General features: G+C 35.9%; 1 protein-coding gene and 1 long non-coding RNA gene across 3 annotated transcripts; one reads left to right on the plus strand and one right to left on the minus strand.

The window, feature by feature from the left end:
* Positions 1-7,530: 7,530 nt before the first annotated feature.
* LOC118763066 (putative uncharacterized protein DDB_G0267840) lies at positions 7,531-53,528 on the minus strand. 2 transcript variants are annotated; one of them, XM_036502307.1, is made up of 8 exons: positions 52,761-53,528; positions 42,899-42,945; positions 39,729-39,824; positions 37,751-37,865; positions 35,249-35,411; positions 16,897-17,035; positions 13,035-13,129; positions 7,531-9,153 (listed from the first exon to the last, which is right to left on the minus strand). In XM_036502307.1, the coding sequence occupies exons 1-8, from the start codon at positions 53,506-53,508 to the stop codon at positions 8,772-8,774; spliced, it is 1,785 nt and encodes a 594-aa protein (XP_036358200.1). In that variant the 5' UTR covers positions 53,509-53,528; the 3' UTR covers positions 7,531-8,771. The 2 variants fall into 2 exon arrangements, with proteins under 2 accessions (XP_036358200.1, XP_036358201.1); XM_036502308.1 differs by having other exon boundaries at positions 9,116-9,153; positions 13,031-13,129.
* A 70,771-nt stretch (positions 53,529-124,299) lies between these two features.
* LOC118763267 lies at positions 124,300-144,120 on the plus strand. Its single transcript, XR_004999018.1, has 3 exons — positions 124,300-124,377; positions 129,800-129,804; positions 144,109-144,120. It is a non-coding gene; the product is annotated as an uncharacterized LOC118763267 (long non-coding RNA).
* The last annotated feature ends 59 nt before the right edge of the window (positions 144,121-144,179 follow it).

Raw genomic sequence — 144,179 nt, forward strand, 5'->3', positions numbered from 1 at the left:
ATATACATCTTAACCGAGCAACCTTTCCTGCTCTGTTTGATTTTACAAGATTCATATTTGACTATAAAATTAGCTGGCGTTGGGTGAAGTAAATTTACAGGTAGAGAGAATTCTGAGTAATAAGTAATTCTACTCCCTAGCCCCACCCTGTATCGCAGCTTTGGTGTGAAATAGGGAGGGGGGTAACACTGAGAGATACTTTTATGACGGCAGTATTTTTGGGTCTCCATTGTAAGCCTGTAAAGGAGACGAAGGGTGGAGACTCAAAGGCTGCTCCGCGCAGCACACACACTCGCTATGCAACTGCCTTCCTCTTTTTTTTTTTTTTTTTTGCACCAAGAAAGCTAGCTTTTTCTAATATATTTTCAAATGATAAAGTTATATATCATATATATATATATGAGATTTATAACTAGCAGAGATACCTGGCGTTGCTCGGGATTAACAACGCGTAGCTTTTTATTGCTTTACTTGTTTCGGCCCTGCGACGACGGACATGCTGCTGGAGCACTGACTTTAGTGGAAGACATCAACGTCAGGATTTATCCTTTGCAAGGCTAATACTTATTCTATCGGTGTGTTTGCCAAACGGTTAAATTACGGGGAGGTAAACACAGCAACATCGGTTGTCAAGCGACGGTCAGGGTACAAATACAGACACACACATACACATATATGTATATATATACGTATGTATATATATACAAATATATATGTATATATACATATATATGTACATTATACATATATATATGTATATATATATACTACACATATATATACGTATGTATATACACATACACATATATACATATATACGTATTATATATATATATATATATATATATAATATATATATATATATATATATATATATATATGTACACATATATACATATAGAAATATAAACATATAGAAATATAAACATATATATATATATATTATATATATATAATATATATATATATATATATATATATATATATATATATATATATACACACACACATACACATCTATATATACATACATATATATGTACACATATATACACACATATATACCGGCAGTCATATACACATATGCATAAATATGTGTCGGGGGTGTATGCATGTTAGTGCATACACACACGCACCCATCATTTTTGTTTCAGTATTAATAGAGAAAGTATTAATACTGAAACTATTAAAACTGAAAGTATTATCTCACGTTGCAATAGAGACGTTATTGTTTCACTTTTGACTCGTAATACTGAAATAGCGTAAGAGATAAGAGATTGCACTGGACTCGCATTAGGCAAGATTTTGAATTTTTTGGGGCCCTAAGTTAGGCATATAACGTAATATAAATGTCTCATATCCATTACGGGTAGTGATATCAAGAAAAAGAGACGCGTATGTCTCTTTTAATTTTTCGACGCCGCAAGAGGTGGCAGGCAAAATTGATTTCGACAGGATTTGAACTAAGAATGTAAACAACCGTAGCAAAATACTTCTAGGCTAAGTGCCGTCGCTCTAACAATTCAGATAATCCACCAACCTAATTAGATACGCAATAATGAGATCTCGAAGATCATTAAATTGTCTAAACTTTGTCTCACAAAATGTTTCTGTATACATTTACAAAGAAATCGTAAATCTCTCTCACACTGCTCCCCTTCTCTCTTCTTCCTACTCCTTAATAAAAATCTGTACCAATACGATACACAATCGTTGATATAAATCGTCTTCTTAATTACAGGTTTCAAATTTCGGCACAAGACCAGCAATTTCGAACGACAGGGTATAAGTCGATTACATCGACCCCAGTACTTATTTAATCGAACCTAAAAGGATGAAATGCAAAGTCGACCTCGGCGGAATTTACACTCAGAACGTAAAGGCGGACGAAATACCTATTTCTTTACTACCCACAAGGGGCTAAACATAGAGAGGACAAACAAGGACAGACAGACGGATTAAGTCGATTATATCGACCCCAGTGCGAAACTGGTACTTATTTAATCGACCCCGAAAGGATGAAAGGCAAAGTCGACCTCGGCGGAATTTGAACTCAGAACGTAAAGGCTAACGAAATACCGCTAAGCATTTTTGCCCGACGTGCTAACGATTCTGCCAGCGCTTCCTCTTCTTAATTATATTACAAATTTAAACACTTCCATGAAAAGCAGTGTGACATCTGGGATAAGTGACTTCTACGAAAGCCTCGGACGGATTTAGTAGATGGAAACTGAAAGAAGCATGTCACGCACGCGCGTTTGTGAATGTGAGTGCGCGTATATTTGTTAGTCATCCGCCTTTTTACTAACTGCGTTGGTTTGTCTGTTACCATAACTTAGCGGTTTGGTATATCACCGATAGAATACCTGATTTTACAAAAATAAATAAGTACTGGAGTTGATTTGTTCGACTAAACCCTACATGCCAGCAGGCCAATAACTGAAACGAGTAAAAGATAAAAAAATACATTTATTGCCTTGCAATATTTGGTAATGTTTTCTCCGATGTTTAAAATGCTGTAGTTATTCTTCTCATAACTTTCCCTTTTGTACATTTAATTCTGAACTGACACGTGCTTGTGGAAGCGATTATCAAAAGATAGGGGAAAGCAGCAGCAAAACAAGAATTGAAGACGTGTGAAAAAGATTCCTTGTCTAAGGGAAGTAACTCTAATGATTCTAACAAAGATTAAAATTTGCTTTAGAGTTACCTACCTTTACATTAACGTATACGTTCGTTAAACGTAAACTTTTTTTTCTTTTTTGTGAATTCTTTGTTACAACATATTTAGCAATGGTGTAAATGCCGTTATTATTTTGAGTAGAAGCTATCAGTAATTCTCAAACACTGTACAGAAGATTTTAAATATATAATGTAAGGCTGTAGAAAATCCATACTAGAAACGTGACCACCGTGAAAATAGAATTATTCATAATTTTGTTGTCCGCACAAGTAGCATTGATTTCAAATTTTGGCACAATGCTAGCGAGTTCGGGTAGGGAAAAAAATCGATTACATCAGTTATTTATTTTACCGACCCCCAAAAGGACGAAAGGCAAAAGTTAACATTTGAACTCGGAACGTTAAGACGAACGAAATGCCGGAAAGCATTTTGCCCGGCGTGCTATCGATTCTGCCAGCTCACCACCTTCCATACAACCATCATTAAATATTCTTTTCCACTCTAGGCACAAGGCCCTAAATTTTGGGAGAGGAGCCAGTCGATTAGATGCCCCCCCCTCCCCCAGTACGCAAATGGTACTTAATTTATCGACCCCGAAAGGCTGAAAGTCAAAGTCGACCTCAGCGGAAGTATTAATATTTTTTAGATGGATTCTTAAATGTTTTTTTTTAAGTTCAAAACACTGCTTATTTCAATGAACCACTAATATTAACTTTCCATGCGAAGTGTACCTTATTTTTTCTTTAATCTCTGTAAGCCACAGTTAAAAAATATTGAATGAAGCTCGATTTAGAGCAGTGACTCCCAACATTTTTCAGGCTGCCACCCACTTCTACCCACCCACACACTCCCCATTATAATTCAAAACACTACAGCATGTTCAAAACACTGTATTTCATAAATAAAACTTACTGTAAGAAACTAACTTTGTTGCTTTTACATCCAACGTCCCCTTTTGGCCACTCCATTATCGCCCCTTTTCTTCAACGTCACACTGAACATTTTCACACATATCCCACCACCACTTTAAGAATCATTAATTCAGAATCGCTCTAGGCTTACTTTGTATCACTAACGATAATCTTGTTTTGATTAGATATTCTCATCAGCATAGGTTTTCTCAAAGCCAAGACTCACGGTAAAATCAAACCATGCTTCCATACATGGATCAACAAGGGAGCCTTTATCTGATCAATAAACTTAATTAGAAATAAGAGCTATATCTCTCCTAATTACGTATCCACGGAATGGTAATGATTTTATGTTCAAGATGAAGGGTGTAACAAGCAGAATCGCTAGAGAAGCAGAATTTGACAACACAAGCACGTCAGGGCCATTAAACTTATACCATTGAATATGCTGAGGTACGAAGCTATATCAAAGTATAACATCCAAAGACTAAAAAAAAAAGCGGCGAGCTGGCAGAATCGTTAGCACGTCGGGCGAAATGCTTAGCGGTATATCGTCTGCCGCTACATTCGGAGTTCAAATTCCGCCGAGGTCGACTTTGCCTTTCATCCTAAAATAAACACCAGTTGAACACTGGGGTCGATGTAATCGACTCATCTCCACCTCCCCCAAGCTGTCCTTGTGGCAAAAATTTGAAATAATAACATCCAGAGACTATATAGCTAAAGTATAACATTCCAGCAGAGACTGTATATAACTAGAGTGACTGCTGATTGCGCAACTTTCCAACATTCGAATGTCAACTTCACATATTCCATCATTCAAGAACTAAGCTGAACTGACATCTCCACATGATTCTGAATTGTTTAAGGATTAAAACATTCTATTGAGAAATATCAGCTTTGATTAAGTTGTCAGTGCTTACACAACTAAAGCTTGCATTGATTTTGATTTATTATAAATTACAATATTAACGAGTGTTCCAATAAATTTATTAAAGATACATCAGAAACTCGTTTATATTTTTATTACATGGTTCGATTTGTAAAATGGCGAACTGGCAGAATCGTTAGTGCGCGAGACAAAAATGCTTAGCGGCATTTCGTCCGTCTTTAGTTCTGAGTTAAAATTCCGGCACAATCGACTTTGCCTTCCGTCCTGATAAGGTCGATAAAATAAGTACCAGCTGAGTAGTGGAGTCAATGCTATAGTCATCATCATTGTTCGACCGTGGTCGAGACAATGGAATTTACTATGTTACGCCAGACTTCACGGTCCATCATAGCATTACGGAGGTCCTGTTGCTGGATGCCTGTATCCCTGGAGATTACATCAGGGTAGGAGAGTGTGCGCCCTCTGGTATTGCGAGTAGATGGCTTCCAGAGGAGAAGAGTAGAAATTACTTCTTTTTCAGCTCTGCAACAATGTCCAGCAAACTGGACTCTCCTACCTTTCACAAGAGATGACACAGGTGGTAGTTTCCCATATATTTGCATTTTGGTTGGATGGCGCTTCCACGAGAGATTTTGAGCTCTCATAAGGAGGCGAGTGTAGGTTCCATCCAACCGCCTCTCAAGCTTCTTTGATAACGTCCAGGTTTCTGAGCCATATAGTAGAATTGGTTCGACTGTGGCTTTGAATATTTCAAGTTTGAAGTCTCTACTTAGATTTGATGACCAGATCTTATGCATGTCATGTCGACTAATTATGCTATCGACTAACTACCTCGCACCGAAAATTTCAGATCTCGTGCCTATGGTAGCAAGGATTCTGATATTATTTGTATCCCTTTATCTTAGTGACATAACGCAGATCTTTCTGAACATTTGCAACTCAGCTCCCTCCTTTGTAACAGCAGTAGTATTTAGAGTTAACTCCACTGAAACACTGCACTAAGTTCAGCATTTCGTTTTCGTCTGATCTTGAGTTTTATACGAAATAAAAACATCTATTATTTAAGTTATCAAATGCAATTCAGACGACAGTATTTTGAGGTTGTATTCCTTAGCCAGGAAGGACTTCTAAGTGTGTGTGTGTGTGGTGTGTGTGTGCGCGTGCGCGTATTATGCAGCCCTTTCTCCCTCACAGATAGACAATCTGACCTCTCCCAACACTTCACCCAGCAGAACATCCATGTGAAAGATGGATAGAGAGAGAGAAAACTGGATCAGTAATTGGTAAATGTTAATTTCAGTTGAGTAAAGAGGACTGACGTGAAAAGAAGTCGTCTGCTCAAAGACCTAAGAAAATCTGCCATGATAAGTGCACACTGGAAACACATTCTACAATTGGGAAGTCAAATCTATATACATATAAAGCTGAAGTTGTCTGTGTATGGCAGTTTTGGTAGCCTTCAACGAACACTCCGAAACCCTGCGGTGCAAGTTGACCAAAATTGAGAGTATGATAGAAGAAGGCTTGCTCTTCATTCCGTAAGAGATAAAATTCAAATCGGACCATGTTAACACCAAAAATTATTTACATCAAAAAGGTGCTTTTTTTGTATGAAAATCCCTATTTTTTACGATGTTTTGACTGCTGTGTCGCCATTTTTTAGTGTATTTCAACCAGAAAAAATGTTCACTTAAAGAGAATAACAAGCTACATAATGCAAACTTTTTACTTTTCAAAAATTCTAATTCTAAATGGTCAAAACAAACCCGAGCAACGCCAGGCGATACTGCTAGTTAAATTATAAATAAAGGAATAGACATGTTTTCAAACTGATTTTTTTTACCGATTTCACATATGCATGGAGGTTTATATTAATAAATGCATTTACACATTATTCTCTTGTATATATGTACGTACATGTATATGCATATATTTGTATTGCTGGATCTGTGAAAATATAATCCACTTCCTCAGCTATTTAAACCATTTTGGCTTTTGATGAAGGATTACTCAAATAAGTGGAACAAGATAATAAATTATGTAAAATTAGGCAACTTTTTTTTTTTAGTCTTTATTTGCATAACATGCATGTTATAAAAAAAAAATAACATGGAAATGGAAAAACAAACACATGCATAGAAATTATATTGAACGACTTAAAAATCTGTAGTTTTTTTTTTATAGTTTTTAATGAAAAAAAAATCAATGCAAGGATGCTAAAATTAATAGCAGTTCTTAAATTACAAATTATTGCACAAAAATGACTTGATCAAAAGAATTATAGCATAAATTAAAAGAATTGACCTCTTCCTGGAATCATCATCATCACCATTGTCGTCATCAACATTTTTTAATATCCATCTTCTATGCTGGCATGGGTTGGACGATTTGACAAGATAGAACAGATCCAAGTATTGCATTGTGCTTCCAATGTCTGCTTTGGCATGGTTTCTGTGGTTTAATGCCCTTTCCAATGTCAAACAGTTAATAGAGTATACTTGGTGCTTTTTTCATTCATGGCACCAGCTCTTGTGAAGTAACCATGTGGCTCACAAGACTAAGATCCTCTTTGATTGAGGATGGGTGGGTGTCTGCAGAGGAGCTGGAAACAAATTCACAGAGGAAGAGAAAACCACCCCGAAAGGGAGGGAGAGAGAGGGCAGAGAGGGGAAGAGAGAAGAGAGAGAGAATGTGTGATCACGTGCATACACGAATGTTTGTGTAACTGTAAGGGAAACATGGGAGTCAATGCTAACTATGCTATGAAGAATTATCACTGCTCTTCATCTATCCAAGACTGGTAAAAGAAGTTATAGAATGAGGAGGTTAATGTGATTAACATGTAGTTCCTTGCAGGTTGCTATTTAGAGAGAAGTGTCACTTGAAAACCTATGTTAGTGTGTTTACATCCCCGTAACTTAGAAGGGTTCAGCAAAAGAGTCCATCAGAATAAGTACTAGGCCTAAAAAAAATAAATAAACCCTGGGGTCGATTTGTTTGACTAAAGCCCTTTGAGGTGGTGCTCCAGCATGGTCGCAGTCAAATGACTGAAACAAGTAAAAGATAAAAGATAAACAATAGTTTTATAGCAATTTTAAGTAACAGGTTTTGTGAAGATAAGAAGGAACAGGTGTAATATTTAGAAGTAGCATACAGCAGTATACATCCCAGAAAATAGGGGTCATTAAAATATACTGTATGAACATAGTTACCAATGTATTACAAACATTCTCAAGCCACTGCCATAAAAATCAAAACAAAAACATTTTAGTAGCTAACATGTTGGAACCATGAGCCAATGGGGGTGACTATATGGTCATTTGGCTTGCTAGAAATAGCAGCCAAATCTACTTCATATCTCACCCCTGGGTAATGTCAGCATGGATTCTTTGCACTAAGAAAAACAGAGAGGATCAGACAGATGGAAAGCCGTTGATCAAAGTTCTGATCAATCAAGCCTGACAAGGGATATACAACAACATCAACAACAATTATTGCTCCACCATCAATTTGTCTTAAAAGGTAACAAAAATATACAAGATTAGGAACTGATGATGGCCCACTGACTGTAAAATGTTGGTAAATGAAGGTTTGGTAATCAAATGAATGGAATTTTTTTTTTTTTTTACTTAAAATGGAATCCTACATGTGTATATATATGTATATAATGCATTGGCTGCCATTTCTGTTTCCTAATACAGGAGCATATTAACACAGAGAATAAATTTTACAGCTTTTTAGAGATTAGGGATGGATTTCTGGCCCTGGAGAAGAAATCTACTTCAGGGAAGAATGTGTAGTTGTAGACACTGCTAGAAAAGACTGTTTGAACTTAGCACTTGAGAAAGGTTAGATTGAGAGTAGTTGTGGATTGTTGTTGAGGAGAGAGCTGTAAGGAGTTTAGCTGAGCATTACTGGTGAATAGAGAACATGAGTGTAGTTGTATATTGTTGAGATGAATGTAGTTGTAAATTGTGGGTGAGCAGAGGAGTCCAGCTGTGCATTGTTGATGGGTAGAGGTAATGAGTGTGTATTAAGATGAGATGAGTGTAGTTATGCTGGTGAGTAGAGAAGAGGAGTTTAGCTGCATACTGTCAGTGAGTAAAGAAGGTGATTTTAGCTGTATATTGTTGGTGAGTATAGATATGTTTAGCTGTGTATTATTAATGAGTGTGTATAATTAATGAGTATTAATTATTCATATATAATTAGTTTTAAAACAAGATTAACAAAGTCTTATTAAATATCATATAAAATAATAGTCAAATGAGAGAAACAAAATGAATTAATTAAAAGCAATTTGGTTACAAGAATCTACCGAAGGTTGAAACAGGGAGTCCAGAAGTGGATATTCAGTATTCATTTGTAATTCCCAACTCATTTCAGGTGGTAAATATGTTTTATTTCCATGTAGAATTACATCACTGCTGCCGTTGATGGTAAATTCTGATGCCATTGCTGTAACATTGAATGAAGATACAGCTTCATCTATTATCAGTCTATCTTCAAAGACATCACTATCATCATTCTCATTATTATTATTATTATAATTATTATTAATATTACCATCATTGTTATAATCTTTCTCATGAGACAGCTTCTCTTCTTTAGATTTGGTTCTTTTGTTGTTTTTCAGTTTGCTTTTACATTTATGGCATTTTGAGTTTCTAATGAAAATGGAAAGAAAGATGGTTCTGATCAAAAGAAATGATACCAGTTCAAAGTGATTAGTCTAAAACAAAGAAATATAGTTGTGTAAAATAAGAAAATGTTCTTGAAAAGAAAAATGGTTTTAGCCTCAAAAAAATACATTTCTAGTATAAAGATATTTTCTTGTAGGATACATGGTTATAAAACAAAGTGCTAGGAGAACAAAAATGGCTCTAGTACAAAGAATTATGATTCTAAAACAAAAGCTATGGTTAATTCCACGACAGGCATGGATAACCTTTTTCAAGAAGCAGGTTGCATGATGTGTGACTCATCATCAAGTAGACTGCACCACTAAAATAATTTTAGGCAATCTTTATTTTTAGACATGCCATTCACAATTGCCCATGAGTGTTATCAAGGAAATATGTGATCCTAGCACAAATAATTATAGTTCTAAAACAGAAAAAATATGTGCAATGTTATTACCAGTTCGAATATACCAGTGGCACGTTCGGACTTGTAAACAAGCCATTCACTGTGTTTTGTCATGGAGAAAATTTCTTGCTGTAGACAAATGGTGTAAATAAAACCTAAATCAGCTTGTAGCACCACCTATCCAGACTGTGAGATGCAAGAATTTTGGAGTGGTTATCTCCTCTTCAGTCACAGAAACTGAATGGTAGTGATGTAAGCTGATAAGAGAGACAATCTCTCTTATGTTATTCCGGTCATCATATACCAGCTGGTAACACAAATAGGCAGCCCACTGGTTGTAGAGTAAAGAAATGTAGTTTCTATTATTAAGAAATATGGTTACAGTAATAAAAAAAATGGTTTATGTTCTAAGAAATGTTGTTCTTGTCCAAAGAAATAAACTATTTGCAAGCAAACTTATTTCCATTTACCTCTTGCATATTTTTCTCCAAATATCATTGAAGCCTTTAATTCCAATGCATCTGGAATCTCATTTACAAATCAAAAGAGTTGTTCCTGCTGTTTAGCTTGGGTAAACTCTTATCAAACACACCTTATAATCAGATGACATCATTACCTAGTGTGTGTTGTCCCTTATTTAAAACAGATGAAAAAGTGGGATTTGAAAAGAATAAGTTACTATTTCAAGTAGGTACAGCAACAATGGAGAGCAGTGTTTCTCAACCTTTCTTTACTATTTTACACAGACAGGCCTACATAACCATTCGCTGTTAAAAAATCCTGTTATATTTTTATAATTAAATATTATTAGGACTTGTATAAACTAAATCGTTACAATATTGTGTGTATTGTAAAAGTATAACCAATTTATTGCAGATAAATTTTAACAACAAAATCTTATATGGACACTCATATAAGTCTTACAGACTCTTATTGAGAATCACTAATGTAAAGAGACTTTATCATTAACTTGTGATTATGGGTCAACAGAGTTATGTACCTTGCTCAAGGACACAATAAAACTGTGGTAGAATACAAACTTGCCAACATTGGGCCTCAAAATCCAAAGCAGGAAGGCACCTCTAAACTGAAACTTTGGATGTCTTACAGACTTAGTTGGCTTACTCTCAGATTTCATCCCAGACAACCACTGCCCATTACTTCCATAGAATTGGTACTTCTATGTCAAGAATCCTTTCTAGCTAAGAAAGAAGTACTCAAAACAAAGGAGCTTTATGTCCTTTAGTCAAAACCATTCCAGGAAAATTGGAAGGTTGAATGAAGTTGGAAGGAATGAGAATCTGTTAGAAAGAATAGTACACATAATGGACGTGAAGTTGGCAACCAATATTGATGTCTCATAAGCACCACAAGAAGCCAAAAGATGAAGACAAAGATTTCTGTTGGGATTATGTAACATTAAAATTGGGTGAAGTAAATTGGGATCGAATCAGGTATTGGAAACTCCTTACTGTTAATGGTTATCTTTTGATTGTCTTCCCCCTGTAACTCTCACAGAGTCTGACATAAAAACATCCCCATATATCCATGTCTAGCAATGATTATGTAAGCAAAAATAACACCAATCCTGACAAAAATTAAAATGTTTAAGAGCTATCAACTGCTCAATGGTCCACAAATACATTAAATTTGAACTACTTTTAGGGACATTTCAAGGCCCACAGAGAACACCTCAGTGGCTTGGTTGTGAGCTGCAGTTCATCTGTTCCCAAAACCTGGTTTACATTAAACTTTATATCTTGCACTAGAGAGATCGATGCATGAAAATATTACAACTATCTTTCAGTTTATGCACAATTAAATTAATTATCTTAATCATGTTGTGCAACCTTTTGTATATAACTGGAATGGATATATTTTTAGGTACTGTACAGCCCAAATAATGCAACTAAGCAGCCAGATCTCTGAAATCACACTACCTTCATATCATAAAAATAGGAGATATGTCTATTCAGAAATATCTTAAAAGCTGATAGGTTGTCCTAGCCTGGATTGCTTCTGATCAATTCAAGGTTGACCTAGAGTTAACCAGCAGCTTATTTCCATAGAATGAAATCAAATCAGTTTTGTAATAGTTAGAGTCAGAATCTAACAAGAAAAAAATACTTATTGGTTGCTGAGGTAATAGAATCATTTATTCCATTCAGCTGCAAACATTATACTTTTCATCATTTTGCTAAATATTTTTTGCATATTTTGCTAAAAATTTCTCCATTTCCTTTTTACAACATCAAGACACCAATTGCACAAAACAAAATCTAACATTTAAAATTATTTCACACAATTTATTAAAACTAAAGATAGTATGTAACATTAGGTTAGTATCATCCTTCTGTACCAATGAAAGTGTGATATAGACTACTAAAAACCAAACATGCCTTTATATGAACAATCAACTTGTTAGAAATAGTAACCAATCTCACTCACATCACACACTACTGTTTTAAAGATGGCATGACACACTAGATAACAAAGTCCAATATATTGGGTTGTCCGGAAATTTCATGCCGATTTTTAAAGGAAAGAAAAAGGTCAATAAATACTTGCCATTACATTTTAATCAACCAAATATGAACCGTTTTGTTGCACAATGCGTCTCCATCTTTCCTTTAACTTGAAAATACCCTCTTCCCAGAATTGAGGTGGTTTCATGGCAAAGAATTCATCAAGGTATCTTTTTATGGCATCCAATGAATCGAAATTTTTACCATTAAGACTATTCTGCAGAGACCTGAATAAGTGGAAATCCGAAGGAGCAATATCTGGTGAATATGGAGGGTGGGGTAACACATCCCAGCCGAACTGCAGCAATTTTTGTCTGGTTCCCAAAGCATCAACTTTCTTATCTTCCATTTTAAAGGGTTACAGAATTAACACAGGTTATAGGGAACATAAACCTTCTTCCACGAAAAGATAGCTTAAACTGTGCTCTAAATGGAGGTGTAGTCAAATCCTATTTTATGGACTCAACCATGTTCTAAAATAAGTCGAGAGGTAAGCTACTATAAATCGGCACAAACTTTCCGGACAACCCAATACATTAACTGAAAGAAAAAAGTATAGTCAAAGTTGAAATGACTTTAATTTAAGATATTTTCAATTAAGGTTGACCTGGGTTTGAACAACATTTTGAAACAGCAGTTCGATTTTCCTTAAATTGCACCCCATCATCTTTGTTGAACAAATTTAGTTCTAGATATACAAAATAAGACAGTCCAGCCTTGGATAAGAAGGCCTATAATTAAAGATATTATATGCGGAAACATCTTTTTTTTTATATAGTAGGCCTGTTTGATCAGAGCCAACTCAGGGTTAAAAAGCAAAATCTCAATGTATCCAGGATATCAAATTTTTTAAAAATTGTTATTGGTCTGACTGGCTGAAAGCTGGAATGTAAGCCATCACCCAAGTTCAAAGCAGAAATGAAATATTAACTTACTTTACATTCTCTTTACATCTTGGAATACGTTTCGATGTTCGTTTCTTCGACATTATTTTCTTCTTAGTGGGGATGTCATCAAATATGTCTAAGACCTAAAATATAAACATATAAACATCCCTATTACTCAGAGTCACTGGTAAAGAGAGAGTGCTTTGCTTGTTTGTTTATGTGTGTGTGCGTGCACACATCCACATGCACACACACGTGCATGCATGCCCCTCTGTTCTTGAAGATATTCACCCACTGAAATTTTACTATACCGATGTTGTTCTTGTACCAAAATGATTTTATTTTATATGTCAACAGTTTACTAAGAGTAGTCTTCAGCAGATTGATACTAAATGGGTCAAGGGGTTACAACAATGATGAGTACATTAGCTGATCAATTACATTATGATTAGACTGAATTATCCCACCAAGGTCAGTTTTGCCTTTGGTCCTTCTGGGGTTGATAAAATGAAGTACCAGTCAAGTACTAGGTTCAATGTCATCAGCTAGTCCCCACCCAACAAATTTCAGACCTTGTGTCTGTAACAGAAAGAATTTCAAATAAACAAATATATATATATATATATATATATATCATGTTGATTCGTTAGTTACTGCACGCATTTTTTTTCTCTCCTTCTTTCTGTGTTTTTTTTCTCTCTGTGTATCTTTCTGTTGAAGAGCGTAGGCTCGAAACGTTAAAGACTTGTTTTATTTATATTTCCTGAGCGCCATACTAATACAATTGTTTGTTTGTTTTCCACCTGCCTTCGTCTTTTGTCTATTTTCATAAAGCTTCCCTATATATATACACACATATACATACATGTGGAGGCGCAATGGCCCAGTGGTTAGGGCAGCAGACTCACGGTCGTAGGATCACGGTTTCGATCCTACGGTTTATTGAACGAAAACACCTAAAATTCTACGAGGCTCCAGCAGGGAGGGGTGGTGATCCTGCTGTACTCTTTCTCCGCTACTTTCTCTCACTCTTTCTTCTGTTAGCCTGCTCACTTACCCAGCAGGGTGGCGTCATTTGAAGGCTAAAACAATGCGAAGTGCATTGTGACCAGTGGTGTAGCAACATCTGATAGCCTGGTCGGTCACGTGATATATATATACATACATACACACATACAAATGGAAATCAAAAATTATCCGCACTTTCACCATACCGTATCTTTATCGTCACACTGCACATGCATGCCTATGGTTGGTACTATTGTGGTCACGTGATCAAAGTTGATTTATGAGTGGATCGAGAAGATTAAAAGTGGTTGGACAAGCAAACCACACAAAGAGGGAGCAGGACATCCATCAACCTCCACCACTAATGGGACAATTCAGCAAGCTTGAGAGATGGTAATGGTGAACCAGCAAGTTATCAGTGATGAGGTAGCTTGTTCTCTGCAGATTAGCGATGATTCTGGCTATCATCATCATCATCATCATCGTTTAGCATCTGCTTTCCATGCTAGCATGGGTTGGACGGTTCAACTGGGGCTGGGAAGCCAGAAGGCTGCACCAGGCCCAGTCTGATCTGGTAATGTTTCTACGGCTGGATGCCCTTCATGACGCCAACCACTCTGTGAGTGTAGTGGGTGCTTTTTACGTGCCACCGGCACAGGTGCCAGATGAGGCTGGCAAACAGCCACGATCAGATGGTGCTCTTTACGTGCCAGCGGCATGGAGGCCAGTCGGGGCGGTGCTGGCAACGGCCATTTTCGGATGGTTCTCTTACATGCCACCGGCACTGGTATCACAGCTACAATTTCCATTGATGTTGATCGATTTCGATTTTCACTTGCCCAAATCATCCATTATGAGATTGGCTTCCATAAAGTCTGTGCAAGATGGGGTGCAAAGGGAGATTACTGCAGAGCACAAATGCAAACATCTTGAGGTTTACCAATGTTTACTCAATCACTACAATGATGGCGAGGAATTTTTTAGCAAAATAGTCACAGGAGATGAAACATGGGTCTATCATTATGAGGCAGAATCCAAAAGACAGAGCATGGAGTGGGAACAGCCTGGCTCACCAGTGACGAAGAAATTCAAGACTCAGTCTTCTGCAGGAAAGGTGATGCTAACTGTTTTTTGGGACTAAAAAGGGCCTATACAGGAAGACTACTTGGAAAAGGGGTGTATGATTAACAGTGCAATATACAGTGCTTTGCACCAAACATCAAAGCCTATTGTTGAAGAAAGTTTTGTTGATGCATGACAATGCATGCCCACACATGGCCACCCAGACTATTGAAACCATTAACCAATTGGGTTTTGGGGTGCTGGAACAACCTCTCTGCAGTCCAGATCTCACCCCTTCCAACCATCATATCTTTGGACTGCACAAAGATGGTTTATGAGGTTGTTGATTTCCTACAGATGAAGATGTGAAGGAAGCAGTTGCATAAATGGTTGCACGACCAATCAAAAACCAAGTACATGGGAAAGGAAAGAGACTAAAGAGAAAAATGACGTACTTCTTTATCCCCTGCTTTTGTGTAAACACATTGAAAAATCAAGAGTGCATATAATTTTTGACTCTCCTCATATATATATATATATATACTATATATATATATATAAATATATATATATACTGACAATACATTTATATGGTAAATATATATATATTTATATACACCACACACCACATACAGACATTCAGATTTAGCCAAACCATTCAGTGCTGGAGTAGTCACTACTGATGGGCCTGTAATCTTTCAGGCAAAACTAGGCTAGTCTACTGATCTAGTATTACTTATGGAGCAGTTATCTCCCCTCTCAATATATAAAAATGTGCTTTTTTGCAGCTGAGGGTTTTAACTCTTATTTCTAGCAACATAGGTGCTGCCTAGCACCCTCAGTCAAAATTAGTGACAATTGAATTTTCCCTTTATGGTTTTTATATTTCATATAGCTGCCTTCATTATTTTATATACACACACGGGTTTCTGTGCATGTGTGTACTAATGCACATGGATTGTTTCAAGTTTGTCATATATTATGTTGATTATTAATGTGATACTTTAACTATTAATGTACAACTTCAAAATCTGTTGAGATCAACTTTGCCTTGTTATCTTTTTGGGGTTGATAAATTAAAGTACTAGTCAAGTTCTAGGGTTGATGTAATTAACTAAACCACTCCCACTGAAATTGCTGACCTTGTGTCAAAATTTAAGACAATTATAAGGTGAATTTTTTAGACTCTTTTGAGTGTCAAAAACAATATCATAGGGTATGCATCCCAGATCTTTGCGTTCAGAGTTTAAACCCCACAGAGGCCAGTTTTGCCTTCCTTCCTTTCAGTGTCTATAAACCAAGTGCCAGTCAAGTAATGAGATTAATTTCTACCATACCCTCTCTCTCTGAATCAGCTTTATGAAGGAAATAGAAAGAATCACATCTGCTTAATCATTTCTCATAATTCTGTGGATACAACGAAGAAAGTTCACATTATCCATCTAAATATTTATATTTCTGTTCAGTGTCTTACTGCAATATCTGTCTGCTCTTCAAGTGCTAGCAACATAACAGTTTTTCTATGAAAGGAAGTTACTATGCTCCACCCACCCAACCTCCACATAACTTTTCTTTATTTCTGGATTAAGGGAGCTGCTTTTGCAACAGAACCAATTCCTAGAGAGAGGGGAAAGCAAACAGATACAAATAAGAACTGATCCCAGCACTTGACCGGCATTTTATTTATCAACCCTAGAAAAAAAAATAAAAGGTAAACTCGACTCTGATAGGATTTGAACTCAGAGCTAACAGATCCAGAACAAATACTGCAAGGAATTTTACCTAATGCTTCTGCCAAATTGTCATGTTATGTCTAAATATACAAGAAATACATAATTACCTTTTTCTTCCGTTTCTCTGCTGGTCTTAAGCGTGTTGGCATCACTTCTAAAATGACATCCACATCACTTTTCTTATTCGAATACATCCAATCTGGATGCTTCTTGCGTAAATCTTTCATCTCTGTTTCAAATTTCCGCCTATGCAAAATATAGAATATTTATTTTTGTTTTCATTTTTCCTTCTTTCAGACAATAACCACATTCATGATGATACTGATAATAAAGATATAATCATGGTGCTGATGGTAATTATGATATGATAATGATGATGACACTGATATAATGATGATGATAGCACAAGTTAACTTGTCCTGGCTTATCTTTGGATCATATCGAAGGTCTTTGAGGTGTTACGCATGCCTTATTGGACCTGAAATTTTGCACAGGCATTGCTGGCATTTTGCATGGGAAACGGTCATAATGGTACTCCTCAGTCACAAGTATCATATATGTATACATATATATGAGAGGTTACAGAAAAGTTCCTGGCTTTGGGTAAAAGAAAATACAGGAGAATCAGCTAATTATGGTTTTATTTAACATATTCCCCTCTCAGATTCACACACATATTGCAGCAGACTTTCAGTTTTTCTAAGCCCTGTAAAAGAACTTGGAACATTGCACATCCAACCAGGCCTTTTGCTATACCCTTAAAGCCAGGAACTTCTTGGTATCCCTTCGTGTGTGCGTGTGTGTGTGTGTAATACATATGTGTATACACATATATATACATACATATAAATATATATGCATATATGATAATATCAAACAAGAATGAGTGCTAAATACCACATTAATGGATAAAACTTTAATTTATGGGAGTTTTAATCCAAGATGGAGATGAACACCTATGTTCCATGAGGTAGGCTTGATGATTTTTAAAGGACCACTCTTAACATGAAACCAATGGTAGCCTTGACACACATATATATACATATGAGGGGGTGCTGAAAAGTTTCTGGCTTTAAGAGTATCACGAAAGGCTTGGCTGGAGGACCAAACTTCCAAGTTCTTTTACAGGGCTTAGAAACACTTAAGGCCCACTGCAATAAGCATGTGAAGCTGAGAGGGGAAAAGTTGGATAAAATCTTAATTAACTGATCATCCTGTATTTTCTTTTACCCAAAGCCAGATATATATATGTATATGTATATATATATATAATAATATATATATATATATTATATATATATATATATATATATATATATAATATAAGATAATCTGGAACTCAACTGAAGAAAGAAAACTCCAAATGCCCTGTGCTTGTTTTCTTTGTATCGTCTATCTGGATATTTTGTTGTCCCATTTTTTGTCTCACCTATATATATATATATATATATATATATATATATACATATGCATATATGGGTACAGGACGTCACCAACAAACGGTAAACAGCACGAAATATGAAAACAAATGAGTTCAATATTCAAACAAGAGAAACAAATGGAAAACAGGACAAGTAACATAAAGAACGGCGCTTTATCAGTTATTGGACATCTATCTACTCCTCATTTCAAGCATTGAATGACAACATGAGTCTTCTAAGGCAGTTGCTCTAATAAGTACCAAAATAAAATTTTGGATTTATGGAGAATCAAAGTTGGGAACAAAAACAGGGCAGTGGAGACATACAAGGAAACCGAACACAAACAAACGTGGAGGGTTGTTAGACCAGAATGAGGGTAAATTAGCGAATGCTAGAGAAATATTTTCTTTGAAAAGAGAAAAGATAGAAGAGAGAGGTAGAATACATCCAGCCATTAGGACAGTCCTGAAGGAAAAGAAAGATGATCACGTGAGGAAAAGAAAGATGGACGATGGTCACATGTGAGCAACAAGAGAGAGAAAAAGAGAAAAGGAAATTTGTTCTCTAATTATAACCCAAGGCCGAATGCGAGGAAATGAGCAAAAGATCTTTAAATTTTGGATAATCCTATATTCTAAGATTTCATGCTCTGATATGAAGATTACTTTGCACTCCTCAGTAGAAATAAACCAACAATATAAAAGCAAAAAATAAATATACATACCAATAAATTTTTGCATACAGATACCATTATATACATGCATTTCCCATGTATACATTACATCTAATCATCCCTATCAACCATGTTGTTAATGTCAGATATCATATGGGGCAAATACAGTCCCGCAGCATGATATGACTAGGGTACTCAAAATTATTTATACCTATAAATTGAGGATATAATCATTATCAGTGGCTAGTGTATAAAAAACGACCATACCAGTAAAACTAATTTTTAAGTATATAATTGTAAGAACATATTTATAATTAAAGGCACTGGAATGTCAACACTTATACACTAGAAGTAGATGTCAAATGCCTGCAATCCACTCAAAATTTATTTTCTATTTATAACCCAAGGCTGAATGTGAGGAAATGAGCATGAAGATTTACAAATTTTGGATAATCCTATATTTCAAGATTTCATGCTCTGTAATGAAGATTACTTTGCATTCATCAGTACAACTGACAATATATAAGCAAAAGGCACTGACATTCCAGTGTCATTAATTATAATTATATTTTTATAATTATATACTTAAAAATTCATTTTATCAATATGGTTGTTTTTTTTTTATATGCTAGCCACTGACATAATCATGTTAATGATTATATCCTTAATTTATGGAGCAGATGGTGCATCACCCCACAAGAGGTAAGAATTTCCTGGACCTATGTAAGGTTGGTGTGTTTATATCTCCCTAACTTAGCGGTTCATCAAAAGAGACCGATAGAATAATTACTAGGCTTACAAAGAATAAGTCCTGGGGTCGATTTGTTCAACCAAAGGCGGTGCTCCAACATGGCAGCAGTCAAATGACTGAAACAAGTAAAAGAATAAAAGAATACATATATTAGGTTGTCTCACATGAAATGTATTTTAAATGTGTTTCATATGAGTCATCTATAAATGGATTTTTAATGAGTTTCTATGTATATGCTTGTATTTACTCTTAACTCTTTTTCTTTCTAGATAATACTATTATTCAAAATTGCTACCCTCAGCTCTTGTGACAATGTTGACAACTGAACAATACTGGGTGATTTTCTTGTACAAATACAAATTGGGTTACTCTGCCACCGAAACTCTACGAGCCACCAAAACTGTACAAAACATCAAGCAGGCTTTTCGTAACACTTCTGTTGACATTAGAACTGTTCAGAGATGGTTCCAAAGATTTCATTCAGGAAATGAAAGCCTTAAAAATGAACCAAGAAGGAGACCAAAATCAGTTATTTGGCATGATGAATTGAATGCTTTGGTTAAATGAAATCCGAGAATGGTCCGAAAAATTGTATTAGAGCTCCAGACATCCTCCCTCAACTACTTCTCGACACTTGAAGAAAATTGGAAAATTAAAAGGATGGATAGGTCTGTTCACGATCAACTTAACGAGATTCAAAGAAACAGGCACCTTACAGTGTGTTCCATGTTGATTTCTCGGTTGGGAAGAGAACCATTTTTGTATCGACTGATTACGTGTGATGAGAAATGGATACTCTTTGATAACAGCAGGAGGACAGGACAGTTGTTAGATGCAGGGGAGTCACCAAAACACTACCTAAAACCACCATTGAACTCTAAAAAGTTGATGTTCAATGTATGGTGGTCAACAAAGGGGGTTATTCATTATTCATTTTTGCAACAAGGAAAAACTGTAACAGCAACATCCTATTGTTAGGAAATTGATTGTATGCATGAAAAATTTAAAAAGAAGCAACCCAGATTAGTAAATAGAGATGGCCCAATTTTGCTTCATGATAATGCATAGCTTCACACTTCTCAAGCTAATGTCCACATGTTGCAAAGCCTGAATTATAAAATTTTGGCACATCCTCCTTATTCTGATATCTCTCCTACTGATTATCACATATTTAAACACTTTGAGCTTGCTATGTGCAATAAAAAAATTCTTAAATAAAGAAGAAGTGATTGAAACATTTGAACAGTTTATCAGTGTAAAAGATGACAAATTCTTTGAAGATGGAATATATGCCTTAGAGGAACATTAGATGAAGGTCATAAATAAATGAGGATCATATTTTGATTAAATAAATAAATATTCTAAAACTTAAAAAGCAATTTTAATGTTTCCTTTTCCAAATGCGACATTTCATGAGACAACATAGTGTGTGTGCGTGGAGTGTTAGGTGTGATGTACAGAAATTGAATATTGAGAAAAAAAGTCAGAATTTCGGAAAAAGATTATTATTAGCACTTTCGTTTGTTTCTCGAACTTGTCAAATAAAATTTTGTGAATGTACAAACAGCTTGTTCATTCATAGAAAACAGATGTTTTTTGGGGGTTTTGCTTAGAAGAGAACACTGCTTTTGGTTTGTTTTTTTTTGGGGGGGGGGGTGAGGTTCTATGACAATGGAGATGGATAGATAGAAATATAGGTAGGTAGGTAGGTAGACAGCCAGGCAGGTCGGCAGAGAGACAGAGCTGAACACAGAGGGGACAAAAGACAAAGTAGAGCTTTTCTTTTTGGGAGGAAAAAAAAAGCGGGGTAGCATTTCAATCAAAAGGGATCATGGAGAAACAAGAGGGGGGGTCAATAGGGATTGTGTATCACAGAAATGTCATAATGTAAAAAGGGGAAACAGATTAGGTTTATCCGTGGAAAGAAAAGTCTATGGAAAAGACCACGGTAACCTTGCACAATAATGTCATGCAAAAAAAAACACATTACAGTAAGTGACTCTCTTTTTTCCTTTCTTTTTTTGATTATGCACAAGCTGGCTACATCATTCACATGTGCCATCCTTGCTACATTCACCCATCTTTATTTGAAATATTCACTAGACAAAACTTCCCTCTCTACTCTCACCTTCCTCTTCAAGTGATATTTGAAGTTAATGAAAGATTGACCAGAGAGGAAAGTGTTTGTCTCTAGACCTTCCAGACACGTCCACCATACACGTTCTTTTGCCATAGCCACAAGTACGATGAAAATGGCTCTTCCTTCCCATTTCAAGGAAGGAGGCACGACAATATTCACGATAGACTTGGTTGATAAACCAACTCGTCCCACACGCGATAGCAGTTGTTTGACATAGGTCCACAGGTTGGAAATGGTTGGACACTGTACGAGCATGTGCAGAACGGTTTCGTCGCTCTGACCACATTTCGGGCAGGTCGGTCCCATGTTTCCCAAGCCATGCCTGTAGAGCCTATTCCGAATGAGTAGCGCTTCCCGATAGCACTGCAGACAGACGGATGGATATATATATATGGATATATATATATCTCATCATCATCATCATCATCGTTTAACGTCCGTTTTCCGCGCTAGCACGGGTTGGACGGTTTCGACCGGGGTCTGGGGAGCTCGGGACTGCCCCAGGCTCCAGTCTAGTCTGGCAGTGTTTCTACAGCTGGATGCCCTTCGTAACGCCAACCACTCCGCGAGTGTAGTGGTGTTTTTTTTTACGTGCCACCTGCACAGGTGCCAGAGGGGTTCTGGCATCGGCCACGTTCGGATGGTGCTTTTATGTGGGGGGGCGGCAGAAATATAGGGAAGCACCATTGGGGAGGGGTATATATATTATATATATATATATATATATATATATATATAATATATAATATATATAATAATGTGTGTGTGTGTGTATATATATATATATATGTTGTGTATATATATATATATGTGTGTGTGTATATATATATATATATATATAATATATAAATTGTGTGTGTGTGTGTCAAAAAGCCCCACTACACTCACGGAGTGGTTGGCGTTAGGAAGGGCATCCAGCCGTAGAGACACTGCCAAATCTGACTGGGCCTGATGAAGCCTTCCGGCTTCACAGACTCCAGTTAAACCGTCCAACCCATGCTAGCATGGAAAACGGACGCTAATTGATGATGATGATGATGATGTTACCTCACTTTATGAGGACCTGCTTTACGAGACCCCAGGTTTATGAGTTTTCATTTTATAATAAATATAAAAAGGTTAAAGAGCCAATTTGTGTGTGTGGCAACATTGCAACATGTGGCAACACTGGTTCTGATATGTTTACACAGCTGCATATAGCAACGGGGTAAAATGACGGCATAAAATTTCAATGTCTTTGTTTGTGCATACCCCATATTCCATATCATATATGTGTATTTACACTATTATTTTTGGCATTTTTGAAACCCACCCAATGTCTAAACAAAAGAGTACAATGGACACCGAGAGGAACAAAAAGAAATGAAAAGCCATCAGTTTGGAAACAAAGTATGAAATTGTAAAAACGAAATTGTGAAAAACATTTGTGACAAATTTTCACTGAACTCATCAACTGCCTGCACAAAACTATTTTGCTCAAGTGAAAAATGTACAACCTTTGCAATGAACCTGGGCTCATAAAAGAGAAGCTGGAAGCATTAATCTGAAAATGGAAACACTTTTAAATGCATGAATAAGTGACAAAATACAATTCATGTATATGAATATTAATCAAGCATCACTTTGTAGCAAAGCATTATCTCTTTTCAGCATGCTTCAAGAAATGTAAGGTGACACAAACAAAACTTTTGTTATAAGCAGAGGATACTTTGATCAATCTAAAATTCGACGTGGGTGGCATTCCATCAAAGTGCATGAAGACTCGAGCGCTGATATCGGAGCAGCAAAAAAATTATAAATTTTAGAGGTAAAATATTTGTCAGGGAATGAATTATGATTTATAACATTGCTACTATGGGAAATTATTGCTTGTGGACAGCTTCCCTATTCTTCTGCAGCAGGTTGTAACAACAAAGTCATAGGTAGAGTTCCATCTAGTAACGTAGGGGACCACCAGCTGTCTGCTGCCACTATGCTGCAGCTCTGCAGATTTCACAGCCGCTGTGCCTTGAACATAGCCTTCCTGTAGGCTGACTTGAACAAAGCACTGTCAAGAGCCTTATTGGCATCCAAGCTGGCTATGAAGTTGAAGATATGGGCTGCACACTTCATGTGCACTGATAGATTTAGGCTCAGGCCACTGGACTCATCAAGGATGGCATCAGTAATCCTCATCCATCACAGCTGATAGAGGCCAACTCACCCTGTCTATATTATGGAGAACGCCATTAGAATTGGTGACAAATTTCACCATATGGCAATGTGAAAAATCATAAAATAATCAAGGTGGCTAGCAGCAATTTAAAACCAATGAGCAATTCAAAGTCACTATAAATAAACTGATGCAGATGATCAAGGCCTACTAAAGCAAAAAAAATTTTAAACTAGCCTCTCACCTGCATTTCCACGCAAGCTGCAATGGTTTTTGTGAGCACATGATTTGTAGAATTTTTCTTGGGTAGGAAAGAGACAGGACATTTGATCACAGTAGCTTATAACCATATTTTTATTATAGAAATCACACAGATTGAAGTTTAAATTTTGCTACTAGGCTGTTCTAAATTCATGGAAATATTGCTTATAATTTGAAGCCTTGTTATTAATCTTTTTATGTCATTAACGTCTGCTGTTTTGGCTGTGCAGATTTAATTACGAGTCAAATATATATACATATATATTCCATATATAATGACATTTATTTCCATTAGTCATTATACATTTTATTACATTACTTAAGAAAATAATTATTTATTGAATATTTAAATCAAATGAAGAAAATATGAAGTATGCTATAATAATTTAATAATCTTGTATAATTTTAATTTATAAATACCATGTAAGATACTTCTCCAGCTGTTCATGGCTGGCCAAGATCATCTTGCCTGGGGTGCAGTGGGAGATCAACGTTTTGCTGGGGTTCAGCAGCTTGATGAAGCTGACCAATATGGAGGACTCCACTACATGTTACATGCAGCAGTAGCATGTTGGTCAACAAATAGGTCTACAATCCTTCCATCCACCATAGATTGATGGACACCAATGCCAACAGTTCGAGCAAATACTTTTGCCAATGCTGGGTTGGTGTGATTTCTTTGCCCATGACTGCAATGACTGGCTGCTGGCACTGATACAGAAGATCGTCTGTGTTTCCCATGAGAAGTGCCAGCCCCGATGTCCTCAAATTGGATAACATGCGCTGGGTGTTTCTTCTTGATATGCAACTTCAAGTTGTAGAGGCTCGTTGCTTGACCCTAGATGGTGGTCACCTTGGGCTGGCACATGACACACTGGAAGTACAGGATTTTGGCATTCATCTTATCCCTTGACGTAAGGGATAATTTTTCAAGAATAATAAAATACCGTTTCAATATAATGAGGTTTCATCAGTTCGACATACCTTCTTAAATATCTCATGAAAAACAGGAATTGAAAATTTTTATAACTGCTAATGCTTTTCAAAAAAATGCTACAAGTTCTGAGACTCCTGGCTCTCACCTAAGTAACCTCTGCTTCACCCACAGCCATTGCAGACTCCTCAAAAGGTCCTTCATCCTCAGGCTAAACAAAATGTCTTTACCTTCCATAACGATAAGCGATAACCTGATAAGCCTATAACGTATACTGCTGTCGCTGACATTAAGAATGTCTTTAATGTGACAACATCATAAGCGAACACAACTCAAAACTACAGAATTACACTATGCTGCTCAGCCAGCTTCTACTGCGTCAACCAGCCATGTCTTGTAATGTGTACATGTAGTCAGCCAATAGCATGCCTGACAGACTCTTTGAGACATGCAAACATGAACAAGCATATCAATTTTGTTAGCAGACTTAAAGTTAATTGGTCAGCTAATGATTTGCAAAGTTAGCAAAAACATTAATCTGCTACACGGAAAGTTATTTTTTATGTCCATACAGAGTTGGTTTCGTTTTTCGTTTTGTTTATATGTATGTGTATGTGTGTGAATGAATGAATGTGATATATATGAAGATATAGCATGTTTATCTTGTTTAATTTGTTGTTTTGGCTCGTTCGTATTGGGGACATTTCATTTGAATTTGTATTACTTTGTTTTTGTTGTAGGTACATATTTAAATTGTTTTACATTGCCCGTATTGAGTTGGTTTCGTTTTTCGTTTTGTTTCAAAAAATTGGACTAATGGTTATCTCCCTTGTATTTACTTTAACCTATAACTTGAATAAATTGTAAGTTGGATTTATATTAATTCTTTTATTTAGATTTGAATGAATATATAAACTAATTTTTTACCATATACATGTGTGTTTGGAATTGTATATGTATGCATATTGTAAATATATATATGTATACATACATATATATATATATATATATATATATATGTATGCATATATATATGTATACATATATATACATATATATATATATACATATATATATATATATATATAATGTATGCATATATATATGTATACATATATATACATATATGTATACATATATATATATATATAATATATATATATATATAATGTATGCATATATATGTTTTGTTTGTTTGTTTTGTTTTTCCAGTTTCAGCTCTTGAGCTGTGGCCATGCTGGGGCACCGCCATTGTGGTGAAAGAGTACAGCAGGAATCACCACCCCCTGCCGGAGCCTCGTAGAGCTTTTAGGTGTTTTCGCTCAATAAACACACACAACGCCCAGTCTGAGAATCGAAACCGCGATCCTGCGACCGCGAGTCCGCTGCCCTAACCACTAGGCCATTGCGCCTCTACATATATGTATACATATATATACATATATGTATACATATATATATATATGTATACATATATATATATATATATATATATACATGTATATATATATATATATATATATATATATATATATATATATATATATATATATATTATATATATATATACATATATGTATACATATATACACACACACACACACACATATATATATATGTATACATAGATAGATAGATAGATGAATAAACTTGAGTATGTGAATATGCATGTATGTACACGTACGTGTATATACATAAATGGATAGGTGTACATGTGTGTATATAAATATGTCTATATGAATATGTGTATTGTGCAACAAAATTGGTTATAGAACTAGATACTAATAGATTTAAATTTAGAAATTTACGAAATTTCAGTTTGGTTATTTATTTATGATTTAAGACTGCTCTTTAAAGCGTTTTTTTTTAAGGCATTAGCAGTTATAAAAATTTTCAATTCCTGATTTCCATGAGATATTTAAGAAGATATGTCGAACTGATGAAACCTCATTATATTGAAACGGTATTTTATTCTTGAAAAATTTGTTTTTATTAATGGAGTTTGAAACAGCTGTAATTTATGAGATGTGTCATTTGTTTGTATAAAATAAAAAATTGAATTGAATTTATCATTTAATGATTAAATTAGTTTATTGTTCAATTTATTATTTTGGTTTCCATTTTTTTGTGTGTGCACATGCATGTTGCATGTACATACGTACGTATGCATGCAAAAAAAATAAAGAAATACATGCAGACACACACACAAACACTACATTATTTCTTTTAATCCATCAATAAATTCTCTTATTAAGCATATACTCTAAAATTCTTCACGTACACTTTAACACAAACATACATGTCTCAATACATCTCTAATGTAAAGGTGTCTTGAAACTTTTATAAGCTTGTAACATATTCCACTGATATCAAGATGAAATAACATCCAAAATCAATTATATGCCTAATCTAATAGTTAAGAATTAAATTATTTCATTTCCATCTAAACATAACAAAATAGCAGAATTTATTGATGACATTTAACTTTTATTATCTCTTTGCTCACTTTTGATCTACCTGGGATAAAGCTAAACAAGCTGTTGCAATGTGGATTATATGTGGATATTCTCAAATGCAAGGTAACTGGCAAGGTTAATCTATTCTTTTCCATATGACAAAGGAAAAGAAAAACAAAATAACAAGTCTTATTATGAAGAGACAAATGTTGCAAATTGTGAATTTTTTCTCTTTAACAATTCTTAAAATGTGAATCTTAAAAACTATATCACATATTGAAATCAAATGGGTAATACATTTTTCTATTTGTAGACTTAGCTAAAAAATCGTAACATACTCTATTTCTGGTAGGACAACTGCAGGAGAAATACCTGGCCAAAGATAAACCTCTATACTTGACTTTTGTTGACTTGGTGAAAGCTTTTGACAGACTTCCCTGATCCGTTATTTGGTGGTCAATGCAGAAACTAGGGATAGGCAAGTGGTTGGTGAGAGCTGTACAAGCCTTGTACAGGGATGCTACCAGTAAGGTGAGGGTTGACAACGAGTACAGCGAAGAATTCAAGGAAAAAGTAGGGGTTCACCAAGGATCGGTGTTCAGTCCTTCAGGCAATAACAGAGGAATTCAAGAAAGGCTGTCCCTGGGAACTCTTCTATGCTGATGACTTTGAATCTATGCTGATTATAGCTGAATCACTACCTGAGCTAGAGAAGAAGTTCCAGGTATGGAAACAAGGTTTAGAATCAAAGGGCCTTAGAGTTAACTTAGCAAAAACCAAAATCATAGTAAGTAGGAAAGCAGACAAATCAGAAATCCCCTCAGGTAGATGACCATGCTCAATCTGTAGAAAAGATGTAGGTAGAAACTCCATGAGATGCACCCAGTGTAAGCTTTGGACACACAAAATGTGCAACAACATCAAAGGAAGGTTAACAGAGAAACTAACTTTTGTATGTGGAAGGTGCACAGGCATAATAAATGCTGAATGTGAGGAAAATAGATTCCATCAACTGGTAGAGGCGGGGAGCTAGAGGTAGTAGATAGTTTCCAGTATCTAGGCGACCAGGTTAGTAGTGGAGGTGGTTGTCCCGTGAGAGTAGCTGTGAGAATAAGATTAGGCTGGGCATAGTTCAGAGAGCTCCTACTCCTGCTAGCAACAAAGGGCCTCTCTCTCTCAGAGTGAAAAGCAGATTGTTTGATGCCAGTGTGCGAACAGCTATGCTGCATAGCAGTGAAACATGGGCGATAACAGCCGAGGACATGCATAGGATTGAGAAAAATGAAGTCAGTATGCTTCACTGGATGTTCAATGTCAGCATCTTGCGAGAAAAGTTAGGCATAAGAGGAATCAGATGTGGTGTGCAAGAGAGATGACTGTGCTGGTATGGTCATGTGATGTGTATGGATAAGGACAGCTGTGTATAGAAGTGCCAATCTCTAACTGTGGAGGGAACCCATGGTAGAGGTAGACCCAGGAGGACATGGGACGAGGTGGTGAAGCATGACCTTCAAACTATGAATCTTACAGTGACAATGATGAAATTAATGAAACAAAAGCACTTCTTAGTAAAGAAGGATCAAATTTACCTCTATACATTCCTAAAAACATTATAGAAAACACACAAAAAAGAACAATTATTTACAAAATAATAAGCACAAAAACAAGAAGACCAGAAAATGCACCACAACAGAAAATTGAGAAATGCCTTCGCCCTGTATGGACACACAAAGAATATAGGAACTGGTGGCAAAAATACAGTACTGTTCAAGTCCGATATCAGACTGAAAATCTGGCCAAATGGTTCTCAACACTAACTCTCCACACAAATGAGTCAGTGATGATACAGACATATCTAAGCCAAAGAGTGACAGAAGTCACAATAAAAATGTGCCTCCAGAAATAAGGACACAATGGCTATTATTTGCCATCTGTTTTGAATTGAAGGAGAGCAACATACTGGAAATTGCTGTTTTAGAACAGTAATTAACAAGTCACTGTTGTTACAAATGGCTGGTGGGCAGAGTAAAACTTCAGAAGCAGAATTAGTTCAAACAAAAACGATCTCAGGGCGAACCTGGGCGTTGACAAAGAATACCTGACCCGCCTGTTCAAGACGACTTTCATATCAACCCACTCATGACTCTCCAGTGGGGCTGTGATACAGACTTCCAGGTTTAAAGTAATCTAAATTAAAACCTTCCATCAAAATTCCATGTTTATTTGAGTAATAAACAGAAGATTAATAACAGTTAATTTACTAAATTCTATATTAATTTCAAAATTAAATGAAGACAAAATAGTGTATTGGTTGTGTGATAAGTAGCTTGCTTACCAACCACATGGTTCCAGGTTCAGTCCCACTGCGTGGCACCTTGAGCAACCGTCTTCTACTATAGCTTTGGGCCTACCAAAGCCTTGTGAGTGGATTTGATAGACGGAAACTAAAAGAAGCCCGTCATATATGTGTATATATGTATGTGTGTGTATGTGTTTGTGTGTCTGTGTTTGTCCCCCCAACATTGCTTGGCAACCGATGCTGGTGTGTTTACGTCCCCGTAACTTAGCAGTTCGGCAAAAGAGACCAATAGAATAAGTACTGGGCTTACAAAAGAATAAGTCCTGGGGTCGATGTGTTTGACTAAATGCGGTGCTCCAGCATGGCCGCAGTCAAATGACTGAAACAAGTAAAAGGATAAAAGAATAAAGGAAAGTATGATAACAAAAGGTTAAACAAAAATGAGCCAATCTTCCGCAAGGAACCTGTTCTGAATGAGACCAACTCCAATATTCATTATTTCATCATGTGAACTTGTGTGTATCAATTACCAAACCAGTTGTGCATTATGTTCATCAGAAAAATAAATTCATTTCACATTGCTCCAATCCATTCAGTTGCAAATGGGTGATACTGTAATAGATTGGTATCCCATTCAGTGGGAACATTGGGCCTGCTCACCTACCCAGTGGTGTGTCATCATTCAAAAGCTATAATAATGTGAAGAAGCACATTGTGACTAGTGATGCATAACCACATTTGATAGAATAATCAATAGTGATATTTATGTCACACTCACAAACAGACGGACAGAGAGAGAGGGGGGGAGGGAGAGAGAGAGTTTGAATTGGTCTACAGATATTGTATATTAAGAAAAAGGAGACAGTAAGAATTTTGGATAATTCTTTATTAGTGCTTTCATCTGTTTAACCAAATTCTTCAAGAAACAATGAACCAATTTTGGTTTAATTTTTCTTGAAGAATTCAAACAAAAAAAAAGCACTAATAAAGAATTATCCAAAATTCTGACTGCCTTCTTTGTAATATATATATGTACACACACACATACACACACACACACACATGTTTATGTATATTTTATGCAGTTTGATATACAAATAGACACATTCTATCACAAAAGGCATGCTAGTGAAATTTGTAACTGTCATCTTTCATGCTTTCACAGAGAGAGACAGACAGACAGACAGAGTGTGTGTGTGTGTGTGTGTGTGTGTGTGTGTGTGTGTGTGTGTGTGTGTGTGTGTGTGTATGTGTCTGTCTGTCTCTATTCCTTTCTTACTTAGTTCTATATATTAGGCAATGCACAATTATTGTATAACATAATGCCATGAGTTAAATACTTGCAACATAAATATATATATATATATATACACACACACACACACATATACATACATATATATATATATATATATATATATATAGAGAGAGAGAGAGAGAGAGATACACACACACACATATTGGAATTGTGGATCTTGAATACATAAATACATTATGCATATATAGAGAGGAGGAGGGGGAGAGACAGTGATAGAGAAAAAGAAAAGTAATGTTTTATTTAATATATTGATTAACATTTTTGGAAGTTTTGTGGCATAAAATAATTTCAAAAAATTCTATGTAATTTTATTTGTAGAAGCCTGATTGAATAACACCTAGAAGACATTTATTGAATTCCACGTTGGAAAAGAATAAAGCCTCTATCAGTTTTTCTCACAGTGTTGTTCAAGAAAAGACAGAATATCTATACAATATAGAATGACAAGGTCTGCTTCAACTAGATTTTTCATATCTTTCTTTTGGCAGTCCCGTTTGATACATTAGTGTTATCAAAATAACACAGTATCAAATGGAATCAGAGGGGAAAAAAACAAACATTTACATAAATTTATATAAATTAATTATTACTATCACCTAGTCTCAGATGCAAACTGTAAAACCAAAAATTTAGTTGCCAACCAATAGTCTTGAATTTTTTATCTTTTGTGAAGATAATCATTGTAGATTTTTATTCCTAGAATTTTGGCATATCTTGAATTTTGTCAACTGAAAGATAGGGATCATTTTATCTTTGTTGACATTAATTCATGTATCTTGCTATTTCTTGAATCATAAGTATCATTACATTCAATAATAATTCAAAATATTTATTTACAAGAACTTTGAAAATGATTACCCATAATTCAATGTCTTATTCAAATTCAGTTTTCTAATTATTTTCTTCCATTTCAACATACTTTATTCAAATTTTTGTCTCAACTGTCATCTGATTCCAAACAAGTTTACGATAATTTTGCTCAGTCAACAAGATAATTATATTATATTCCTTCATCAAAATTTTTGAGAATTCCCTATAGTCTACCGTGTGGTTAGTTAAGAAGCTTGCTTTACAACCACATGGTTTCTGGTTCAGTCCCATTATGCAGCACTTCCAGGTCAACCAATGCCTTCTGAATGAATCTGGTAGATGAAAATTGTGTAGCAGCCCATCCTGTGTGTGTGGTGTACATGCACACATCTATGTGTATGCACACACGTGTACATGCATGTTCTTTCATCAAACACACAACCCCATTTAACAAGCGTTCATCAGTTTACATCACCATAACTTAGCAGTTCAACAAAAGGTGATCAATATAATAAGTACCAGATTTAAAAACTTAAGTGCTAGAGTCAATTTGTTTGACTAAAATCATTCCAGGCAGTGCCCCAGCATGGCCAAAGTCCAATAACTGAAACAAGTAAAAGATAAAAGAAGTTTCAAATGGGAAACGGCCACTAATTTTTGCCCCCACCCCCAGGGCAGTGGGGAGGGCACTGTAAATACTTGTAACAGTTTTGTACTGTAGAGGAGTCTCACATTTAATAGCATTCTATAGTTTTGGCTCAAGTACATTTCCTCTGAAAAGTAATCAACAAACTGCAAAAAGGTTTGCTGTGAATGTCTTCATCAGACTTCTTTTTACCACACGTCAAAAGCAAAGGAATGTTTACATTTTTATAATTTCCTATCACACCTAAGGCTTTCTAATACTTAAATATATTTCAGTCATTCTGATTTACACTATTGCACATAACATGTATATTGTTTAACTAATTATGAACCAGCTAAGGTGCAAATATGCAAATTAAGCTAATCATTACAGTAATAAATTAATTTCTAATTGCATCATAGAGCAGAGGAATATTATATGCTTTCAATTGGACAATGAAATCTGGTATTTCTCATCTGAAAAGTAAGCAACAAAGTACAAAACAGCCTGTTAGGAGTCACCCAGCTTTTCTCTTCAGCACATCAAAAGCATAGAAGGATATAGAATTATATTCTTTAAAATTTCTATCACAGCTAAGGATAAATTTATTTCAGTTCTGATTCATATTATATATGCCATTAAACATATTATTCATTCATATATATGCATGTGTATATTAAATTTCTAATACCAATACTTTCATGTACATGGGTTAGTCAGCAAATATCAACTAAAAATACAAAATTTGAAATTTCAACTGAGCTTCTAGTTGATAATTGCTGGTCAACCTGTAAGCATGAAACCAGTGGTACTAGAAATTTGATGTCAATTTCATTAAAGATTTCATTATCCTCCTATCTGATGTTGAACACTCCTTTCAGCTCATTACTAACATCTCTCTCTCTCTCCTCTGCTTCCTCTCCCTCCCTCTCTTCCCTCACTTCCTCTTCTTCCTCTCTCACTTCATTTGTTATTATGTCCATTTTATCATGCTAGCATAAGTTAGATGAATATATTACTTTGTTATTAGTGACAGAAGCAGTTCAGATTAACAATTTATATATCTTATTAACTTGAATATAATGTAAGAAAGCCACAACACTACACTATTCATCAAGAAAACATCTTGTATAGACACAAAGTGCTAAATAGCATGGAAATGTGTCAGTAGCGGATGAAAATAGTTGAGCAGTGGCAATGGAACAGCTAAACTGGGATTCTGTGCATTTGCACATCACTGGTAGCAATTATTCTCCATGACCACATGCTTGAACAAATTTCATCTCTAATGATATAGAAAAACAGTAATTAACAAGTCACTGATGTTACAAATGGCTGGTGGGCAGAGTAAAACTTCATTATTAGCAACAGAAGCAATATTAGTTCAAAAAAGCTATCTGTATATCTTACTCAATAGGGATATACTGTTGAAAACTACAAGACTGAATGAGTAAAGAAAGAAGCAGCTTTATGTAAACATATGAAAAGCTATATTATGAAAAAAGGGACCTGAACACAAAAGGGACTTTTGCTGTAGAAGAACGACATAGCTACTCACATTATAGAAGAGTGGATGGGAATAACTCAGGTGGAACTGGAAACACAGATAAAATAAGAGATGATAAAGGTGTCAGGATGGACTCCGAAGGTACAAGAAAGTGAAAAGAAGTATGTAGAGAACAGGAATATGAATGGATAGAGATTGCAAGAGTTTATAAGAGTGAAGGATGGTTAGAGACAGGGCATGACTCAGGGAACAAATATAATAAATGAAGAGTAACGGTTAAGGGTGGTCAATGATGAATAGGTTTTTCATATACAAGAAAATTTATTGTAACTCTTTTATGACTGTTTCTGTGTGTTTTAATCAATTTTGAAGGGGATTAAAATCTTTGGAAGAATTTATGAAAATATCCAGCTGTAAAAACCAAGCAAAAACAGGCTTTGCTAGTGTTAGTGCCACATGAAAAGTACCCAGACTGCCCTGTGAAATGGCTGGCTTTAGAAAGAGCATCCAGTCATAAAAACCATGTCTAAACAGATCTTGCCAGTGCTGGTGTCATGTGTAAAACACCCAGTCCACTCTGTGAAATGGGTGACTTTAGAAAAAGCATCTAGTTGTAAACAATAATGCCTAAACCAACCTCATCAGTACTAGTGTCACATGTAAAGCATTCAGTCCACTCTGGAAGAGCATCCAGCTGTAAAAACCATGTAAAAAAAAACAGTGGAGCTTGGTACAGTCCTCTGGCTTGCCAGTTCCTGTCAAACTGTCCATCCCATGCTAGCATGGAAAGCAGACTTTAAGTGATGATGATGATGATGATAAACTTTTGTTATTAAACTGGAATGTGGCACAAACAAAATACAGTGGAAGGCACCGTATTTTGTAAATGGAAAGCTTTTAGCATAAGCAGAGGATACACAATACCCAGAACATATTCAGGACTCGTTTTAATAACAACAGATATATGGAAATATTATCTGCTAAAATTATGATGGATGGTTAAACTTTAAAAAGGAATGCTCAAAAACAGAAGATTTCGTATCACAGAACTAGAGGTGGTTACAGGCAGGTTGGCATGTAAAGAGTTAAAATAATGAAATTATTTAACTTACTGGTAATGTTCCCTATTTTCTTTAGATAAAAGTTTCCACTGAGATCCCAAGACACATGAGATATTCCTGTTATCAAGGTGAGGATTCTTGGCAGCAACTTCAGCTCTTTTCTCCACAGAAAATCTAATGAAACCATTTTGGGGTCGCTTAATATTGCTTGAACCTAAAACAGTAAAACATAACATACAAAAGAGAATAAAAGAATAGCAAAAAAAAAAAATGTACAAAATATTTTATGTCAAAGAAAAAAAAATTCATGAAATAATGCACATGCGAGTGTGTACATGTGTGCATGCATGCACACCTGCAATTTTCTCTAAGGAAGAATATATCTGAGCGAATATGATATATTATTTTACTTCCAGAGAAGAGATGAGACTTAAAATATTCAGTAGTTTATTATGTAAGTAAAATTTTGTATTTCCAATGCTAAATACTGTGTAGATTGGTTTAAACCTTTTCTCATGGTTAATGAGAGATATATCAGAAGCATACTGGGATTAATTATTAATTATAATTAACTCATAATTAACTAATATAATGTGGCAAGTTGGCAGAATCATTAGCATGCTGGACAAAATACTTAGTTGCATTTCATCTGTCTTACATTCTCAATTCAAATTCCACTGAGGTAAACTCAGCCTTTCATCCTTTTAGGATCAATGAAATAAATAGCAGTTGTGTACTGGAGCTGATATAATTGACTAGTCCCGTCTCCCAAATATCAGACCTTGAGCCTATAGTAGAAAGCATTATTAGAATCAACTCAATAAACTGCACTCCTTCCTTAGACAAAAATTAATCTGTTTGTGATTTATCAGAAAGAGAAATGAATATTTTCACTTAATGAATTAACCAGCAAGATTTCCAATACAAAATGATATTAAATGTGGTACACCCCTATTTGAGATTGAAAATTACAACTGACTAACTGAACTCAAACCACAAGTAATACCCAGCAGCCTTTTACATTGAAAATTTGATAAGTTATTGCTTTCATAATTTAATTCAGTGTGTGAGATGCTGCTGGAACCTTGCAGATATTAGCTAGTAGATAGATAGAATTGAATAAATAACTAGAGAAAGTAATAATTTCGCTCAATATCTTGGTAGTAGTTTTAAGGAGGCAAGCTGGCAAATTGTTAGCACACCATGTGAAATGCTTAATAGCATTCTGCATGCAAATTCTGCTGAGGTTGACTTTGCCTTTCATCCTTTTGGGGCCAATAAAATAAGGACCAGCTGAATACTGTGGTTGATATAATTGACTTACTCCCCACTCACTGAAATTGGTGACCTTGTACCAAAATTTTAAATCAATATCTTGACAGCAGTTGGTTCTAGGAGAATAATTCCTAAATAGTGAGAACAAGACTTGGTACCTGGAAAAATGCTCGTACTGCAAAAATTAACACAAAAGATGAGACGAGACAAAAGTCAAGCTTCCCCTATGGAAAAGGCAGAAAAAATCATTTTATACATTAGAATCCCTTGATTGCATGTGGACTAGTTCAAAGTCAGTAAACATGGGCTAGATCATGCTGACAATGGGGAAAAGACAACATGTCTATTTTCTGCTAGATCACAAACTCTTTAATTAGAATACTTGGTTCTAAACACTTCCTTGCTTTTTTTGTTTCAAGTTCCACTGACATAAGATTTTTTGTGCAGATATAAAATACTCCTAGATAGCTTTTGGCAAACTCATGTATTAAGTGACTATATGTCTTGGAGGATCTTATTTTGAATATAAGAGCCATTCTAGTACCAAGAATAAATCACAAGTGCATAAGTCTGTTTATATGGAGGTAAGATACCTGTGATGAGAATAAGAACAGATCTTTAATTTGACAAATTCAAACCTTAAATTAATATTTGGGTCTTAAGGCTTTTTTCATGTTATTATATTATTTCATATAATTTAGGTTTTTATTGCCTCTTTATAAATTGTATTAAAAACAGCATTTATAGAAAAATCACTTGCTCTTACAGTTTTATCTCTTATCTAAATTTACTGAATATCCTCTCCATGAGATCCACCTGACAAACACATCTCTCTTCTGTATTATCCAACAATAATTGTCTTACCTCCCAGGCAAGCTGGCAGAATCACTAGCATGCTGGGCAAAATGCTTCGCAGTATTTTGTTTGCCATTATGTTCTGAGTTCAAATTCCACTGAGGTTGACTTTGCTTTTCATCCTTTCGGGGTCAATTAAATAAGTACCAGTTACGCACTGGGGTCGATGTAATCGACTTAATCCTTTTGTCTGTCTTTTGTTTGTCCCCTCTATGTTTAGCCCCCCATGAGCAATAAAGAAATAAATAATTGTCTTACCTCCCAGATTATGTACAAAATTTCATCCCACTCACATCTACCTCAAACTCCAAAGGTATGAAATGGCTTCTATGAAGAACCCAAGGACCATTATTACATTCCTCTTAAGCCATAGACAATAAGTTTTCCTGAGGCAGATTGATTACAAACAAAATAATAACTTACAGTTCTTTTGACAAGAAGAACGTGTTTCGCCATTACATGAAGTTTTATCGTTATCCTTTTGTATCATCATATCAAGTTCCAGTGCATAGTTTGCAGTAGCAATTACAACATCTTCCTGTAATTAATAAATAATAATCCAATGCGTTAGTAATTAACAAATTCTTCAATGAAAATATGATAATTTTAAAAATTTTGTTTCCTTGTATTTATTTATTTATATACATATATTTTCACTACAATCCCTAGAAAACCCAAGTTTTGTGTGTGGATTTGGTAAACAGGAACTGAAAGACCCTCTCTTTCTCTCTCTCTCTCTCATCTATATATATATATATATATATATATATATATAACAAACACCATCCGGGCACGTAACAAACGCCATCCGATCGTGGCCGTTCGCCAGCCTCATCTGGCACTTGTGTCGGTGGCACATAAAAACACCATCCGAGCGTGGCCGTCTGCCAGCCTCGTCTGGCACCTGTGTCGGTGGCACATAAAAAAAAACACCATCCGAGCGTGGCCGTTCACCAGCCTCGTCTGGCACCTGTGTCGGTGGCACATAAAATCACCCACTACACTCTCGGAGTGGTTGGCGTTAGGAAGGGCATCCAGCTGTAGAAACACTGCCAGATCTGACTGGCCTGGTGCAGCCTTCGGGCTCCCCAGACTCCAGTTGAACCGTCCAACCCATGCTAGCATGGAAAGCGGACGTTAAATGAGGATGATGATGATGATATATATATATACATACACACACGTAATAAATAAGCTAGGCCATATGTCATCATATATCTGTATATATATATATATATATATATATATAAACTAGGCCATATGTCGTCATATATCTGTATATCATCATCATCATCATCATAATCATCGTTTAACGTCCGTTCTCCATGCTAGCATGGGTTGGACGGTTCGACCGGGGATCTGGGAAGCCAGAAGGCTGCACCAGGCTCCGGTCTTATCTGGCAATGTTTCTACAGCTGGATGCCCTTCCTAACGCTAACCACTCCGTGAGTGTAGTGGGTGCTTTTTACGTGCCACCTGCACTGGTGCTAGGCGAGGCTGGCATCGGCCACAGTCGGATTGGTGCATTTTACGTGCCACCTGCACAGAAGCCAGTTGAGGCAGCACTGGCTTCGGCCACGATTCGGATGGTGCTTTTTATGTGCCACCAGGGATTAGATTTAGGACTAAATCAAATTTCACAGTATAAATATAAATTAAATTAGAGATAAAACCACTATTAGGCAACTCAAACAGTGATAGACATAAACCAAAATATAAAAAACAAAAAATAAATATAATTAATATAATATACAATATATATATAAAGTATAAAATTTAAATTATTAAAATTTATATTTATAAATTTTTATATTTTTAAATATTTAAACATTTGTCCGAGGTGTTGTGCAGTGGGACTGAATCCAAAACCACATGATTAGGAAGTGAACTTCTTAATCACACAACCACGGCTGCATTCATTATCATTGAACATTTATTTTCCATACTGGCTTTGGTTGGATGACTTGACAGGAGCTGGCAAGGCAAAGGACTGCACCAAACACCACTGTCTGTTTTGGCATGGTTCTTATGGCAGGCCTAACACCAACCACTTTACAGATTGGACTGGGTACTTTCTATGTGGCACCAGCACTGGCAAGGTCTGCTTAGGAATGGTTTTTGCAGCTGGATGAATTTTCTAATGCCAACCACTTTACAGATTTGAACTGGCTACTTTCTATGTAGCACCAGCATTGGTGAGGTCTGCTTAGGCATAGATTTTACAGTTTGATGGATTTCCTAATACCAACCACTTTACAGAGTGGACTGAGTGCTTTTCAGGTGGCACCAGTACTGGCAAGGCCTGCATTGACTGTTTTCATTCCCAATAGAAAACAAGAGAAGCAAGTAAAATTAGTACATAAAACAGAGAAGGTAAACAAAACCTATGGCCTGTGCTCACCAGAGTAGGTTTGTGTAACAAGTCATTTTTGGGTAAATATTCTCTTAGTTTGGTTATGAGATTCTGTAATTCCAAATTGCCGAGTTCTTGGTTTTCCTGAAAATATAAGAATATGAAAAAAAATTGTAATATGTAGACACTCACATGCTATCATCATCATCATCATCATCATCATCGTTTAACGTCCGTTTTCCGCGCTAGCACGGGTTGGACGGTTTCGACCGGGGTCTGGAGAGCTCGGGACTGCCCCAGGCTCCAGTCTAGTCTGGCAGTGTTTCTACAGCTGGATGCCCTTCCTAACGCCAACCACTCCGCGAGTGTAGTGGGTGTTTTTTACGTGCCACCTGCACAGGTGCCAGAGGGGTCTGGCATCGGCCACGTTCGGATGGTGCTTTTTTTATGGGGGGGGTGCAGAAATATAGGGGAGCACCAGTGGGAGGGGTGGTTCAGAGGACAGGTAATATGCAAGTAGAACGTAGGATATCGAGAGAGGGGTAATGCATGGTGAAATAGCGTATTGAAGAGGGGGGTTCAAAGAGTAGACACCTATAATGGTGGTGGGGGGGGGGTGCAGAAATATAGGGGAGCACCAGTGGGAGGGGTGGTTCAGAGGACAGGTTCTAGGCAAGTAGAACATAGGATATCGAGAGAGGGGTAATGCATGGTGAAATAGCGTATTGAAGAGGGGGGTTCAAAGAGTAGACACCTATAATGGTGGTGGGGGGATGCAGAAATATAGGGGAGCACCAGTGGGAGGGGTGGTTCAGAGGACAGGTTCTAGGCAAGTAGAACGTAGGATATCGAGAGAGGGGTAATGCATGGTGAAATAGCGTATTGAAGAGGGGGGTTCAAAGAGTAGACACCTATAATGGTGGTGGGGGGATGCAGAAATATAGGGGAGCACCAGTGGGAGGGGTGGTTCAGAGGACAGGTTCTAGGCAAGTAGAACGTAGGATATCGAGAGAGGGGTAATGCATGTGAAATAGCGTATTGAAGAGAGGGGTTCAAAGAGTAGACACCTATAATGGTGGGAGAAACGACATCCGGTATAGTTGGAGCAAAATAGAGATATCCGGTATTGGTGGTGGGGGTGGGTAGGGCGGGCGCGCTGCGAAGAACCGGCAGCCAATTTCTAATCAGCCCTGTAAGGGAGATAGATCTTAAATATCTATAACGATAACTAGTGAATTATACAGAATATGCAAAAACGAGGCGAGGCTGAAATAGTAAACAGAGTGGCGACTAGGGGGATCAGAATAATAATAATTATAAATAATAATAATAAATAGAGATACGGATGAATTAAAGTTCAAAGATTTCTTATCTTGGGATCACTTCGTTTACGGACAGACTTGGCAAAAGAATTCGGAATCAAGAGTGAGGCAGGTTACTAGCTTAAGTATGCATAGCCATGTCGAGGAGTAGGAAGAGGAGTCCAGACAGACAATGTAAAAAGAGGGGGAGAGAAACCCCGCGAAGAACCGGCAGCCAATTTCTAATCAGCCCTGTAAGGGAGATAGATCTTAAATATCTATAACGATAACTAGTGAATTATACAGAATATGCAAAAACGAGGCGAGGCTGAAATAGTAAACAGAGTGGCGACTAGGGGGATCAGAATAATAATAATTAATAAATAATAATAATAATAGAGATACGGATGAATTAAAGTTCAAAGATTTCTTATCTTGGGATCACTTCGTTTACGGACAGACTTGGCAAAAGGAATTCGGAATCAAGAGTGAGGCAGGTTACTAGCTTAAGTATGCATAGCCATGTCGAGGAGTAGGAAGAGGAGTCCAGACAGACAATGTAAAAAGAGGGGGAGAGAAACCCCGCGAAGAACCGGCAGCCAATTTCTAATCAGCCCTGTAAGGGAGATAGATCTTAAATATCTATAACGATAACTAGTGAATTATACAGAATATGCAAAAACGAGGCGAGGCTGAAATAGTAAACAGAGTGGCGACTAGGGGGATCAGAATAATAATAATTAATAAATAATAATAATAAATAGAGATACGGATGAATTAAAGTTCAAAGATTTCTTATCTTGGGATCACTTCGTTTACGGACAGACTTAGCAAAAGGAATTCGGAATCAAGAGTGAGGCAGGTTACTAGCTTAAGTATGCATAGCCTATATATATATATATATATATATATATATATATATATATATATATATATATATATATATACACACACACACACATATATATATATATACATATACATATATATATTATATTTATATATGTGTATACATATATATTTAGGTCATGCAAGTGTGGTTATGCTGGAGTGCAACCATGCGTTCGCATATGCCATTGCATGCATGCACGCATGCACACACATGTATTTAATGTAATTCATTGAAACTGAATCCTTATCACGCAAGACAAATCTTATGCTTCAGCAATTTTCAAGCATGTGAATCTTGCAACTTGAGTTTCATGCCACTGTGATCATTAGGTGAGAATTCACCTGAAGATAGCAAAACCATGTACTCTAACTCTACAACATGTATTGAGCATTTCTTTCTCATCTAGTCAACATCATTTGATTTTTGCATGCACGTGTGCATATGTGTGTGTGAAAGTATGTATGCATATTTGTGTGAGTATGTATAAATATATGCAAGTGTGTATGTGTGTATATATATATATAATATATATTATATATATATATATATTAGGAAGAAAGAGAAAGAGAGAGAGAGAAACTTGTGAGTTATTTATTGATCACATTAGTACTAGTTCCACAGAAAAGATACCCAGTATACTTTGTTAAGTCGTTGGCATTGAAAAAGGGTATCTGTCTATAGAAACCATGCCAAAAATATACAACTGAGTACAATACAGCCCACCAACTTGGATACTGTCAAACTGCCCAATCCATACTGGTATAGAACATAGACATTAAGTAGCAATGACAGCAGTGGTGGTGGTGGTGGTGGTGGTGGTGGTGGTGGTGGTGGTAGTGATGATAATGATGATGAGAGATAAAAGAAACTGAAGTTGGAAATGCACTTAATTACCTTATCTTTTAATACATGTTATGTTCTTCTCTAAACATGAATCAACATTTTATTATTTTTCTTTTTTTTTTTCGTAAGCTGGTTTAAGGTAAACAAAACAGAAGGCTGATAGTTTTAATCCAGATACTTACATCAATAGGAACATTCCAGCAGTTATCCAGTATTTCTTCCAATTTTACTGGAAAAAAAAAATTGTTTTGGTCACATTATGCAAGCAAAGTTGTTGTGAGGTTAAGAAGTTTACTTTATAATCATGTGGTTTCTGATTTGGTTCCACTGTTTGGCATTGTGGAGTAATATTCCTGACAAAAAGGAAAATCAACAGACTTAAAGGTATATGCTCAGAAGAAAATATCAGGTGTACCTTAGAAAGAAAGGTGCTCTTCTCAGAAAAAAAAAAATATCAAGAGTACTTTTAGAATCATTGCTGGTTCAGGTAAGAATACCTGGTATAGTCAAGAGAGATACTTGTGTGGAAAGATGACAATACAAAGAAAAAAAAAGAAGAAAAAATGAAGAGTAAGGAAGATGGAAGAAAATGAATAAGAGAAAGATGCCTGAGCAGTTTGCAAGGGTGATAATACAGATGGATGCTGATGGAAGGTGGTACTGGTTATGGAAGAGTGATTTGAAGCCAAAGACAGAAGTGCTTATCTGTGTTGAGCAGGAACAAGCATTTAGAACAGATAACACCAAATGTAGGATTGACAATCCAACAGTGATAAGTGCAGGATGGGCAATGATAAAGGTGAAACTGTATGCCATATTGTGAATAAATGCATACAGCTGGCTCAAAAAATATATGAAAGAAGACACAATAATGTTGCAAGAATGATTCACTGGGAGCTGAAGCAAGTATGAATTGGATAGATCAAAGGCACAGTAAGGGTAAACTCGTGAAAGAGTAATCAAGTATGACAAGATAAAAATGCTGTGGGACTTAAAGATCCAATATAATCATGAAATTGGATATCAAAAGCTGGATATAGTGATTCTGACTGAAGCGAAAAAAAGAAACTATTCAATCATAGATATTGCAGGCACTGGTGATAACAGAGAAGTAGATCAGATATGATGATTTGAAGTGGGAAATAAAAAGACTGCAGCCATTGGTGAAAGTGTGTGTTACCCTTCCTGCTGTCGGGTCTTTGTTTACTATAAGTACCAAAATCATTAACTGGATTCCAAAGATAGGAGCCAATGTGAAGATAGAGCATCTACAGATAAAGAGTTGCTTGCAACTGCAAGGATTCTCTGCAGGTTTCTTGAAATCATAATGAAGAATGTTATCTTAGTCCAAGGGCTGTGGACAGCTGACACTTGGTAACGTTCACCAATGATGTTGTAGTGTTAAGCTTTTAGCATTCAGATTACTCTGTCAATTGTATTGCTAATTCATTCATGTTGTTTTTAATTCATAATGCATCAAATCGTTGCTTTAAGACATTTCAATAATGTGATTGTTTATTTTTTGAATGACATTATAGGTAGGTGTGAGAGACTGGATGTGGCTAGTTTAAGAATAAAATAGACAGAATATTTGGGCCTGATATGGCCAGTTTAAATGCTAAAGAGTTAAGCAAGATAAATAAAGTTTTTTTTTAACTTTTAATAATAATAATAATAATAATAATAATAATAATCAAAAATAATAATAAAAATGATAATAATTAAAAAAAAAAATAATAATAATAATAATAATAATAATAAATAATAACAATAACAACAGCAGCAGCAGCAACAGTAACACCAGCAGCAACAGCAACAACAACAACAGTAACAACAGAACAACAACAACAACAACAATAAATGCCCTGATGTAGTGTCAGGCAGTGGCCATCATAGCTTCTGATCTTAAGTGATTGAAAGTGTTATGTAAATTGTTTTGTCTTGGTATAAAAGATGGGCTACAGCAAATATTCTACTCAATACTACAGATTTGTTTGTCAGTTGTCTGACCGGAACCAGTTCAGCATGACCCTTGGTGGTTGACGATATCTGCATCTCTGATCATGAGCAGAAGCAGTGGGGGAGCATCATAGTCATGTGTCAAGAGGAATTCTTTGGGGTTTGGATAATTCACCTTTCAAAATACCATAGGCACAGGATTGGCCATAGGCACAGGAGTGGCTGTGTGGTAAGTAGCTTGCTTACCAACCACATGGTTCCGGGTTCAGTCCCACTGAGTGGTACCTTGGGCAAGTGTCTTATACTATAGTTTCGGGCCGACCAAAGCCTTGTGAGTGAATTTGGTAAATGGAAACGGAAAGAAGCCCGTCATATATATGTATATGTATATGTATATATATATGTATATATATATATATATATATATATATATATATATATATATATATATATTATATATATATATATATATATTATATATATATGTATGTGTGTGTGTGTATGTTTGTGTGTCTGTGTTTGTCCCCCAACATCGTACTGGTGTGTTTACGTCCCCGTAACTTAGCAGTTCGGCAAAAGAAACCGATAGAATAAGTACTAGGCTTACAAAGAATAAGTCCTGGGGTCGATTTGCTCAACTAAAAGCGGTGCTCCAGCATGGCCACAGTCAAATGACTGAAACAAGTAAATGAATGAATGAAAAAAATGAAAAATGCTGCATAGTGACATACTACTCTATTGAATTAAAGTTGAGAAGAGTGGAAGGAACCATTACTGGTGGGTTCCTTGATGCTAGGAGAAGGAAGAAAGAGTCTCTTCTCTTTCTCCTTCAATGTTAGACGAAAGGCTCTTAAGTGTGCAGTCAAAACGAAGATGCAACACTTGGCCTTCCTCCCTTCCACTCTAATGGATAGAATGATGCTACCTGAGAAATCTAACTGATCTGGGATGGCATCTACATTTTTTAACTGTTTTGGATGAGGAGTTCTATCTCCATCCCCAACCAGTTCTCTTTTATGGTCTGGTAGACTTCAAAGATTTTTGTGTTTCCCTCATTGTCTACCATGACAGCAGCAGTTAACCTACGAATTGCTATCTCTGATGGCATCCGTGAGACTTGCATTCTTGACTAGTCTCTGGCCACAGAAGTAAGAGACTAACAAGAGATCCTCATTTTTCAAGTGTTTTTGAAAGTGAGATTTTGCCTCTTCATCATCATCATCATTGTTTAATGTCCGTTTTCCATGCTAGCATGGGTTGGACGGTTCAACTGGGGTCTGGGAAGCCAGAAGGCTGCGCCAGGCCCAGTCTGATCTGGCAGTATTTCTACAGCTGGATGCCCTTCCTAACACCAACCACTCCGTGACTGTAGTGGGTGCTTTTTACGTTCCACCGGCATGGGAGCCAGACGAGGCTGGCAAACGGCCACAATCGGATGGTGCTTTTTACGTTCCACCGGCATGGGAGCCAGACGAGGCTGGCAATGGCCACAATCGGATGGTGCTTTTTACGTGCCACCGGCACGGAGGCCAGACGGTGCGATGCAAGCAACAGCCACGTTCGGATGGTTCTCTTACGTGCCACCAGCACTGGTATTACAGCTACAATTTCCATTGATTTCAAATCTCACTTGCACTGTTCCATAACCCTTCCTCTTTGGATTTTTCTTCTAGGATGGAACCTAATGCTTTTTGGACTTGAGCCTCAGTGGTTCTTTCCACTCTTCTCAACTTTAATTCAATAGAGTAAGTATGTCACTATGCAGTGTTTGGTATTTTGAATGGTGTGTCAATCAGGATGTTGAGTTTGACAGTTTGTTCATCTTACTCTCCCAGCCATCTGGCCTTCTTCATCTCTTCTTCAGAGTACTCTCTTTACTCTTGACTCTTTTACTTGTTTCAGTCATTTGACTGTGGCCATGCTGGAACACCGCCTTTAGTCAAGCAAACTGACACCAGGACTTATTCGTTGTAAGCCTAGTACTTATTATATTGGTCTCTTTTGCTGATCTGCTAAGTTACGGGGACTTAAACACACCAGCATCGGTTGTCAAGCGATGTTGGGAGGACAAACACAGACACACACACATATATATATATACAAACATTATACGACTGGCTTCTTTCAGTTTCCATCTACCAAATCCACTCACATGGCTTTGGTCGGCCTGAGGCTATACTAGAAGACACTTGCCCAAGGTGCCACGCAGTGGGACTGAACCCAGAACCATGTGGTTGGTAAGCAAGCTACTTACCACACAGCCACTCCTACGCCTATAGTTCACTCTTTGGAAAGAGAACTTAGTGGCACTAGTGAAAAAAAGACTGGTGTTTGTCATTGCCTTTGTACTGGCTTGTTGGTCTGTTCTCTGTCATTGCTACTTTTGTTGTTGTTGTTGTTGCTCGTATCTTTCTCAGAGGTAATCTTTGCTGTATTGAAATCGACATTTGTAATCTGATCCATGAATAACTTCAATTTGTTAAAAATAATTTTTTATCATAGTTGTGGTTATTGGCTTCAAAATTTTTTATTGTTTGTTTCACTTCAAATTGGGTGTTGTTGTTGATTTGTTGAAATATTGTTTCGTGAATATTTATAACATCACTGTTGTTGAAAACTGCCTTGTCTGTTGCTTTTTTTTTTTTCCAATGCGGCAGCATAGCACATTATGTTCACTTACATTCTGATGACACTCCTCACACTTTTCTTCTTTTTCAGATACCAGCCTCACCACATCAATTTTTTTTTCCTCCGTGGATAGAGAAAATGAAAATTTCCATAACAGAAAGAAAATTAAATTGAAATATCCCCAAGACTTGGAGGACAACACACAAAAAGAAACTCACCAGTTGGTAGATAAGAACTCTTTTTCCAAGATGGTATAAATTCCAAAGCTGGATGTAAAAGTTATCTGTGGTTTTTGTTGACAAAAATTACAGAGGCAAGGTGAATCCTGGCTTGCAAGGCTGATACAATAACAATAACAATAACAACAACAACAATAATAATAGTAATAACAACAACTACTACTACTACTACTACTACTACTACTGCTAGCTGAACCTGTGAAAAATTCACGGAAAACATAAAAATGATGATAATATTGCCACAATTGGCCTAGACACCTACCTGAAAAACTCTGAGGACTGGATGTTAAAACTTGTCTCAGAACATGAAAACAAGAAAGCATCATACTCAGTAACAAAACAGGCAAAGGAATATCTAAGTGAATTCTGCATACAACAAATTCCAGATTTTGTTGTACTAGAAACAAGCACAAAGAAAGCTAATCGCATGAAAACTGCTGCTTTAGATATTCTGACTGATAAATGGCAAGAGAAACCTCTCAATGGCAAATACTTAAAGAGAGCAAATAATGCCAATGTTGATAAAGCCCTTACCAATCAATGGCTAATGGCTTCTGGCTTAAAATCAGAAAGAGAAGGGTTTATCATAACAGCCCAAGATCAATGCCGACCTACAAGGAATTACCAGGTCAACATATTAAAGAACGGCAGCTCCCCAATATGTCATGTATATCAACAACAAAATGAGACCATTGATCATGTTGTCTCCATGTGCAATTTTCTTGTGCCTACAGAGCATCTCAACAGGCATGATAGAGCTGCACAATATCAATGGGTAATTTGCAAAAACCTGGACTTACTCCATGATAAAATCTGGTGGGAACACAAACCACCACAAAAATCATGCCTCCTCATTTATATGACTGTCCCAATCAATATAAACGTATCTGTCAAGACCTACCAAAAACTGAGCAAGTATAAAGATCTTGAAATAGAAATTAGCAAAATGTGGAACTTGAAGACTAAAACAATACCTGTTGTCATAGGTGTCCTAGAAATGATAGCAAAAGGGGCTGATTGCTACCTAGCTCAGATATCAGGAAACCCCAAAATGGCAGAAATTCAAAAGAACTGCCCATATCCTACGTGAAATACTGTCTTTGTAATCTCGAATTTTAAAAACACATAATTTTCTTATGGTTTCTTAAACATTCTCTAGAACAACACTATATACAAAACCAAATATATGGCACCCTAGGCATAACACCAACATGAACTTCTAACTTGTTGTCTCTTGAGGTTTCTGGATGAGACTTGGAGCCAACTTGTAAAAGGCAAAGCAAAACACAAACATAAATAATAATAACAATAATAATAATAAAAATAATAATAATAATAATAATAATAATAATAAGCAGCAGCAGCAGCAACAGCAACAACAAGGAGAGTTTGGGTTTGTTGATTACATTGACCCCAATGCTTGACTGGTACTAATTTTATCAAGGATGAAAGGGTAACTTGACCATGTCAAAATTTAAATGTAAATCAAAAGGGGGGGGGGGGGGCACTAAGTATTTTGTCTGGGATGCTTACGATTCTGCCAGCACTCTGCCTTGATATAATAATAATGAAAGTGCCAACTATCCAGCTTCTATCTAAAAATGAACCATTACAAACATTTAATTTAATGATTTGTCTTGAAGTTTTTAATAAAATATTTCTATAGTCAAATATTTTATAACCATTAATCAATTGTGCATTTTCTAAAATTAATCTTTACTAATATTCATATATAGCTAGACTTTAATTAAACTAGTAGATATGTAAATAAAAGGGGAAAAAAAAAACAACACAAATTCTTTTCTGTATGTTAAATATTCAATATAAAAGCCATGTTGAATCTGAACTTAATTAAAAGAAATGCAATTTTCTGAAGAAAAACAATCTATATTTCTTGCATTAATTGTTTCTGATTCAGGCACAAGGCAAGAAATTTTTAAGGGATGGTTACTCAATACCATAAAACCCCAGTACTTGACTGGTACTTTATTTAATCAACCCTGAAAGGCAAAGTTGACCACGTAAAAACTCAGAATAGCACAAAATCATTTTCGCTAATACTTGAAGGCAAAACGGCAGATTCATTAGAGCATATAGTTGTGATGCATGTGCCTGGTATACCCTTATCAAATGGGTAGTCATGATGGGTATACTGGGCTTCATATATTTTACCCCAGTGTCACTTTAATGGCATGCACTGCTCTCTCACTCAATGATAATAATGATGAAGGTGGTGGTGGTGTTGGTGTTGGTGGTGCTGGTGGTGATGATGGTGTTGATGGTGATGGTGGTGATGATAATGATGGTGATGCTGGTGGCGCTGGCAAAGGTGATGGCAATGATGATAATAATGATCCTTTCTACTATATGCACAAGGCCTGAAATCTTAGTGGGATGGGGCTAGTTAATTTTTTTAGGTGGTGGGGGGAGCAGTGAGTTGGGGGCTTGTTGATTACATTGACCCCAGTACTTGACTGGTACTTATTTTATCAACCTTTAACCCTTTAGTATTTAAACCGGCCATATCCGGCCAAAATAGTTAATCTGTTTTATGTTCAAACTGACCAGATCCAGGCTCTCACACCTACCCTACAATGTTATTCTACATTAAGTAATTACACTGTCAAGATCTTGAAGATATGAGATAATGCATGATTAATTCAAATCAATGGGAATCAATAAGCATTATGTTTGATAGAATAATCTGAACACTAAAGGGTTAAAGGAACACAAGTGACTATAGTAGATAAAGAACACTCATTTTACCATGCTCAAAGACAAGAAAGGTTTAAATTATAAGGTTTATATTTTCCACATACAGTAAATTTCTGAAACAACTGCATTTAAAATAATAAGTGCCAATGGCACTTTAGAAAATTATTATGCAGTAAAGTAAACTGCCAACAACATGCTAGTATCTTTACACCTGCTTCTGCAATATTGATAATGCTTTCTTCTTTTTTAAATTTCAAAATGTTTTTATTTGTTGAGAAATAGTTTACTATCCAGATAGCAGCTAATAAAGTGGGGGTATTCATTATACAGTACCCCTTTTATTGACATAATAAATATATATTAAGAAAAAAAATTCTTAGCCATTGTTATTTCACATTAGTATCATGCTAAGTTTATTGTTTGAGTATATGTATGTATACCTATCTATATATCTACATATGTCTATACACATACACATATTGAATTTTATACTGTAAATTAAATCTATAGATTTTAGCAGACATCAGTAATTATTTAAATTGGATTGAGCTCATAGAAAAGATAAAAGTTAGGTGTAGGAGTGGCTGTGTGGTAAGTAGCTTGCTTACCAACCACATGGTTCCGGGTTTAGTTCCATTGCATGGCACTTTGGGCAAGTGTCTTCTACTATAGCCTCGGGCTGACCAAAGCCTTGTGAGCGGATTTGGCAGACGGAAACTGAAAGAAGCCCATCGTATATATATATGTGTGTGTGTGTATATATATATATATATATATATATATAGTGTGTGTGTGTGTGTGTGTATTTGTTTGTGTCTGTGTTTGTCCCCCCACCATTACTTGACAACCGATGCTGGTGTGTTTACTTCCCTGTAACTTAGCGGTTTGACAAAAGAGACCGATAGAATAAGTACTAGGCTTACAAAGAACAAGTCCTGGGGTCAATTTGTTCGACTAAATGTGGTACTCCAGCATGGCCACAGTCAAATGACTGAAACAAGTAAAAGAATAAATGAAATATATTTAAAAACACTATAAATACAGCAATAATTTGCATGGACTCTGTGTGTATGCTAGGGTGTGTGCTTGTGCATGTATGATTTTAAATATACATATACAAACACAAAACAGACACAAGCATGGCTGTGTGGTTAAGATATTAGCTTCTTAACCATGTAGTTTCAGGTTCAGTCCTAACTGCATTGCACTATGATTAAGTGTTTTCTACTATAGCTTTCAGACCAACCAAAGTTGTTTGAGTGAATTTGGTAGAAGGAAACAGAAATAAGATTGTCATTATATATGGATGGATGTATGGGCCCAGGAACAATGTGCAGAGAGTACAAATGCACCCTCTAAAATTTTTGTAGGTGCAAAATCAAAATCTGCACCCCCTACTTATTTTTCTCAAGTTTAGAAAACAATGAAAAAAAAGTGATTTATAAAAAGTAGCTCGTCGTTAGGGTTCTTCACAATGAACAAAATAAAATAAAACTAGACTTTTACATGGTGAGTCAGTAATGTAAGTTGGAAGGAATTGCGGCGAGCTGGCAGACACATTAGCGCGCCGGGCAAAATGCTTAGCAGTATTTCGTTTGTCATTACGTTCTGAGTTCAAATTCCGCCAAAGTTGACTTTGCCTTTCATCCTTTCGGGGTCGATAAATAAAGTACCAGTTTCGCACTAGGGTCGATGTAATCGACTTAATCCCTTTGTCTGTCCTTGTTTGTCTCCTCTATGTTTAGCCCCTTGTGGGCAATAAAGAAATGTATATGTAATGTGATTGAGCTGTAACATGTGTAATTAGCATTTTTAGAAGGCAATTCATAGAAAGAATCCATTTTCAGTGATTTCTTAGAGGCATGAATAAAGAATATTCAGAAGGTAAGTTTATAAAACAAAAACAATTAAATTTATTCAGTAGTGTAATGAGTGCAAGCAAGGGATAACAAGGATTAATCTTGCATATGAACAGGAACCAAATATACGTGTGTGCAAGACAGGAAAAAACCCATAACTTACTATATACACTGAGGGTTTTATATGAAACAGAGTGGAAGCTGATATTAATCAAATGAGTTGACTTTTCTTTAAGTGATTTCTTAAAGAGACATGAATAAAGAATATTCAGAAGGCAAGTTTATAAAACAAAAACACTGAAATTTATTCAGTGATGAGACATGTTGAAATTTATTCAGTGATGAGACATGTTGAAATTTATTCAGTGATGTGACATGTTGAAGAAAGCAACATTAAAGTGACACTGGGGTAAAATATATGAAGCCCAGTATACCCATAGAAAGTTGCTTCTATGCCATCAGATCCACAACTAGTTTGAAACTGCCACTTCGCTGTACACACATGCATGCACAAGAAGTAAATGGAATGGATTTAGTTTAATTGAAAATGAGAAGAGCAAGGCAAAAATACCAAGAACAATGAAGAACAGTAACATTAAAAAAAAACCAATTATGATATTCTAAATAGAAAAATATTGACATACTTTCTGTCAAAGGTTTCACATTTTCTTTTTGAGGTTTTCTCGAGCTTTCTTTTGTGAATTGATGGCAGAGAGAAGGAGTCCCTTGTTGCTGGAATGATTTATGAGAATTTGGTAAATCAACAGAGTTAGTTTGCTGGTAAGGACTTTCTGTGGTGTTAATAAGGCCAGCTCCACTTTGAGAGTGCAGATTCTGAATTGGTGAATGAAACTTCTTCATCAACACATCATTAAATAATGGTTGAAGGTTGTTTACATCATATTTTTCAGATTCTTCTTTTATTTCAAAAGGATGAGGAGAAACTAAAATCTTCTTTGATGAATTCTGATTACCTTTAATAAAATCTGAAGAAATTTTAGAAGATCCTGTGTAAAGAAAGCTTTGGTTCGTATTTGAATACTTTCTCTTCAAGTTTGTAAATTCTGCACCTGATATCAATTGATGTTTGGAAAATGTCTTTGAGATGTCTTTTTCAATAACATCATTAGGAAAATATTCTTCTTTCACATGTTTGATTACTGTCAGAGGACTGTCATCTGTTTGCTGAGAAGATAAGCATTCTTTGGTGTCATACTTTTCAAAATTTTCAATTGAATTTATCACAAAAGTGTGTTTGTAAAAGTTTTCATTTGTAAGTTGCATGGGAAAAAGCATGTGACTACTTTTTGTTATTTCACCTGGAGCCTTTACATGGGAATTTTCAAAGGATAATTGAGGAGACTGAACTTCTAGCAAATGAATGTTGTCCATATTCAAGATATGACTACAGTTGGAACCTGAAATGATAAAACAATTGCAAAATTAATATTGGTTTCAAATCTCGGCACAAGGCCAACAAATTTGGGGAAGGGGGTAAGTCAATTACACTGACCCCAGTGTTCAACTGGTACTTATTTTATTGACCCCGAAAAGACAAAAGGCAAAGTCAACCTCAGTGGAAGTTAAATTCAGATCAAAGAACAACAAAATGCCAAAAAAGCATTTTGCCTGGCATGCTAACAGTTCTGCCAACTTGCCATCTTATTTACTGAATATCAATTTAGTAAATAAAGCAAAGTACCACAAAACAACCATCACGATGCTGCAGTTTCAGTTTAAAAGTTATTTCACTTCAATCATTTCAATCACAAGCCATGTTCTTCAATAATACTGCTAAACACACTGGAAAAAGTATGAACATCACTGCATTACATTTCCTACCTTAAAGACACGGGATTCCACCTTGAAAGATATCCTCCAAGGCACAACTCCAGACAAAGTTGTTCATGGAAGACCAGCAGTTTCCCATGCATATCAGCCTCCCCATCTCCATGCCACTGATGTTATCCAAGGGAAAGGGCAAAGGCTAATACAGCTTGGCACCAGTGATATCGCAACTCACTTCTACAGCTGACTGAACAAGAGCAACAAGAAATAAAGTGTCATGCTCAAGAACACGACACACAACCCAGTTCAGGAATTGAACTCACTACATCATGATTGTATGTATTTTACTTCAAATCAACTTTATATTTATTTAACGGTTTTGTTAGCATATTTCTGGTAACAAAAGCTGGTGTTTACAACATAAATTAACACAAAATTTTGAGGTAAGGCTTTAATTTAAATCTCTTTAAGTTTTTGTCACTACCATTTCTGTTACACTGTTTTTGCTTCAATCAACATTGAAAATAATGAAGAATTTAGTAAAATAACTGTTATTATTATAAGGTGGGAAGCTTGCAGAGAGCTGGCAGAAACGTTAGCACACTAGGCAAAATACTTAGCGGTATTTCATCTGTCTTTACGTTCTGAGTTCAAATTCTGCCGAGGTCGACTTTGCCTTTTGTCCTTTTGGAGTCAAAAAATTAAGTACCAGTTGCGCACTGGGGTCGATGTAATCAACTTAATCCCTTTGTCTGTCCTTGTTTGTCGCCCCCCCCCCATGTTTAGCCCCTTGTGGGTAATAAAGAAATAAGAATCATTAGCATGCCACAGTATTTTGTCTGCCTTCACATTCTGAGTTCAAATGTTGCCGGGGTCAACTTTGTCTTTCATCCTTTCAGGGTTGATAAATTAAGTACTAGTGGAACACAGGAGTCGATGTAATCGACTTGTTTCCTCCCCCAAAATTTCAGGCCTTGTGCCTACAGTAGAAAGGATTATTAGCTGGTGTTTGGAACAATAATGAAGATGAAATTTTGATGGAAGATTTTACTCTTTTGTTACCATATTTCTATTGAAATGCACTGTCTCTGCTTCAGTCAATTTTAAGATAATGAAGAATTTAGTAAAATAATTCTGTCATTATTTGGCTGGTGTCTGGAAGACAAATGAAATTTTGATGGATAGTTTCAATTTAGATCACTTTAAAATGACAGGTTTGCATCACAGGTGATTGGTATGAAATGGATCTAATATAGAACAAGCCAATACAGGTTCATTTCATTTAGGCATAATCAATCATGGTGATAGTGGTGGTGATGGTAATGATGGTGATGGTAGTGGTAAGTAGGTGGGTGGGTTGTTTGATGGTGGTTGTGGCGGCAGCAGCTATCCTAACAAAGAATCCTGAATATGACCATTTATCTTTTACTTGTTTGAGTCATTGGACTGCAGCCACACTGGGGTACTGGTCTGAAGAGTTATGGTCAAAAACAATCACACTCAGGACTTATTTTAAAGTTTGGTACTTAATCTATCGGTCACTTTTGCTAAATCCTTAAAATGAACTACTGTATGAATAACTGACAAATGAATTATTGAGTGATACTAAGGCACCTTCAACCATTTTGATGATTCTAGAAAAGTGATTCATCTAATAAAACTTAGGCCACACTCACCTCTAGACTTAAGGTTGGTGTTATGGAGGGAGTAAGAATATCCCCCCCTAATGTATAATGGTGTACTTGTCAATCAACAGCGAGCTTGAGTTGCCAGTCAACAATCCATTGCTGCATTGTGTTCAGGTTAGATTGTAAGAAAGATTTATAGCATATCAGAGCTATAATTTTTATGTCAATGTACAGCATAATGGTGTCTGCATATTTAACAAGTTGGCATCTATTTCATTAATGTATGCAACAAACAACAGAGGGCCAAGAACAAATCCCTGCAGGACTTCAAATGTCATTGCAAAGGCTATAGAATTTTGTGCTAGTACTTTGATTATCTCTTAATATAACACATAATGGGAGGCAGCAGGCTAACAGAACCATTAGTACAATGGGCAAAATGCTTAGTGGCATTTCATCCCCTTTCATGTTGAGTTCAAATCCCATTGAAATCGACTTTGACTTCCATCCTTTTAGGGTCTATAAAATATCAGTCAAGCATTGAAGTCAATGTAATCGACTTACCTACTCTCCCAAAATTACTGGCCTTGTATCAAGATTTGAAACTAATATAGCAGACAACATGAACAATGTAAAGAGTATTTAATACAATAAACTTCTGCAAGTTGGCATCTATTTCATTAATACATGCCACAAATAACAGAGAACCAAGAACAGATCACTGCAGGACTTCAAATGTCATTGCAATGGGTACAAAATGTTGTCCTGCCAATTTGATTATGTAAAAACAACATAAAGTGCAATAGGAAAATACAATTACACAAAGATATGAAGCTATTTCCCTCAGTGCATACATTACCTACACTTACTAAAGCTGCATGAATCAACAAGTCTTTAGAAGGTCACTCTATATTGCAAGATATAGCAACTAGATTTCCATCAACTCGCATTCCTACTGGCTTGAAAAAGACAAAGATACACTAGATAATGTAATTTCGGATATATAAGAACAAGCATGGCTGTGTGATAAAGAAACTCACTTTGCAAGCACAAGGTTTTGAATTCAGTCCCACTGCCTAGCATCTTGGTCAAATGTCTTCTACAATAGGCCCAAGCTTACTAATGTTTTGTGAGTGAATTTGGTAGACAGAAACTGTGTGGAAGGGTGCCATATATGTATGTATAAGTACAGTTGTGTGTGTATGTGTGTGTGTGTGTTTGTGCGCATGCATGCACACTTGTGTTTGTCTCCCACTTACTACTTGACAACCAGTGTGGTTTGGTTTATGCCTTCATAATTTAGCAGTTTGGCAATAGAGGTCAACAGAATAAGTACCAAACTTCAAAAGCTAGGTACTGGGTTTAATTTGTATGACTTAAACGCTTCAAGGTAGTGCCCCAGCATGAGCACAGTTCATTGACTTTAACACGTAAAAGATAAAGCATAAGCTGTTGTGTCTGGGGGGAGTCATTTTCTTTTTGTGCCTTATAATTTAACATTTATTTCTTATTTTTATTTTCCTAAAATTTTCGTTGCATCTTGCAAACTTGGAAAACAGATATTAAACAATTATGATATATATATATGACAGGCTTCTTTCAGTTTCCATCTACAAAATATACTCACAAAGCTTTGGTTGACCAAAAAACATTGTTCAAGGTACCACACAGTGGGACTGAACCTGGAGCCATGTGGTTGGAAAGCAAGCTTCTTATTTCTTTATTGCCCACAAGGGGCTAAACATAGAGGGGACAAACAAGGACAGACAAAGGGATTAAGTCGATTACATCGACCCCAGTGCATAACTGGTACTTAATTTATCGACCCTGAAAGGATGAAAGGCAAAAGTCGACCTCGGCGGAATTTGAACTCAGAACATAGCTGAAGACGAAATACCACTAAGCATTTCGCCCGGTGTGCTAACGTTTCTGCCAGCTCACCGCCTTAAAGCAAGCTTCTCACCACACAACCATATTTCTATATATCTATGTATATGTGCACATTTGTATTTTCCCTTATCCTGAGATTATGCAATGTTTGTAAACAAGCATCACAATCATAGCAGCATTGTCATTCATTTCCAAGTCTTCCATGAAAAGACAAGCCTGGCCATGAAAATATTACCTAACTTGGAAATAGGTGTGTGTTGGTGACAGGAAGAGCATCTCACCATAGAAAATCTACCTCAACAAATTCCTTCCAACCCATGCACACATGGAAAAGAGGATACTAAATTGATGATGACGATAATAATGATGGTCCGCATGTCTCACCTTACTTAAGATAAAGATGAAGCTAACATAATTTACTTTCTTTTTTTAGCTACCTTCTAATTTAAAACATTAATTCTCCTCATGTCGGTATCTTTTTCATGTTTATGATATTATGTCTGCCTATTTTGATTTAAGACTTAGTGATATAAATATCAACAAAGATAATAGTAAACTACTCCAATCTTCTCACAATATGTATGATCTGATATTCTACTTTTTTTTTTCTTTTGCTTGGTTTGGGTTTTGTTATTTTCATTGAAATGCATAATACACAATATAAAATGCAATTATCTTCCAGTTTTTTTATTATTAGACAGTTTTTATTCTTAGTTCTTAGTTTTTAGCTCGTGGCTGACATAAGAAAATTATTTCGTTCAAACATAGGAACCATTAATTATTAAATTTTATTTTGTTTTCATTAACAATGCATTCTTTATTTTACTTGAAAATATGGCAAAACCCAGACAGATAATTCACTCCATCTCACCAACACCAAATGTGAAAATTAGCAGATTCCAAAGCTAATATATACAACAAATATTACTTTTTTAACCTTATAACTTAGTACTAACATGCTATCTTTAAAGAATGTTTTTAGGCAGTGACAGACATGTCTTTTATATATAGCAACTATCTGAGTACCCAGTCACTGCCAAACAATTTTTACAATAGAATGCCTTTATTTCAATTTTTTAAAATTCCATATTTGACCATATCTTCTGCAATGGATTGACCTCTTGATCAAGATGGATTTATGCATTATTTGGGGCCAAAGTTTTTGTTTTTAGCACTTGGTACAAAGATGTAAAAAATTTTCTTCCTATTCTTGAACATCCAATGTAAAGCTGACCATGGGTGATGCAGAGCTCTTCAAGGTGTAAACTGGTAACCAAAAATATTTGCTCTTGTGACTTGATGGTCATGCCAAATCTAAGACTCACTGGAAATTGAAGTCATTTGAATTGGAATGGGACATCAATATGACCACAAAACAACAACCACACCAACTCCTCAATACTAGCACAATTGATGAACTATTATACTCCACAGTCAAGAGCTCTTCACATTTCAGCTATCCACTTCCTCATTTCCTTGAAATACAAGTGACCCATCTCTCTCTCTCTATATATATATATATAATATATATACAGATTATATATATATATATATTATATATATATATATATTATATATATATATAATATATATACAGATTATATATATATATATACATATATACACACACACACATATATATATATATATATATGTATATATATATATATATATATAATATATATATATATATTATATATATATAATATGTATATATATTCATCACGGCAACGAGAAACTCAGAGTAACAGATTTTGTTGAATTTTCTGCTGCTTTAAATAAAGCATATTACTCTACCACTGGTATTTGAGTACTCTTTTTTCCACCTTGTTTCACATTTATGTGTTTACTCCGGTATATATATATATATATATATATATATATATATATATATATATATAAAGATTGAAGAAAAAATCGGCCTTGTTTGTAAAAAACATTTGGACCTGAGTTGGCATCCCCTAAACAAATTTTGTTCCTGGGCCACTTCTCTGAAGCTTTCTTTCCAACACTGCCAATTTGTCACTTTTCTACCATCCTTAAAAAGATGTATGTATTTGGCAAAGAAATGTAATATTTCAATCTTTGTACATATAAAATGGTAAACACCAAAATGAAACAAACTGAAAATAAATATTCATTAAGAATCAGAAAAGGCAAATACAAAATTTCATATTTTTTTTATTTGAAGCATGTTTTTTATTTAAATCTGGATGGGTTTTTGAATATACAGGAATAGAGAAAAATTCATCTTTTACAAGGAGAGAATAAAATGTTAACCAAATAACTTGTTTACAAACTTTTTTTTTTCTATATTATATAATTTTAGAATTATTAATAAATGGAGGTTTGAAAAACTCTTTAATTTTACTCTATATGTTTAATAGTTAGGTAACATGCTGTTTACCGTTATAAAAAAGTGAAAGTGAATTGCGATAGAAACCAAAAGTGTTGGGAGTGACATCCCAAAATTTCATAAAAATAACATAAAACTCCCTCATTATGCCACACCCACAGTGACCCACATGTACAGGTAGATTCAAGTAATGTATTAAGTATTTCAAAAGTGGCAGCTGACATGTATCGTTCCTTTATACCAATCAACGAACAGAACCGAGAAGTGATTGTTTGCATCAAATGTGGAAGTGATATATCTCGACTTTGCAAAGGTCTTTGATAAAGTCGATCATGGAATGATATGTCACAAACTGCGTGATCTTAGCATAGCTGGAAAACTGGTAGAATGGCTTCATGACTTTCTGAAGGATAGAAGTCAGGTGGCCACTTCCATTAACACGCAAATAGTGAGCGGTGTTCCGCAGGGCACTGTTTTGGGACCACTACTGTTCATAATGGCCCTCTCAGACATGCCCTCAGCCACGCAGAGAGCCACGATCACAAGTTATGCAGATGATACAAAAGTTTCACAGGCAATACAGAACCCTGAAGACACTAAACATCTGCAATGTGAGCTGGATAAAATATACAAGTGGGCTGAAAAGAATAGCATGCAGTTCAATGCTGAAAAGTTTCAAGCTTTATGCTATCAGCATGCAAAACTAAATGCAATACCCAATGAATACACTGGACCCGGAGGGATTGCAATCCCAGAGGCACAATCAGTGTGTGACCTGGGTATTTACATGAGTGACGACACAACCTTTCATGTACGTGTTGCTAAATTGGCAATGAAATGTAGACGACTGGCCGGATGGATTCTTAGAACCTTTAGAACAAGAGAACAAGAAACCATGATGGTCCTCTGGAGGACACTTGTCCTAAGCCACTTTGACTATTGCTCTCAGCTATGGTCACCATCCAGTGTCAAGTTGATCACAGAACTTGAGGCGATCCAACAAAGCTACACGAAGAAGATAGCCTCTGTGCAACATATAAGCTACTGGGAAAGACTCAAGAGATTAAAACTCTATTCCTTGGAGCATAGGCGAGAAAGATATGCCATAATATACATCTGGAAGATCCTGGAAGGACTTGTCCCAAACTTTGGCATCGAGAGTTACACAAATGCCAGAACTGGGCGCCACTGCGTGGTGCCAAGGACTCCAAATTTGCCATCAAGATGTAGGACAAGATACTGTGATAGCCTGGGCTTCAGAGGCCCACAGCTCTTCAATATCCTCCCGAAGAACCTGAGGGACCTGCATGGGGTGGATGCGGATGTCTTTAAAGTAGGACTGGATCTCTTCCTGTCAGGTGTCCCGGATGAACCAACTTCACGGCAGGAGGTGCAGATGAGGGCAGCTGCATCGAACTCTCTCATGCACCAAATGGCAGTTGCTAAAAAGCATTCGTGAAGTAAAATCATGTAGCAACACCAAATGGCGGTGCCCCAGCATGGCCACAGCTCGTGAGCTGAAACTAGATAAAATTTTTTTAAAATATGTATGGTTTTCGTACATTCAAAATTATCTAGAAATTATAGGATGTCAGTCGTCACTTCTGATTTCTATCGAATTTCACTTTCGTTATATTTAGAACAATTCAATTACATCTTTTTTTTATGACAGTTCACTGCATCTTAGCCTAAAAGTTCAATAAATGATATGAAATATATGAATTTAGGTAAAAATGGTACAATAAGCTTGGTGAAATATACACTAATTGTTCATAGTCTGTATTTTACCAGTTCCATTCTTTACTTCATGTGGTCAAAGCCATGTGTGGAGCATATATATATGTGTGTGTGTGTGTGTATATGTGTGTTTGTGTGTGTGTGTGTGTGTGTGTGTGTGTGTGTGTGTATATATATATATATATATAGAGAGAGAGAGAGAGAGAGAGAGAGAGAGAGAGGGTTTGGATAAAATAATGGAAACACCTAGCAGCATAACATAATTTTGAAATATCTATAAAACTGTCAAAAGCTTGTTTATTTTTGTTTTTTATTATTAGTGTTGCTTAATATGTTTTGCTAAAATTACTATTTCTTTTCGGATATCATCAGAAAAAAGGTAATTAAAATTCATTAAAATGTCAGATCTATCGGACTTTCAAAGAGGTCAAATTGTTGGTGTTTGTATGGCAGGCACTAGCGTAGTAATGAAAACAGCCAAAATGTTTGGTGTATAAAGAAGTAACCTTGAAAGTAATGACAGCCTTTGAGAAAGAAGGAAAAACCTCCTCATTGAAACAAAACTCCGAAAGAAAACCCAAACTTTCAGATAGGGACTGTCAGACTCTTACGCAAATTGTTAGAAAGGATTGCAAAAGTACAGCTCCCAAAATTACTGCAGAGCTTAATGACCACCTCAAGAACCCAGTTTCCACAAAAACCAGATTTCAAGGGAGGGCTGCAATCAAAAAACCACTACTTTCAAAAAGAAACGTTGCAAAATATTTAGAGTGGAGTAAAAATCAATAGAATTGGTTCCTAGAGCAGTGGAAAAATGTTATTTCCTCAAACGAGTCATCCTTTACTTTATTTCTGATCACAGGCCGAGTATATGTTTGATGACAGCCAAAAGAAGCATTTGACCCAGACTGCCTTCTTCCAACTGTTAAACATGGAGGAAGATCTATGATCGGGGGAGGTCTATATCTTGGAAATCTGCCAGCCTAATGGTTTCCTTTCATGGCAGAATTAATAGTCAAGACTATTTAAACATTTTATCTGATCACATTCATCCTAAGATTGTGGAACTGTTTCCAGAGGGATATGCAATCTTTCAGGATGATAATGTACCAATTCACACAGCTAAAGTTGTTACTGAATGGCATGAGGAACATTCTAGTGAAGTTGAACATCTTATCTGGCCACCACAGTCCCCAGATCTCAATATTATTGAACATTTACGGTGCATTTTAGAAAAGCAAGTAAGGGGTCGATATCCTCCACCACCATCACTACAAGAACTGGAGACTGTTTTAGCTAAAGAATGGACAAAAATTCCTTTGAAAAGAATTCAAACTTTGTACGAGTCCATACCTCGTAGAATTCAAACTTTAATTACTGCCAAAGGCGGTCCTACCCCGTATTAAAATTAATTTGTTTGAAATTTTAAGGTCTTTCCATTATTTCGTCCAACTCCTGTATCTGTGTGGGTATATATATATATATATATATATATACATATATACACACACACATATTTATCATGTAAATAAGTGACAATTATTCAGTAGCCATGATAAATCTCCGAGTTTCAGATGTCAGGGTGGAAACCCACGCCGGCATCTCTTTAGTTGTCGGGCCATCGAAAAAAATGCTATGAAAATGACCGTTAAAACAAAAGGAAATTACTGTGTGATTGACTGTTATTAAGACAAAAGAGCTATTAGAATGACTGCTAAGTAAGGGGAGGGAGCATGCACGTCTAATATACGCACATACCCACCCATCTATATACGTACACACACGCGCGCACAGAAGATTCATACACACGTCTATATACACACATGCTCAAGAAGAAGGAGAAGGAGAAGAAGGGGAGGAGGAGGAGGAGGAGGAGGAGCAGAAGAAGAAGAAGAAGAAGAAGAAGAAGAAGAAGAAGAAGAAGAAGGAGAAGAAGAAGGGGAGGAGGAGGAGGACGAAAAACACCTTAGGAATTAGAACCAGGTTCGAAATTTTCCCAAGACATGATGAAGGCTAGAAGGTATATCAGCCAAAACGTTGTGTTAACAAGATGAGGACAAATATCCGTCAAATGTAAATAAAAAGAAAATAGTTTCACACTTTCGATTTCAACCAAAATTACAGTGTTCGATTAAGAAACTGATGATGTATAAATAATGAAAGTAATGTTTCTCCGAATTAGGCACATCTGTACTATAAAATAAAGAAAGTTGCTTAGGCGAGCTTTCGTTTTTGGCTTGCAGAGCTGTCATCTGCCTTCGTTAATTTCTGTAAAAAATTTTTATTTATTTACTTTATGTTCTAAGGTGAAAGAGATGAGAAAATGAGAGATGTATGAACGTGTATACGAAATGGCCGTCTGTATGTGAGAGAGGAAGAGTGAAAGATAGAGAGTGATTCAAGGAGTGTGTTGTCATGTATACGTACAGACATCAATGCATATGCATACATCTTTTTTGTATGTACATGCGTGCATATGTGAGAGAAAGAGTGCGAATAAACGTGTGTTCTCATATATGTGTAAGTGGAACTCTCTCTCTCACACACGTCCACTTCTTATATACATGTTCATACATTTTACACTTTCTCCTCGCTTTCACTTTAAAACAAAAGTTAATGAATAAAAACTTTTTACAAAAATAAAAAGCTGATCCAGATGACAGTTGGTTGACACCATTGAGAGTTATTAGACAACCGCTGCTTATTATCTACCAAATAATTTGTTTTTCACTCAACTCTTTTTAACAACTAAAATAACCTCAGCCCCAACGCGGGTCGGACAATTTATAGGTCATTTTCGGACATTTCAATTTGTTTCTAATGTTTCAATTTCGTCTGAAGTTCCACGCATGTGTAGAATTCTACTCGGACAAACATTTATGAAAATGTACACATAAATATTGCATTAAAATAAGCCACAACCAAGAAAATTTCATTAAAAGACATCAATTTCTCTCTCTGTTATGAGGAAAGAGTCTCTCTCTCACGCACAAAAAGATATATGTATAGGTAAAGAATATGCACACTAGGCGTTTAGGGTTAGGGTTACACCGAAAACAGGTGGTGTACATATTCTTTACCTCCGCCTATTTATGTATGTGTATATGAAAGATGAGTCTGTGTGTGAGAGATAAACAAATAGATAGCAAGTGTCACACATACATGCAAAAACATCATACATCACAAAACACACCTCCACTCACTGTTTCTCTCTCTCTCACACATACACACACATGTCCATTTCATATACACGTACATCTTTCACTTTCTCTCCTCTTTTACTTACTCCTCTCACTTCAAAACAAATGTCGCTTTTTCACTTTATCCTCTCTTGCAATTTCTGCTCTCTTCAAAGTATAAAGAAATTAAAAGAATTTTATGGAAATTAATGAACAATCATACAATCCCATAGATGTCGAGTTGACAACTTTGCTTCTTCAAACTTCCTTTGACGCATGCACACACCACACTCTAGGTAAAACTGTGCAAATTATGTTATTTCTTGCAGTGTGCACAAGCAAATTTAAAGCTCAAATCCAAATGAAATGATCTTTTTCTATTATGTAATTTGAATTTGTGATGAGAGTATTTAAAAACCTGATCTTCAATATAAATTTAAAAGAAAGTTGTCCCAGAAATCCTGTCCTTTACCTATTCTTTCTAGCATGTCCAACGTGACATTTCGGCTCCGTTGCCTTATTTTTTCCCAAAATTTCTTCCAATTCCTGTTTGCAATACAAGACATTAGGACTTCACTGACAAAACATGTTCTCAATATTTTAATTTTCTCCTTCTCCACACCAAATTCATTTTTCACTTTTTTCAAATATTTTTTCTTGGTAATCCATGGAGGTAAAAGAACAGAGAGTACGAATCTTTAAGAATTTCACCCATCACCTCACCACTTTCAAAAAGCTACATACTTCTAATGTTTCATTTTTAGCTTTTTGGAAAGCGGGTAAGTTTCTTCAGAAACTGTCATTTTACCTGTTGTTTCTAGCACATCAGGTTTTCTGGTGGTGGTCTGGTATTTTTTAAGTTTGCTATTTCAATAGAATTCTACACATGCTGGAAACAGACAAGTGAAAGTGAGTAGGTGATGGACGGGTGAGGTGGGGGAAGGGGCACTGAGTGTTTCTTTAGGAAAATATATGTATTTCCCAGATTCGTAATCTCTGTATTTTATACGTAGATTTAAAAAATCGAAAATGTTACAAATTAAGTAATTGCGGTGAGGATAGGGGGGGGATTAACATTTTGAAAACGGGATTTCTGGACAAAATCACATTAACCCCCTTTTATACGATGAAACAAATAATACATCGTTTGTGATTCTTCTTAAGAACAGAAAGCACTCTCATGCAAAATATACTCTCCCCCTTCATTTTTAAACAAACAATAACTTCCATGCCATTAACTACATATCAGCTGTGTCGATTCTGCCTATAAGAAAGGAGAAAATAATAGAATGTGCTTGTAGGGCATAACACCCGGGCAACGCCGGGATGCATTGCTGGTGTGTGTGTGTGTGTGTGAATATATACATTGGAACTATGATTAGTACAACTTCCATAGAAATAAGAGGAAAATATTTTACTACGCTTAACGTGAAAGTGTTTTAAGGCTTCTTATTCATTATTTTATTAATAAATGCCTTATTTTTTTATGCTTGAGGTAAAAAGAAAAATAACTGGAATTTTGGAATAGCTATCACTATCCCATGGAGAAGGAAAAGGGCATGGAACTAGATTTTTCTCCCTCCAACATTTTTTTCCTTTTGCCCAGTTTTAAAATTCTCGTGTTTTCATAGATGGGAATTACGATTCTGACATTTTTTGCCCGCCAAAATTTTAATTTTTTACCACCCACCCCCCTACTGTTCCCTTTTTCTTTTCCTTCATTGTAGGTGGTGATAGCTATTCCAAAATTTCGCTAAAAACAGTTTAATGCTCCTAAAACCCCTGCAAAAGTTATAATAAAAACGTTAATTTTCTATATAGTAAATTGTTCAATTCTTGCAAATAAAACCTAATCACTTTTGGAAATGTTTCTGTATCAGAGATAATACATTTAAGATTATAATGTCGAAAGTATCTAGACATTTTTTACTTCCAGTGTTGCTCGCCGTTTTGATCACCTACTTAAATGCATTCCCATTTTGCGATAATGTGCCGGTTATAAGAATAAAATTTCTGATTTTAACAATGTCATTAACTCCAACATAGGCACCACTAATCAAACTTGTGAAATACACTCCAGTTTTTACCATCCAGATTAAGTTGCTTTTACTAGCAGCTCTTTCAAATTACGACTCCCAACCGCATGATTCCAGGTTTAGCCCCATTACGTGTCACCTTGGGAAGTTTCTTCTACTATAGCCATGGGCCGACCAAAGCCTTGTGAATGGACTTGGTTGAAGGAAACTCAAAGAAACCCATCATATATGTATATATATCTATGTTTGTATGTCTTTGTGTTAGTGTTTGTCCTTCACCACTGCTTGACAATCGGGACTGGTGTGTTTATGTCCCTGTGACTTAGCGGTTCGGCAAAATGCACCGACAGAATAAGTACCAGGTTTTAAAAAAAGCATTCTTTGACGTCGGTCTACAGTGCTGATGTGAGGAGATAACGTCATTCATCATCTTTTTCAGCTAATGGAAGGTTATGTGACTGAACGAATGATGTGTACCACTCTCGAAAGATTGCCCTTTAAAATTAAAAAAAAATTGTACTGGGATCGATTCGTTCAACTAAACTTTTTCAAGGCGATGCCTTGGCATTGCTGCAATTTGATGACTGAAACAACTAGAGGATAAAATATCCAATTAGCAGTACCTGGTCTACAAAATCTGAAGGCAGCCACACCACACTTGTGAGTAGATCGTTAAATAGTTTCTGATTTAGGCACAAGGCAATTGAGAATAATTATTACACTGATCCAGTATTTGTTTTAATTATATTTTATCCAACCCTGGGAGAGCAACAAGCAAAACTGACTTTGGTAGGATTTGAACTGAGAACGTAAAGTGCCAAGCTGTTGAAGTCATAATGTAAAGAGCAGACTGAGATTGTTAAAAATGGAAGCATCAAATATAAGTTAGGGAAAAACCTAGTAAAGGTTTTGAAGGACATTTTAAACATATTTGGAAAGTCTTCTTGGTCAAACTAAAGCGTTTGACTCAAGCAAAAAGAAAAAAAATAGTGCAATAGACGTACAACATGTAGTAAACGAATATGGGGGAAAAAAGCACGCTGGCGAACAGGTGGGGGCGGGGAGAGGACTCGGAAAATTCACATCAGGAATATTCTGAGTCCTCTCACCACTTCCCTGTCAGTCGTGGAAATGTTTTCTTGATATTCGTTTACTACACATTATTTTACACATATTACACTATTCTTTTTTTCAATTCTTGTGACGGGGGTAGGTGGATAATTCACACGATCCAGTAACCCCACTTCGACACCCAGTCACAAAAATGAAAACAAGGATAGTGTAATAGGTGTAAAACAACATGTAGTAAACGAATACGAAAAAAAAAAAAATATGCGCGCTGGCGAACGGGAAATTCGCACGATCAATCTCACAGGATCCGAAACTCATTGTTAATACCCGGCCACAAAAATGGGGAAAAAATAGCGTAATAGGTGTAAAACAGCATGTAGTAAACGAATATGAAAAAAATGTGCGCTGGTAAATTGGGGGTGGGGGAGATGACTCGGAAAATTCACATCGAGAATGTTCCGAGTCGCCTCACGAGAGCCAAGAAACAAAATAAATATAGTGTAATAGGTGTAAAACAACTTGCTCTAAACGAATATGAAAAAAAAACGAGCGCTTGCGAAAGGGGGGTGGGGGAGAGGCCTCGAAAAATTCACATCGTCAAAACATGGCCGGTAAACGGATCTTTTAGGTTTGAACGGCAGTTTTTCTAGCGGTGTCATATGAAATTGTCACCCATAATTATAACCCTAGTATCGATCTATTGCATTTCAATCTAGTTTAGGGTTAGGGGTGGAGGAAAGGGTATCTTTTTTTCTTCACAAATGTAAATAAACCCAGTCGTTTCTTAAACGAGGGACATATTCATACGGCACAGAATGTTCTTTTTACTGCAATAGAGGTAGTGATTGGTTGAAATTGCAGGAAAAAAAAACAACAAATATCTTACAAACGATAGAATTTTCTCAATAAACCCAAGAGAAAATGATGTTTTATAAACACATTCTACCAGTATTCGAAGTTTAAAATTTTTTAGTTACCTAGAAATTATGTTAAAAACTGCCGTTCAAACCGAAAAGATCCCGCTAAACTAGTGTTATTGATGTAAAACAACTTGCTCTAAACAAATATGAAGAAAAAACGTGCGCTCGCGAAAGCGGGTAGGGGAGAGGCCTCGGAAAATTCACAGAAAGTTTTTGTCGAATACTTAATTCTCAACGTAACGTTATAAAATATGTGCATATATACGACGAGCTTCTCGTCTACTTACAAGGTATTGGGATCGGGGCTATATGGAAGGCACCACGTAGTGGAACTGAACCCTAAACCACAGTTACAAAGCGAATTTTTAACCGCACAGCCATGCCTGTATTCCACAATAAATTACCCGGTTCTGAACACTCTCCCATCTAGTTTTTAAAAGTTATTATAGGAATGTTATGCTTTTAGTTCTAACAAAATAATTTTAGATGCTAATTACATGTACCTTTAGATGTTTTGGCTGAATATTTTTGTTTAAATATATTCAAATTTAATTATACGTATGGTTTTAATACATAAAATTTAACATCGTAAATATTAATGAAGCGCTCGCATAAGATGCATTAAAATAATTCACTCAAGTTAATCGACGCTTGTGCAGGCGCGAGGCTTAGTGATTAGGGGTGTTCGTAAGATGGCATTTTCAATTACTGGACTGGGTGACGCGTTGTGTTCTTGAACAGTCCACTAAATTAGCAAAATGAGTAATCCTGCGACGGACCAGCATCCCACCCGCGTGAAAAATATATGCGCCATGTAAACTGGCCCTATGAATCTATAACTCAGGAACGAACTAAACTTACCACTAATAGGCAATTTAAGGTATTCAGATGAAACTTTAATGTGGTTTGTAAAACATACTGTCAATAAATACATGTGGAAAAACGACAGAGAGCGCGATTGTATGAGGGAAGTTCTTGTGAAGTTGGCGGGAATCGCAAGAATTGATGTACGCGTGAGAGCACGCGTGCATGTGTGTGTGAGAGAGAGAGTGTTTGATGGGGTGGCGTGACAGAAAGTGTGGTAAGTGAAGTGCTTTTGTTAGTGTGTGTGAAGAGACAGAGAGAGTAATGTTGCTGCTGTGTGTTTGTGTGTGTGTGTGAGAGAGAGAGAGAGAGATAACTGAAAATTTTTTATTCCCTTTTTGTCGTGAGTGAATGACAGAGAAAAGGAGAGAGATGGTTATGTATGTATGGCTTCGGAGTAACTCATGAGAGTCAACGGCCATACAATAAATGTCTTAAGGCTGTATCATGCGCGGGGATATAGAAATAATCGGACTGAATACCCGATCGCGCGGTTAAACCATTGGGAGTGAAGGACTCCTAGCCTTTGTTAGGGCATCCTTCTAGAAGGAAACTCAGGTAACTGGGATAACTCCGACATAAAACCTGCGGCTCAGTGGTTACCGATGATGTTGACTTGTTCTTCTTTTCGGATTATGGCTGTTGTTGCTTAGTGAGTGAGATTGACTAAGTGCACAGCCTTTCCTCACTTTAAAAAAAATCTTGCACAGGCATTGCACGATAACAACATTGATTAAGCTTCGTGCAATGGCCATACTCGATAACGAGGGGGCAGCCACCATGGCTTCGGTGACACACACACAAAAACACACACCTACGTACACCTATTGCATACCTTTTTGTACATATACATGTACGTGTAAGAGAGGGAGAGAGAGAGAGAGATGGCAAGTTTTTTGTTTTTGCTTGTTTGCATATATGTTTATGTAACAGTATGCTATGTAGAAAATGAGGTTGACTCAATGGAATAATGACAGTGGTCGAAGTTATAAACTATATTTTTTTTATTTAACCGTTACATGTGCCTTCTCAACTGCTACTGTGCAGCCTTAGTTTTCTACTTGTCCTGTTTTCATCATTATGGCATCAGGCAAGGGACTGATAGAGTAATGTCTGTTGATGCGACGATGGTGAAATACTAAGAGAAAGATGGAGAGTTATAAAGTGTGGAGGAGATATCCTTCTCATGAGAAAAGAGTTGCATGCAAAGGAAAAAAAAGTTAAGAGTCTATAGATGTGCACAGAAACTGGGTGCAAGCATGCCTGTATGCCTGTGTAAGCATTGTATTGTGCAGAAAAAGGAATGAACAGTACAAAATGAGTAACGAAAAGGACAAAACCTGGTTGGTAATAGTGTCCTGTGAAAGGTTTATGCTAAAAAGTGAGAAACGGTTAGTTCTCTTGGTCGGATAGCTGTTCTAAATGTTGCATTTAGGTATGGCAACTGTTTCCCTAGTGGATCTGTGCATCGGGTTGCAGTACATTGTCTGCCATGTGGAATGTAATTGGTGTGTGTCCATTGAGTAGGTGACTTCATTCCTTTCGTGTAGTGTGACAATGGAACTGAAAACTATGCGTCGTGAAACTTCCGAGTCCTGTAATACTTGTTGATGCAACTGGCATGGACTTTGTTTTCAAGAGGTCATGCGATGCAGTAGCAGTAAGTCTTTGAAGTCGAGCTCACCAAATGTAATGGATAAGGTAACGGAGACTGCAATTCTGTAGCTCGGGGGTCAGCAATTGTGGCAGGCTTGTTGTGTTCGAATCACGTTGTGGGTAACCAGTTGTATCGTTGTGGTTGATGTATTCAACCATAACGTCGGTCTGTCACCAATCGTCGTAGCCGTCTCGCCGTGTACCAACCATGTGGCGTGTAATGACAAAAACTTTGCTCGCTGATTGTAGTCGACAGCAAGATGTGTTTTGTTATCATTCTGTCAGTAGAGAGAGAAAGAGTAGGTAATGCTAGATGCTGTCAATAGAGAATGTGAAGGTGGCATTGTCACTTCTTCATTTCGGCCGACTGTAGAAAAAGAGGTATATCACCGCGATAGCTATTGTTTCGTGTGGTGTCCATGTAGACCCGGAAAGGTTTTAAGTCAAATGGAAAACACATCAACTGACTTAGCAAAGTAATTCAAAGAACAATGCAGTTTATTCGTTAGCAGAAATTGACCGATTTAGGTTCGAATTTAATCTATGTCCAAATGAAGTCACTACATATGTATAAGTAGCTAGAGTTCGTTCTAACCTTTTCTCTTATTTCTGTAAAATGCACTTTTGTTTTGAAATTTGTGGAAGCAAATTTCAGAGAAGGAAATGGAAATATTAATTGTGTGTGGTAGCAATTTGTTTCTTGTTTGTTATTTTAATTTGGTTCAGACTCTCGATGTAATGATTACCAATTCAAAACCCATTGAAAAAAAAAAAAAAAAAGACGAATAAGAAAATTAAACAGACCAAATTTTGTTTGCGCGGGTTATTTCCGTGTGTAGAAGACAATTTTGTAAAGGTATTTTAAAATTCTGAAAATCATACAAATTATAAGGTCTGGAGAAAAGAAATACAAATTACTAAGATGCAAAAAAAAAATAATAATAATAAATATAAAATTATACAGATTCCCATGAATTTGAGACTAAATTTAACAACAGCACACATTTTATGAACTTCATAAAACACATTTTTGAAATCATACAGGATAATACTAATACATTTTATGAAGGTCATACAAGTATTACTGGTGTTGTAACGTCGCCAACAAAATTCATGCAAATATGTTGAAAACAAATTATCGGACGTTCCATGCATCGTCCGATCATTTGATTTCACGTGACTCCAGATCCCTTCCACAGTGTTTGTGTGGATTGAGGCATCGTTGGGATCCACAAAGGTGACACTGTGGTTGACAGTGAAATGGTTTGGTAGGCTATTATAGTCTCTCCAGGAATCTGTGATAATCTTAGTTCCTTGCAAAATATGGCGGGTAATAATAGGCAACAATGTTGCTGCACTTCTGTTTTCCACAGGAACTAAGACACATCTCAGACTTTCCCGTTCAACCATTCCCAAAACCCAATGACCTTCTCGATAACTACCACGATGTTTTCTGTGCATGAACTTGGATATGTCGATCTCTACATCTTCGCCTCCAAGTTGCACAGGTGGTCAAAACACCACATAGCACGAACATCGCGGAAGTAATTGTACCAGTTGACAATTGCCTCTGGTCCAATTCCAACTTCACTCATCACAACACTGTTTACATTCAATTTTCGCCCAGTAATGGCATCAACTCGAGACGAGTCAATGGTAGGTGTGAACCCGAGAAAAACGAGTCTTGCCTAATGCTACGAAATTGCCTGCAAACAGTACACCTCCACATTTTCCCATCGGATACTGTATTGCGCGATGCAAGGTACATCCGCTCATTACAGCATTCCGACGAATTGTGGATCAATTCCACAGATGCCAGGAATTGGTTTGTTGAATCCGCGTTACTCGTTATGACATAAATGTCTCGCAGATTGTGAGATCTTTGAGTTATGTCATCAACGGAAAGGACAGATTCAACAATCCTATATCGTCCAGCCATAGTGGGATCTAATGGAAGAGTATATGACGTAATTAACAGGAATTGAGAAACTGTACAGGAGAGTCTGTTGCCAGATAAGTGTGTGTGTGTGTGTTGTGTGTGTGTGTGCGTGCTTGTGTGTCTGTGTATGCATGTGTGTGTGTGCTTGTGAGTCTGTGTACAGGCGTGTGTGTGTAAAATTTTGTCTGTGCTTGTGTCTGTGTGTGCAAAACGAAAATAAAATGATTTTAAGTTGCAAATGTCTCTGCACCCAACGGCTTCCTGATTCATACTAACAAGAATTGAATTACGGGCCTGTATTTATATAATACATTTCAAAAATAAGGTACTACTTGAGAACAGTGGGACCGGTGCGCGTAGTCGCGCATCCGCACCAGCTAGTCGTGACTAGTCGATCCTACGACTACCTAGCGAAATAAAACACAAAATATATAATTTTTTTTACACAAAGTAAATCATTTTGGCGAAGTTTCGCATGTCGTAGCACAGATTTCCGTCGATTTCCGTAAAAAACTTTTATTTTTTTACATAAGTAATGAGAGCGAAAGAGACTAAGAGGAAGCGATTTTATGACGAGAAGGTTTCTCTTTGAAATCGGCCTGTGTGTGTTTGATGGGGTGTGGGAGACAGACAGTATGTTGTGTAAGTGAAGTGCTTCTATTAGTGTGTGTGAAGAGACAGAGAGAGTAATGTGTGAAAGAGAGAGATAACTGATTTTTTACTCGGTGTATGTGTATATGTATGTATGCATGTATGTGTGTGTGTGTGTATGTATCTATGTATGTGTGTGTGTGTAAGTATGTGTGTGTGTATGTATGTATGTATGGCCGATTCATCGTAATTTTTTACTCGGTGTATGTGTATATGTATGTCTGCATGTATGTGTGTGTGTGTATGTATCTATGTATGTGTGTATGTGTATGTATGTGTGTATGTATGTATGGTCGATTCAGTGTAATTTTTTACTCGGTGTATGTGTATATGTATGTCTGCATGTATGTGTCTGTGTGTATGTATCTATGTGTGTGTGTGTGTGTGTATGTATGTATGTGTGTGTGTGTATGTATCTATGTATGTGTGTGTGTGTATGTATGTATGTATGGCCGATTCATCGTAATTTTTTACTCGGTGTATGTGTATATGTATGTCTGTCTCTTCGCACACACTAACAGAAGCACTTCACTTACACAACATACTGTCTGTCTCCCACACCCCATCAAACACACACACAATCAGATGGAACGCCAGCTTCAAAAGAACTTCCCCGATCCGATCGCGCTCTCTGTCTCGCTTTTACGCCAACTTGAAAAGACACCCTTCCCCCACCACCACATATATGAAAACAAAGATTTTTTACAGAAAGTGACGATCTTCAAATGTAAACGAAAGCACGTTCTCCAGTTTGACATAAACGGTACTTATACCGTAATATAAGGCAGCGAGCTGGCAGAAACGTTAGCGCGCCGGACGAAATGCTGAGCGGCATTTCGTCTGCCGCTACGTTCTGAGTTCAAATTCCGCCGAGGTCGACTTTGCCTTTCATCCTTTCGGGGTCGATAAATTAAGTACCAGTTACGCACTGGGGTCGATGTAATCGACTTAATACCTATGTCTGTCCTTGTTTGTTCCCTCTGTGTTTAGCCCCTTGTGGGTAATAAAGAAATAGGTACTTAAACCGTAATTAAGTCCCGGGGGGGGGGGGCAAGCACTATCCCTCTTCTCTCGAGTGAGCAATGCTGACAGCAGGGTTACCACAGTGGATTTTTATAGCGGGTTGGTAGAGCTTAAGTCCGACGATAATTGCAGAAAATGTAGGAACAAAAGGATACTACTTAAGAGTGGTCCCGGAGCGCGCACTCGCGAATCCGCGCTAGCTAGTCGATCCTTACTTTGTGTTTCTGTGTTTTATTTACTTTGTTTAAAAATTTTATTTACTTTGTTTTTGTTTTATTTACTTTTTTTTTTAAATTATCTACTTTGTGTAAAAAAATTATCTATTTTGAGTTTTATTTACTTTGCTAGGTAGTCGTTGTAGGATCGACTTGTCACGACTAGCTAGCGCGAATAAGTGAGTACGCGAGTGCGCGCACTGGGACCACTCTTCAGTAGTACCGAACAAAAGAATCTATTAGCTTTCTCTTCTAGGAACAGGTGGTCGCAGCACATTTTTTAACTAAAACAGTATACTTCTATTTGTCTTGTATGGTCGCTGAAGAAATGCCATGTAAAAATTAATGTGATGTCCCTTGGTCATCGTCGACAACGACGGGCGAACTAATTTCTCGAGGAAAATCCCCACCTCGTCAAGGAACGAAATATTTTGAAATAATGAACATACAGTGTTTTTCAGACGCAGAAAACGTTCAGTCAGAGAAGTGCTATTGCAAAAGATTTTATCGAAGACTTACAAGTGGATGTGTGGAAAATATAATTGGAATTTTGAAAGTATCAATAAAATGATAATTTTGAGTCGTTGAAAATGTAAAATAAAAAAAAGATTATTTTTAATTGCAGAAAATATAGGAACAATGGAATCTCTTAGCTTTCCCTTCTAGGAACAGGTGGTCGCAGCACATTTTCTAACTAAAACAGTATGTTTCTATTTGTCTTGTGTGGGCGCTGAAGAAATGTCATGTAAAAATTAATTTGATGGGAATTATGTCAAGGCAAACACTGGTAACATTGGACAGGGCTTAAAGTATTGTTTTTCTGTAAATTCATTTATTTTTTAAACCATATAGTTTTTTACAGAATGGCAAAAGCATAAAAAAATATATAATTTTGGAGTGAAAAAAATTAATAAACCTGAGGTAAACGATGACAAAGAGATATGTGAAACGAAAAGTAAAGAAAAAAATATTTAATCGTAAAAGATACGAGTGAGTGAGGAGGTTAGGAATTTTTTAAATGCGAGAAACAAATGATTCAGAATGATGAAATACATGAAAAATAACGAAAAGGAAAACAAAAAAAAAATCATTTAAATGATAGCAGCTATTGCTTAAGAACGACTAAGTGGGTGGGACTGAGATATACTCTTTACTCTTTTACTTGTTTCAGTCATTTGACTGCGGCCATGCTGGAGCACCACCTTGAATCGAGCAACTCGACCCCGGGACTTATTCTTTGTAAGCCCAGTACTTATTCTATCGGTCTCTTTTGCCGAAACGCTAAGTAACGGGGACATAAACACACCAGCATCGGTTGTCAAGCAATGCTAGGGGGACAAACACAGACACACAAACATACACGCACACATATATATATATACATATATACGACGGGCTTCTTTCAGTTTCCATCTACCAAATCCACTCACAAGGCTTTGGTCGGCCCGAGGCTATAGTAGAAGACACTTGCCCAAGGTGCCACGCAGTGGGACTGAACCCGGAACCATGTGGTTGGTAAACAAGCTACTTACCACACAGCCACTCCTGCGCCATCTGAACATGGGTTGTGAAAAAAAAAAAAAAACAATTTAGAAATATTTTGCAATGTCTGACACACAACGAAATGGGAAAAAAAATTAAATAAATAAATAAAAACACAGCAAATTCCATTTTATTCGTAACAGCTAATCCGAGAGTTCCCACCACCACCACCAAAAAAACGTTCGAAAAAAAGTTAAAAATGAAAAATTGGGGGGGGGGGGGAGAAACGGGCGATCTTTCGTCTCTAGTAGACCTTTCCGTCGATTACACAACATACTGTCCGTCTCCCACACCCCATCAAACACACACACACACATGTACATCATGCTCCCATGCACGGTAACTTCAAAAGAACTTCCCTCGTCATACAATCGCTTTCTCTTAGTCTCTTTCGCTCTCATTACTTCAAAAGTTCCCGCAAGCCCATATGTAAAAAAAAAATTTTTTTTACGGAATCGACGGAAGGTCTACTAGAGACGAAAGATTGCCGAAACAGGTATAATTTGAAAGCTGTGCTTAATAGGTCCTTATTTCAAGGCAAAATCGACCTCGGTGGAATTTGAACTCAGAACGTAGATGGACGAAATGCCGCCAAGCACTTGTTCAGCTCACCACCTTAATCATAGTAATAATAGCAATAATATTTTTACATGGATACAAAGCAATGATTTTCTTTCGATATAAGTAGTAATTAAATTTCAGACTGAGCACCTCAGTTCTAATAACTAAGGAGGTCTTTCGTGTACATACAATTTGTTTAATTCAAAACGGCAATACAAAACAAAATCAGCGTACCTTATAAGTGTGCCCCACCCCACCGACTTTGTTTCCTCACAACTTCCACAAAAATGGATATCTTCTAATGACATTTTCTACAAATACGTTTATGATGATGGTGTAGATTCCGATTATATCGGAATTTATTGTGAAAATTTCTTCTGGAGGTGAGGAGAGAATTTTTAGAAAATTCACACGAGTCGGCCTTGTTTCTTCACATCTTTCAGAAAAATGGCTATTTCTCAATAAAATTTTCTACAAATATCTTTCAGCGTGTGTAGATTACCATTATATCGGAATTTGATGCGTAACGAAAAATAGCAAGGTCTCGTACATATTGACACATCACAATTTTCTTCCAAATTTCAAGTTCATTTTGTAGATATATGTGGCTAGCCCACCAATTTTTATTTCATTTCAAATTCCAATATAATCTTTTCTACTCTAGACACAAGGCCCGAAATTTTGGGGGAGTGGGGCAGTCGATTAGATCGACTCCAGTACGCCACTGGTACTTAATGTATCGACCCCGAAAGGATGAAAAGCAAAGTCGATCTCGGCGGAATTTGAACTCAGAACGTAAAGACAGACGAAATACCTATTTCTTTACTGCCCACAAAGGGCTAAATACAGAGAGGACAAACAAGGACAGACAAACGGATTATATCGACCCCAGTACGTAACTGGTACTTATTTAATCGACCCCAAAAGGATGAAAGGCAAAGTCGACCTCGGCGGAATTTGAACTCAGAATGTAGTGGCAGACGAAATACGGCTACGTATTTCACCCGGTGTGCTAACGTTTCTGCCAGCTCGCCGCGTACACACTTAGAAAGATGTTGGTAGAAAAATTTCATTAAAAAATGGGGGAGGGAGCAAAATTAGTAACGGGTTAAAATTAGTAATTTTCTAATTTCTCGTTATTTTCCTTCAATTTGTTTGAAATCATTACATTTCCAAGTATCGCGTCATCATTTTATACATTGTCTTTTGGGGGTAAACATTAGTCAGCATAGTTGTTGTTGCTGCTAAAATTAGGCGACAAGGTCCCTTTCTTTTCTTTTCTTTTTTTTTTCAAAAAATACTTCCTCATCTTTGACCCGATCGTAATTGAGGTTCTGTGTTGGATTCCAAATCAATTTTTCCCCATACTAGACATACAGATCTGGAGAATAATCATAAAAACATAACTTACCACTTGAGCAGCCAAAATGAAGAGAAAATCTTTCCGCTTATTAAAGATTAAAATAAAAGGTGACTGGTCAGACAAAACCCAGGGAAATAAAATCCCGACAGCTAAAACCCAGGATGCTTTCTTTCTCCCCTTTAGCGAATGTTATCACTTTTCAATATTTATCTTAAACCTTTATTTCCCTTTGTTCATACCGTTTTGTGAACCTTTTACGGCTAATAAAGCATTGTTATTATTTCAAGAGAAATTATTATAATTCTCCCTCTCTCTTTCGCTTTCTGTCTCTCTCGCTCTCGCTCTCACTCTCTCTCTCTCTCACTCTCTAACTCGCTCTCTCTCGCTCTCTCTTTGCACACGTCCTTAAACGCATAATACGCGCACGCACACACATACATACATACATACATACATACATACATACATACATACATACATACATACATACATACATATGTACATACGTACATACATACATACATACAGACATACATACAGACAGACAGACAGACAGACAGATAGACAGACATACAAAAAAAATCTACAAATATATTATTCCCCGCCTTCCCATGTTACGTTGTATCCAATGATGAAAGCAACATCCGTGTATCTGTTTCTCCCCTTGTACCCCTCTCTCTCTTTCTCTCTCTCTCTCTCTAATTTACCCCCTTCCGTCCTTACTCGCAAACGTATCTGTGTATCAACCTTACGTTTGCTGCGACGCGCCAAAAAAAAAAGAAAAAAAAGAAAAAGAGCAACAATAAAATATGACCATTTGTAAAATAACAATGAACACCCTGAAACATCGAAAGCAAACTCGTCATCACTTTTTAAAAAAACATCTTTGTTGTTGATGTTTAACTTTGTAGCCAACTTTCAACTGTGCACGCTGTAGAACAGAAAGATGAAATAAAACCCATTGACCGATGCCTTTTAAGTTTTACTTGTTTCAGTGATTGGTCTGCAAGCCATGCTAAAGCACCGCCATGAAGGGTTTTAGTCAGACTTAGATTTTAAAGCTAGGTTCTTATTGTAGCAATTCGTTTTGTCAAAACGTTAAGTTACAGGGTCATAAATTAACAGCGGTTGTCAAGTAGTAGTAGAGAACACATACACATACATTATATAGATAATGATAGATAGAAAGATATGACCGATCTATGGGTTTACCCTGGGTTTCACGTCCATAAAGCGCTTAGCTTTACAGCGTTTCTTCAGACCCTTAACCCGTTGGCCTATGGTCTCTCTCTCTCTCTCTCTCTCTCTCTCTCTCTCTCTCTCTCTAATATATATATATATAGGAGCACTCCGTCGGTTACGACGACGAGGGTCCCAGCTGATACGATCAACAGAACAGCTTGCTTGTGAAATTAACGTGCAAGTGACTGAGCAATCCACTGACACGCGGACCCCTAACATAGTTCTCAGTGAGGTTCAGCGTGACACAGAGTGTGACAAGGCTGGCCCTTTGCAATACAGGTACAACTCATTTTTGCCAGCTGAGTGGAGTGGACTGGAGCAACGTGAAATAAATTGTCTTGCTCAAGGACACAACGCGTCGTCGGGAATCGAACTCACGACCTTACAATCGTGAGCCAAATGCCCTAACTACTAAGTCACGCGCCTTCTCCACACACACACGCACACACACATATATATATATATATACACACACGATGTGTTTCTTTGTGTTTTCGTTTACTAAATCCACTCACAAGACAAGACTGATGGCCTGAGAATACATTAGAAGATGCTTAGCCAAGGTGTTACGCAATGGGACTTGAACCCGAAACCATATAATATAGTTGAGACGCACGCTTCTAACCACATAGCCACACCTTCATCTGTCTATATATACAGGGTGCTTGGGCTAAATTTGACGATTTTTGTCTCATTTTTCAAGAACAGCTTGATGTATTGGTGAATAGTCAATGGCGTTGGAGAGCATAAAGATTAAAGTTTTTGAGGCGCAGGCGTGGCTGCGTGGTAAGAAGTTTGCTTTCTAACAACATGGTTCCGGGTTCAGTCTCACTGCATAGTGTCTTGGGCAAGTATCTTCTACTATAGTATCGCTCCGACCAAAGCCTTGTGAGTTGATTTAGTAGAGGGAAACTGAAAGAAGCCCGTCGTATATGTATATGTATGCGTCAATGTCCCCAACCGCTTGATGTAGCGCTTCAGCAAAAGACCAATAGAATAAGTACCAGGTTTTAAAGACTTAAGTACTGGGGTCGATTCATTCGACAAAAAATTCTACATTGGAGTGATCCAGTATGGCCGCAGACCAATGACTGAAACAAGCAAAAGATAAAAATTTACATGGAGGACTGGCAGTCATCTGAATATTGGAAAAGAGTTACCTGTAGCGTGATGTTTCGCGCCTGTTATCTAACTGCCGATATCAGGACTGCTATTCAATGCTCTGTGAACAGTCTAAAGGCTATTCAATGTTCTGTAAACAGTCTAAAGGCTATTCAATGCTCTGTGAACAGTCTAAAGGCTATTCAATGCTCTGTGAACAGTCTAAAGGCTATTCAATGCTCTGTGAACAGTCTAAAGGCTATTCAATGCTCTGTAAACAGTCTAAAGGCCATTCAATGCTCTGTAAACAGTCTAAAGGTTATTCAAAGCTCTGTGAACAGTCTAAAGGCTATTCAATGCTCTGTGAACAGTCTAAAGGCTATTCAATGCTCTGTAAACAGTCTAAAGGCTATTCAATGCTCTGTAAACAGTCTAAAGGCTATTCAATGCTCTGTAAACAGTTTAAAGGCTATTCAATGCTCTGTAAACAGTCTAAAGACTATTCAATGCTCTGTAAACTGACTAAAGACTGTAAGACGTAACATGAGCAGCTACAACGGAAACTACGAAGCTGTAAACAGCAGGGACACAAAAGACCTCATTGCGTCTACATGCCGGAATAAATCCAACAACTGATGAACAGGGCCTTAGCCAGGCGACTATGTAAAGCTGCTGGAGATGGTCAATTCCTGGTTGGAAAAGGGTTGTTGCTCTATGTGTGACAGCAGGATTCGGTTCCTTGTCATACCGCCAGAAAGAGTCAGAAGTGGTTGTTGGAGGATTTCTACGACTTCATCAGCCCCAATCTCTAGCCTTCTAATCCCCCCGCCCCCCGATTGTAATCCCATGTACGCGATCGAAAAAACACCAACTGCTCTGTCAGTAACACCAGGGCCGAGCTGGTGGCTAAGATGGAGGAGGTGTTCGAAGATCTTCTCAAGAACACAGTGAGGAACGTATGCGCCAGGTTCCGAAGCCGTCTTGAAGCTCTGTGTGTGTGAGGGGGGGTGGGGTATCTATCTTTGTGCTTGTCCCCACCACTTACTTGATAACTGATACGGTTTTGTTTACGTCCTCGTAACCTAGTGGTTCAACAAAAGAGCCTGACAGTATAAGTACTGAGGTCGATTTGTTCGATAAACCCTTGAAGGCAGCGCTCTAGCATGGACGCAGTCCAATGACAAACAAAAGCATAGTTGTGTAGTAAGAAGTTTGCTTTCCATCCACATGGTTCTGGGTTCAGTCTCACTGCGTGACACCTTAGGCAAGTCTCTTCTAATATAGCATCGGCCGACCAAAGCCTTGTGAATAGATTTGGTAGACGGAAAATGAGAGAATCCCGTCGTATATATATATATGTGTGTGTGTGTGTGTGTCTTTGTGTCTGTGTTCGTGCCCCACTACTGCTTGACAACCGGTGTTGGTGTGTTTACGTCCTCTTAACCTAGTGGTTCGGCAATAGAGATCAATAGAATAAGTACCAGGCTTTAAAAAAAAAGAAAATGACAACTGGAATTGATTAGTTCGACTAAAAACTCCTCATAGCGGTGCCCCAGCATGGCCGAAACCTAATGACTGAAGCAAGTAAAAGATAAAAGGAAAAGATTTACATGAATGGTTCGGGAAAATGGAAAATATATTATGAACAGATGTGTTCCTTTATTAATAACGTTTTAAAATCGCGATCCCATGGTGACATCTCTCAATTTGTGTACACAAATACAACTTCATAACATGACACAAGATCACGTGATAATGTTATGAAGTTGTATTTCTGCACACATTTACATTTCTACACTCTTCCGAGACAAAATTTAGTACCTCATCATTTGCTACTTAATGTCGGTTTATTATGTAAATAAAGTATCAGTTCACCCCCTGCCGTCATTAACAAGAAACTGATACTGTCAATTTAATTTGTTGGCATGTGTGTTTTTGACTTCTTCATGTGTGAATTTTAATAATTGAAATTGTATATCTTAAGCGAAAAGAGATCGGTGTATGAATTACAAAGGTGCAGAAACAAAATCAATTCATATAATTACTGGAAAGAAAGAAGAAAAAAAAGAAGCATTGACATTTATCAAAATTAGAAATCTATATGTGTATACAGATGTGGGTTTGTATCCTACAGGCAGTCTTCGACTGTTTCTATCCGAAGTGGAATATTTACATGCTATTATTTATAGTTTTGTATGCTTCGCGATCTACTGTTCCAAATAAGAATTATTTCACGTTCTCTCGAAAGTTTATGACGTCAACAATATACAATTTTTGCTGGTTAGAATTAAGTTGCTAAAATGGATAGAAACATATGAATTATTGTTTTGGTCCAGGGGTAGAAAATCTGTCATATCTACAGGAGATGATGGTTTCAGTCTTACGGGCAACCTTTGACTTTTTCTATCCAAAAGGGAATTTCAACCCAATATTTGCATACTACTATATATAGCTTTAAGTGCTTAGAAATCCACTGCTCTAAAAATAATTATATTGTTAAAATCAACAAAAAATAAATCAATAAGAATAAGATTGGAGGGTATTCCAGTAGAAAAGAGTAAAATATTATGCAATGCGTCAAAAAGCATAATTTCTTTGGACCTATGTGTTTTAAGCATCGTAGTTTACGCGACTGGAAAAGTATGGAGACAAATGTCCCCCTCTTCCCTTTCGCCAAATTCGCAATATTTTCAAAGACATTTTTTTTCCGGATTTATTCTACGCATTATTTTAAAGAATCATAATCTCAGAGGTTTAAAATATAAATCTGAAAACAACTTTTCAAAAGAAGGTCAAAATTGAAAACCTTCGGTAACTCTTTTCCAATATTCAAATGACTGCCAGATGTTTTATATGATACATTCTACCAGTGTCCTAAGTTTGAAAGTGTTTAGTTACAAAAAATGATTTTTTAAAATCTGTAGGTCAAATGGTAAAGATTCGGAATCTTCAATAATAAAAGAAATTTTAAAACCACATTTTGATAAAAATGTATTAAAATTATAATTTTCATGAATTTTCTCTAGACTATGTAGATATTAATAATTGCTTTCTTTTCATAAAAGTTACATACTTATAACCAGTGGTGGGCACAGCTAACCAAAACGTTAGCTTCACTAACTGCTAGTCCGCTAACTAAAAGTAAACTTTGCAAATGCTAAACCGCTAAACATGTAAAAAAAAAATTAGCAGAACTGATAGCCGATAACTTTTATCATGAACTTAGCTTCGATTTGGGGTTTTTTAGCACTAAAACCCTTAAAAACAGACCTAGAGAGATGAAATTTTCATGTAGGTTAGCCATAGAGCTTTCCAAAAAGGTATGGCATGCCAAGATCAGATGATGATCAAGGTGTACGCAAATAATTAAATGACCAAATGAAATTAAACATTAGTTTTTCAGTCAACATACATTTTATTTGCTATACAAAAAGTATTAAGTGAATCAAAAAGATATAATATAGTATAGGTATCATGCCAAGATCAGATGATCAAGGTGTACTAATCTGGCTAGGCCTTCTCCATCGCCTCGACGTGATGCTGGTTGTCCTCCATAAATATCAGCCTCTCAAAATTACCTTCTGACAAGGTGGCTCTCTTGTCACTCAAAATATCTTTGCCTATAGAGAATAGGCACTCGATGCAGCACTGGATGGGATGGCGGTGTTATACTTGGTGATCAAGACCTGCTCACCCAAAAAGGCAACTTCAGTCAAGACATCCTTCGAGACGGCCTCTAGCCAGGTCTTCACCAAGTCCTGTGCCTTGGGCTTCAGTGACCTATGGCTCCTGCTCTCCTGGAACCGAATGATGTTGATGAAGAAATCATCTTCCTCATGCTCATTGCTGGTGGTACTTCTGCCCTCTTTATTGGTCTCCATTAGGGCTGTCTCTACAACAGTCTCCATGGCGTTCGTTACTCTTTTAACTTGGTTATTATTATACTGTTCCAGCCAGAACAGGCGAAACTTGGAGTGGAAAGCAACGGGCAGCTGAAACTCCAGGTCTTCTAGGAGGAGCCCAAACCTTTTTGTGAATCCTGCCAGTATCGCATCTACCAGAGGACTGTACTACAGGAGATGTTTGAATTTGGCCTCCTTCAACTTCATGATGATAGCCACTACAGTTGGCAGAAGGCTCCCGAGATAGGCCTGGTCATCTCCTTGGATTTTATTCAAGGCCTTGGCAACATTAGACATCACATGAGAATCAGTGAAGGTCTGCAGTTTTAGCTGTGTCATCACCCTGTGGGCAGCTCCCCTACTCTTCTCCAGCAGGTTGTTGAGGACAACAACAGAGTCATAGGTAGAGTTCCATCTGGTACTGTTGGGGACCACCAGCCTTCTCTTCAACGCGTCCAGAATGCTGTCTGCCGTCACCATACAGCGGCTCTTCAGATTCTGTCTACAGTCACTGTCTTGGACATAGCCTTCTTGTAGGCCGACTTGAACGAAGCGTGCTCAAGAGCCTTGTCGGCATCCATGCTGGCTACCAAGTTGAAGGTATGGGTTGCGTATTATTATCATTAGTATTATTGTTGTTGTTGTTGTTGTTGTTGTTCAGGTCACTGCTTGGAATCGAACTCGGAATCTTGGGGTTAAGAGCATGAAGATTCCGAGTTCGTTTCCAGGCAGTGACCTGAACAATGATAATAATAATAATAATAATAATAACAACATTGAAAAATACTTTAGGAATCAGAGCCCAGGTTCGAAATTTCCCCAAGACCCCTGATGATAGCTGGAGGGTATATCAGCCGAAATATGTTCAAACAAGATGAGGACAACTATCCGTCAAATGTAAATAATGTAGAATATTTTTGTAAGAAGGAATTTATTGAACTAACATATGAACAGTTTCATTTAACATTCCTTTCCTACACACACATACACACACTCTCTCTCTCTCTCTCTGGAAACATTCTCGGTTATTAAATTTCTCCCCCCACTTAGTTTTTCTTTTATAACTCAACAATGTCCAAAAGCACGGTTGTGATAATGTATTTTTATTTAGCTAAGCGATGAGACAAAATTAAAGTGAATGGAGACGTGAGACAAGTAAGATGAAATGTGCGACACTCTACTATCCATCTATTTGATTAAGGCTCATAATAATTGATACTGGATGTGGTGAGAAATCGATACGAAACATGAGACAAAAACAAGAAGTTATGTCATCTCTTCCTTGGAAAATGCAAAAGAAAATCGATAAAATCAGAGAGAGACGAAGAGTGTGAGGGTGAGAGAGAAGAGAGAGAAGGAAAAAGGAGACAGAGAGTGGGAGGGAGAGAGAGGGGGGAGAGAGAGGGGGGAGAGAGATTTGGACGACAAAAGTTTCTAAATGGATAAAATAAGAAGAATGTATTTTATAAAAGAACTAGCAGTATTGCCCGGTGTTGCTCGGGTTTGTTTTGACCCTTTAGAATTGGAATTTTTGAAAAGTAAAATTTTGCATTATGTAGCTTGTTATTCTCTTTAAGTGAACATTTTTCTGGTTGAAATACACCGAAAAATGGCAACACAGCAGTCAAAACATCATTAAAAATAAGGATTTTCATAGAAAAAAGCATGTTTTTGATGTAAATAATTTTTGGGTGTTAACATGGTCCGATTTGAATTTTTTCTTCTACGGAATGAAGAGCAAGCCTTCTATCATACTCTCAATTTTGGTCGACTTGCGCCACAGGGTCTCGGAGGAGATAGTGTCAGTTGAAGGCTACCAAACCTGCCACACACACACAGAAAATTTCAGCTTTATATATATAGACTTGACATGTCGTCTAGCCCAGGTCTAGCTTGTATATTAGCGCGGATTATAAGAGGCTCAAGCCCATCACTATCCAGACAAATATAAGCTATGATTAAGGGCTTTCAAGCAGTGACCATCCTGTTGTTTTTGTATATCAGGTACTACATTATCCAATTTCTCCTTCCTAGTTTTACAAGGGCAGTATGTTATGATTCAAGGTAAATTTGGCTGATATTTCTAGCAGTGAGAGCAACTATGTAGACGTTACCTTGTTGAAATTTTGAGTTAGTAAAAAAGATGAGTAATCAGTAACGGTGCATGAGAATGGTGAGTTGAGCAACATTTTATCTGAGTTCAAGTTCTGCAGAGGTCATCGACCTTGGCTTTCATCCATTTAGTGTTGATGATATAAGTTCTAGTTGAACTTATTTTATCACTTATTTTATGACTAGGGCTAATTTAATCATCTATTTTAATCATCTAGCCCAGCTATCCCCCTCCCTCAAAAAATATACAATCTGATCTCTTGACATCATCATCATAATCGTTGTCATCTCGTTTAACATCCGTTTTCCATGCAGGCACAGGTTGAACAATTTGATAGGAGCTTGCCAGCTGGTTAGCTGTCTAGATCCCAATTGTCTGTTTTGAAATGATTTCCATGGCTGGATGCCCTTCCTAATGCCAAGGTTCAAAACCTGCTACAGTCGATTTAATTTTTTGTCTCTCTTTGACATCGCTGAAAAAAAAAAAACTATAATATGAATTTCTTCATATAGGTGTGGAGTTTCCCTCTCTCTCAGAAGATACAAAGAATGGCTCTCATTCCTTACCTGTGAATATGGCACAGTAAAAAACTATTAAACAAATAGGAGGCATAGATGTAGGAGTGGCTGTGTGGTAAGTAGCTTGCTTACCAACCACATGATTCTGGGTTCAGTCCTACTGTATGGCATCTTGGGCAAGTGTCTTCTACTATAGCCTCGGGCCGGCCAAAACCTTGTGAGTGGATTTGGTAGACGGACACTGAAAGAAGCCCATCATATGTATATATATATATATATATATATCACGTGATCACGTGACCGACCAGATCATAAGATGTTTTTACACATCGCTGGTCACAATGCGCTTCGCATTGTTTCAGCCTTCAAATGACGCCACCCCGCTGGCTAAGCGAGCAGGCCAATATATATTTACAGATATATATATATATATGTGTGTGTGTGTGTGTATATGTTTGTGTGTCTGTGTTTGTCCCCCCAACATCGCTTGACAACTGATGCTGGTGTGTATACGTCCCCATAACTTGGCAGTTCGGCAAAAGAGACCGATAGAATAAGTACTAGGCTTACAAAGAATAAGTCCTGGGGTCGATTTGCTCGACTGAAGGTCATGCTCCAGCATGGCCACAGTCAAATGACTGAAACAAGTAAAAGAGTATGTCTCTCGGCTTACGATGAAAGACAAGTTGAGCTTAGCAGAATTTGAACTCAAAACATAAAGGGGGACAAAATGCCCTTAAGCATTTTACCTGGCGTGCTAACAAATCTGTCAGCTCACCACATACTCTCTGGGTTTAGAATAGCATCTTTTCTTCATTTTACAGGTACAGCATCGTTTTTTTCAGATTACTGATTTTTTCTGAATCACGGTGGTCGCACTCTGAATTAAGCAAATGTTAAATTTACTTAAATAATTAAATGAAATACAGGCACCAGTACATAGTATAAATGATACAAGTTTATTAATGCTGTACTGTGCAAGGTACTAGTGTGTTCAAGGTACCAGTAAACTAGTCTGGAAGCTGCGAAATTTAAAGTTCCTGCTCATAAATTAGAGCAGAGAATAAGAAGTTCCAGGCCATTAGCGTCCAGAAAGTCGATATTGTACCTATACAACAGTGGTACCCCAGGGGCAGTGGAAAGATCCAGGGGACGTTGAAGAAAAATGGGGCAATGATGGGGTGACAAAATGGGGCATTGGATGTAAAAAAAAATAAAATAAAGGATTAATTAAGTTTTATTCGTGAAATGGTGTCGTTTTGAATTTGCTGCAGAAAATGGTCTATGTCTGTGAAGGTGAGTGGTGATGGTGGGGTGGTGGACACTGAGAATGTGGCCTTAGAACCAAGGCAATTTTACTTTCACTTTTTTAGAACATTTTACTTTCACCTTTTTTAGGACAATTTACTTTCATTTTTTATGATAACAAAGTGTATGTTAACTGTTTTTATAACAAGCATATATATATATGCTTTGCAGTATTTGTTCTGAAACTTGAAGCTCTATGTTCAACTCCCACAGAAGTCAACTTTACCTTTATAGTGGTAGATTGGCAGAACTGTAAGATCACAGGTCTAGGTGTCTTGCAGCATTCATTCTGCTTCTCTGTGATCTGAGTTCAAACCCTACTGTAGCCTACGTGGGTGGTAAACTTTTGTCACCTGCTTTAATACCACCATTTAGATTCTTGGGTACATTTAGCAAAGTCCACTCTGTTGCATGTATTTGGAATTGCTCTCTTATTTGAAGGTACCTTCCTCCATCACTCCCACTGGTATCAGAGGCCCCGTGAAGCATCAAAGGCATTGCTTTCCCTCCTGACTTAAACAGTAAAAAAAAATTACAAACATGTTTTTCAAGCCAGCAAACATTAATATGTATATTCACTGCCATTTCTCCATACATTTATATATATGCAGTGTCTATGCATCTACCCATCCATTCATACAGCTATGCATACATATATACATACATGCATACATACATATGTACATACATACATGTGTACAAATGTATATACATACATACATATAAAAAATAAACCAGCATTAAAAAAATAAATTGAAAGCTACCAGAAGTCTATACGGGGAAGAAATGTAAAGTGAAGCAAGCAAATTTTGATTGGACAGAAGAACTAGAAAGGCACTTTTGCAAACATGTTGAACAAAAACATGATGAAAAGAATGGTACAGTAATGGGAAAAGTTTCTAAAGAAAATGACAAACAGGAAATCTCTAGGACCAGATCTCATAGAAACATATTGATCGAAAAACCTCATCTTTTATTACTGAGATTTGATAGTATTCTGTTGAAAGTAAGTTGGATCTGCTAAAATGACAACCAACTGTTCTTAGTCTGTTCATTCTTCACAAAACGGCCTAACCACACAAGTTAAAAGTTACTGTTCTTTAAGACAAAACAAATAAGGCAACAAGCTAACAGAATCATTAGTATACCAGGAAAAATGCTTAGCAGTATTTTATCTTTATGTTTTGAGTTCAAATTCTTTTCTACTCTAGGTACAAGGCCCGAAATTTTGGAGAAGGAGGCCAGTCGATTAGATCGACCCCAGTACGCAACTAGTACTTAATTTATCAACCTCTGAAAGGATGAAAGGCAAAGTCAACCTTGGCGAAATTTGAACTCAGAACATAAAGACAGACGAAATACCTATTTCTTTACTAAACACAGAAAGGACAAACAAGGACAGACAAATGGATTAAGTCGATTATATCGACCCCAGTGTGTAACTGGTACTTATTTAATCGACCCTGAAAGGATGAATGGCAAAGTCAACCTCGGCGGAATTTGAACTCAGAACATAGCGGTAGACGAAATACCGCTAAGCATTTCGCCCGGTGCGCTAATGTTTCTGCCGGCTCGCTGCCATTTTGAGTTCAAATTCTGCCAAAGTTGACTTTGCCTTTCAGGGTTGTTGAAATAAGCACTAGTTGAGCACTGGAGTCAATGTGATCAACTTACCCTCCTTACCCTGAAAATTGCTGGCCTTGTGCCAAAACCTGAAACTAATATGACAAAAAGCATACACTTTTCTTTAACCCTTTAGCATTCAGATTACTCTGTCAAATGTTATGCTTATTTATTCCCATAAGGCACATGGCTCAAGTGGTTAGAGCATCGAACTTACGATTGTGAGGTTGTGAGTTCGATTCCCAGACCAGGCTGCGTGTTGTGTTCTTGAACAAGACACTTTATTTTCACGTTGCTTCAGTTCTCTCAGCTGTAGAAATGAATTGCGACGTCACTGTATCGGCCTTTGGATAACATCGGTGGCGTGGAGAGGGGAGGCTGGTATGCATGGGTGACTGCTGGCCTTCCATAAACAACCTTGCCCAGACTTGTGCCTCAAAGTGTAACTTTGTAAGTGCAATCCCGTGGTCAATCATGAATGAAAGGGGTCTCAATTTAATCCCATTGTTTTGAATTAATCATGCATTACCTTGTGGCTTTGAGATTTCAATGATGTGATTGTTTATTTTTAAAATGACATTCTAGGATAGGTATGAGAGTTTGGATATGACCAATTTAAACACAAAATAGGTAGAATATTTTGGTCAGATATGGCTAGCTTAAATACTAAAGGGTTATAAAAATCTTTTTCTTACTAATTCATCACCAAGATGGTGGCTAGCCAAAATAAACTTTAAAGCAACAACAACACGGAAAAGAAAACAAAATACAAACTTCATTTGGGTATACATGTGTGCACATAAATGTAATGAATTCTGAGTTTCATTAAAACTTTGCAGACTTGTGTAACTCTAAATGTCTAATTAAAACACTAATGATAATTCCTATGACATGGCCTTTATTATTTTTACTGTATGTAGCAAAATCATTTTCACAATCTGTTTGATGCTCCATAAGATGTTATTAGTTATTTAGATTTTTCAATTACAGGCACTCATAAAATTTATTTAAAATTAATGAACATCAAATCTATTAAAATTTACATGAAGAATAAACGTCAGAGAAGAAGACAAGTTAATGAAATAGAGTTGTTCTTGTTGATGGGGGTGATAAAAGTATTTATGTTTATACGAGCAAAACACCCCCTGTCCAATGGACGGTGCTGAGTTGTCAAACATTTAAACCAAATTTTCTCAAAACAACTTGTCTGACCGTCCCATAGGCCTCCCCTTTGAGAAAAACTGATTTAACATTAATTTGAGACACCAGCAAAAGAAGAAATAAAGATAGACTTCTTTTCTATTCCAAAGAAAAACAATTTTATTCACGCAAATATGAAACCGAAGAGTTTAAAGTACCAGTAATGATAAGGCTGTTGACTGGGAGAACCCAAACATGGTTTAAACAGTAAGCTTCGCAGGAAAGAAACGTGCCTTTAGGCAGTACAAAAACAAAAAAACATGGAAGGTGCAGTTACGTACAGGTTGATGGAAGAAAAGCAGGACAAAAATGGCTTTATCAATCGCATTCTCACCTGGAATTGATTTTTGTAATTTTTTCAAGACTTATACATGCCCTGATACTGTCGATATCTACATATCAAATTTGAGCGCAATCGGATGGAGGATGCCCTAGAACCTTGAAGACACACACACAGACAAACAGAACGGATTTTATATAATAGATATGTTCTGCTTTTATTTCTAAATATTTCTCACCAATAAAGGGAGCCAGTTTCCATTCTAGAAACAAGGCTCTTCCAATTCTGATTCTTCCAAACTTCCAATTTCTCTTTCCAATTCTAAAGTGGAATTTAAACAATATGATAACTGCAATTTTTGTACATATATATTTATGTGAATATGTATGCATACGTATATATACGTATATTTGTTCTGGTTTCATTTTTCAAAGTTCTTATAAGTAAAGTAAATGCCAGCTTCTAACCCAGAAATATGTAAATCTATATTTTCTGATTTACTCTTTTACTTGTTTCAGTCATTTGACTGTGGCCATGCTGGAGCACCACCTTTAGTCGAGCAAATCGACCCCAGGACTTATTCTTTGTAAGCCTAGTGTTTATTCTATCGGTCTCTTTTGCCGAACCGCTAAGTTACGGGGACATAAACACACCAGCATCGGTTGTCAAGCGATGTTGGGGGGACAAACATAGACACACAAACACACACACATATATATACATATACATATATACAATGGGCTTCTTTCCGTTTCCATCTACCAAATCCACTCACAAGGCTTTGGTCAGCCTGAGGCTATAGTAGAAGACACTTGCCCAAAGTGCCACGCAGTGGGACTGAACCCGGAACCATGTGGTTGGTAAGCAAGCTACTTACCACACAGCCACTCCTGCGCCTGTACATATGCAAATAAATGATTGTGTATGTATATGTGAAATATATGATTGTAATGTGTTCTTATTACAATCTAAACTACATATTCTCATAGTCCCTTCATTAGATTCTAATTTTAATTTTCTAATTAGCAGCCATATCCTTTCTGGATGTGGCAGCTAGTTACAATGTATCCAAGTAACTCAGTAATGACAAATGTTAATTTTAAGCTTTACTTTGCGCAGTGCAATCTGTAAATTTTTAATTAGTTTGGCTTATATACTTTCTTTTTCGCTTAGCTTTCAGAATATGTTAACATCAGTTAAGTAACTGATTTTAACTATTGCATACACATTATTCCACTCTTATGTTTCAACTCTACAGTTTAATGAGATTTTGACAAGATCATTCCACCAGTATTCTTTCTTTTAATGTGTGAGAATGCCCATCTCATCATTGTAACTTCTTATATTGGGTTATCTGGAATGTTCGTGCCGATTTATAGTAGCTTACCTTTCAACTTATTTTAGAACATGGTTGAGTCCATAAAATAGGATTTGACTACACCTCCATTTAGAGCACAGTTTAAGCTATCTTTTCATGGAAGAAGGTTAATGTTCCTATAACATGTATTAATTCTGTAACCCTTTAAAATGGAAGATAAGAAAGTTCATTTTCAGCACTTCATGCTTTGGGAACCACACAAAAATTGCTGCAGCTCAGCTGGAATGTGTTACCCCACCCTCCATATTCACCAGATATTGCTCCTTTGGATTTCCACTTATTCAGGTCTCTGCAGAATAATCTTAATGGTAAAAATTTCAATTCCTTGGATGACGTAAAAAGATACCTTGATGAATTCTTTGCCATGAAACCACCTCAATTCTGGGTAGAGGGTATTTTCAAATTAAAGGAAAGATGGAGACGTATTGTGCAACAAAATGGTTAATATTTGGTTGATTAAAAATGTAATGGCAAGCATTTATTGACCTTTTTCTTTCCTTTAAAAATCGGCACAAACTTTCCGGACAACCCAATATTTTTGTCTTCCATGTATCCTTTCTATAGATTGTATTGTACAGTATTTTGGCTACTATGTCATGTTCTTAGAACATGATGTCATTTTATAATGTGGGTGAAATCTTATGTGTTAGTTCCATAAAACCTGAATGGATTATTGCATAAAGTGTTTTATTTGCACCCCATTCCTTTTATGTTCCTCAAGTACTTCATTATTATTTCCTGTTCAATGATTGCAAATGACTACCTTTCAAAACAATGTTTTGTTGGTTCAAAATAGACAACTTAGATTATCTGATTTACAGTCACTTTCAGCTTTTCTGACACAACATCAATGCATAACTTTCTACTGATAGACTGAAAGCGTTTTTGTCAGATGATTATTTTGTAGCAGAACTGAATACCTTTCCTGATGAGCATCAATGGCCATCAATCAGTTAATATCTTTTGAGGTGCTCCTTTCCAGCTCTCATGATTTTATTTACTTCATATATGCATACTAGATCCATTGGCATAGTTCATTATTGAGTTTAGTAATTTTCAAAAACAGGGGTATCAAATTGTTGGATCAGGTGATGAAGGTCATGGAGAGGGTCATAGCCCAACTAATTAGGGAGAGAGTCTGCTTAGATGAGATGCAGTTCGCTATATTCCTGGTACAACAACTGCAGGAGAAATACTTAGCCAAAAATAAAACCCTATACTTAGCTTTTGTGGACTTGGAGAAAGCCTTTGACAGGGTCCCTTGATCCCTTATCTGGTGGGTGATGCGAAAACTGGGGGTTGACAAATGGTTAATAAGGGCTGTACAGGCCCTATACAGAGATGCTGTTAGTAAGGTTAGGGTTGGCAATGAGTATAGCGAAGAATTCCGGGTAAAAGTAGGGGTCCACCAAGGATCAGCCCTCATCCCCCTCTTATTCATCATAGTCCTCCAGGCAATAACGAGGAATTCAAGACAGGTTGCCCATGGGAGCTCCTCTACGCTGATGACCTGGCCCTCATAGCAGAATCACTACCAGAACTAGAGAAGAAATTTCAGTTGTGGAAGCAAGGTTTAGATTTGAAGGGCCTAAGAATCAATGTTGCAAAGACCAAAGTTCTAGTAAGTAGGAAGGTGAATACATCACACACCCCTTCAGGTAGGTGGCCCTCTCGATCTGTAGAAAAGGTGTAGGTAGAAACTCCATAAGATGTACCCAGTGTAAGCTATGGACACATAAGAGGTGCAACAACATCAAAGGATGATTAACCGAGAAGATAGCTTTTGTGTGCGGCATATGCACAGGGGCAATAAACATCACAGATGCTCAGAAAACAGATTCCATCACATGTCACGAGGAGAAACTGGAAGTAGTTAATAGTTTCTGCTACCTAGGTGACCAAGTCTGTAGTTGGGGTGGATGCTCAGAGAGTGTTACCACTAGAATAAAAATAGCTTGGACAAAGCTCAGAAAGCTTCTACTCCTACTGGTGACAAAGGGCCTCTTGCTCAGAGTGAAAGGTAGATTGTACAATGTATGTGTGTGAACTACCATGCTTCACGGCAGTGAAACATGGGCCATGACTGCAGATGACATGCGTAGCAAGCATGATCCGCTGGATGTGTAATGTCAGTGTGCACACACTATAGAGCGTAAGTGCCCTGAGAGAAATGTTGGACATAAGAAGCCTCAGATGTGGAGTGCAAGAGAGACGTTTGCATTGGTATGGCCATGTACTACAGATGCATGTGGAGAGCAGTGTGAAGAAGTGCCACTCCCAATCAGTGGAAAGAATCCAGTGTAGAAGAGACCCAGGAAGACATGGGATGAAATGGTGAAGCATAACCTTCAAACGTTGGACCTCACAGAGGCAATGACAAATGATCGAGACCTTTGGAGATATGCTGTGACTAAGAAGACCCGACAAATAAAGTGAGTTCACAGCTGTAACCTACACCAGTGTTGCATAACCAGCCAACTCAAAAGTACTGTGGAGATGGTGATAGTGAGTGCATAGTGAAAAGTAATTTTTTTTTGTTGAATTAAGATTTTTATATCACTTATCACTTAACACATGTGCATCCCAAACTTGCCATTCACTTTAGATAGAAACCAGTTTCCTGTTTGCCTGTCATATACAATGACTATCAATAAATCACAAGAGCAGACATTTGATAAAGTGGGGCTGTTCTTACCTGAACCTGTATTCAGCCATGGTCAGCTATATTTTGCATTCTCAAGGGCTCAGAAATTATCTGCTGTGAGAGTTAAAGCTACCAACACTGACAAGGGAAAAGAAGAGGGAGAACTTACACAAAGAACATAGTCTGCAAAGAAGTATTGGATTGAAAGGTGTACGCAAATTAAAATGTGTATTGGCTCTGACCCATTGCCTTGGCTTATAAGTTACCAACGATATGGTTTCCAGAGTAAGCCAAGTTGCATTAATTTTTTACCCTGTGAAACTGTGACCCCTATATTTTACATATGAAATAAATTTTTTTTACTATAAAACTTTTGTTTTCTAGATATGAAATTGTGACCATGTAAATTTTAAAATGTCATTTTTCCTGTTTATGGGGGAAATGGAAAAATAGGAGTGCTGTGTACTGTCTATAAAATTATGCATAAAGTATATAAAGTATATAATATATATATAGAGTGCATTAAGTAATCATCGTATTCCAATTTCTTTCACTTTCCAATGAATAGCAGATGAGCGACTTATCTTTTGATATAGATACAACACAGGCTACGCTTTCAGGTTTTTTGGATAAAGTTTTCAGGAATAACCCCATAAATAGGTTTACTATTAATTCTGTGAAATATTCATGGGTCCTGCTAGTCCTGAATAATTCTATCACAGCTTCAAAGATATCACCATTAATACAACATACGTTTAGTAAAACACAAGGACAGTATTTCTTATCCTTTCTCACTGCGTTCTAGTTAAAACTCCTTTTCCCTCGCACAATATTTTTTTCCAGAATCAATCCATAATCTTCCTGAGAAGTAATTTATTAATTGTCTTCTCACATCTTCTGTTAACTACTGATTGGTTTCAACTGAATTTCTTGTTAATTATCTTTCTTTTATCATCTCTTTTCTGACGGAGTTTCTCACTGGCAGCTTTTAACTTCTACTTTAATTTGATAAATTTAGACTTAAATATTCTTTGTTTGCAATGTTCAAACATTTTTTTCTGTTATACTTTTTACTATTTGTTGGTGAGAAGTGTAGTTAGTTATTTCTATGTATGTATGTATATGCATATGTATGTATATGCATATGTATGTATGTATATGCATATGTATGTATGTATATGCATATGTATGCATGCATGCATCCATACTATTGCATATGTTAGTTTATATGTTTTGACTTATTCATGCATACATGTACAAATGCTATATATCTATACATGTGTATGTATATATACACATATTACATATGTTTGTGTGTGCATATATATATAATAATAATAATAAATGGTAAAATCATAAATGACTTTTACCAAGTGGTCAGCGCAGAAATAAAACCTTGTAGGTAAATTAATATAAATATTTTAAATTGGCAATAGTGTCTTTTGACGTCTATTTTTCAGTGCATGGTGAGGCAAGCCAAGCTCTTGTTATAATTATGTATATATATATATATATATATATATATATATATAATATATATATATATATATACATACATATATATATATATTAGCTGAATTACCTGGCACTGCCCAGGTTACTGCTGTTCTTACTCAGATTAGTAAACAATAAATATGAAGATATATTTTTTCTCTCATAATTATTTTAAAATATCTATATTTTATTAAAAAATATCCAAATTGTAATGATAATAGAATTTAGAACTGAAAATCTGTCAATCTTGAAGCACCTCAGGGTAAACAATATTCATTGTGTAATTTTTTGTTGGTGTCCAAATGAATAAATTGTTTCTGCTTCCAACTTATGAGCAACCAGAATAGAGTTGGCCATGGGAGGAGCATGTAGTAGAGAGATGATGTCCAACTGCATTGAGGGACTGACCCTGAGATCTGTCAATTGAAATACCAAAACTTAGTTTGACTGGAAACTGTAGTCTCTTAAATTCAAATGGAGCATCTGTATGTATGAGAGGAAATTTTAGAATAAAGACACTTTCTCCTTTGTGACTATCCATTATGATTGTTGTCTGCAGTTCCATTACACAGGCGAGGTGGGTCAAGATTCCTAAACAATATAATGGAAGCATCCAGCTTTAGTGTCAAGTTATGTGGTGGTATCCCAGTGGGTTTAAGTGTGTTCAGAAATTCAACAGAGTATTGAACAGCCTGATCTTGATCGACTGTTGTGTAAATTGATGGAAAAGTAATTTCTAATGTATCTGTTAACTTTTGAAGAAGTTTATGATTGAGTTTATCAACCATTTCATTAGTTGGAGCCAGTATAGCTCTTTCACATGGCCAGTTTACATCAGTGTAATTGACAATCACACATACACTCTCACACACACATACATTCTCACATACACTCTCATATACTAAGACAAACACACACAGACATACATTTATGCAATGAATGTGCAAACACATGCACACACTCACAGACATATACTCACTCATATGCAAAATGTGTCGTCGTCATCATTGTTGTGGTATAAAATGTCCTTTACTATAGTCGACTATGGAAAGATTATTTTAGATAAAATGTTATATTGTTTTAATCCAAATGAAAATAAAAATTACATGTTGACACTTGTGGGGCCTAATACTACTACCTTGTAAAATCTGATTTGATTTGGTGGAGTTGTTTGAGAATGCATAGGAAGCAGACAGACAGACAGATAGACAAAGAATTTTGTGTGTGTGTGTGTATGTAGGTGTGTGTATGTATGTATGCATATATGCTATATATGTGTGTGTGTTTGTATCAATATATGTATGCATGTGTATGTATCATAAATTTCTTTTACGGATGTTGGTGAATGGTCAAAATAAATGTATTTTAAGTGTACATGTACTTTCATGCACACGTTTGAGTGTGTGTTTGTATGTGTGTGTGAGAGAGAGAGAGTGTGTGTGCTTATCTGTTTTTGTATGTGTATGTGTATTTGTGTTATATAAGATTTCCAATTTCATTCAATCAACAACAGACCACACACACAAATATTTTTTAAGGTTTCACTTTAAACTAATAAAACTTCAATCAATTTTCCCTGCCAAAGGTGCTAAATCTCAATCTATAGTTTTTATATTAGCAAACATGAACAGAATGACAGCTGTTGTTATTTAGCATTTATATAAAACAGTGAAAAAGTGATGAAAAGGCCGAATGGATAAAGTTTTATATAACTACACAATGAGTTCATCAGTTAAAAGAAAGCCTATCCTTGTAATTTCCTCACAAGGAAACTTCATTATTTATATAGTTTATATATTCACTCAGTAATAAATAAAAGGTTTCAAAAAGATATATGCAATACGAAGGTTGGCTGAAAAGTTCATAGGCTGACCAAGTTACTCTCATGGAATATGACCAAATGAGGTTTATTTTTCAACATAGTCCCTCTTGCGGTCCACACTTCTTTCATTGGTGTTGCAGTGCTTGGATCCAATTGGTGAAGAAGCTTTCCTCCTATTGGTCAACAAACTCATCAACAGCAGATATGACATCATCATCACTGCCATTCTGGTTCCCAGCCAAGAGTATTTTCATGTTGGCTAACAGTTGATAATTAGATGGAGCCAAATCAGAATAATGGTGATCAGCCAGTTCTAAGTCACAATCACACACAGCAGTCATAGAAAACAAGGATTTGGGTGCTAGAGCATTGTCCTGAAAAACAAGACTCCATTTATCAGATTTCCTGGTTGTTTGGTCTTGATAGCCCTTCATGACTTCCTCCACTAGTTGGCATAGTACTCTCCACTGATGGTGGGGCTATTTTGAAAAGAATCAATAAGCACAATGCCCTTAGCATTCCAAAAAACTGAGGCCATCACCTTCCCTTCATATGAGACAACCTTGGCCTTCTTTGGAGCAGGTGAGGAGAAGTATTTCCACTGCATGGGTTGTCTCTTTGTCTCTGACTCAAAGTGATGAACCCAACACTCATCCTGGCTTAGGAACCATTCAAGGACACCAGTTGGATCTACCTCAAACAAACCATGACAAATTTTCCCATGATGTGATCAGCCTGGTGCACTTTTGATCAGGTGTCAGAAGACATGGCACCCACCAAACATAAACCTTCATCATGCTAAGATTATTGTGCAGAATATTCTCAACTCTCACATGAAATATACTAATAGCATTGGATATTTGATTTATAGTTAACTGCCTGTCATCTATAAGCATGTGGTGAACATGATCAATGTTTTCCTAGGTGGTGGCAGTTGAAGGAATTTCAGAGCTTGGGTCATCTTCAAGACCCTCCCTTCTCCTCCTAAATTCAGCTGCCCACTTTTACACTGTTCATAAACCTGGAGCATCATCCCCTAATGTAGCAACCATGTCAGCATGAATGTCCTTGGAAACTAAAACTTTTTTCCGCAAGTACTTGATCATATCACGAGGTCAAATTTTGTCAATTTTTAAGAAAAGTCACTACTAGTTACTTTTGAAATGATTTTTGAATGGAGAGACGTCAGTTTAACTGGAAAGAATCAATGCAGTTATCAAGAAGAAGAGTTGAAATTAATGCATGCAAGATTTTACAGCTCTAACAACACTCCTTCATAGTTAACCAATGAACTTTTCAGTACACCCTCGTAGACTGGCTTCTGTCCTGTTGGAGAAATATAAGCAATGGTTATAAAGCAAGTGATTTGTTGGCATCACTAATTGTAATGGTTGTATGTGAGTTGTAGTTGGTAATTGGTTTTAAGTTTCGTTGCAGCTGCATTTCAAGTAGAACTACAAACTGCATAGTTGGTAATTTCAGGATTCTTGAAATAAATTGACAGAAGAAATACTTCATAATTATCATAGCCTTTATGTAACCAATACAAAGTTTATCAGAACTTCTAAGCATTGGAAATAGATTACTGGTTAGTTTATTAGAGCATCTCCTGTCATTGTAGCTGTAGCAGGCTTACAACTAAATCATGTGTGAGGAAAATGATAGTGAATTAAGGCTTGTACAAGGTTTGTCATTGATGGCAAAAGGAAGGTGGGGGAGGTGTTACCTCTATGACATAGTTGAGAGTAGAAGGGATTTTGTGTTTTAAGTCATTGTCCTCAAGATGACTGGCCCACCCACATAAAAAGTACTGATGTTGGTAACACATAAAAAGCACTGGTGTTCGTGTCATGTAAAAAACACCCAGTATACTCTGTAAAGTAACTGGTATTAGGAAGGACATCCATCTGTAGAAACCAAGCCATGTAAAAAACTCATGTAAAACTCATGTAAAAAACACCCAGTATACTCTGTAAAGTAGCTAGTTTTAGGAAGGACATTCATCTCTAGAAACCAAGCCATGCAAAATGTTGCCAATGGATCCTGATGCAGCCCCTAGCTTTGCCAGCACCTGTCAAACAGTCCAGTACATACCAGCATCGAAAACAGGCATTAAATGATGATGATGATGATGATGATGATGATGATGATGACGACGGCGGCGGCGGCGATGAAGTTCACACTAGTCCAATATAACAATGGAAATGAATGGGTTTATCTTAACTGAAAACAGTTTCATCTACATTGATGGTAAATTTAATAGATAATACTCATAAATTCTGAGTGCAAATTCAGAGAACAATGGAAAATAATACAGAGACACATTCAGACTGAGATTTCAATTCCTGGTTGTAAATAGTGTCTATGTGCTACATCTGTGTCCATTTACCATTTAATGCCTCGGAAACTGGAAATTAATATATATACAGGATTCTTTAAACGAAAAAAAAAGACACAAAAGTAATAAAGAAATTATATATTTCTTCAGTAGCATGTTTCTAAGTAACACTGGGTATTATCAACAACAATAGGAGACCAGGACTCAGATCATGTATCTATGGTTTGTTGATATCCATAACATAAGCATTAGAATCTTAGCAGTTTTAAAGTCAAGCTCTCAAATTTTCTCATCAGTTTGAGAGATGAAGGAAGAGAGAGTGAGAGATAGAGAGAAAGAGAGGGAGAGTATGTAGTGGATCACTTAGTGAGAAGTCTGAGAAAAAAAACCCCGATACATCGTAGAAGGTGCAGTTCATTTTGTTATTCCTTAAACAAACATTCACCCTTAAATTTAAAGACAAAGTGTCTTGGAAAGTCATTCGATGATCCTGCCAGTGTAGGTGCCACTTAAAAAGCACCCAGTCTGCACTGTAAAGTGGTTGTCGTTTGGAAGGGCATCCAGCTGTAAAAGCCTCACCAAAACTAACCTCACTTGTGCAAGTGCCATGCAAAAAGCACTCAGTCAACTCTATAGAGTAGTTGGTTTTAGGAAGGGCATCAAGCTGTAAAACCCATGCCAAAACAGACACAGAAGCATGGTGCAGGCTCCTTCCTGGCCAGCTCCTGTTAAACCATCCAACCCATACCAGCATGGATGTTAAATGACGATGATGATGATGCTGCTGATGATGATGATACATATATAAATATATATATATATATATATATATATATATATGGGCGTAAGGGTGGCTGTGTAGTAAGTGGCTTATTTGCGAACCACATGGTTCTGGGTTCAGTCCCACTGCATGACACTTTGGGCAAGTGTCTTCTACTATAGCCTTGGGTCGACCAAAGCCTTGTGGGTGGATTTGGTGAACGGGGACTGGAGGGGACCCGTCGTATATATGTATATATATGTGTGTGTGCGTATATATTTGTGTGTGTGTATTTGTCCTCCCAACATTGCTTGACAACCGATGCTGGTGTGTTTACATCACCGTAACTTAGCGGTTCGGCAAAAGATACCGGTAGAATAAATACTAGACTTACAAAGAATATGTCCTGGGGTCGATTTGCTCGACTAAAGGTGGTGTTCCAGCATGGCCACAGTCAAATGACTGAAACAAGTAAAAGAAGAAAAGAGTATATACATACATAAATACACACACACACGCACACACATATATATTTACACACACACACACACACATACACTAGCAATGGACCCTGGGGTGCATTGTATCGTTATATTGTACTATTCCTATTATTATATTATATTATTTGTTGCTTTCTTATGGGTAGAATCAGCACATGAGGTGTATGAAACAGACAACACTCTTTTATAAACATGTTTTTCTGTCATTTTCTGATGAACAATGCTACAGTTTCCAAGTACCAAATTCAGCCACAAGTTTGTGGTTGGCATAGGGCTATAGTAAAAAAATACTTGCCCAAGGTACCCTGCAGAAGGACTGAATGTAGAACCGTATGGTTGGGAAGCAAACTTCTCAACCACACAGTCATTCTTGCACCTAATATGTGTGCCTGTGTGTGTATGTTTACATTTGTTGTTAAATCGAGTATTGTGTCCCACTATGTCTCAAAGTTAGCAGTTCATCAAGCAAAGATCTATAAAATAAATACCAAATTGAAACACATATTGAGGTCAGTATGATCAATTAAACTTCTAATGGTGATACCCCATCATGATGACAGTCGAAAGACTAAACCCAGTAAAATAATGTCTAAAGACTTCATGGCTTTAAATTTAAGGTAATGGATTACTAACCACAAAATAATGAGTTCAAAACTTCACATTGGACTTCCATTCTAAACGATAACAATATATGTACATCTCAGTCTACTTGACTTCCAACAATTAAGAATTGTAATTTGAAGTTGAACAGTTAGCAGTACAAAGATGTTCAGATTTCTTAAAAATTTATTGTGCAAGATATTCTGAGAAAAATATTTTTTGTCACCACAACAAAACACACACACACACACACACAGGTGTCTCGGTGGTAACTTGAGCTATTACAAATAGCAGCCAAATCTCTTAAAACACACCTTTACATCAAAAGAAAGACACAGATTTACAGTATTTCAGGAAGAAAAAAGTATGCAATGGATCTGCTAAATGAGAGGCAACTCAGGGCTAAACAAAACACAGAAAAACATACTTCACATTAAAAGATTATCTACTAAACAATACTAATAAAGTTGTCAGTATATCTTCGAAGTTTCATTCTCAGGTAAAACGCTATGTATTTTAAACATTTTCTCTTTATGCTGTATCTAAGACAAAGATAGTTCAGGCAGAGTCGCCTCCTTTAGCTAAAAACCTCAAAATTGTGCAACCCAACCTCGTTTGCGAGGTTATTTTTGTTGTAAAAAAGAGTTGTTGGGCAAAAAACATACTTTATTTGGTAACTGAAAGATTACTGAATCTTCTGATGTCGCATACATCAAAATTGGCAACTCAGTTTTCAAATCCATAAGGAACATATGCATACACAATACAACACACACACACCACACACACACACACACACACACACACAAACTCTGTTGTAGTATGTAAGATATATATATATGTATTTTGTGAATATTTATTTTATAGTTTTTGTTTAAAATTAAAAGAGGAAGAGGCTGAAATAATTATTATCTATTATTTTAAAATATACAATGAAAAAGTTTATTGCAAGGAAAAACATGAAATAGATTTAAAGAAAGCATTGCAATTAATTTTTTTTTAATTAAAAAAATGGTAATACTAATGGCTTATTAATGGCCAATTATTGTTCTTTTAAAACATTTCTGAAATACTTAACTCTCATATTATTATTGTTGTTGTCATTATTGCTGTTGTTGATGATGATGATGTGATACTGGAAAGAAAATTGAACACCTGCATGGTTGATTATAATCAATATTAGAAATGTTTATTTTACCCAGAATCCTTTTTAATTTTATGATGTCTATGAAGACTGAATTACATTTATAATTATTTAAAGCCCTCTAAAGCTTCCATCTTGCTCACACACGCACTCTCTCTCTCTCTCTCTCACATACACACACACACACACAAAACGCATACACACATGCATGCATACATACATGTGGCCGGATCAATAAGTATCCGGACTGTTGCCATAGTAACGAAGCTAAAGCATAAAGAGTGAAGCCACTTGCACAAATTGACCATGTACTCTGTTGTGCATGCATACTAAGTCTTAATGTTCTAGCTCACTTCTGCTATTTACAGCAGTGCTTGGAAGGAAGGTGTATAGCATGTGATCATCACATCATATTCAGTACCCAAGATACACTTTCAGCTTCAGGCCTATTATTATTGGAGCAACAGGATATATACCAACTCATCTGGAGCAAAGGATGGCTCTTGGGGTCTTGGAGAGAGATTGCAAATCCTTAATTCATATGCTACAAATGATAATGATATCTGGGACTATAAAAATCTGAAAGACCCTCTCGAGACTTAAAAGATCTTGGTCAAAAGAAAATACTTTCCTTTACAACCTTGCTGCCAAGTAGGTGGCTGGTCAAAATTTACTCGAAAATTAAAAAGAGAAAGAGAAGAACATGCATATAAAAGTTATGCATGGGTATGTTTCCCATAAACTAGGAAAGGCTGACAATATCAACATGAAGTGTAGCCTCTTTTGGACTTGTGATTGTTACATTATGCCACATCTCAAAAGCTATGCTTCTGCAATTCAAGAGCAGGAAATAGCTACAAAATATCTCAAGAAGTGAAGCCATTAAAATCCCAGGATACAAATGCAAGTATCCATTATGTCACTCTTCTGTGGAGGACATAACACATGTAATCAGCAGTTGTTCAAAATTGTCATTGAGATACTACCTTCCACAGTGACACGATGTTATTGCCAAACAATTATACAAGACTACCCACAGAAAACACACCCCTGAAATAAACATAAACAACACCTCTGCTTTGGTATACTTACATATCAGTACAAGGAATACTGATTGAACATTTCCCTCAAAACTAAATTTCTACTAAGTGCCAACATAACAGGCCTGACATTGTTATTTGGGACAGAAAAGCAAAGTCATGTATAAAGTTTATTTGCCCTGCAGATGTGAACATCTCTTCCGAAATCAGTAAGAAACAGAATATCTATGAACAACTGCATTGAAACCTGAAATTCCTCTACTCTCATTTTTAATTTGCACTAATAATCATTATCCCAAGTTTACTCGTGCATTGCAAATGCATCTTTTTAGAACCAGACTAGTATACTCGGTCAGAATTAACTTTTAATTTTAGCACTCAAATGAGTTTATTTGTTTTGTGTCATTTCATTTTTGAGCAATCATGAATTTACTCGCGTTGTTTAAAAAGAATAAGTATTTTTTCATTTGATGGATTTGGCTATCTGGAATGCTTATGTTTTGTATAAAGCATCTTTGGAAACTTCAGCTTCTGCTATGAAATCGCTGAAGGTTAGAAAGCAAATGATCACCAAGATTATTGAAAAATATAGGCCCTTATTGCCTCCCATGAAACCAGGAAGACCATCAGAGATCCCACATCCAACAATATTTGCCCCAGCTGGTCACTTACCCATGGAAATACCACCAAGTGATAAGAAAAAGAACTCTACAAGACAGTGAGCAAAAAGTGCAGAGAAGAGAGACGCTAAAGGAAAGAAGATTCAAAGAGAAAGCAGATATATGTGTGATGTCTGCAAGATAACTTTGTGTGTAACTCCTTGTTTTGAAAATTATCATTCTAAATAAACTGTCTATCTCATTTTCTAAAAATTTTCCTTTGATTTAAAAGCAATACATCTTATAAAAAGTCGAAGATAGTTAAGTTGTATGTATTTTTTCAATGTCCGAGTTAACTCGTTTAAATCCAAATAAAAAAAGGGAAACAAGATAAAAAAAATTTTTTTTGTAATTAACACAGTGCATATAATTAAAAAAGGAAATAAAAGAATATACTCTGAAATGAAACGCCATGTCAAAATAATTGATCCATAAAGGGGATAATCACTAATAATAATAATGTTTTGTTAGCACTGTACCTAAATGAATTTACAGAGAAAAGTCTCTAAGTGTAACAGTGAAAGTATGTGCAATTTTCTTAAAGTTCAATATTTAACAATATAATGGAGTTTTTATTTCTTTCTTTGAAATCACTTCCTTTATTCTAGAAAGAATGCTAATAAATAACAAGACATACACACATACATATATACATACATAACCAACAACACAAACAACTGATTTAGAGTTGGCAACAGGAAGGGTATCAGAAAATTTTCCCAAGTAAATTCTGTATAACCCATGCAAACATGGATGAAAAGTGTACATAAAAATGATGAAAAGAGGCCTGCAAAATAAAATATAAATTATTTCTGGCATATGACTGATTAGATTATATTAAATATGGCTTCAAAAGCAAAGATTCTGCTATGAACAACACTTTACATTGTATTACAGAAAAAATATTGATTTATTTTGTGAAGTAGTGCAAGGCCACACATTTTGTAGCAATGTCAAAGTGAATCGACTTTCTTTTATGACTGCTAATTATTTTATCAATGCTAGAATGATGAAAGATAAAGATGCCACCAGAGGGATTTGAAAGTAGCACTTCAAGGATTGAAACTTATATACTGTGAATTATTTAAATCAGCATGCTATTATTTCTGCCACTACAGCATTTCTTGCCTATGTGTATTTGTATATATATATATATATTATATATATATATATATTATATATATATATATATATATATATATATATGTGTGTGTGTGTGTGTGTGTGTATGTATGTATATATGTATGTATATATATATATATATATATATGTATGTATGTATATATATATATATATATATGTGTATGTATATATATATATGTATATATATATATATATATATATATGTATATATATATATATATATATAAAATGAGATAGGGGTTGTAAATTCAACCCTCATGGGATAACATATATCCAATATACTGCTAGAGAAGTACCCAACAAAGCTAATACATAAATGTTAAAAATTGCGATGCAATTAATTCATTTACTGTATTAGGTGGGCAAAGGTAAAATTATTTTTACCATAAATTAATAATACAAAATGAGAAAATGGAGAATATATCTAAATCAATCAACAACTGATTCGGTATTATCTGATAGTTGATGATTGATTTAGATATATTTCTCCATTTTCTCATTTTGTGTATATATATATATATATATATATATATATATATATACAAGTAATAAGAGAGAGACCAGATGTGGTCACTCTAACGCTAGAAATAGATCCGCAAAGGGAATCCACCACTAAAGAATTGTTCTCAAGCATTAATTCAACACGGCAAGAATGTAAGCGGGCAGGACAAATGAAAAGTAATAACGAAAAAATAGATTAACTCTATACAATTGTTTCATCGTTAATAGATTGAGTAATTTTACTTACTCAATCATTTTCGAATCATCAGTAGAGTATATCAAAAATATAATTTGCTGAACCGAATGCCAAAATCCATACGAAGCCGAGCAAAGGCGAACGGCACAGCTGATTATATTTGCAGTTCAAATATCCTCACACCTGGCGCGTTGAAAATACCGGATGTAAATACTACCCCAGTAATTTACTGCCGGTTTGAGAACATATTAATTTATAATTAAAATCACAATAAGGGTGAAAAAAATTGAATATTAATTAATAACATCAATTTAAAACACCAAGTTGCCTAGTGAAAAAAAACTGGGATACAGTAAAAATTATTAATACAAGTAATAAGAGAGAGACCACATGTGGTCACTCTAACGCTAGAAATAGATCCGCAAAGGGAATCCACCACTAAAGAGTGAGGATATTTGAACGTAACTGCAAATATAATCGGCTGTGCCGTTCGCCTTTGCTCGGCTTCGTATGGATTTTGGCGTTCGGTTCAGCAAATTATATTTTTGATATACTCTACTGATGATTCGAAAATGATTGAGTAAGTAAAATTGCTCAATCTATTAACGATGAAACAGTTGTATAGAGTTAATCTATTTTTTCGTTATTTTTCATTTGTCCTGCCCGCTTACATTCTTGCCGTGTTGAATTAATACTTGAGAACAATTCTTTAGTGGTGGATTCCCTTTGCGGATCTATTTCTAGTGTTAGAGTGACCACATCTGGTCTCACTCTTATTACTTGTATTAATAATTTTTACTGTATCCCAGTTTTTTTTCACTAGGCAACTTCGTGTTTTAAATTGATGTTAATTAATATTCAATTTTTTTCACCCTTATTGTGATTTTAATTATATATATATATATATTATATATATATATATATATATATATATATATATATATATTATATATATATATGTATGTATGTATGTATGTATGTATATATATATATATATGTATGTATGTATGTATATATATATATATATGTATATATATGTATATATATGTGTGTGTGTGTGCACACGCGTGCATATTTGAAAATATGAGAGCCCTTCAAAGATGGTAACATAGTGTGCATGATGTGGCCAACGACAGAACCGCCTGATTGGCACTCGTGCCAATGGAACATTAAAAGCACATCTGAACGTGGGGTGTAACCGGCCCACTTATGAGTAACCCTCATTCATTGGACAATGAACTTTGCTTGCGAAGACCTATTGAGGCAAGTGTAAACAAACCAAAATCGCTGACGTGGCTGATGACAGTACTACCTGATTGGCACTCATGCCAGTGGAACATTAAAAGCACATCCGAGTGTGATTGTTGCCAAGGCCACGGATTGGCTCCCATGCCAATGACACATGAAAAGCACTATTTGAGCATGATCGTTGCCAGCGTCGCCTTACCGGCACATGAAAAACAACATTCGAGCATGGTCGTTGCCAGTGCCGCCAGATTGGCTCCCATGCAGGTAGCACATAAAAACACCTTTTGAGCATGAGCATGGTCGTTGCCAGAATTGCCTGACTGGCCCTCGTGCTCGTGGCATGTAAAAACCACCCACTACACTTTCGGAGTGGTTGGCGTTAGGAAGGGAATCCAGCTGTAGAAAGTTTGCCAGACCAGATTGAGCCTGGTGCAGCCTCTGGCTCACCAGTCCTCAGTCAAACCGTCCAACCCATGCCAGCATGGAAAGCAGACGTTAAACGATGATGATGATGATGATAATGATGATATACAGGGTGGGGAAGAGAGGACAGACGTTTTTGAAAAATTCATAAAATCATTAATTTTAGCTGCAAATAAATTTTATTAACATCAATGTGTTCGTATTGAATTAGCATTTGTCAAAATAAAGTGTAGAAGACAACATCCATTATGAGGTGTCCATTTTCATTGATGCATTTCTGAAGGCGTTCTTGGAAGTTGGCCTCCATTCTCTCCAGCTTTGCTCTGTCAACTTGGGCGACTTCCACATGAATAGCTTCCTTTAAATCACCCAATATGCTTGTGCGCATATACATGTGCCTTGAGGTTTCTCCACAAGAAATAATCACATATGGACAAATCAGGGGACCGAGGGGGCCATAGAATGTCAGCAAATCTGGAAATGAGGTGGTCACCAAAGAGAGGGCGTAGAATGTCCATTGACACTCTGGCTGTGCGGGCCATAGCCCCATCCTGCTGAAACCACACACATTGAATAGGCATATATTTTTGTTGTAATTCAGGCACGAAGAAGTTGTTTATCACCTTGATGTAATGCTCAGAGTTCATAGTAACAGCATTTCCATCATTGTCTTCAAAAAAGTAAGGACCAATGATAGCAGCTTTTCCAACAGCACACCAGACTGTCACTTTTGGGCTGTGCAGTTTCCTTGGATATTCAAGAGCCCAATAACGACAGTTCTGTTGATTTACCATACCACTGAGATGAAAATGAGCTTCATCACATCTTTAACAAAATGAGGTTGTCATTTGCCTCAAAAATTACTTCCATCTGACATGTAAAGTTAAGCCACTGTGCATAGTCCCATGGTTTCAACTGTTGCCAATGACCAATTTGTACAGGTGGAAGTGCAGGTCTTCATGCAAAATATCAATCGATAACCAAAGCCAAGTTCAGTGAAATGCCTCCAAGCAGAGCAATTTCAACTCCATATCAAAGCTTATCCGTGTTCCACATTTTCCAGGGTTTGTACCATTCATGGTGCCCCCACTGGTCTCCTATTCATTAGTGTACAGCATGTACGAAGTGCATTCTCCCAGCATTAAGATTGTGTAATGGATGGGAACAGCCTGATTTCGGTGAATGTTGCAGTGGCGCTGAAATTCATGCTGAACTCCTGTGACAGACTCTGTATTCTTCACATAACTGTCATAGGCAAATATGCAATGCTCTATCGTCCACAGCGCCATGGCTTCACCTGAAAAGAAAAAAAATGCTAAGAGACTATGGACCGAAAGGTACCTGTCGGACATATGTCCCTCCCACTGCGGCTGAGTAATAGCCATTTCAAAAACGTCTGTTCTCTCTGCCCCACCCTTGTATGTATATATATATATATATATATATGTATATATATATATATATATTACAGATAAATTCCTCAATTTACATAATATTGAGGTCTCTCTCTTTCTTTTGTTGTCTTACCATTTCTATCAATATATATATATGTATGTATGTATATATCATTGATTAGAAAACAGACATCAAATTTGGGCCAATGGGCTTTATATAACCCCATACTTCTATACATTTCATCATATACAAATAATATCATGGTCATCAACATATAAAAGAAATATATATTTAAACACTGAAGGTAAAAAATATATGCATATATAAAAAATACAAAAATATATATAAGGATCTGTCCAGAAAAATGTATATAAAAATTTATTAAAGTAGGTGATTAAATGAATTACTAAAACATATTAATAGACTAAAAAAGTTACCCATCGATTAAAAATACATCAAAATGGTCAGTTCTTAAAAATGAAGCAATCCATGGTAGGCCTGGAATTCAAGGAGCGTAAGAGAGTTCCAAAAAAGGGTAAGTCAAAATCCACATCTATGTTTGACAGATATTATATACTTTTATATATGTGTGAATGTGTGTATAAACACAAATTATCTCAGTTTAGTATAGGTACACACACACACACACACACAAACACATATATATAAGAGTAACTGTGCCATCAATAATGATGGTGGGTGTTTTACTAAACTTTAAGATAATTACATTTTGGCTTATATTTATGAATACTCGAGTTTCTAATTAGAGATATTGCTGAAAAATGTGCATACTCTTTTACTCTTTTACTTTTTTCAGTCATTTGACTGCAGCCATGCTGGAGCACTGCCTTTCTTTAGTCGAGCAAATCGACCCCAGGACTTAATCTTTGTAAGCCTAGTACTTGTTCCATCAGTCTCTTTTGCCAAACCGCTGAGGTACGGGAACATAAACACACCAGCATCGGTTGTCAAGTGATGTTGGAGTGACAAACACAAGCACACAAACATATACACACACATACATACATACATATATATATATATATATATATATATATAATATATATATATATATATATATATATATATAATATATATATATATATTTACACATATACGATGGGCTTCTTTCAGTTTCCGTCTACCAAATTCACTCACAAGGCTTTGGTTGGCCTGAGGCTATAGTAGGAGACACTTGCCTAAGGTGCCATGCAGTGGGACTGAACCTGGAACCATATGGTACGTAAGCAAGCTACTTACCACACAGCCACTCCTATGCATGATGAAATTTACTGATGGGTGTATGAAGATGCAATTAGAAATGCCAAAGTAACATGAAAATAAGAAAATTATATTTATCACACTCCAAATATTATACAGGTTTGATTACTTTTAATATGTACAGTATATTGCAGTCAATGAGTCACATGTTATTCTACATTACTATTTTCTCCAATAAATGCTCTACATAAATTCATAAATGCTGTACATGTGTATATATTCAAAACTACCAGAATATATCCATATTTACTCATAGGCACATGATCTTACAAACAGGTTACATATATTCATTTCCTAAAAGGTTGACGAGGGACAGTAGCTCTTGTTTATGTTAAAGCTTCACATTTGCAACATATTTGACATATTCCATGCAAAAGCTACAAATGTACATAATAAGCATTATTATTCACATTCACTGCAAAAGTTTCTGAAGAACAATATTTCTTGTATAGATATGAGGAGGTATCAACACACCTGAGCTTTCTGAGCTTTCAATCTGTAATTTCAAATCATTTCTGCTATTTGTCCGGCTTAAAGTAAGAAATACATGCATATAATGTAATAAATAAAGAGGTTAAAGTTGAATTCATTATATCTTCGTCGCTTTGAGACCATGGCCTTTTCATTGACAAAATTCCATGCTGCATCATTATATCTGTCAGTAAGGTAATAGTGGAATGCTGTAGAATATATGAAGTTGAACAATTAATAATAGAATAAGCATACATTTAAATATATATGGAGCATATCAAAAATATATTAATAATATATTGGGTTGGCAAGTAAGTTCCTGCCGCTTTTTGAAATTTTGGAATTTATTGTTTTTAAATTTGGGAATCTATTTTTTTCAAGAATTCTATTTTTGAATCATTTTGAAATCTATTTTATTTTCTTTTTCTAGTTAATTTTAGTTAATTTTTTTTTTATTTTCAAATCATTAAAACGGAATGTCAAGTTTAAAAAAATGTGCATTTTCGACACCTCCTTTTTGCTTTTAATCAAGGTTTTAAGGCCGCAAAAGCTGCTCGCAACATTTGTGCTGTGTATGGAGAGGGTGCCATAGCTGAAGGAACCGCTCGTGATTGGTATGCCAAGTTCAAAAATGGAAATTTTGACCTCAAAGATGCACCTCGTTCTGGCCGCCCAGTTGAGTTCAATGAAGAGCGATTAAACCAACTTTTGCACGAAAATTCTCATCAAACGACAAGGGAACTGGCAGAGAAAATGGAATGCTCCCACACTGCTATAGAGAAGCATCATCACCCGATGGGAAAGGTTCAGAAGTATGGAGCTTGGGTTCCGAATGCTTTAAGTGACGACTCACAATCTCCGCTGGTTTGCTTGCTCGTCACCACTCAACTCATGGACACAAGCAACGATTTCTTTACCAAATTGTTACTGGTGACGAAAAATGGTGCCTGTACATCAATATGAAGCAGTGTAAGGAATGGCTTAGCCCCGGTAAACAAGCAACACCACACGTGAAACAAGATCTTCATCCACATAAAACGATGTGCATATGGTGGGACTGGGAAGGGATTATCCATTACGGATTGCTTGAACGGAACCAAACAGTCAACATGGAACTCTATGTTCAACAGATGGAATGACTCAACATGGCTATTCAAGAGAAAAGACCTAATCGGCAGCATGGAGTTCTTCTGCTGCATGACAACGCCCGCCCTCATAGTGACAATATGACCAAGGAAGCCATCCAAATGCATGGCTGGAAAGCACTGCCACACCCACCGTACTCTCCTGATTTGGCACCAATGGATTCCCACCTCTTTCAACCTCTTTCAAATGCTATGGGCAGAGCTTCGTTCAATACTGATGCAGTATTGAGAGCTTGGTTGGATCAATGTTTCAAGTCGAAATTGGGTGATTTCTCCAAAACGAGGTATTGAAAATCTTGTTGAACGTTGGGGAGAAGTTGTAAACAACAAGGGTGAATACATTATTAATTAGTTGTTATTTTTTATTAAACCTTTTAAGAAATTTAAATTTAAAAAAACAGCAGGAACTTAGTTGCCAACCCAATATATTGATAACACAGTGTATCAAATATATTGTTCAGATTTACCAATCAGATAAAAGGGAAAATTAATTTGATCATCAGAATTTATGAATATAAAATCTTTGGTTGAGCATTATGAGACAAATTAAAAAGCAGAATGAATTTCGAATATAAAAAGAATAAGTGACTCCAACGAGTAATAAGAGTTTGTACCAAATAATTTAGGAAGTAAATTGTATAAAGTGATACAACTTCAGCTGCTTGAGATGATTGTGCATTATAAAACAAATCTATGTATATGAATATACACAGTGTATTATATATATTAATATATATATGTGTGTTTATACACCCATATACATAGATGCATACATACATATGTACATACATGCACATATCTACGTAAAAAGCATCCAGTCCACACTGTTGACATTTGGAAGGACATCCAGCTGCAAAAAGGACTGAGTCCACTCTGCATAGTGGTTGGTGTTAGCAAGGGCATCCAACTGTAAAAATCCTGCCAAAACAGACACAATAACCTAGGGTAGTTTTTCTACCTGGCTGGCTCCTGTCAAACATCCTATATATATGCATGGAAGATGGATGTTAAACAATGATGATGTTGATGATACATGCTTACACACACACACACACACACACACACATATTCCTTTATTCTTTTATGCCAGCATTATCACCTTTCCAATAGCCATTCCCTTGCATGCATATAAATATGAACAGCATATTATATATATATATATATTGATATAAATATATATGTGTGTATTTATACACATTTACATACATACATATATATATATATATATACACATACACACACATACAAACATACACAAACACACACACACACACACACATACTTTTGGTGACATAGATACATATAATTCTAAAACACTAGAGTGTGGCCAATAGCATGTATTTGAGCAACATAGACAAATACAGGCATATCAAATACCATACAACATAAATTCTTGATTTAAAAATTATCTCAGCCTCTAGAAGACATGTCATAATTACCAAATGACAATTAAAACCAGCTTCATATGACAAGGAGAGATAATTTCAATAAACAAGAATTCTGCATAGTCAACATACCAATAAAGCAAAAGAATAGACTCATTGTCTGGAGGTAAAAGGACAGACATCATACATGTTTCTACCTCAGTAATCATCATCAGCATGACAATTGTCCGACCTTAATGCCATTAACCAAGGGAAGTTTGATAGATAGATAGACATAATAGTTAACAGATTAGATCCTTTGTATATGCACACAAATCAGCAAGGATCAAAATAGGGATGCATACATTTATTTTCTGTATGCTTCTGTATGCAAGAAAGTGAAAGGCATTCCAGCGTGAGATTTGTCTCTGGAAAATTTTTTCTTCTCTATCAACTTTGTGTGGAAAACCACATGAAACCAAGCTGAAAGTGATGCCAGCAGACAAACAGATATGGCGGTTTGGGGGTGATTTCAAGGCTTACTGCCTCCATTGTTTGGAGTTAAGTTGCCTGACCCCAATATAATGCATGGTATTTCTAAGCTCCAAATGCTGAGTTTGTGTCAACTCACATATGTTCTGACTTCTAAATTCCTATCTAAAAGATAAGTACATGGCAAAATATTTATTAATAAATGAATGACAGAACATCATTTAACATCTATTTTCCAGTCTGATTTGGCTTGGTTTCTATGACTGAATGTGCTTCCTAATGCCAACCACTGTACAGAGTATGCTGGGTGCTTTTTACGTGCAACACAGGTACTTTTTTATGTGGACCAGCACAAAGGCTCTCAGAAAAGATGTTACATAAAGACCTACATTGGCTGCAGTAGTTTCCATTGTTGAAAACTGTTTTCACAGATAGTTCCTTATAGTGGGAAAAACTGTAAGCAAATGAATGTCATTACATAACTCCTTGTTTGTTATTACTTAAAATATATATGTATGTATTTCCATCGTCTTGGCTTAACAGCCCTCACTGTTTGTTTTTACTGTTTTGTTCTCATTGTTCTGTCTTTTACTGTTTTTACTTTTTTATTGTTTTTACTGTCCTGTTCTTGTTACCACTTTCACCCTCCGCAAAAAGGTCCCAAATTTTATTTGATTTGCTTTGCAGGAAGGATTGTTTCAACGAAATCACGTCTTGTCCATACCTTCGAAACGTGGAGTAATTGAAACAGGGACAACTGAAGAAGGGGAATATTCTTTATGTTGTATGTCTCGTTTCTCTGTTTTGTTTTTATGTTTTCGTTTCTCATTGTGTTCAACGTTTTTTTGATGTCCTGTACCCTTATATGCATGTATATATACATATATATGTTGGTATGTAAATATTGTATATATGCATATATTTATATATTATATATATATATATATATAATATATATATGATATATATAATATATATATAATATATATATATCTTATATATACATATATATATATATATGAGATATATATAATATATATAAATATATAATTATAATATATATAATATCTTATATATATATATTATATATATATATATATATATATATATATATATTATATATATATATATATATATATATATTATAATTGAAATATCGGTTCCATTCTAGCAAAAACTGTCCGATGAACGGCAACGGGAAACTCAGAGTAACAGTTTTGTTGAATTTTCTGCTGCTGCTTTAAATAAAGTATAAATATATTATATATATATATATATTATTATATATATCTTATATATATATACACACACATATATATATATCCGTATATTTGTGTGTGTGTGTGTGTCTGTGAACAAAGATAAAAGGAGGGTATGGGGAGAGAGGGTGGTAGAGCAGGTAGTAATTCGGATTTAGAATTGTTTTGAAGCTCTTAAGGATCTTTGGAAAGCGACAGAATGGGCAAGCTAAGAACATTTACAATAATAAATCTGCTGAATTAGGATTCCAAATTGCTGCTCAACAACAACAACAACTACAATCAAAAACAAAACTATCAACAGCAACAACTGCAACAAAATGAGAGAGAGAAAGAGAAAGAGAGAGAGAAAGAGAGAGAGAAAGAAGAGAGAGAGAGAGTGAGAGAGAGAGAGAGAATATATTGATCCAACATCTCTGACTTTTGGAGATATCTATATATGAATGTTCGTCCACAGTAAATTTCTGACGTCGAAACCGTCAATGTAATTTTCTTTTAAACCGTTATTGACATCTAATTACAGAAGAGAGAAATTGATATAATAGGATGTTTTTATTTCGTGTAAGATGAATTTACACGAAATGCTGATAAAATGGTAATAACGATGAAGATGAGAACGGGCGACGACGACCGCAACGACCATGATGGTGATGATGATGACAACGACGATGACAATGATGGTGATGATGATGACAACGACGATGACAATGATGGCCGCGGCGGCGACTATGGCGACGTGGCCATTTAAGACGGCAACGACGATAATAAAAATGACAACTTCGACAAAAACGACGATGAACATGATGCGTATAATGGCGATGACAGCTATTTCAACTCTTTACCATTTATCCGAAAACTTGCAGACGTTGAAATATTTTCGAAACGTATTTTACAATTATATAAATTATCGAAATTCTTTCATTTATATTTACGATGAACATGAAATAAAATCTAATACAAACATAGGATATTTTAATCGAAACTGTAAACATAAAAGTTATTTTTCTGAACAGATTCTATAATTATATATTACCGATCGTATCAATGTCAAATCTTTCGGTTTACTGTTGTTTTTGCTTGTTTGTCGTTTTTGTTGGTTGTCTTTATTTCAAATTATACAACTTAATCGATTCCTACATTCATACACATACTTCTTACAGAGTCCAGTTGAAAGAAGTAAACACACAGTTTAGTGTCGTAATAAAAAAAATTAAAAAAACTGAAAATTAATTGCAATGGATACTGGAAGTGACGACAGTGAAATCCCATAATTTCTTCATATTTATATAACACGAAAATGATACATAGAACGTACAAACAGCTTTTTCACGTATTGTGGCTTATTGGTTAAGGTATCCTGCTCACGATCATATAGTCGTGGGTTCGATCCCTGGTAGCGCATTATGTCCGTCAGCAAGACGCTTTATTTCACGTTGCTCCAGTCCATTCAGCAGGCCAAAATGCGTTGTACTTGTAATTCGAAAGGTCAGCCCTGTCATATTCTCTGTCACGCCGAATCTCCCTGAGAACTGTGTGTTTGTGGAGTGCTCGGCCACTTGCACGTGTAAAGGTTGTTTCTTGGAATGGCTGCAATGCTCTTGTTCGGGTCACCGATTGTAACGGGAGAAATTGATTTGTAAACAATATTATGAAATGTCGGTGTCAGCAGTTGTTGTTATAATTCTCTTTCCATCTCCTTATTCTTTTACTCCCTTCCTCCATGTTATCTTATTGATATATACCATTCTCACTTTCCATATCCCCCCCCCCCCAATTTATCTCTGATAACAGAAAATATCATACCCGAGGATATCCAGAAACAGGTGTAAGATTTTGAATTTCTTCCTGCATAACAATATATATATATATATATATATAATATATATATATATATATATATATATATATATATATATATATATATATATAGTATTACATATATAAATATAAACCTCAGTTGTTTTTTTATATATGTAATACTATTTACTGAACCTCAGTTTTTTTTATATGCTAGACTACTGGAGCTAAAATTGATGTTATCAAATTAATATCCAACTTTTTCACCCTCATTTTAATTTTAATTTTATATATATATATATTATATATATATATATATATATACTAGCAGTATCGCCCGGCGTTGCTCGGGTTTGTTTCGACCCGCTGGAATTGGAATTTTTGAAAAGTAAAAATTTTGCATTATGTAGCTTGTTATTCTCTTCAAGTGAACATTTTTCTGGTTGAAATACACCGAAAAGTGGCGACACAGCAGTGAAAAAAATCGTAAAAAATAGGGATTTTCATAGAAAAAAGCACCTTTTTGGTGTTAACATGGCCCGATTTGAATTTTATCTTCTACGGAAGGAAGAGCAACCCTTCTATCATACTCTGAATTTTAGTCAACTTGTGCCGCAGGGTCTCGGAGGAGATAGTGTTAGTTGAAGGCTGCTTTATATATAGAGAGATAACACATACACATTAATATACATACATACACACACACATCTATGTATGTATGGATGTATGTATGTATATATGTACATCTGTCCACTTCTTGCCATATTTTTATCCTTCACTTCCTACACACACACACACACACTCACACCTTCTTAGCTTACAATTTTCTTTCAACAATTGATACTGTCATATATGTATATGTTTGTGTGTCTATGTGTGTAAAGAGAAAGTGTGCTAATAGGCGGAGTAAAGCCTTTGAAGTGAGAGAGGGAAATCGTAAAATATTGAGTTTTTTCAAATTTTTGCTTAATTGGGGGTGAAATTGAAAGAAATTTATATGCCATGACCGAATGGAATGTACTTCGAAAAATCATAGGTAAATTCCAATTGAAGAAATTGTGTGAGGAGTAAATCGTTATGTATTTATTTGTTTCTGTTTGCTCTGTATTTTTTTGAGTAGTGGTTTAAGGTACACTTGCAAAGAGAAAGTAGGAGAAAGTATGGTAATAGCAGGAGTGAAGCAGTTGAAATTAGAGAGGCAAATCGTAAAATATTTACTTTTTCTCGAATTTTTGCTTAATTGTGGGTCAAATTGAAAAAACTTTATATGCCATGACCCAATCGAATCTACTTCGAAAAATCATAGGTAAATTCTAATTGAAGAAATTCTATATTGTAGAATTGTATTAAAAAGGAACATGGGAACAGGCAAAGAAAATCTGCCTGTTATCATAAAAGATATATAGTGAAGGCGCATGGCTTAGTCTTTAGGGCATTCGGCTCACGATCGTAAGATAGTGAGTTCAATTCCTGGCGACGCGTTGTATCCTTGAGCAAGACACTTTATTTCACGTTTCTCCAGTCCACTCAGCTGGCAAAAATGAATAGTACCTGTATTTCAAAGGCCCAGCCTTGTAACACTCTGTGTCACGCTGAACCTCCCCGAGAACTACGTTAAGGGAAAATGTGTCTGTGGAATGCTAATTTCACCAGCAAGCTGTTCCGTTGATCGTATCAGCTAGGACCCTCGTCGTCGTAACCGACGGAGTGCTCCTATATATACACAATTGAAGCAGCATTAAATTATAATAGCCTTCTATGCATCATAGTTGACGTATATATACTACTGACAGGCAAGATACTGCAGTTTCTGTCCGAATTAAAATTTCATAGATGTGTTGTGTTAAAAAATACAATATATATCAGAGGAAGAGGGAAAATCATCTTGGCAGTATATAGCGTGAACACCAGATGTATTTCGACTTTCTTAGACTTTGTCTATATACCTGTGTTTGTCGGTGTTGTTCAAATACATCTTACTGGCCATTCTGGGTTGTTTTTCTTTGCTCATTTTTGTTTGAAATATAAATTATCTAGGTCATAAATGTGTTCAACTCTTTTTGTATACGTCTAAGTCTCTTAGCTCCTGGAAGTTAGTACGATTATAGTGCTGATGACGCTTTTGTAGCAGAAATATGTGATCACAATTATCCCCTTATCCCCAGGCAATAACACTACTCATTTCCATAATGGCATGTCGACTTGGGAGACCTCTTGATTATTGAGAATTTTCCCCTTCTCATAAGGAGCTAGTCTTAATTGCCACTTGGTAATTATGATGCATCCAGACGGAAACACTTTTAATAAATCCAAATCACGAATTTATGTTGTACAGTATTTGATGTATGTATGTTTGCCTATGTTGCATTTCCATAGATATAAATATAGATAGATAGATAGATAGATAGATAGATAGATAGATAGATAGATAGATAGCCAGATAGATAGATTAATTGATTGGTAGATAGATAGATAGATAGATAGATAGATAGATAGATAGATAGATAGATAGATAGATAGATAGATAGATAGATAGATAGATAGATAGCCAGATAGATAGACTGATTGATTGGTAGATAGATAGATAGATAGATAGATAGATAGATAGAAAAATGGAAAGAAAAAAATACATATTTTGCACCGGCTTGGAATCTATAGGGCAAATCACAAACTGAAGGCTTTAGTAGTAGTAGTAGTAGTAGTAGTAGTAGTAGTAGTAGTAGTAGTAGTTACTGGGATCCAAGTGATCTTTAATCGACCATATCTCTGATCAGTGGCGCTCCAACACTGACATTTTATCTAGAATTATATTATTTCAATATTATGTAATATTACTTTCTTTTCTTTATAAGACAACAATGTGTGGATTGGATGAGAATTAGGTTGTTGTTTCTAGCAGGTTGAGTGACCACATTAAGAAACTTCCCTCATCGGTTCGCGCTTCAGGTTTATTTGAAGACTTATTTGATGAAGAAGATTCCTATACACAAAGAGCAGAAGAAAACAAACTAGGAGTCCCCACCAAACCTAGTGATGTGATTACCACGTTTGAAACATTAATTACATAATATACTTCAAACAACATTCAAAGAGGAAAAAATATATAAGTCACGTATTACAGAAAGTATAGATACACACACAAACAACGTTTATTTTCAAACCAATATGCTTTTGGTTTAGCAGATTACATATTTATATGACTTAAAACGTTTTTCTTCTTATGCAAACATTTAAGTTTCCGGTGAGCTTCTGATAAATTCTGTTATTCCTCACATGTTATATTTAATCCTATTAACGAAACCCAGTTTCTGTTATCTACTAAAATGAAGAAAGAAGAAAAAAATTGAGCCAAAGAAAGAACTAATTTGTAAATCATGTAACGTTATGTTTTCTTTGTTCGCTATAAAACCTTTAACACAGTAACTTTAAATCAAACGAAAAGAACACGTTTCCCCAAGTTCAAATATAAAGTATTTAAGCCATAATTTTTTTTTTCGTAAAGAACATAAATATATATTTTTGATCTGTTATTCAATGCTTGCTTTCATTAGAGATTAAAATATTAAGACAACAACGAAGCTTTTGGTTTTATTTTATTTTCGTAAATAAAAATCAATTTTAATATTTAGTTTGGAAGTGAGTATATGCGTGTGTGTGTATGTATCTATGTAAGTGCATGTGTATATATCTATGTATGTACATATATGTACGCGTGTGTATGCATGAAAAAGTATATGCATATATAAACATATAAATTATATAATATATATATATATATATATATAATATATATATATATATATATAAACATACACATCCGTGCACACATACAAACAGATGCAAGTATAGCTAAGATGTTTACTCTATCCAGCAATTTTAGAAAACAAAATTATTCTCTGTATAAGCGATGTATGTAGACTAAATATCTATCTATCTGTCTGTCTGTCTGTCTATCTATTTATCTCATACAATCATCTGTAATTGTGATCTTAGATACAGGAGCGACTGTGTGGTAATGTTTGCTGCGTAACTACATGGTTCAGCTTCAGTCGCGTAGGACCTAGGGCAAAGTGTCTACTATAGCCTCGAGCCGATCAAGGCCATGTGAGTGGATTTGGTGGATGGAAACTGAAAGAGTCCCGTTGTATACATGTGTGTGTGTTTATGTTCTGTGACTCCACAATTACTTGACAACTTAGTGGTTCGGCAAAATAAACAGAAAGAATAAGTACTAGGCTTAAGAAGAAAAAAAAATCTCGCTATTTAGGCAAACGATAAGAAATACGTTTGAATGACTATCCTTCTGTTAGACCTTCAACAGCCAGAGAAAGTTCAAAAGGTCAACTTATTCTCATTAATCTGTAAGTGCCGAGAGAAGATAACAAATGACTTTAAATATATATTTTAAAATATTGATTTTTCTGCGACTAAAAATTCTTCAAGCTGGTGCCCCAGCATGTCTGCAATCAAATGACTGAAACAAGTAAAAAGATTTTGGATCTTTTCGGTTTGAACGACAGTTTTTAACATAATTTCTAGGTAACTAAAAAATTTAAAACTTAGTATACCGGTAGAATGTGTTTATAAAACATCATTTTCTCTTGGCTTTCTTGAGAAAATTCTGTAGTTTGTAACATATTTCGTCTTTAATTTCTTGCATTTCGGCAATTTTAACCAATCACTGGCGTCCATTGAGGTAAACAATATTCTGTGCCGTATGAATATGTCCCTCGTTTAAGAAACAGATTGGGTTTATTTACATTTGTGAAGAAAAAAAGATACCCTAACCATAACCATAACCATAACCCTAACTCTAACTAACCCTAAATGTAAAATAGATTGAAATGCAAAAGATCGATTCTAGGGTCATAATTATGGGTGACAATTTCATATGACACCGCTAGGGAAAATGGCAGTTTTTTCTAGCGGTGCCATATGAAATTGTCACCCATAATTATGACCCTAGTATCGATCTATTGCATTTCAATCAGTTTTAGATTTAGGGTTAGTTAGGGTTAGTTGGGGTTCGGGTTAGGGTTAGGGTGGGGGAAGGGTATATTTTTTTCTTCACAAATATAAATAAACCCAATCTGTTTCTTCAACGAAGGACATATTCATACGGCACAGAATGTTGTTTACCTCAATGGACGCCAGTGATTGGTTAAAATTGCCGAAATGCTAGAAATTAAAGACGAAATATGTTACAAACTACAGAATTTTCTCAAGAAAGCCAAGAGAAAATTATGTTTTATAAACACATTCTACCAGTATACGAAGTTTAAAATTTTTTAGTTACCTAGAAATTATGTTAAAAACTGCCGTTCAAACCGAAAAGATCCAAGATTTTTAGAAAATAAAAGAAACCGAGCGGGTTATTAAAAAATTTCCAGAGATTTGGCTGTTATTTCTAGCACGTGGAGATATCTTCTAGGCTTAACTTCATGCGCTGGTTGAAAATCATGTAAAAAAAATTCTGGAATTGTTAAATTTGACTAAAAAGTCTTCAAGATAATGCCCCTGCATGGCGACAGTCTAATATCTGCCACAAGTAAAAGGGTAAAAAAAATTTTCTAGGATCGATACGTTCAACAAAAAATCCTTCAAGGTGGTGCCTTAGCATGGCCGCAGTCTAATCACTGAAACAAGGTGAAAAAATGAAAAAAATAATCGAAAAATATAACCTTGGGGCTTTTGTCCGAGGGTCTTTTGTCCGAGGGTCTTTTGTCCAAGGGTCTTTTGTCCGTGGGTCTTTTGTCCGAGGGTCTTTTGTCCGAGGGTCTTTTGTCCGTGGGTCTTTTATCCGTGGGGCTTTTGTCTGAGGGTCTTTTTTCCGTGGGGCTTTTGTCTGAGGGTCTTTTGTCCGTGAGTCTTTTGTCGGAGGGTCTTTTGTCCGAAGGTCTTTTGTCCGAAGGTCTTTTGTCCGAAGGTCTTTTGTCCGTGGGGCTTTTGTCCGAGGGTCTTTTGTCCGTGGGGCTTTTGTCGGAGGGTCTTTTGTCCGAGTGTCTTTTGTCCGTGGGTCTTTTATCCGTGGGGCTTTTGTCCGAGGGGCTTTTGTCCGAGGGTCTTTTGTTCGTGGGACTTTTGTCCGTGGGTCTTTTGTCCGAGGGTCTTTTGTCCGAAGGTCTTTTGTCTGTGGGGCTTTTGTCTTACACTCGTCGCGCACATATGGTTGTGATGGATATTAGTCATGGTGGGTATACTGGGCTTCGTATATTTGTACCCCAGTGTCATTTTGATGGCATGCGCTGCTCTCTCACTCAATAATAATAATAATGATAATAATAATAGTTGTTAATTATAATAATAATAATAATAATAGTTGTTGTTGTTGTTGTTATTTTATTATTATTATTATTATTATTATTATTATTATTATTATTATTATTATTATTATTATTATTATTATTATGAGAGTAACTTCCACGGTTTCCCATCATATAACGACCATCTTTGGAAGTAGACTTTTGCCACCATGGGTAACGTCAGTGAATATGGCATACGATAATCATAATGTAACTTATTTCAAATTTTTTGGTGCTCATACAAAATGATGAAATCAATACTAATTTTCAAAAAATATTAAAATATGTTTCTCATTTGTATAACTCATCCCAAAACTATACGGTCATACACTCTCCCACTCTGTATGTTTGATACTTTGTTATTGCGTGTGTGTGTGTGCGCGCGCGCGTGCGTGTATGTGTGCATATAGTTTTTGTTTATGCCTTGCCTGCCACCAAACCTAATATGTGAACTCATCCTGCACCTTTTATGTTTACTCCCTTTGTATCTCCGTTTTACACTCTCTTACCTTATTTCTATACGATGTAAAGCAAGCAAGCAACCAAACATTTATATTTGTTATTATTACGTAGTGATTATTTATTGCCCTAGTCAGACGGGCGACCTTACGTGCTCTCTAGATTTGCGTATTTAGCGAATAAAATTAAGGTGGAATGTGTTTCATGAAAAGCAGAATTTCTACATGGAAAACTAATTAGCTGTTTATGTTATTTCTCCCATTTTGGAAAAAATAATGCTGAATTTGTAAAGAAAATATGTTGGTTTTCATTTATAAAGAAATAGAATGGCTTTTTCATGCACGAATGTGTCTAAGATTTCAAACCAGAACGAACACGATTTCACAGGCGTTAAACAGAAAAATTGAAAATAACCATAAAACATTTTATTACAATGAGCACACATTTTTAAAGGAGGGAATGACATTTTTGTTTGGAGCAACAATGGAGAGATCTTTCGTAGCAACAACGATACAACAGCATCAAGAAAAATTATACACACGTACAAGTTTTAGTCGAGTGAGAATATTTGCGACAATGGAAGCAGTTTCGCCAGCATTGCTTCACATATAAAATTATTGGAAATTTATTATAGTGTCCAATTGGAGAAGAATGTGTTGCGACAGTGTTACAAAGTAGTGTATCTCTTTGCCTTGGTTATGGGGAAGTACTACCTTACTCGGAGCGGCTCAGTGTTAGCGACAGGAAGTGTAGCCGGTCGTACAAAATTTGCCTCAAGAAATTCCGCCGACACTTCTAAGCATGAAAGGGAATATTAAATCAATGATTAAAACGATGATTATATATATATATATTATATATATATATATATATATATATATAATATAAATATTTGTATACAGTAATCCCTCGACTATCGCGGTTGTTACGTTCCAAAACCACCCGCGATAGACGAAAATCCGCGAAGTAGAAACAGTAGTGTGTTGTATATTTATTAATATTTTCATAATTTGTATATATTTATTTTATTATAAATGCAAAACAACACCACAGAGAAATCGACGTAAGCTTCAATAAAAAACCGCGATATGGCGAAGGATTACTGTATATGTGTATATATACCTTTGCCTTTCTTACTTTGCACTTCACTATGTCCCTGTCTTGCTCTTTTTTCTCGCCAATCCTTGATTCTTCGATCTACACGCTCTCTCTCTTTCTTTTCCCCTCCTTAATTCCTTTGTTCCTCTTTTTCTCTCTCTTCTCCCCCGCCTTAATTCCTTTGCTCCTCCTTTTCTCTCTCTTCTCTTCTCACGTGACCGCTGGCCGACTACTAGTCCTTTTGTGTTGGACCACGGTCACGGTCACATTGTTATTTTCCTCTGCCGCAAGGCTTAATTCTCAACACGCCAGCTGAATTCACTATATATATATATATATATATTATATTATATAATAACAATTTAACAATAAAACATAGCATACATACATATATGTACATACCTACATCTATATGTATATATACATGCATATATATATATTATATATATATATATATTATAATATATATATATTAATTAATAAGGGTGAGAGGATTAGATACTAATTTAATAGTATATCTATTCAACACCAAGTGGCCTAGTGCTCCGAGAAACCTGGATTATTATAATATTTTATAATATATTACAATATTTTTACAAAATAAATATAAGAGAGTGGTCACTAGTGAGCCATATAGTGACCACTCTCTTATATATATATATATATATATATATATATATATATATATATATATATTGAGTACAGGACACCACAAATAAACGTAGAACAAACGAGAAACGAAAACATAAAAACAAACAAGGAAACGGACTTTTTATAACAACGAAGAAACAGAGTACAAGACAAACAATACAAGGAATATTCCCCTTCATCAGCTGCCCCTGGTTCGACTCAATGCGTGTTTCGAAGGTAAGGGCAGAACACGATCCGGCCGAAGCAATCCTTCCTGCAAAATGAATTAGATAGAATTCTTTTTGCAGAGGGGTAAAAAAGAAAAAAAGTGACAAGAACAGGACGTAAAAGCAATACAAATAAAAATACAGTACACATTAAAGAATAAAAACAGGACAAGGAAACCAACATTGCGGGCTTTTTTAAGCCTCGACGGTGGAAAAATTCGTTGGAGCGCAATTCAGAAAATCGACTTGCTAGAGACAGTCGGTGTTGACTTGTTGAAATCTGCGAGCGAAAGAAAGTTTTTAGTAGTCCAGTCAGCAGCCAGAGAGAGGAGGAGTGAGAGAGAGAGAGAGAGAGAGGAAAAGAAACCAGAAAGGGTGAAAAATAAGAAGGAGAGAGATAGGTAGAGAGGAAGACAGACAGGCAGGAAGGAAAGGTCAAGTAAGGGTTAAAGAGTGCGCGTCATAATTATTAAAACTACTTGGAGGATAAGAAACGACGCCATGCGCTCAGTCATATAATAACAATTAAAAAAAAACATATACATACATACATATATTACATACATACATCTATATGATATATACATGCATATATATATATATATATATATTATATATCTATATATAGAGCTATATATATATATATAGATATATATATATATAATATATTATATATATGAGTACAGGACACCAAAATAAACGTAGAACACAACGAGAAACGAAAACACACACATATATATATATATATACTCTTTTACTCTTTTACTTGTTTCAGTCATTTGACTGCGGCCATGCTGGAGCACTGCCTTTAGTCGAGAAAATCGACCCCGTATATATATATATATACGTTTGCTCGTGTGTGTGTATATATGTATATATATACATATATATATATATATATATATATATATATATTATATATATATATAATATATATATATATATATATATACACGAGTAAAACGCCCCGCGTCCAACGGACGGTGCTGAATCATATCTGCTGTATAAAAAGCAATCAGCGTTTTCTTTTCATTAGAAAAATAATTAAGCATGCCTTTATTTCAATAAAATTTTTGGTTTTGTTAAATGAAGTTAAGGCAAAAAAAAACTTCTTGAGAAACCAAATAGTCTTTCCTTTCTTCATGCCAAGTTTGAAGAAAATATCTCTTTTACATCTTACTTTTTTGGCCTCTTAAATATACTGCATTTTGTGGCATTATTTCAAGCCAGCTGGCTTTTATTTTGCGCAAACTGCACGTGCATTTTTCTCGCGTACGCGTAGTATCGATCGCAACAGCTGATGTACTTGCGCGTACAAATGCACGTTCCCACGGCTTTATCGATCGCATTCTCACCTGGAATCGATTTTTGTAATTTCTTCAAGACTTATACACGCCCTGATACCGTCGGTATCCACATATGAAATTTGAGCGCAATCGGATGGAGGATGCCCGAGATCCTAGAAGACACAGAGAGAGACAGACAGAACGGATTTTATATAATATATATATATATATATATATATATATATATATGCGCATATATACATATATGTACATACCTACATATATATGTATATATACATGCATATATGGGTATAGGACACAAAAAAATGTTGAACACAATGAGAAACATAAAAATAAAAACATAGAAACGAACTTTTTTTCGAACAAACAAAAACAAACAAACAGAAACGAGACATACAGCATAAAGAATATTCCCCTTCTTCAGTTGTCCCTGTTTCATCTACTCCACGTACGAAGGCAAGGACAAGACGCGACTTAGTTGAAACAGTCCTTCCCGCAAAGCAAATTAAATAAAATTTGGAATTTTTTGCGGAAGGTGAAAGTGGTAACAAGAACAGGACAGAGAGACCAAGACAGTAAAAACAACGGTGAGGGTTGTTAAGCCAAGACAATAGAAAAATTATTATGAACGCGAGGAAGACGAGCTTATGAAGGAGACAGTATAAGCACGTATTTTCTTTACGAAGGTTATGGGCAGAAAGACAGATTATCTTTCGTCACGTGTCAGCAACGAGAGAGTCGAGGAGGAGGAGTGAGAGAGAGGGAACGGCGAAGAGGAGAGAAGAATAGGGAAGGGTGAGAGAGAAAACCAGAAAAGATGAAGAACAAGAGAGGGAGAGAGATAGACAGAGAAGAGATAGTAAAGGTAGAAGAGTGCGCATCGTAATTATTAAGATAAAACTTACTTGGAAAAGGATGCGTGGCGTTCGATCATATAATAATATAAATAATATATAGATATATGCATACGTACATACATATATGTACACACCTACATCTATATGTATATATACATGTATATATGAGTACAGGACATAAAAAAAAACGTTGAACACAATGAGAAACGAGGACATAAAAACAAAAACATAGAAACGAACATTTTTTCGAACAACGAAAAAAAATACAGAGAAACGAAGCAAAGAAATGGGAGATGTCCTTCCTTAAATGACCGACCAATTAATGTAATGTATATAGTATGCACAACGGGTTCCTTTCAGATTCTGTTTACCAAATCCACTCACAAGGCTTTTGTCGGCTATAGGAGATAAACACAGTGCCGCACATTGGAACGGAACCCAAGACCATATGATTAGGAAGCAAGCTTCTCAACCACATAGCTACACCAGCACCAATATATATATATATATATTATATATATATATATATATATATATATATATATATATATATATATATATATATATATATATATATATATATATGCGCATATATACATATATGTACATACCTACATATATATGTATATATACATGCATATATGGTATAGGACACAAAAAAATGTTGAACACAATGAGAAACATAAAAATAAAAACATAGAAACGAACTTTTTTTCGAACAAACAAAAACAAACAAACAGAAACGAGACATACAGCATAAAGAATATTCCCCTTCTTCAGTTGTCCCTGTTTCATCTACTCCACGTACGAAGGCAAGGACAAGACGCGACTTAGTTGAAACAGTCCTTCCCGCAAAGCAAATTAAATAAAATTTGGAATTTTTTGCGGAAGGTGAAAGTGGTAACAAGAACAGGACAGAGAGACCAAGACAGTAAAAACAAACGGTGAGGGTTGTTAAGCCAAGACAATAGAAAAATTATTATGAACGCGAGGAAGACGAGCTTATGAAGGAGACAGTATAAGCACGTATTTTCTTTACGAAGGTTATGGGCAGAAAGACAGATTATCTTTCGTCACGTGTCAGCAACGAGAGAGTCGAGGAGGAGGAGTGAGAGAGAGGGAACGGCGAAGAGGAGAGAAGAATAGGGAAGGGTGAGAGAGAAAACCAGAAAAGATGAAGAACAAGAGAGGAGAGAGATAGACAGAGAAGAGATAGTAAAGGTAGAAGAGTGCGCATCGTAATTATTAAGATAAAACTTACTTGGAAAAGGATGCGTGGCGTTCGATCATATAATAATATAAATAATATATAGATATATGCATACGTACATACATATATGTACACACCTACATCTATATGTATATATACATGTATATATGAGTACAGGACATAAAAAAAAACGTTGAACACAATGAGAAACGAGGACATAAAAACAAAAACATAGAAACGAACATTTTTTCGAACAACGAAAAAAAATACAGAGAAACGAAGCAAAGAAATGGGAGATGTCCTTCCTTAAATGACCGACCAATTAATGTAATGTATATAGTATGCACAACGGGTTCCTTTCAGATTCTGTTTACCAAATCCACTCACAAGGCTTTTGTCGGCTATAGGAGATAAACACAGTGCCGCACATTGGAACGGAACCCAAGACCATATGATTAGGAAGCAAGCTTCTCAACCACATAGCTACACCAGCACCAATATATATATATATATATATATATATATATATATATATATATATATATATATATACAAGCATTATGACCCGTCGTTGCCGGGTTATAATGCTAGTGCATGTATATATGTGTGTATATATATATATATGTAAATATTACATGTACTTCTATATATATACACCTACACATAAAATACAAAATACAAAGTTATATATTGATATCGCTAGTGATAACAATACTCAAAATATAGAACAGACTGGAATTGTAGGCCCGTCTCTTTCAATTTAGATCAATTGTATCTTGTCCTCCCTCTTGTATAGAATTGTGGCTACAATCCAGCCTACCTCTACTTCTGGGGGGACATTTATAATTTTTATCCGGGATGTCCTACGCTCCAGATATAAAGGTGAAAATAAAATATTTCCACTTTGCAAGGTTCGAGTCAAGTACTCCCTTGCACGCTCCATTAACTCGAACCTTGCTTCTATTGTGGCGAATTTATCGCCTCTGGTTAGATATAGTCCTTTATGTATAATAGTCCAGATGGACTATTCCATTTCTGCACGCTAATTTAATTTATTCCCATTCATGTGAAACCACTTATTCAAGTTCAAGTCATTGATGCAATTTTATACCAATTGCTATTTTTACTTTTGTTATGTTTCGATTATATTATACTTTAGTTTGATTTTAATTATTACTTACTACATATAATTCAATTGTTATTATTATTTTTATTGTTAAAGTGAAAGTATCTGACATAAAATAGAGAAATGTTTTTGTTTCACTTTTAACACGTAATACTGAAATAGTGGAGAAGATATGATATTGCTATGGGCTCGCTCTAGGCAAGAAGTTGAACATTTTTTGCCCATGAAACTACATGGACCTTAAGTAAGGCATGTGTAAAATTTGAATGAAATTGGTTGTTTAGTTCTCAAGTTTTAGGGAAACACACAGACACACATTCTCAGTTTTATATATATATATATATATATATATATATATATATATATATATATATATATGTATGTGTGTGTGTGTGTGTGATCCTGCGTTTAGAGAAACCAATGATGGCTATTTTAACTTTATTTATCTTTACTGACGCAAAAATATTTTACGAGACGAATGGCTGGTTCCAACATTTTCAATAAACATTTTAGCACGATCCAATTTGCAAAGATTTATCACTTAAGACAGACATTCAACTCCATTTAGATACTCAATTTGACTGTAAATACACCAACTTTATCTAGTAAGCTTAAACGAAGTTTGTGTTCCCAGATGTACAATTAGCCATATACACTTATTTCACGGATATTTTTCTCGCCAGGAAATTTGCATTCTGTTCTCTCTCTGTCTCTCTCTCTCTGTCTCTCTTTCTTTCTTTCTCTCTCTCTCTCTCTCTTTCTCTTTCTCTCTCTCCTCCTTCTCCCCTTCTCTCTCCTGTTCTTAATTCATAACCAAAGTATGGATTGGGATTCGAAATAGTCAGAAAGTGAACCATTTTCTTTTTTATCCTTTAACGGTTTTCCCCCATGTTTAACAATCTTTGAACTGGCAAAAATCAATAATATTCACAATGTTATTCGGTGACCTTATATAATTCTGTATTGATTTGAATTGTTATTTTTTTATTCACACTTTAATCTTCTCCAATAATATACCATGACGAATAATAGAAACAGTTATTGTTGTTGTTGTTGTTTTGTCCTAAACATATTGACAATAGATCAGCTGAATAAACGTATTCATGTTCTCTAGACAGGTTAAACCAAAATTACTTCCAGCCTGACACGTTGGTACAATAGTCCATTAATGACATTGTCAATAGACATCCACCGTGGCTACCTTAGTTGCACAAGCATCAAAGAAGTTCAACTATCTGTTGTTATTGTTGTTGCTGTTGTTGTCTTGACTAACCTACAAGTGATAGGACCAGTTTTTATTGTATGTTTCTCTGGTCATTAAAAAGCCCAAGATCTTCGGCTGACATATCCGCTGCAGCTTGTGACACAGCAAGACAAAGCGTATCTTTTTTGTTCCCACATACATACATAAACATACCGTACATACGTACGTAAATATATACACAAGCGCATACAAGCTCGCTCTTTCTCTCTCTCTTACACACGAACACTCACGCATGCACATATATACTCCATTATTTAAACCTGCCGTAACAGCATAAATGCATTATCAACAAGTGTAGTACACGTCTATCTATTATTTTTCAAATGTTCTCTGAAAGTATTGTTATATATCATGTCAATACCGAAGACATGCAGTTCAACTAATTCTAAATAAGTAATCGTAATCGAAGATATGAGATTTCTAGTCGATTAACAGCTTGAAAATAATCATAAACTCTAGCAGTAACGTCTCTAAAATAAAGGCAAGGATGAATTAATAACAAATAACCTGCTTATTTCTCTTAGAAAAATAGTGAATATCGATGATTAAGTAGTTTAGTTATAGAAATGTCAATAGGTCCTTCAGTTAATAAACTTAATTATTTTCTATTTACCGATATCAGTTATCAAGGAGAGAAAGCACTAAATTATAGAAATTGTTATATATTAGAAACAGCATCACTTCAGTGTCAACATCTTGAGATAAATATTTTCTGAATAATTAACGTTGAACAAAAATAATTCCGTTGTAACATATTGCGTAATAACGTAGCTTTGGGGTAGAGACAATTAGATCCAGTGGATCATTTTAAGCGAGCCGCACTTTTGGGTCTGTTGTACAGGAGGCGGGGAGCAAAGGGAAACAGGGTCAAGGGGTGGCAAACTCGTGGTCTGCTTCGAGCGACATACTCTTTACCTATGCAACTGTCATTGCGTCATAGTTCCTTGTTCAGATTTCTCTGTAAGCCTGTGCTTCTCAGACTATTAGTTATTGCCATTAAACAAAAAACAAACTAATGCTTCTTGTTACCTACCATTTTAACAACATTAAATGCATCACATAGTGTTGCTGACAGGTTACTCTTTTACTCATGTCAGTCATTTGATTGTGGCCATGCTGGAGCACCGCCTTTAATCGAGCAAATCGACCCCAGGACTTACTCTTTGTAAGCCTAGTACTTATTCTATCGGCTCCTTTTGCCGAACCGCTAGGTTACGGGGACGTAAACACACCAGCATCGGTTGTCAAGCGATGTTGGGGGGGGGGACAAACACAGGCACACAAACACACACATATATACATATATACGACGGGCTTCTTTCAGTTTCCGTCTACCAAATCCACTTACAAGGCTTTGGTCGGCCCGAGGCTATAGCAGAAGACACTTGCCCAAGGTGCCACGCAGTGGGACTGAACCCGGAACCATGTGGTTGGTAAGCAAGCTGCCACTCCTACGCCTAAAATAAAATAAAATAAAAACTTACACGTAAGTAATTTTTTTCAAAGTAATCATCAGCAGCCGTCAACCAGATGCAAACGTCCCCTACCCCGTCTCCAAGGATCGGCTTGCTAAGACTCTCCAATTACCTCTATGTTGTGTTACATACGTACAATCAAACATGCTCTAGTTCCCGGTATATTCTTTGATGTCATCTGCACACAAACGTTTTTGACGGCCTCTTGCTCTCTTCCCTTTCTCAATTCTTGTCAGTGTGGTCTTCGGTAATGACTCGCGACATGTTGTATGTCTAAACTAATGATAACTTTGTGAACATGATTCTCCACAATAAGTATCCTCAATATAATAGGGACTATCAAAATAACATTTCCATCACAAAATCTAAATATTTGTTATTTGATGGTTATCGCACAGAAGTGAAAATATTTTTCGAAAACTAGAGCAATTAAAAGCTACATCTATCACCTATCCTCACCTATTGACAAAGGTTGTTTTATACCCAGTGCCATTAAAATGCAACTTGAACATAGTAATTTCATCAATATATAAACTGTCAAACGACATTTTGAACATTAATTTTGGTTTCAAATTTTGACACAAGGCCAACAATTACTGGAGAGGGGATAAGTCAATTACGTCGACTGCAATACTCAACTGGTACTTATTTTATCGAGCCGAAAGAATGAAAGGCAAAGTCGACCTTAGCTGAATTTGAACTCAGAACATAATTTCAGAAGAGATTGCATAACTCCTACTGTAGCTTCCGGTCGGAGGCTAGGGCTAATAGCATGTCTTTGTCTAGGCTAATCCATGATATAAAGTGGAACTCAGTGAATTACAAATTCAAATAGTCCACTATTAAAACACGTTAGCCTGTATAGCGTACAGAGGAACAAATGTGCACCCAGAATTGCTGAAATAATTACGATAATACAATGTAAAGATTGCGTTAATAAACAGCGATCAGTTGATGAATTGTCAGCATGGATCTTTACCTCTTGACCAACAGATTTCAAAAATATTTTTTGTAAATTAAATACTTTCAAACTTCGGACACTGGTAGAATGTCATATAAAACATCAAAAACTTATATTTACGAAGTTATTTCACGTTAAAGTTGTCGTATTTCAGTAATTTCAACAACTCAATGACGTGTATTTAGCTGAATAAAATTACTGCTGTTGTGTGTCAACAAGAACTTCCGGTGGTGTATATTTCGTTTGCCACTGTTATTTATGACAACCCTAACCCTAACCCTAAAGCCCTAGCCCTAACCCTAAAACCCTAGCCCTAACCCTGAAACCCTAACCCTAACTCTAAAACCCTAACCCTAACCCTAACCCTAAAACCCTAACCCTAACCCTAACCCTAAAATCCTAACCCTAACCCTAAAACCTTAAGCTAAAACTAGTACAAACGCACGAACGATGTCATAATTAACAGTGAGAAACGAAAAATACACCGCCGATAGTTGTTGACAAACAACAGCAGTATTTTTTCAGCTGAATACACGTCATTGATTGGTTGAAATTACCGAAATAGGACTACTGTAACGTGAAATTACTTCGAAAATATAAGTTTTTCTCAAAAATGCTAAGAGTAAAAGATGTTTTATATGACACATTCTACCGATGTCCGAAGTTTGAAAGTGTTTAGTTACAAAAAATTATTTTAAAATCTGTATCATGATATTGTATTACATGCAAAGAATTATAAATTTCTCCAACAAAATCATTAAAAAATATCTTTCAATGAGTGTATGATGAAACATTTTGACCTCAAAATAACCTTGTAAAATACGGTGAGACTTACACACCGGTAAATACGGTGTGTGAGAGAGGGAAATAGAGTGAGAGAGAGGGAGAGAGAGAGAGAGAGAGAGACAGACAGACAGAAGGCATATAGGCAGACAAATAGTTGAGTTCGTATAAGGATAATGCTGATGCAAAAGTTTATAGGAAAGTGGAACCTAAACGGAAATTTTATGCATGTGTGTGTGTGTGCGTGGGTGCGTGTATGTGTGTAAATCTGTGTGTTAATGTTTGCACGTGTGCATGATATTGCAATAGGAGACAGAACAAATTAAAAAAATATTGTGGAATATACATATATAGAACTATTGCAGCGTGGAAGGTGTTTTTAAATGACTTATAAACACCTTCCACGCTGCAATAGTTTATGTTTCAGCACACGATCTCAGATTAAGTCACTTGCTATGCAAGTACATCTCCGTAATATATATATATATATATGTAAATATAAGAGAGTAACCACTATGTGGTCGACTCTAGCACTAAAAATAGATCCGCTAGGTTTCAGCCACGAAGAATTGTTTTTGATGAAAGTTAGCACGACTACTACCGTAAACGAACAGGGCAAATAAAAATAACAAAAATGCAGATTAGTTCAGGACAATTGTTTCGCTATTAATAAATTATGTAATTTTACTCACCGAACCCGTCCAGAATACAATTTACTCAACCGCACGCCAGATTTTACCATAACGATAAACACACGTTCGGTTCAGTCCATTGCATTCGCTGTTATAATTCAAGTGCCCCCGCCACAGCCCGCCAAAATTCACGGAAACAGATACTACATCAAAAATTAAATGTAGTATAATTACAATCAACTAATAAGGGTGAGAAAATTGGATACTAATTTAATAGTACATCCATTTAACACCAACTAAGCCACTTGGTGTTAAATGGATGTACTATTAAATTAGTATCCAATTTTCTCACCCTTATTAGTTGATTATATATATATGCACAAAGTGGATGTAGCTGTTTTTAAATCAAAGCTGGACATCTTCCTGTCAAGAGTCCCAGATGAACCTACCTCACGGCAGGAGGTGCAAATGAGAGTAGCTATATCAAACTCCATTCTTCACCAAGTGCCACATATTAGACGAGGTTCGTCGTAATAACAGTGTAGCACAAGACGGCGGTGCATCAGCATGGCCGCAGCTCTGAGCTGAAACTAGGAATATATATATAATATATATATATATATATATATATATATATATATATACACATACATACAGAGAGAGGAGAGGAAGATTTAAGACAATAGCACTTATACGGCCATACACTCACAAACTTACACGCACACACCTCACATCTCTCTATCTCTGTCTCTCAGATGCACGCACGCACACACACATACACACACACACACACACCACACACACACACACACACACACACATACACACTGACACACACAAACACACACGAATTACTTTTGACATTTGTTTACCGTTCATTTATATTTTCCTTTTACTTCGCGCGCTTCTTTTGCACTGCCATTTAATTATTTATGTATTTAATTTTTATGCTGTTCTTTTTATTCCTCAACTGTTTTAATTTTATTGGTTAGTATTTTTTGTACACTTTCGTTGCAGCTTTTTATTGAGGTTTTGACATCCTGATACAAAACATTATGAAGCGACGTTATCGACGCTAAATTATAGTTGCGTACAAATGTTCGCTACACGAACGGCGTCTTTTTTTTGTTTTTGTATTTTATCTCCAACTGCTTGTCTATTTTCACTAACAGCATTTCTCTGTCTCTGTCTTTCGGTTTCTGTTTCAGTAGCGGATGATTAACACACACACACTTGTACTCATACACATACAGCGGGACACACACACACATTATATATATATATATTCAATATAAAATAGTGTACGTTTAAACACAAAAGAAAACTGCCTTCAACATGTAGTTTTTACACGCTAGAAGAAGTAGTTAAAACGACCAAAACCACATTTTAAGAGCAATCTTTAAAAGAAAATAAAAATAAAAACTTTTACCTTATTTTATTCCGGTCGGACCTAGGTTTCTAAATTTTTTTAGCAAATAAGATAATTTGTTAAGCGAAATTTTTCATCAGTGACCGCGCCATTACATGGCGTTTCGAAGGTGAAGGCGATACGCATCTCCGATAGAAACTTTCCTTCCCGCGAAAAGCAAATTAAATAAAATTTGAGATCTTTTTGCGGAGGGGTAAAAATGGTAACAAAAACAGGACAGTAACGACAGTACAAAATATAAACAGTAAAAGACAGGACAAGGAGAATAACAAGACAAGAAGGGCTGTTAAGCCGATGAGATAAAGTGTTACGAACGCTATTTTTGAGAACGGCGGAAGAAGGGGAATTTTCCTTGTGTTATTTGTCCTGTACTCTATTTTTTCGTTGTTTAAGAAAAATGTCCAGTTCCTTGGTTTTGTGTTTATGTTTTCGTTTCTCATTGTGTTCGGCGTTTTTTTTTGTGTGTCCTGTACCCATATATGCATGTATATATACACGTAGAGGTAGGTACGTACATATATGTATGTATATGTATGTATATATGCATATTTTATTTATATATATATATATATTTCGCTAGATGCATGTGTATCTGAGGTGGTTCCTCGATTCTTCTCTATCCCTTCTTGTTCTTTCTCTTTAGTAATATTCTATCTATCTATCTATCTATCTATCTATCTATCTATCTATCTGTAAGAGAGAGAGAGAGAGTGCGAGATGAAATGTCTGTGTGCGAGTTCATTTGCATATATTCATATGTATGTATGTATGACTGCTCTATCTGGACCGACCTATGGCAAACAACATGTAAAGGTTTCTTCACATGCCTGTTCTAACTGCTAGAAACAACAGTGACATTTCCTTCAAAAATCTCGCGCACTAACTTCTCGACAATTGTACGTATTGGATATTGTGGCTCCTGATGGTCAGAGCAGGAATCGTTGTTTTATTATCACGAGTCTGCCCAAACAAAATTAAGCTGAGGAGCTCCAACGCACACGACATATTAGGAACAGCAGCCTCAGATCACTCGAATCAGTCTAGAGCTTAAAAATAAAAGATTCAGCAGAGAATATAGCTCCAACAGACGGGATGGTCACGGAGGAGACGGCTTAGATCTAGCTTAGGTCATAAATCTGTGAAAGTAGCGATTTGATAGGGCTAATTAACTTTTCGAATTTACGGACTATCCACAAGGTGGTAGGCTCGACTTCCTAGAAATACCAACAAAATATTCAGCTTTTAAATTTTATTTTGAATTTATTTTTCAGTTTCTTGTCGGTTTGACAAAAGATACCGAATTTGAACTCAGAACGAAATGCCGCTAAGCCTTTTGCACGGCATGCTAACGATTCTGCCAGCTTGCAACCTTAGAAAGAATTATTATTTATGGGTTGGTTTATATTTTCCTATTAAGATTGTTTACGACACAACGAATTTGTAACGTTTATAGAAGGGTAACGTGTTTATAGTTCATAGCAGCCGGCTGACGAGACACAACGATGCCGGAGTCTGTTACGCTAATGAATCTAGTGTGTTATGGAAACACTTCCGCCCCCACCCCCAAAGCCACCCTTAAAAAAATTTTTTTTCGACAGGCGCAGGAGTGGCTGTGTGGTAAGTAGCTTGCTTACAACCATATGGTTCCGGGTTCAATCCCACTGCGTGGCATCTTGGGCAAGTGTCTTCTACTATAGCCCCGGGCCGAACAATGCCTTGTGAGTGGATTTGGTAGACGGAAACTGAAAGAAGCCTGTCGTATATATGTATATATATATGTATGTGTGTGTATGTTTGTGTGTCTGTGTTTGTCCCCCTAGCATTGCTTGACAACCGATGCTGGTGTGTTTACGTCCCCGTCATTTAGCGGTTCGGCAAAAGAGACCGATAGAATAAGTACTGGGCTTACAAAAGAATAAGTCCCGGGGTCGAGTTGCTCGACTAAAGGCGGTGCTCCAGCATGGCCGCAGTCAAATGACTGAGACAAGTAAAAGAGTAAAAGAGTAAGAGTAACCCTCCGTTTTCGGCTACGGGGAATACGAATCTGCAAAAGAAAAAAGAAAAGAAAGCAAAAACCGGCATTTTTAAATTACCAAATTTTACCCCCATTTCCATAATTTTTTACTATTTTCGAAAAATTTTTTTTCAAAATGTGGAAAAATAAATTTTTAAAAAGTATTTTATAAAAATTTCCAAAAATTTTTATAAAATACTTTTTAAAAATTTATTTTTTCTAAATATGCAGAAAAATACTGACATTATGATTCGGACAAAAATGTCAAAATATTTCTGTACTTACGGTTAGGGTTTTAGGGTTAGGGTTAGGGTAGAGTTATGGTTAGTGTTGGGGAAAAAAGTCAAAATTGAAGAATTTGGAGGAAAAGGGAGGAAATTTAGCAATGCCGATTTTTGGCAATTTTCCGGAACCTCCGTATCCGAAAACGGGGGTTTTTGGCAAAAAAAATTGGGGAGAAAATGGGGAGGGGGACGGGTGAAAGTCTTTACATTATGTGACGAAACAACAGCGATTCGCTTATTGACGTTCGAACCTGCTGGAACGTATTAAGAATAAATATACAAGTTACCTGGTTATTAAACATATTATTTAATGATTTCAAGTATTAACATATTCGTTCCGCTTACTCGGGAAGCCCAAATCTACTTTTGTATTTACCCCGGTTTATGTTGATTTCATTATTAGCTCTGAAAAAAGGCAGCAAGCTGACAGCATCGTTAGTACGCCTGACAAGATGCTTAGCGGCATATCTTCCGGCTTTACGTTGAGTCAAAGACCCGCTGAGGTCGAGTTTGCCTCTCATCCTTTCGGAGTCAATAAATTACGTAACAGCTGGGAACTGTGATCGATTAGCCATCTCCTCCAAAATTTCAGGGCTTGCGCGTTCAGAAGAAAGTATATATATATATATATATATATATATATATATATATATATATATATATATATATATATATATATATATTATATATATATATTAATAAATAAATAAAACATATGCATATATACATATATATATGTACGTACTACCTCTACATGTATATATACATGCATATATGGGTACAGGACGCCAAAAAAAACGTCGAACACAATGAGAAACGAAAACATAAACACAAAACCAAGGAAAGAAAGAAGACGAACACGGGTGTGTAAACAACAAACAGATGTATTAGTTTAACGCTCGGGATGTGAGAAAGTCTTTTACGTTTCGAGCCTACGCGTTTCGACAGAAAGGAACACAGAAATAAACTGGGAGAGAAAATAAAAAAGGTTTAATGGCAAACGATCTGTCATGGCGAATATATATATTTAAAACCATAAAATGTAAGTAAAATAAAGTTGAAAAACTCTGTCTGAAAGTTTGATCCGTATTTGTGAGCACAAATGAAACAGGCGAATCAAACGAATTTCTGTATAAATTGTGGCAATATCTGCCTTCAGACGGTCAAAAAGAAAAGAATATATATAGATTTTTTTTTTAAATTTAAAAATAAAAATGACATTAATAAAGCGGTTATGAAATAAAATCGTAAATTTTCAGTTGACAAAAAGTTTGAGAAAAAATCGATATTGTGATGTTTACAGTTATGTTATGGTTTCTAGCCGAAACTAAAAGTACCAGCATACGTATAAAGTGTGTATGATTGTGTGACAGTGTGTGTATGTATTCAGATATGTATGTATGTATGTATATATACATTTGTGTGTGTGTATACATTTATATAGATATATATGTATATATATAATATATACATACAAACACAAATATATGTATATGTACGTGTGCATATATATATTTATATACATATACATACAGATATTAATGTGTGTGTATATATATAGATATACATATATACATATATTTATGTGTGTATGTATATATATATATATATATATATATATATATATATATATATATACATATATATATATACATAATATATATATATACATATATATATACATATATATATACATATATATATATACATATATGCATACATATATATATATATATATACATACATATATTTGTATATATATATATACACACACACACATACATATATATATATATATATATATATATATATATATATATATATATAATATATATATATATATACACACACATATACATATATATATATACACACATAGCTAAAACTAGACCTCTTTCTGTCTCTCACTCACTCTCACTCATTCTCTCTCTCATTAACTTCCACTTACTCTCTCTGTCTCTCTCTCTCACTCATCTCTCTTTCTCTTTTTCAAACACAAACAAAAAAATTTCAGAAACTAATATAAGTTTGTTTCCTTTTTTGATTTTTAAAAATTTACTCGTGCTCTACTCTTGATCATTTCGCTGCAAACGTTGATCAATATAACTATGAAAATTGAACGATAGAAAGTTAGAATTTTTCTATCGAAACAAATCGATTCTTTTAACTTGCAGCGATTGTCATGGCATGAAATATCTTTGAGCAAATATTAATCTCCTTTACTCAAACGTATATAAACGCACACCTATACACACAGTACGTGCATATATATATATATATATATAATATATATATGTATAAAGCTGATGGCAGGTTTGGTAGCCTTCAACTAACACTATCTCCTCCGAGACCCTGTGGCGCAAGTTGACCAAAATTGAGAGTATGATAAAAGAAGGCTTGCTCTTCCTTCCGTAGAAGAAAAAATTCAAATCGGACCATGTTAACACCACAAATTATTTACATCAAAAAGGTGCTTTTTCTCTATGAAAATCCCTATTTTTTACGATTTTTTGACTGCTGTGTCGCCATTTTTCAACCAGAAAAGTGTTCACTTAAAGAGAATAACAAGCTACATAATGCCAAATTTTACTTTTCAAAAATTCCAATTCTAATGGATCGAAACTAACCCGAGCAATGCCGGGCGATACTGCTAGTATATATATATATATATATATATATATATATATATATATATATATAATATATATATATATCTGAATAGGACAAAAGCCCCTCGAATAAAAGCGCCATAGTTAAAGTCTGAAAGTGAACAAAAAACCCCACTGTTATATTTTTCGATTATTCTTTTCTTTTTTTTTTATTCAATTTTTACTTCTTTCAGTTATTAGACTGCGGCCATGCTGGGGCACCGCCTTGAGGGTATTGGCCCCAGCATTTTTTTCCTTTTTACTTTTTACGGTTATTCCACTGCGACCATGCTGGGGCACCACCTCTAGGAATTTTTAGTCGAATGTAACGACCCCACAATGTTTTTAAATGATTTTCAAGCAGCACATGAAGTTAAGCCTAGAAGGTATCTCCACGTGCTAGAAATAACAGCCAAATCTCTTGAAATTTTTTAATAACACGCTCGGTTTCCTTTATTTTCTAAAAATCTTTTTTACTTGTTTCAGTCATTGAAGAATTTTTGGTCGCAGAAAAAAGTCAGTATTTTAAAAAATATATTTAAAGGATTTTGTTTTCT

This window comes from Octopus sinensis, linkage group LG4, assembly GCF_006345805.1.
Source record: "Octopus sinensis linkage group LG4, ASM634580v1, whole genome shotgun sequence".
In the NCBI taxonomy this organism is placed as follows: domain Eukaryota; kingdom Metazoa; phylum Mollusca; class Cephalopoda; order Octopoda; family Octopodidae; genus Octopus; species Octopus sinensis.

Coding starts and splice junctions, on each gene's coding strand:
- LOC118763066 (XM_036502307.1), bottom strand. CDS start 53,508: ATGGACAACATTCATTTGCTAGAAGTTCAGTCTCCTCAATTATCCTTT. Junction 42,946..52,760: donor TGTGAAACCTTTGACAGAAA/GTATGTCAATAT, acceptor TTTTTTTTCCAG/TAAAATTGGAAGAAATACTG. Junction 13,130..16,896: donor CAGAGAAACGGAAGAAAAAG/GTAATTATGTAT, acceptor TTTATATTTTAG/GTCTTAGACATATTTGATGA.